The sequence below is a fragment of the Hirundo rustica genome, chromosome Z (genome assembly GCF_015227805.2).
Source record: "Hirundo rustica isolate bHirRus1 chromosome Z, bHirRus1.pri.v3, whole genome shotgun sequence".
Classification (NCBI taxonomy): Eukaryota; Metazoa; Chordata; class Aves; order Passeriformes; family Hirundinidae; genus Hirundo; species Hirundo rustica.
In genome coordinates this window covers 57,903,778-58,021,010 of record NC_053488.1, presented here as the reverse complement: position 1 = coordinate 58,021,010, position 117,233 = coordinate 57,903,778, and the positions used below count along the sequence as shown (strand labels likewise).

Genomic DNA, 117,233 nt, shown 5'->3' with positions numbered 1-117,233 from the left:
GCTGTGTGTTTATATAAGACGTCAAGGACAAACACACTGATTTCCTTGCCAAGGGTGTAATTTACTAAAAAAATTTGGTAAGCTTTTGCATACGCTCTGACTTTTGTCATTCCTTTTGACCAGAAGCCTCTATGAATCTTACAGAATCTTTCAGAAAATTTAGTTACCTATTTATGTGATGTATTTTATTGACACCCCCCTCCCCCATTTTATATATATATATGTGTATATATATAGTGGGTGGAAAAAGTAAAATATATGTAGCAAAGTTCTTTGCAGCATTCTTTTGTCATTGCATCTTCCTAAATTCAGAATGTGAAGGGTTTTTGCCTTAGATGCTTGTTTCATACTAGGTCAGCTTGTATCAGCTTCTTAGTAGCTGAGAGACCAGTCTTTTGAAGACTGGTATGTGAGTTCTTGTGCCTTCTTTTCTTCCCCAGAGCACGGCAGCCATAGGAATACTGACTCAATACTTGGGGTTATTTCAGTATCATGCATTGAAAAGTTGTAATTTTGTTTTTTTCCGCGTTACCAATGGTTATAAATATTCTTCTTGTTTTCCAAGATAAAACTTGGCAAGCACCTACTCTTGTGGCCTGGTTTTCTCTCAGCTTCTGAGGTATGGAGGAGCAACAGCTCTGGGAGTTTCCCCCTCTGTGTGCTCTGGAAGTGGGTCTTTCTCCTGCTTCTTAGTAGACAGATAGGCTGGAGACCATGTCAGAAGGCTGCACTGATACCATGTTTCATGGCAAATATCTTTTGTGTATATGTGTGTGTGTGTGTGTGTGTGTGTTGTGAAGCAGCTGTTGATGATATTTGAGTCTGTAGCCTGGAGCAGAGGCTGGAAAAGACATTCCCACACCTTTTTACTCTTAAGAGTCGAGCAGCCTGCATATGAAATTTGAACCTAAAATAACAGTTGTCCAGCTTGTCAATTGCTCATTAACATTTAATAAGGAATTAATTGTCTCTCTGTTCTCAGAGGTGTCCATTGATACTTCTTGGATGAGCACAACTGCAGATTTCTTCAGTAAACAATCCGTTTTCTCTGCAAGCAGACAAAACTGGTGGAATCAGCTGCAGGGACAGGCTTGCAAATATGTTTCTTGAATTGTTTCACTAGAAACAAGGCAGTGAGTCACTGCCAGTGACCAGCCAGACATGCCAGCACTCCTGCCAGCGCTGTGAGCAGCGTATGGGAGCACTCACATGCGCCCAGCGCAAGCTCCTGGCTCTCATTTCCTCTCAAGGGACACGTGTTTGCAGAAAATACTTTTGCAGCAGAGAATTTGCTCTTCCTGGGGAAGCTGCAAACACAGAGAAAATGTGTTGGGATCAGCACTGTTTGTTGATGCTGTGTGGACTTTGGTGACGCCTTCAAGCATTCCAGCATTTGCCTTGTCTCAACTTCTGAGTTATACTTTACGGCAAATATGACACTAAAAGGCATTATCAGAAAACACGGACTAAGGAATGTTTTTAGAAAGACCACACAAATCTTGGCAGATCGAGCAATGCTATTTCTGCAGAATTTATTTTCTGCATAGTTTGGTTTTATTCAGAATAAATGTGATGCACATGCTGCTTGGTTCGGCTCTTGTGTTCATACAGTTGATACCACAACCAGCACAGGCAGCCCTCCACACTGAAAAATGGCATCAGGAACTGGGAGGCAACAGGAGAATAGGGTCACAGTGTGCTCACTCTACACTTTATTCATACCTGAGCATCCATCTGAGACCACTTTTGTGTACTAACAGCCAGCTGGGAGGAGGTGAGGTCAGAGCTGGTGGCACATTTTGGGGTTCTTTAATTGCATTGTGAGGAATACTCAAATGCAGGGTGCACATTTGCAAGGGAACCACTCCTTTAGGGTAATGTTAAGTCCCCAGTGAGATTTAGCACACCAAGTGTAAGTTAATTTAAGTACTGTTTTATGGATTTACATAAACTTCATTGATGTCTGTTTGATCACCCTAGGATCACAGAATCATAGAATGTGCTGAGTTGGAGAGGTCCCGTCAAGTCCAACTTGTGGCCCTGCTCAGGACACCCCAAGAATCACACTGTGTAGAGCATTGTCCAAACTCTTCGGGAACTCTGTCAGGCTTACTGCTGTGACTACTTCCCTGGGGAGCCTGTTCCAGTGCCCAGCCACCCTCAGAGTGAAGAGCCTTTTGCTGATATCCAGCCTAAACCTCCCCTGACTCAGCTTCATGCTGTTTTCTTGAGTCCTCTCACTGGTCTCAAGAGTGCAGAGATCAGTCTGCCCATCTGCTTCCCGTCGTGAGGATGTTGAAGAGCACAATAAGACCTCCCCTCAGTCTCCTCCTCTCTAGATTATTTAGGTTATATAATAAGTACAATAAGGCCTAATAGCCGTAGTGATCCCTTAGGGGGAATAATAATAATATAATAAGAAAAAATATCTAATGAGAGGCTATAAACCCAATTACTTTGGAAAGTTTTGACAAGATTTTACTTTTACTGTGAAACAGAAGGCAGTGATGACATCTTGAAGAAAACAGTGTCAGGAACTGGCAGGGCCAGATCGATATATTTTTTTTCAATGACTCATTTATATCTCAGGTTTTACTTCAGTCTTGATAAATGTGTCTTACAGCTCAAGTGGGGTATGCTGAATTCCTTTGTGAGCAATTGCCTGAGGATAGTACTGGATATCCACTGGAATGACATTGCAGAAAGTGCTAAAATTCACCAATATTCTTGTGAGCTTTTCACTTCAAAAGTAATCTAGAAAAAAACTGAAATATTTGAGGCCCGTGTTGCAAATAAAGACTTAGCATCTATGATGACAAGTGTCCCAGGGCAGCTGGGGAGCATTTGAGGGGGTGTCTGAAGGAATTAATTTGTTGGCTGTTGCCTAGCGAGGGGAAAAAGCAGAGAGGCCAGTGTGACAGACGTGTGAACTGGACTGGGACAGATAGATGCCAGAGCCCTGTGCCTGGTGACATCCGATGGCCTGAGGTGAATTCAGATGTGTTAGGTGGTTCACTGAGTTGGACAAAGAAGGATTTGACTAGCTATTTTAATTAAATTAAAACCTAGGGAAGGTAAAATACATCAAAACTCAGTTGCTTGCAATCATCAGTTAGATATGCCATAGAAAGCCAAATCCTGCTTCCAAAATCTCCTAAATGACTAAATGTTCATACCACTGACTGGCATCTCTTTCTGTTCCTTATATTGGAGTATGCGCAAGGAGTTGTCTTTTGCTTTTGATACTAAGTGATCCTCACTAATTTTGGTTAGTTCAATTATCCAAGCTTCCTCTTGGAGCAGAAGCTCCACAACTGAATCTCCTTCCAGGTGTTCTAGGGACCGCAGCTACTCAGGGACAGGAGAGAGAATAGTAGGGCATCAGCCCCTCCCCACAGAGGCCAAGAGCATCCTGTAAAGTACTTTGTGAATTCTATGGCTATTAGGACCATCAGTAAATTCACCACTGTGTACGTGATATATTCTAGAGATTACAGTTATATATATTGGTACTGTTTTGATAAACCCTTCTCTAATTTTGTGGATTTTGGCTCAGTCTGTCTGTATGCCTCACACACACCCTCATCTGCTACCAGCCCCTACCAAGCAGGAATGATGTACAGGACTGCAGGCCTAGAAGCATCCCTAGTAAACAGAAGCCAATCTTTGAGATAGTTAATTGATGGGTGCAATTGTGCAGAACTTCAGGAAATGTTAGCCATGGGCCTGGTTGTTGTGATGTTCAACATCAATAGATGTGCACCTTGACTGAATGTTTTGTGATTGTGCACGTTGAATCTTCACCATCGCATGTGCCTGCTCCAGGATGAAGCTTGCTGGGGCAGAAGATGAGTCACTGCAGCTGCTTCTTTGCATAGAGTCAGTTACTCAAGAGTGGCCGTGGAGTGAGTAGAGCAGGAGCTAAGGGGCTGCTCAACAGCAGCCAGTGATAAATAAACTCATTACAAAACAGTGATCTCCAGCGGTTTTGGAAACTGAGTGTGGCTAGGCCAGTTCCCTCAGGTGACCTGTGTCCAGGTTACTGCCAGCACTCATCAGGGTCTGATTAGCTCACCTGTAAGCTCTTTCTATAGCCAGCTGTTTCAGCTCATATATCTAAATATGTGCCTCACCTGTCTGCAGTTCCGTTTGCATTTTATGATGTGAAATCTTTGATAACCCACTATGAGCCTGCCAGTTATCCCAATGGTTCTGGTACAAAAAAAGAACATGAAACCACTAAGCTTATGCAAAGCAGGAAACTGAACTCATGAGAGTTCAGCTTCTGATGCCAGTGAAACCAAATATATATTTCAAGTGGTTTGTTGTTGTTGTTGGGGGTTTTTTGTTTTGTGGGGGTTTTTTTTGTTTGTTTGGTTGGTTGGTTGGTTGGTTGGGTTTTTTTTCCTTCCATCTGTGTAGGACCTGGGGCCCATTTATCAGAATAAATGTAATTTCTACAACCCAAGCAGATCTGTAGTTTCCCTTGGAGACATAAGGCTTGTGGACAAAGGTTACATTATAGTTGATATGATGTAGCTGGGAGAGACAGTGTTCAGGCAGATGAGTTGTTTTCCCGGGTAATGCAGTAGGCCAAGTAATTTGGCAGATGCCGAGAGAGCAGATCCTGGCAGCCGAAAAGTTTAGTTTTTATAATCTCGCTTTTAGTGCATCCACATGGTTTGCAGGTGCACTCCCAAAGACCATCAGCTGAGGTTTTTTTAAATTTTCCCAAGGGAAAACCTGGTCTAGGACCTCCCATGCATGCTGTGACCCTACTCTGTCATGCACCAAAGTCATGATGGGCAGACTTCTGTTCCCTGCTCATGTCAACTCCAAAGCTTACTTGCCCTCTCCCTCCCAGGCCCCTGCTTCCTGTGACTAGAGTCTTCCTGCTTCCCTGACTAAGTCCAGGATTGCTTCAGAGCTTGGCTTAGATGGTGAGCACCATGGGCTTTTAGTTTAATCCCTTTGGAGTACACCAAGGACATTACTCAACCAAGAAATCTTTACCTTGATGTACAACAGCCTCCTCTTCCACATGATGGAAATCCAGACATGCAGAAACCAAAACAGGGTTGTTTGGGTTGGAGTATCTCTTCTCTTTCTTAAACTCTTACTCCCCATGGCTGTTCTTGTCACTCTGATCCAAGGAGGAGTGAGGCCCCATCAATGCCCCCTTTTAAAACACAGCAAGAAGTCCCTTGATTCATAGTCTGGCTCACCAAATTCCTTATGTTGGCTCCCTGTGGGCTGCCGGGCTACAATTTGATGCGGATTGCAAGTTCAACAGCTTTTTCTTCGACGATGTGCCACCAAAACTGTGTGGGCTACAGTGGCGAGGTTTGCCTTGGCCAGGCTGAGATGTGCTCGTATCACAGAGCACGTCATGAGCACACAATACAGAGGAGAGCTCCTAATATGTTTCCCGCATACTCCACCACATCACACCATGTGCACCTGTGTAAGCAAATAAAAGGAGTGATGAGCAAATAGACAACATAAGGCAAAGGAGTGATTTTTTTTTTTTAAATTTTAAATCTTTTTTGGCTGAAGGAGGGATGCAGTCCACCAGGGCAAGCAGCTGTGTTGGAAGAGATGTCACGGTGCATTCCCCTGTGTGCTTGATCCAGGTGGAAACATGATTTAGCAAAGAAATACAGCTAGTAATGAAAGGTATGAGAAATGTGAACAAATAAATGTCTGGTGATTTCTACTGTATCTGCTTTTTATCTTTAATATTCCCTGTGTACTGTGGGCAATGGAAGCTCATCTAGAATGCCAAAAAAGAAAGAAAAAACTTTTTTCAATTATTTCCCAGAAATTCACAGCAGATAATCTTGTGTCTCCAAATATTACCTACCTTCTGTTGACATATACCGGCTAACAGAAGTCATGGAGATGTCTTTTGGAAAGAGCTGTTTCAAGGAAAACCAGAGATACCCAACAAAAACTTGTTAGCCTTTGTGTCAGCAGATAAAAAGCTTTCAAAATTATGTAAAGAGTAGCATGAAAATGAGAACTGAGTCGTTTGAACAGCAGATTACTGAGACTGATGGGTCGGTTGGAACAACAGAAACAAAATTTGAAAGCGTATAAAAATTGTTGAGGTCATTGTGAAAGAAAAAACCGACATGCTTGTGGCTCAGAACAAACAGGAGATTTGGTGTATGATGTAAGGATCTTGGGACTTGAGGGAGAACAAGGAGAGGAAGCATCCACAGTGCAGTGGAGCAACTTTTTAAAATCAGAAGCAGAAAACAGCAGCTCAGACTGGATCCTTGCCAGACCTTCACAGGCAAGCTGATGGATGGACGCTGGAAGGCTTTTCCAGGGTGGTAGTAGCTGCAAGCAGTCACAGAGTGTTTCAGGGCTAATTGTATTAGTTTTGACAGGCTTGCTAACAGCTGTATTTCTGAACTTCCTGGGGCAACAAAGGCCAGGGCAGAAGGTGGAGTTTTGGGGAGGATGAAAGCTACAGTGGAGCTGGTAGTTAATTCATAAAGCCTTCCTTTGGGGAAGGAGCCTTGGAAGATTTATGCCTCAGGACTGGCAAAATGGAGTTCTCTGGCCTGGTCTAGTGAATGTGGCAAGAAAAAGATCAAATCATTAATCTCAGTCCCTGTGGGGAGACTCAGTTCGTAAAGTCCATTTGGCCAGAGGAAGATGGGTGACTACCTGGGTGAACTGCCTGTGTTTTCATCACACCAGGCTGTGCTTTTCTAAAAAATTATTTTGTTTTTAATAAATACTACTCAGCTTTGTGAGAGTTACTTGGAAACCCTGTTGACTCCCTGAAGAAGACGACTAGCACAGGGGCAGATCTGGTTGGGTATTCAGGTTCCCTCCCTGCCTGGAAGGGCAGCCAGCAGTGGCCAGGTGGTACTACAGGCTTTTTCTGAAAAAAGTGACAGCTTTAGGCTTGAAACTGCTGCTGCTACTGTGGACACAGAAGAGAAGAAAAAACTTTGACAATAGCAATGCACGTCAGTCACCACAGTCAATAAACACAGAACACCCACCTCCTGCTTCTCCATCCCTCAGCTATTTTCACAGAGCTACTTTTAAGAAACTACGGAGAAGACAAGGAGGTTTAAAGGACAGAACATTTTTTCAGTGTTGACAACACTGATTAGTCCCAGGGTATACCATGTAGGTCATCTGGTGTGAATCTAACAGCTTGCCAGAAATAAAATAATCAGTTGCTTGATGGGAATGAAAACACCAATTATACCCTGCAGCATCGAGTAGTTTTAGTCATGGCACCACCCTGAATGCTTTGGGACTGAGTCTCTACATTCATTAATGTGGGCCAGGCTTCTCCACTCAGCCCTGTGTGCGTTCTGAGTGCATCCATCTGTCCAGGGGAGAAACTGCTGCTACAAGTCTCCCAGGGGCCAAGGGGAAGAGATTAAACACCAGCTCTGGCAAAAATGGATCAGTGTTTGTCTTCTTTTAAGATAATTTAATAAGCGGACACTCTGAAATTAGTTACCTATCCTTATAGTTTTAATCAATCTCTTTCCACCAATGAGGAGAAACACATACGAAGTAGATATACGTGAATAAAATAGCAGTTTGCTAACAAAACAAAATAGCAACAGGCAGAAAATACACTAATAGTCACTAGGTATAAAGGTGCTGAAATCTCACTGACTCCTGGGGAGAAAGGGGAAATTCAAAATGGGGGAGAGAGCCCCTCAAGACGGTGCCCTCCTCAGGCAACTGCACTGTCTGGGAGACACAAGGAAGACACAAGGAAGGCGGAAGACAAACCCCGCCCTGTGCACATTCGCTCTGGATTAAAAACCCAGGAAGGCAGGAGCTTACAAAGCAATTTTCCGGTGGCAGTATTGCCAGTGTAGCCAGGACGCTCCAGCCCCACGATGACAGCCTCTGGTTCATTGGGTGTTGGTGCTGTGGTCTTGCTGTCTCCTGCTGAACTCCACCGGTGCTGTTCCCACGCCGTGGGTGTGTCGGGGGGGAAGGAATGATCTCCCCAAGCGCTGAAAATAGCAACTCCAGCCCCTATGGCTCCAGCCCCACGCTGCAAAATTCACTCTGGGACAGGTTTTGATTGTGAAATGCACCTTCTTGGGCTGCTGCTGTTGTGAGTCTACAAACACAAACCTGCCCGAAACAACCCCTTCTGAAGGCAAGAAAGAAACAAAAAACAAAACCAAAACAACAACAACAACAACAAAACCCCCAACCAACCAACCAACCAAACCCATGAAGAGGAACCTCTGGCTTGAGCCAGAACTTGGAAGCAAGAGGGCTCTGCTTGAGTGACCCCGGCTTTAAAAAGACCCAGCGCCCACTGGTCCCATGTTTCCCGCCACACTGCTGGGTCTTAGTAACAATTTTTGGCACAGATAGGTGTGGAATAAAATAACACTTTGGGTTATCCACCACATTGATGCTGTGTTTTCTTACCTGAAGGATCCAGCTGGGGAAGAGGACATGGGGTCTCCATGTGCAAACTTCAAATTTTGCAAAATTTTGTCACTCTGGCCCTATTGTTAATATTTCCAACTAACATTTTCTGGAGATGTAAGAAGACTTCATAGGTCTCAGAAAAGTACTGCTTTCCTAGGCGTTTTTGTTTGTTTGTTTGTGGGTTTTGTTTTTGTTTGTAGTTTGTTTGTTTGTTGTTTTGTTTTTTTGTTTGTTTGTTTGGTTGGTTGGTTTCTTTTTTTCAATAAATTATAAAAGAAATCCCAAAACTAAAGCCAAGACCCCAAACAGATTCTGAGACTCCACAGAAGGCATCAATAGAACAACTTTATTCCTAAGGAACCCTGGTAACATTCTTTCCTGTTTCTATATGGGAAATACAGAGAAAATCAAAACAGGACTTGCAAGTGAGTTCTTGCCACTGTATAAATGAGTACCTAATCAAATGTAAATTCTCAAACTTTTCCTCCTTCATATTTCCTTACTATTGTTTCTCTTGGAGCTTGCTGCTTATTCAGTTTTTCTTATAAAGCTGTACTGTGGCTGAACTGAGTGAACAGCTGTGTCAGACATAAACTCCACAAAGAGCCAGAACAAGTCTGTGGTTACCCTTCCAAATTTTTACAGAGGAAACATATAATTGAAAAGTTAACTGGTAACTTTATTTATCTCAGTGGTTGGTTGGGGGTTTTTTTCCCCATTTTTCTGAATGCAATTTGCTTTAGTTTATTAGCCAGCATCTGTCTTTTTTCTTGTTTGTGCTATTTACAGAGAAAGCAATCAGTGTAGTTTCTGTGCTCTTTTTTGGAAAAAGCACTATTTTTGATCTTAGCACCCCTTATTCCTTAGCCATTGATATAACCACTGCTGACTGATCTACTGATGCCCACCTTTATATATATATATGTTTTTGGAAAACTGGGTTGAATGACTCATGGAATTAATGCATCTCCAACTGTGACTGAGAGAAGCTCTGTACAGAACTGCTTATTAGAGCAGCAAGATGACAGACATTGATACCGGAGGATTTTAAAGATCTCATTTTGTCAGTTTTGCTGCAGCAGTGCATAGTTACATTGAGGAGGGATAGGCTTGAAACGCAGTCTCCTAATTCCCCCTGGGCTCAGTGTTTTGCTTGGACATGGAGGAATGTAAAATGAACCATGCTTGGTCCTGTAAATTTTGATTCATCTGTCAAGCAGAAGACAGTCAAGTTACATGGTAGGCAAAACATCATCCTAGAAATGTGAGTAAAAGGTGCATTACTCACTAGCCTGAGTAGTGAGAGAGTGTTGAGGGAAACATATCCGAGTTTCCTTTCTCCCATCTCTTGTCCTGGACGTAGCTGTTTGCCTTCACCAGACATCTGCTGGCTGTTAGCAGTCAAAGATAGTTAGCAATCCCTTGCTTTTGTCATGTCTGCAGAAGCTTGGCAAGGAGCTAGCAGGGCTCATTGATAGAGCTTTAAACTAGATGTGTCAGGGAAGAGGACAGTGTCAGACTTGCCCCTTACAAGTTGTAGGGTGACAAACCAAGACTAAAGGGACAACATGCAGGTGAGAGCCCTCAGCCAGTGGACCTGAGATGTGATGGCCACATTGGAGCACCTTTGATGTCTTATCAAGACAAGCCGGGGGCTTCTGAGGTAACAAAAGCCAAGAAATACTAGTGAAATATCTCAGTGAAATTAGAGGGTATTGCTCCAAGAAGGCAGCATGAGCTGACAGCTCAGCTGAAGTGCCTTTGTACCAGTACACGCTGTGTGGGCAACAAAGAGGATAAGAAGGAAGCCACTGTGCTGCTGTGAAGTTATAAGATCATTGCTGTTACTGAAACTTGGTGGGACAAATCCCATGACTGGATTGCACCTATGGATGGCTACAAGCAATTCAAGAAGAGTAAGGGTGGAGGGGTTGCCCTCTCTCTCAGGAGGTGGATTGAGTGTGAAGTTCTGTCTCTGAAGAATAGGCATGAGCAGGTTGAAAGCCTGTGGGTAAGAATCAGACACTGAGACAACAAAGAGAACCTCACGGCTGCCCAACCATGGGGAGCCTGCTGACAAAGCTGGCTGACAAAGGCATTGTGCTTGCAGGCTCTTGTCGGGCCAGGAGCCTTCAATGATGGGCAAGTGACATGGCGAGCCATGGGCAGTGCAGAAGACTCCGGTAGAGCATGGAGAATAACTTCTGCAGGCCCATTATAGACAGCCCTACCTGAGGGCATGCAATACTGCACCCATGGGCTGCCAATACAAGTTAATTTGAGCCGTCAAGATTGATGGCAGCCTGGGCTGCAATGATTGTGCATTGGTGGAGTCTGCAGAAATGAGGTCAGGCGAAGAGTAAAGTCAGAATCATGAATTTTAAGAAAGCAAAATTCCAGATCATCAAGGCTGTAGTCAATAGGACCTTCTGGGAAACTGCTCTGAGGGACAAGGGAGCAAAAGAAGCCTGGCAGATCTTAAAGAATGCTGTCTGTAGAGCACAAGAACTAGCAAAAGGAGGAAAAGTTCAGGCAAGGAAGGCCGAAGACTGGCATGGGTTAGTCAGGACCTGCTGGTCAAACTAAAGGGCGAGAAAGAAATCCACAGTCAGTGAAAGCAAGGACAGGCATCCAGGGAAGACTTATAGGGTCACAGCCTGGTTGTGTAGGAATGGGGTGAGGAAGGCAAAGGCAAAGCTGGAGCTGAACTCCACAAAGGTCACGAAGAACAAAACAGAGCTTCTACAGGGGAGTCAGCCAGAAAAGCAAGGTCAAAGAAAGCATTTACCCCCTTGATAAGCATGGCTGGCAAACTGGTAACTAGGATGAGGAGAAGGCTGAGGTGCTCAAAAATTTTTTGCCTCAACCCTCACTGGCAAGTTCTCTTCCCCACACCTCTCAAGTGAAGGACTTTAAAATGTGACTGAGGGAGCCAAGTCCCTCCGGCAGAATCAGGTTTTAACCACCTGAGGAACCTGAGCATACATAACTCTATGGGACCCAATGAGATGCATCTCAGAGTCCTGAGGGAATTGATTATATAGTTGCCAGGCCACTCTCTATGATACTCAAGAAGTCAAGTCAGTCAGAAAATGAAAGTTCAGCTTTCCCGTATTTGTACTTAGGGCTGCATCTACCACCTGAGCAAGTAATTGCTGGAAACTGCATGCTTGTTTTTCTGTGTCATCAGGCTTTTCCTACAGTTTTGTGACTACTCTTATCTGCCTTCCTGTAATTTTGAAGAGTAGCCCTCTCTTGATAACTCCTGAATGACTGCTATAAATTAACTCTCTTGGGCATTTGCAAGTGGATTGTCGCATCCTGCAAAATGAAGCTGCATGTTATATTTTTGAGAGGCTACACCACTGTGCATTCATCAAATTCTCCACAGACTGGAAAATAACCTTCTATTACTCCCACAAACAAGTGTGGAAAGTTGTCTGCTTCTTTACTCCAAGGAACCCCCCCTTTGCCTTGCTTTGCTCTCACAATTGCTCTCTGTCAGTCCTTGAGGTCTGCATTGTGAGATCTTCCTTTCTGCATCAATGGCATGCCATTGCTGTTGCTGAAATACAGTTTAGGGTAAAGGCCATTTGGTCAATGCCACCATTCATTTGGAAGAAATTTAACGTTGGTGTTTTCTGTGCTTGGTACTGCCAAGTGCCACACTCCCTGATCCTGATTAGCAAAGCATTTAAACTTACACATGAAGCTCTCTGTCAGTGCTTGCACTGATTTCAGTGGAGCCAACCACACATTTAAATTTTCAAAAGAAGCTAAAATTATTAGGTTGGGAGTGAGAGCACTCTGTTTCTGGAGAGTTAATTAATATGTAAAATTAATCTTTTTAGAAAAAGCAACCAACCCCCGCCCCCAGTTAAAAAGGGAGTTCATGGTCTTTGCTTTCACACCTGTGGTGAGTCAGACAAAGTGGGAGCAAGTGCACAACACGCAGACAGCAGAGTCGAATTTACAGTGACATAATCATCCCAACTGGAAATTATAAGAGGTTTTCTTTTAAACAACTATTTTTGTAGAAGAAACCTTAGTCTACATATAATTAACTTTTAAAACCTGGCAGCCATTTAAGTATCATAGCTGGTAATTTGAGGTCTTCATGTGAATGTATGTTCCTATGTCAATGCTAATTTATTCCTGGAAAAAAAAAAAAAAAAAAAAGAAAAAAAAAAAAAACAACAACAACAACAAAAAACGGTTGCTATTATAAAAAAGATCTGTTTTCTACAGGGTTTCTCTTGAAGTACAGACAAAAACAGGGCTGAAATATAAACTGAAATTCCCAGGCATGGATTCTGAATTGTAGGTTTCTTTGTAAGTAAAATGATCCTAATTCAGGCCAGCCTAAAAACATAGATTCTTGTCTGATTAAGATATTATCAATTACATCAATTAAAGCCAAATGTGCAAGAACTTCTGATTGAGTCTTGGTGATTTCTCTCTATCTTCCTGTGAAAAAACATGCATATCTTGGGCAGGCATATGCCAGCAAATAAATGTTGTCCATGCTAACATGTGTGTACTGACTAGATAAATGCATGAAAGTGGATGCGATGGACTCCCATGTTATGTAGTGGTAGATTAAGTATTTGGCACGCACATTAGGTGCCTGTTTTTAAATATTTGTTCCTGGTTTTATTTTTGTTTCAGATACTGCTACAATAATAAATTACCTGTACTTAACCAGTGACTTTGTAATCACTTTCCCCAGTAGACTAAAACCAGACAGTAGATAAAAAGAGAAATTATGATAAGAGGCAAAAAAATTCCATTCCCTAAAAAGGGAAAGAGAATGCAGCTTTTCTGTATTTGCACAGCCCCTTATGCTGCTTAGGACTGCAGCTATCTCCTAGAAATCATTTATCTTACATCAGTTAAACAAAACGTGCAGTACAAATGGATTGCTGGGCAGTGTGTCTGCAGGTGATAAAGGGAGCAGATGCAGGGGGATGCTATAACATCAGTTCCCAAAGAATCAGGTGTTGTCAGAGGGACTGTCTGCTTCTGGCATCATCCTGGGGATCTATGGGAGAGGACTTTGGGATCTTAAAGCAGATGTATACCTGCACTTTGCCTTGAGGAGGTGATGACCCTCCATGCAGATGACTTTTTTCTGTTGGAGAGAATACTTTTGAAAAGGCAACAGGAGACCTTCTGGGAAGCAATCCCAGAGTGTCTTGGTAGAATGGGAGGGTTCAGGCAGGATTTGGAAGGGGATTTTTGTGCCACAAGGACAAGCAATATATTTAACATCAGTGTGACTGCTGACATTTCTGAGTTATCCAAGTATTTACATATACATGGAAACTGACAAGCTCTGTGGTCAAGTGAGATGAGATTAAAGAGGTATATGCTCTGGAAAGTGTGACATGCTGCTGGGTAAAGGGCTAATTTGACACAGGCCCTGACAGCACTTTTAACTCATACTTGCAGCTCAGGTGATAAGAATTAGTATCAGAAATGGAATTTGTCTAATATTGACACTACGTTAGAAGTATCATTTTCCTAATAGTCTGCGGGATAACATTTCAGATATGGTGTCCTAGTTTGTCTTATTGTTTTGTTTTGTGGTGTTTTGGGTTTTTAAAATTTATTTTTATTTTTAAGTTCTTATTTTTTGTATCACTTGTTTCTGGCATTGTATTTAAGGTTTCTGTGACTCCTGTCATCCATTTTACTCTTCTGACCTCGGTTTTGATGTCTTAATAGAGCCTCTAGGACCATCGTTGTACTTCACTATAATTCATTTACTGTTGCCTCATTTTTCTACACTGTTTGCAACTTTTGCTGCCTCATGCACTTTCAGCTTATCATTGCCCCCTTTCATTTTCATATGGAAGGCTGTTTTAGACCTTGCCCCAGAGAGTAATTTTAAAATAATCTTGGACTGCTGGTATGTTTAAATGTTGCTTTACATTTCACAATTTTTTGAATCAGCAGACTTGAACATAATAATTTTACTACTTAGAAGTGTCCCTCTAATTTTATTCTTTGAAACCAGAAGTGCTTTGGGAGATTTTAGCTGCAATGTCTCATTTTATGTATTTTTTTAAACCTTCATGAAAATAAAAAGTTTTGATATATAAAACAACTAAATATTTCTGCAAAATATTTCTGTGTGGGCAAATTGTCAATTAAATTGTCTATCTATAGTTGTCAGTTCCAAAGAGTACTACCAAATAATCTGCTTTACACTGCTAAAGTATCTTGTCTCAAAATTTCCAATAATTTAAAATTTGTGTTTAAAAATGGTGGGAGACATATGAAGTCACATATGTGTGAGTACAGTAGGATATCAAGAAGTTAAGTGACTTACTAGATGAGCGTCAGGCTCAGCCTCCTGACCTAGTCCCAGAACTGCCATTCTTTCCTAAATAAGTACATTTTCCAGGGATGCAAAAGCAGACCCTCTGACATTTTTTATTCTGGTGTGTGTCTTTTCCCAGGACATTACATTTCTGTGGATACGTCTTATGAGGGTGAGAAAGCAGTGCTCTCCAGCCCTGATCTGTACTCTGAGGAATGGAGCTGTGTCAGACTGATCTATCAGATAGCAACAACTTCAGACACCTCACCTGATCCTGCCAGGCTCAACCTGTACCTGAGGCAGGAAGGAGAAAGTTTTGATCGTTTGCTGTGGTCAGCCAAGGAGCCATCAGACAGCTGGCTCATAGCTAGCTTAGATTTAAAGAACAGCACAAAGAAGTATAAGGTAAGCCCAGTTTTAAAAGGTGCCACAAGCTTTCTGGTGCATATGTTGGGCTGCGCAAGCTTCTTTTTTTAATATACACAAATTTATTTTGAGCCCTATTTTTGGCGTTCCCCTCTAAGGCTGGCAGTACAAGTCAGCTGAGCCCTCTGCCCCTAGCACCCATGAGCAGAGCTGGCACGAGGGCAGTGCTCCAACCAGCAACTGCGTGGAGCAGCTCATGGCAGGGACACAGCCAGCTGAGCCCTGCCATGAGGATGCTTCATTTCCAGGCATCCCTGCAGAGCTGCTGGTGCCACATGGCAGATACAGAAACTCCCAGATTCTGGGACTGCAGCTGCGCTGTCTTATTCCCACCCTCTGCTTTTCTGGAAGGAGTCAAATGCTGACAGAAGAGTATTTCTACCCAGAAAACCATCATGTTGCATCACTCACAATAACATATAGCATAACCACAGCTGAGGAATATGGAATTCCATACTCTTAAATGAAGTTTGGGATTTTTTTGCCTTGTCTCATTGTCCTTCAGTATGTCTTCTGTGGTTGAAGAAGAGTACTGGCTCAATCTTTAATGGATTCTGCCAAGCTCTTTCAGCAAAAGCACACCTGACTGTAAGGATGTTGGTTCCCCAAGAAACATTTAATTTGTTCTCCTGTTTACCCTGTTTAAATATTCAAGGTACTAATGAAATTCTAAAATTGACAGTTTGGTTTATATTGTGCAGCTGGTACTGGAAGGTGAAATGGGACAAGATAAATCCACCAGTATAGCAGTTTTTGAAATCAAAATAACTTCTGGATATTGTATTGGTAAGTACTCTTTGCTCAACCCTCAGGTTCTCTGCATAGAAAAGAATGCCTTGTTGGCAGTTTTGTAACTGGATGGAAGGTCTGGGTTTAAAAAAAAAAAAGACAATGGCTTTTTCCTAAATGAAAAGTACTCTGCCATATTCAATACTGATAATTTTTAAGCTGAGTGTGCACAAATTAGTAAGTGGAGTTTTTCCACTTCTGTGATAGATATCTATAGATATTATATACAGCAATATAATCCCAAATCTATTTATTGTTCAAGCAGGAACAACTGTTACATTTTTTAAAAACTTTGCACTGCTTCAAATACTAGACAAAACAGCTGTAAGATTATTTCTGCTCTCTGCCTGCTCATTGCTTCCTTACAGTGTCACCTTGAGGCTGCAGACTAAAAACTCTGCTGATATATATATTTACACTTAGTGCCATTTCCTCATGACATTTGCTAAGAACTGCTGATGAAGTTCAAAAATCCCAGTGTCTAGGAGGCTGGGAGGTCTTCACATTTCTGGAGAGCTCTGGAGGAGTCCAACCAAGTTGTCACAATTCTTTGTCTCTGTGAGGGAGACAAAGCAGTTGCATTACTGTTAAGAAATACTTATCCTGCTTTGCTTTTGGCCATCCCTGATTTGCAAGTGAAAGTTCTGCTTTACCTATTTACTACTAGGCATTGGTATATTTAAATCTGCTTTATTTGTTTCTAAATTACAGCAGTCCTGTCTTGGCAAATGAGGAAAAGACACATTGATCCAAAGAGGATGGAAATGAAAATTTTATCAAAAATTTATCAAAAATTTTGGATAGGTTTGCCTCTGTTTATTATGACTGATTTATAATTAGAGATCTGCTTTGCCATATGTGAAGTGGAGCAGTGCTTAGCAATTTGCTCTTCCTATTTCTGTAATGAAAATATGTGCACTTAGCTGGTGGTGTCTGCAATTGCAGAATGTGACTTCGAAGAAAATCATCTTTGTGGCTATGTGAACCGCTGGAATCCTAACGTCAACTGGTTTGTTGGTGGAGGGAACATTCGGAATTCTCAGTCTATCCTGCCCAAAGACCACACACTTAACAGCGCACTGGGTAAGCAACAAATGTAGAGCAGAAATATAGTGGAAAAATCTGAGTCTGTGATTCATGTATGACTCGCATACTGTGAGTTATTATTATGTGAGTTCTTTCCATTGTGGGGTTGGGGTGGGGATGGTAAGAGTGATTTATGGGGAAAAAAACACATTAAAAAGAGGTTGGGGGATTTTTCAAAATTTTCACACAAAATTACCTGTAAGCTTTATAACAAGGTTGTTACACTCTTTGCTAGGATTCAAAAGTACTCAGAGGTAAGGGTAAAATTTTTGATGTAAGACCTGCAAAATTCAGCTTTCTGTGTATTTTAAATGTATGGGCCACAGATTTAGATGCTTGTACTGCTGCTCTGTACATCTGGCAGTTTTCTTTCCAATGATTACTGAGAAAATTGGGTAGGAAAACTAAGGTATTAAAACATGCTTGGAGAATCTTGGGTTAAACTGTACAGTTTAGAAGTTTTGTTTCTTTCAGTCAAATGCGCTGCTGTTAGTACAGCCTCTCAGAGGCATAATGCTGGGAAGAATTATTGCAATTTCTGCACTTGCCTTGTATGAGATTCTTGTCCTGGACACCTTGCTCAGGGAAGAGTTTTTTACTCAGCTGTGAAGAAGGGGTTTGGGATAACTTCAGCTTTGCGCAAAATACCATGGCAGGTGATGGTCAGGACATCCAGCTGCTGATGCACACTGTGTGCCTTGGACGGCATGATGCTTGTGGCAGTGCAAGAAATCGCATCTCATGAAAAGCAGAGTTGATCCTTTTTCCTTAACTCATGCTGCTGTGCCTTTTTGTTTGTTTCACAATTGTGTGAGTTGAGTACAGAGTGTCACTCCATGCCTGTGTCACCCCCTGGCACTGAAATGCTGGTAACATTTTGACGGAAGTATGAACGCACCACAACTTCAACAGCAGACAGTGGATCATCCTATTAAATATGTACCATGACAGGAAATGTTCCCAGCTGGGAGGGATGTCTTTTCTTGCAGCCAAATTTCTATTTCACACCAAGCCCTCACTGCTGACCATTTACTGAGAAGACCTCGAGAAGCCTCAAGTTACAGAAGAGCCTTCTTTTTGCAAGAATTGGGCTGTGAAGTTGCATCATGCAGGGAGATTGTAGCTAAGCTATGAGATGTGTTAAAACTGCATAACTAAAGGGAAGCAGGCAAGTATTGCTGAAGTCACCAGCCCCGGCAGTGGGCAACCTGGAGGAGACTCATGGCCAAGCAAGTCCTTTCCCCTCCTTCCACTAGAGTGAAGCGAGAAGTGGTATCTAAAGGTCTGAGACTGCTGTGTGCTAGTTAATGCAGTGGTGCCCACACAAACTGAGTGGCACCGTTCACAGTGCTCATGCTGAAATACCCCACCTCTCAGATGCTTCAATCTTCTCCAGGCTTTCTACTTGTGAAGAGCCATTTTTTGTTCATCAAATACCATTTGATGCTGTGTTTCTGGGAGTGCAGAAGAAGAAAAACTACAATGCACAGCATGTTTGTGAACATGTTTAAATTGAGATAGTACTCCCAAAATCAAAGTATTAGAAGCTGTACCATTAGAAAAACCTGCAGGTCATATTGGTTCACATTCGCGATGCGAAGGTACTCTCCTCATATGTGATACATTTTTCTGTTCATTAACATCTCCCAAAAATCTTCTTTAAGGATTTTACATAAAAACTCCAGTCCGTGTAGTAAAATAAGACCTTTATAAACCAAGTCCTAGATACACCGAGCAGATATGTAAGGACTAAAAGCTATTTGACAATAATTTGATATATTAAATGAACTGTTATGTAAAAGATGAGAAAGCACGTGGCTTATAATCTTGTTCATTTACTTGGATTGCTTCAGTAAAAGCTGCAGTTGAGAGAGACTAAATACTATACAAAGCTGTTGGGAGGCAGGGAGTTTACACAGCTATTGCACATTTTTCCATTTATGAATGGCTCCCAAAGTTTAGAGTTTATTATGTTTCAAATATAGATAAATATATTATTTCTAATAATACGTATTTCAAATAATAAAGACTTAAGACAACTGAGACTGACTATTTTGCCAGTGGTATGGCAGCCAGACAATTTTGGGTTGCACATAGGAGGAAAAGAAAAAAAAACCAACAAAAAACAACCTTTTAGAATTACTAAAATTTTCTAGGAAGCTACCATTGTTGGCCAGGTCATAGATATATATATATGTCAGTCACTGTTCATCTGCTAGTACTTGTTGTACGTGGTGTTCTTTAAAGAGTGTCCTTATACCAAGTTTTTTTCTGTTTCTAGGTCACTACATGTATGTCGACTCTGTTTATGTCAAACATTTTCAGGAAGTGGCCCAGCTAATCTCACCAAAGACCATGGCCCCAATATCTGGCTGCTTATCTTTTTATTATCAACTTAAACAGGAAAGCAGCATTGTTTTTACTGTTTATCTAAGAGACCTGAGTGGCTTTTATGAAGAGATCTGGAAAACAGACAGTGCACTGAATGCAGACTGGACGCTGGCTGAAGTCAACTTCAATGCGCCATATCCCATGGAGGTAAAGCAATCCTTCCTGCACAGTCCTGCTGTGACTTCCAGGTTGCCTCAGACACGAGGGCCAACTCAGGCTAAGCTAGGAACGTGGCAGGGACCATCCAGTATTTGAAAGATGGCTGTAAAGGTGGTGGTGATCTGTGATTTCCTTCACCCTTTGCATAAAGGTCAAGGTGGGATCACTTTTCACATTCATGCTTGATTTTGAAGCCAGGTGGCATAGTGCCAGAGGTACCTTGGGAGGTTGTAGAGTCTGACTGATGGGAGGTTTTTTTAGTTGCTGAATAATATCAAGGTTCTCTCAGTTCCCTATTTCTGTGACTTTATTATCCATTTTTGAGGATGCTGAGTATCGTAAAATAATGCATAGAAAAATACCGCAGGAGAAAAATTAAAAACAGTATTTGAGATCTATTCTCCGCTTTACTTAGATCTTGCAGGTAAGGAGAGAAACTCTGAACTTGAGTCCTAGGAGTGCAGTGGTGCTTAATTGTGAAAGACAGCTCCTGATGGTTATTATAACGAATTTAGAGAGTATCAGAAAAAACTGAGTATTTTATTCCCTAGTGTTTTCTAAAAAAATACCCCAAACTTAGAAGACTGAAATAAACAGTGTATGCATATTATATACATAGGATATATACTTACATGTGTATTTTACACATATATATGTAATATACACACACACACACACACACACACACACACACACACACATAATCTCTCTATACATATATACTTCTAACACATTGATTACAAAAAAAAAAAATCTACTTACTTCAATTCTACCTAAGTTATTTACTAATTCACCATAAACCTGTAGATTTTCAGAAATTATTAGGGGTAAAGCTAATTTTCATGAGATGTTACATAGCCCTTTTACACTCTATAAAGTCAGTGATCATCCATTTAAATCATCAGACTTCAAGGGAAAGAAGGGCAAATCTCATAAGGCTTCATAATGCAGAATGGTAAGTGAATTACTGATTCTGTAAGTACAAACTAAAAGGGGAAAATCAGTCCTAGCGCTATCGATGGAAATTAATTAATGGCCACTTAGAGCTTCGCAATACTGTCATTGAGTTTGTGAAAATATCCTCTCATTTCCTGGTGACATTCAAAAAATCCATCCAGAATGTTAGAAACAATCCATACAGGAACAAATAGCAAAACACAGGATGTTGTACTGCTGAGTGAATGCACAGGGAGACCTTGTGTTCAGAAGGGTAGTAACTTCAGCTCTCTCAGTTAAAAAAAGATTTTAAAGGATTAAAAAATTATTTGAAATTTGGGCAAGGGGGAGATGAAGATAATTAAATGTGTGGAGAAGTGACATTAATGAAATAACAGTTTTCAGCCCTTATATAAAAGGATGGAAGCAGAAAATGGTAGAGTTTCTGAAAAGTCATGAAGGACACAGAAAAGATTAACTGTTCCCTGTTTCTCAGAATTTACATTGCTATTCCAAATTCTCAGTTACCATGTAATAGTTTTAAAATAAAAAGAACAGAGGGCCTTTTCATATATGACACAACAGAGTTCACTTCCACAATGTGCCGTAGATAATATTATTAAAATCAGTTAAAAAGCAGATTATAAAAAACACAGGGAATTTCTATTGTAATCTATTGAAATAATCAGTGATTATTCCAGAGATCATTTTGTAGAAAAAATATTAAACCTTAACACATAAATTCTTTGGTGCTTCAAGAGAGTCTTCCTTTTTCCTTCATCTGGCTAAAGGAGATTGCTCAGGATTCTTTCATGAGCTCTCCTAGTTTGGCTCCCATCCTCAGGCAAAATGTCACAAGCATTGCTTTCACTGAAAAGAATCGCACTCTGAAAGCATTTGTCCTTATTTCCTTGCTTTGTCCCTGGGGTTGGCTCTCAACATTTTCCTGTATCTCAGAGCTTTGATACTTAAGAGAAATTTTAAGACACTTCCTCAAGAGCTATAGATGGTTCTCCACTTACTTGAGGAAATTATGTCCCCTGGGAATGACTAAGTACAAGCATTGTTTGATCTTTGTGGTAAACAAAAACACAGCTTTTCTGGTTCTTAAATTCTGTACAGGAAGTCTTCCCTAACAGTTAATGCCAAGTCACGGGTTTCAGTGTCTGAGGATGTTTACAGAAATCTGTAAAATTTAATATTTTAATAGCAGAGTAATGAACAAAGGGGGGTTTAAGCTCTTGATCCAGGACAGAGTCTAGATAAAACTGGAGCTCTAGTCAGTACAGACTGATGATTGTAAATAGTGGTTTTGTATAATACAATGGTAGAAACCTTGCTGCATCTTTGAAAGCAATGCTTCACAAAGCAGAATAAGAGCTATGTTTCCCTTTGGTGTTGCCTTGACCTTGAGTGAGCAAAGATCTCAAAAAGATCTCAAAAAAACCCAAGGTCAGGCTCTGGTTTATATCCCTAATAAGTGTTATAATTTAATTTGTCCCAACACTTGCAGCACTGCATGAGATGTGCTGGAGTCTGTCTGGGACATCCAATCAGAATTCTGTATTTCAAAGATGTGTACCAAAATTATTGCTGAGCATATGGCAGATGAATAACAACTAATTATAATTTCTAGGTAATATTTGAAGTTGCTTTCAATAGTGCCAAGGGAGGTTATGTTGCCCTTGATGACATTTCCTTCTCTCCGGTTTACTGCAGCAATCAGACAGGTATGATGGGCTCTTACTGCTATTTACCTCCCTTATTTTCCCCTTATGCCTTGCCCCCCAGAACTGTCTGTCAGTATTTGCAAATTTGGTGCTACCTTCTCAACTGACCAGCGCCATTGGGCTCCTCTTCCTCCAGAAGACATAACAGCACATAACACTAATGCCGTTCATTTTTTTCAGAAACCAATCCTTAATGCTTCCTTTCCAAAGACCTTGCCTCTGGGTTCTGCAACTGCAGTGCTGCGCTGAATGCTGTATTTGCCTCTCTACGGGTTTTGAGAAATCACCACGTGCAGGCCTGTTGCACAAAGAGAGGGCAGGTTTTCCCAGGTGTGATGGTAGGAGGAAGGAAATACCCTGAGCTTTTCATTAATGCCAGTGTAGGCATTCTTCATGCCACATGCCCTGAGGTGTCCTTCAGAGCCAAAACATGAGCCTTGCCCCTGTCTTCACTCTTCCAGGAGGCATTACTCATCTCAGGCAGTGGTTTCTGAGTTATTTGTTAGGTTTTCACAACAATAGACACGACCTGAACCCCTGTGACTTCTGATGTAGAGGCACTTGAGACAAAGGACTTTGTCATTTGTGAATGCAGCCTCTTAACTAGCTGGTTACTGGGGTTTCACTGTGGCACTAAACACTAGTCAAAAGTAGATTAGTGGTTTCCCACTGATGCCATCTATTCCTTTATAAGTTTGAATTATTTGGCCAAATCTTTGAAGTGATCAGTGAAAAAGAGGCTGTTTCCCCCCGCTTTTTATATCAAGAGTATCTGCTAGTTCTGCCTCCACTGCTGAAGTATCACTGTTGAAGGAAGTAGATTCCAGATACATTAATCATTAATAATACACATTTCTTCACTGAGTAAATCCATTGTTTCATTATCTCCTCAATACTTTTTTGGTATTTGCTTTATTTTGCAACAAAAATCCTAAGTTACGTTTGCAATTTTCAAAGGATTGGAGCTATTTATCTGTTTTTTTCATTTTAATTTTCAGACAACTTATGTCTGTTGAGAAATGGGATAAATTTTATAGCATTTTCTGTCCCAATGGTTGAAGTTCACATATAATCTGAATGGTTCAGAATCTGTTCTGAATATGATACGTTCACCTAGGGCTATGCCTACTAACTTCGATTTTGAAGGTTGGTTTTGTGGTTGTTTTAGGCTTTTTTTGTTTGAGACATGAAAGTAAATTACTTGCTTTGTACTTTGTTGAAATACAACATATACTGTTTGATCCTTCAGACTTATCAGTTATTGTCATCTTCCGTTCTTCTGCGTAGAGATGTTAAAAAGCAAGAGCTCTCCATTCTCCTTGTATTCAGCCACAGTCGTATATATAACAGCACTAAGTTTTTTCTTTTTTTTTTTTTTCTGAAAGTTTAATTCAACAAAAGTCTTGATGTTAGCTAAATGCAGGAAAAAGTACCAAAGTAATAAACTTTCCCAGCAAAGGATGAATCAGAATATGGGTTTAATACCACATGGTAGTGCTCCAGGTGTCTTTTCTTTAACTAGGAAAGCAGAGGTGGGAGGCCATGGCTGCAGGAAGAGTAAGACACATAGGCTGGGCTTAATTTTGGCCTATCTGAAAAAGGCTGAAAAGACCTCAGGCATCACTCCAAAGCCAAAATTTTTCTCCTACTAAAGCTAACTGCCTGTGTACCTGCCCCTGCTAGAAAAGCTCTCTTAGTCTCCATGCAGAAGGGTCATATGTGCTGCTGTAGAGTGATGTACACCATGACCTGTGTCTGGGCTCCAGGCAAAGCCGAAATTTGCATGATAGCTTTGAGTTGTGCCCCTCCTTCCCCAAGCATCTTCTATGAGAGACTGGAGATGCCTTTGAAGAAGTAGAAACATTTTACTTACTAGAATGCCCCATACAGCAGGGTCACTTTTTTCCTGACTAAAGCAAGTCCTGACTCATGAATTCCATACTGTAGGTTGAGTGGGAGCCATGAGCAGGGCTGAGAGGGTCTTAGCTTTGCTTTTAATCTACTTTACTATAAATGATTCAGCTTTCTTCACTGCAGTGTTAGCCCTGTCTGAGGCCAGCTCCAGAGGAAAGTAGCCATGAGGTGGTACATGAACTAAAAAATATTTTGCTTACCTACTTGCAGCATGCATATGCACACGTTACGTGTAACTATAAAAAGGATTTTTAAGAAGTGCTCTTTAAAAAAAATACTAAATATTGATGTTCAATGCACACACAGGCACACAGACATGTGGTATTTCTTTATGAGACTAGACGACCGCCGATGGCAAGAGGAGGAGTCTGCTCTCTCTCACCGGGTGGGATATAACAGCTTTATTCTCGAGTCCTGCCCTGCCTGGCTGGAGCTCTTTCCCGGTGGCTCACCGGTGCCAGAGAGAGCGAGGCGCTGCCCGTGCTGGGGCTTTTTCCCCACGGGGCAGGGCCCAGCGGCAGGGACAAGCCACTGCCCAATCAGGGGTAAAGTGGGAGGGGAACAGAGTTGGGTTACAGCTGAGCAAGGACAAACCACGGGATTACAAATCCGATGAAACACAATATAAACCCAATTAATGCATTACAACACAGACACAATCATTTTGTTCTAATAGTTTTTTGAATGAATGAGCAGATGAAAACAAATGGTCTGAATGTCTTTGTAAATTTTGTCCTGAAGGAAGAATCTGGTCTTAATATCTGTAGCTTATTTGTGTTTTAGGGAGGCTATGAAGCAGGTTTTCTACTGGCTCCAGCAAAAGGTTTAAGAATATAAGACCAACTTGCAATAGAAGTTTGATAGTTTTATTTCAAAGGTGGCTGTGCACTATATACGTGTAACATCTTTGCATGCTTATCTTCTGTAAAGAAAAGCAAGACAAACCAAAAGTAAGCTTTGTCATCTTTCTGCATCAAATACCTATGCTAATCACACTGTACTCATCCTAACAGAACATATGCATCTTTCTTTTAGGAACTCCTTTCAATCCTGCCAATGCAGGCTGTAATTTTGAGGAAGATTTGTGTAATTTTTACCAAGATGACAAAGATGGCCCAGGATGGAGCAGAGTGAAAGTAAAGCGCAATGTGTATAGAGCAGGAGATCACACTACTGGATTCGGTGAATCAAAACTGCTTTTTTCTAGAAGAGTCAAACTATACATAAATGTCATATAAAAGGTTATATGAAGGTTAACCTATAGTGTCATTGTTCACTCTGTTAAGTAATATCACTGGCACAATGGTTAGCTTGCCTCACTGCAACTCTGTTTTCACAGCTTCGTCCTGTCTGGAGCTCTGGCTGTATTTCTCCATGTGTAGGGGAGGAAGGTCACCTATTGAGTGTCAGACAGGGCCATAAATCAGAGTATCTTCATTATACTGCTCTGTAGTTGCTGGATGGGTGAATCCAGAAAAATATGGAAGTAAATATATTAACAGTTTAATGCATTGCTTTTAGAGAGGAAAGGTGGCCTTTTAGCTCTTCTGGGCTTAGGACAGTTGGCGTTTTTAAGGGAAAACAGAAATATTGTGTAGTGAAACCAGATGGTGAAAGGACTGTTAATAAGTGCTAAAATTCAGACATCTCTTTGTGTAGAACATTCATGGTTATTAATCATATGCACTCAAGTCTCAGCTCTTTTTACTTGGTGCAGGGAATAATAGACTTGTGCCCCACACTCCATTTTTTTGTCTCTCAGTGGTAATCCGGAAAAGGCCAGTTTTTCAGTGAGGCCAGCAGACCAGGGGATTTTTCAGGATAAATTTGATAAGTGCTTATTTTGTGGTAACTTAACCATGTACCAGTTTAGCTAGAAACAGACATGATGCTTTTGGAAAAAAATTATTATTTCCTGTCAGAGTGTGATAATCTATTTCTTGCCAGTTGGAACTGTTTTTATAACCCAAGTCTGATGCAATAACAGAAGCTGCTTTAATAGCAAATCAGCTGTGCTAATATATGCTGTCTTACAGGTTATTATTTGTTGGCAAACACAAAGTTTACATCACAGCCTGGGTACATTGGACGTCTGTATGGCCCGACCCTGCCAGGAAACTTGCAGTTTTGTCTGCGTTTTTATTATGCCTTATATGGGTTTTTCAAGATGAGTGGCACTCTCGCAGTTTATATCTTTGAGGAGAATCATGTCGTTCAAGAGAAAATCTGGTCTGTCTTGGACTCGCCAAAGGGAGTTTGGACTCAAGCTGAAATCTCCTTCAAAAAGCCTATGCCTTGCAAGGTAAGAGCCAAGTCTTCAAATTTGCTGAATTCTGAGAAGGGATTTTCCTTGCCTTCTCAGAGTTCTTTGTTATACAGGGATTAATCCTAAGTGAGCTATATGTGTAAAGTGCGTTAGCTGGAGATTTCACCATGGAGCCCTAACAAAAGCCAGTTTTGTCTTGGTTTCTCAGCATGCTCCACATCCTCTCTTTTCTGTTTGCTTGTTTACTATGTGAGTTGTATGATCATCATACTCAATTACAGATTTTAATTAATGTAAAAATTATTGGTAAATTCTGGTCAAAATGGGGAGCTGATCATAGTTCCCTAAACTCTGCTGCTGGGTTAAAATATGAAACCAGAAGTCAGTGTAATGAGAGCAATGGACTTGAAAAATTTGCAGTGTCTCATTGGAGAGGTCATTACTTTATCTCAGCAAGTTACTTGACATCACCTCCTGAGGAAGTCCTTAAGCCATTGTAATTCCTCATCTCCACTCTTTTTACAAAGACTGAGTTTTATACAGATTTTTATAAGTGCTACTTCTGTAGTTATCCTGATTTCTGTAACAGATTTTCACTATCAGTGAGTTGTCTAAGGAGAACCAGAAGGATCACTACATGTTGACCAGAGTGTGATAATATGATGAACATATGAATGGAAGCTTGTCTTGCAAGTCTAAGAATTTCTGAATTAAAGACAAACATCTTGGATATTTTGTCCACTACAAATTAGCTTTTGAAATAACAGTATTACTGATCATAAAAGGTCACCAGAAACCAGCTGCCTAACTGTGTTGAGAGGCAAATTTACATTTAAAATTTCGGTCCTAGTTGTTGGGTAGTGTTTTCTGTCAGATACCTCATACCTTAAAATTTCAATGGGTTTTTAATGTACTTTATCCATAAAACATAACAGAATTTATAATTCCCTTTCAACTGTTAGACAATAAAAAGGATTTTTATTAGTGCCCAGCAACTGCATACTAGAAAGGTTACTCATAGTATCATCCCAAGATACTTGCAGAGAAGTTAAAATGGCAAGCTTATAATTTACCTTTGTCATCTCCTGTGTTTAGGTATTTCTTTATTACTTCTGGAAAGGTTTAGTAGCTTATGTAGCATAATCAACTGCATGAGCAGTGATGACATCTGAGCATGACTTTTAGAACTGGTTGACAGCCTTGGAAGTGGCAGGTTTTTTAGCATCAGACATTTACATGGAAAACCTTTTCCAGCATGAATTTGTGAAGAATGTTTTCTTAGAAGTCAGGATATGTAAAACAGTTGTGAAGAAGCTTGCCTTGCTGCTTCTGAGCCTGAATTTGCATAGGAGGGGAGAAACACCACGCTCTGCAGCATGGTTTATTGGGTGCTTCTCTGGGTGCTTCAGGTCTTGTGAAAGTCTTCTTTCCCATGAAAACAAGTTTCCAAATGTTTCTGTTGAGGAGGCATTCCTCAAATATCACAAAATATGAGATTTATTGGGCTTTACAGAAGCCAGTATGTGTTCAGCAAAGCATAATTCAGGCACCTTAGCTAAATAACTATGTATCTGGACAGGGGTTCACTTTATGAGGTTTTCCTTAGACAAACAGACAAAAATGGGTGAAGTTCTGAAACATATTAATATGGAAAAGTACATCAAGGTATGTTTACAGATGGGAAGGTAGCGTAAAAAAAGACAAATTCTGCCAAAGTTTAAACATGTCTGCTTCAGGCAGAAGTTGAAAACCTGGTGTAGTTACAGGCTGTCTACTCGTAATATTCAGAAGTAGGCTTGAATGAAATTGCACAAATAACTTGATTCTGGCTTTTCCTTGCAATGTCATGCCCAGCTGTTCAACCTTAATACTTTTAGAAGTCTTTTCTTGCTTTATTTTGATTGTTTCTTCTTTTCCAAAACAACAGAAGGAAATTAAGTATTACTGTGTGGCACTGTGTAAATACTCAGGTTAGTTATCCGTGATGTGTCTGCCTAGCACATTGTGAAACAGCTGGGAAAACCCACTCATTTTAATGTAGGGCAGCTGTGGAGGTGCACCAGAGCATGTTTTGGCTGGTAGAAAGGAGTGGTGGGAACCAGCAAGTAAGGGATTACACTTCAGGCTCTGGAGGGAGACAGTGCTGAGAAACATGACAGAAGCTTGGCCTTTCTTGACCTGTCTCCTGCAACCTGTCCTTGTGTCTCATGCATCCTCACTGAGGAATGTTTATTTTATCTTACCTGTTCCATAGGCAACAAACCACCCCTCTGACCCTCACTCCAGTCCTCACCCTACTCTCAGCTCTAGACAATCCAATTTTTTTTCCCTGTAATATTATTTGTGTTCCATCCTGTTTGCCCTGCCTGTCACATTTCTTACAAATTTTAATTTCTCAAAAACTAATGATTTGACAGAAAAGATTCCACTGGCATAAAGATCAGACTCTTGACACTTTTCTGCTCCTACTCCAAAGCCTACGAGTGCTTAAGCTTTTCACAGAATCTTTTTCTTTATTACGGGCAAAATAAACCTTTTTTCCTAGCCTTGTTCTCAGAAATGATAGAACTATTTTGGATTAAATCTTCCAAAACAAGGCTGTAGCAAGGACTGAGCATGGAAAATCTGAGCTGAAATCATTGTGTCTTGGCAATGTTATAGGCAAGTGAAAAACAGCCTTTTAGTGGAGACAGGTGGTCTCAAAATAAGATAGGGCTACCACCTTCCCTCTAATACAGGTAAAGTGACTGATGTGCCTATGTTATTGTTTTCTGAGATGTATCATACACAGATTTGGATGGTAAGAAGTTGTATGCATGCACAGTAGTTAGGCTGAGCACCTTCTTAGTTACCAGGATCAACTTTTGGATTGGGTCAGCCCCTGTGGAAACCGAAAGCAGTCTCCTGGCAGTTCCTCAACAGCCTGTCAACCAAGTGACAGTCATGTGTCCTGAAGGTCAAAATGATTTTTCAGCTAGAAAATAATTGCTCTAAAATAACTGATTACCCACATGCTTCATCTTTTTTCTACTGTGAATACTACTCTCAAAGCTTTGAAAATTAGATAAAATCCTTCTAACACATTTTAGTTTTGATAGCATATTTTTTTGCATCCAGACAAAAGAAAGATGCAGATTTTCATTGCTTGGTTTCTGTAATGGTTTTTGCAAGTTCTTTTTGAATTAGCTAACTGCAGTCTGGAACAAGTCTGATGGCTTGAGTTCTCTGAGCAGGAAATGCAAAGCTAGCCAGCTGGCTTTAATATGACACTTTAAAAATAAAATGTTTTAAAGGCTAGGCAGGTATGATCCAGCTAAGCAAGTCATAAATGTCTATACCTACACATATACATACATATGTGTGTGGGTTATGTAAGCATATATATTTATATGTGTGTGTGCGTGTGTGTGTGTGTGCGCGCGTGTGTGTGCATGCACATACTGCAAATACATATGCTGATAATGCTAGTGAGAAGGCAGGGAATTTTAAATCCTGATTTCTTAATTTGTACTTGCAACACTGTCTCTCCTAGCTGGTGTGAGTACCTATGATCCTATATATATACAGTGTATATTGATTAATACTGTATCCAGTGAATAAGTGTGAGAAGAAAGAAATGAAAAAAAAATTTCTAATGTTTTTTGAAATCACTTAAATCCTTCATTGTTTATTGTATAAGCCTCTGGAAGAGCAGCATGAAAACCTAAATCTGAAATATGTAGAATACTTTCAGTTGATTGACTGTACTAAAATTCATATTTCATGCTAATACATGTCAGGAAAATGTAAGAACTAACTGAAAGAAAATTTCACATATCATTTGCATCCTTGAGAAGCTCACATGAACTGTGAAGCTAGAGTCTGTGTTTTAATACTCTGTGTGTGTGTGTGTGTGTGTGTGTCCGTGCATGTGTATGTGGGTAAACACCAGCATGGAAAAATATTTCTTTTATGCTACCCTCCAACGAAGTCCAAGTACCTAGATTAAAATGAAGGTTAGCGTTCAGTTGGGTCTGCTTTTATCAGTTCTGCTAATTCCTGCTAGATTTGGGTTACCATTCTGAAGCTCAGGTTTTGAAAGCAAACATCTTGTGTTCTTTATCCATAATGCAAGCTTTTGCAATGTTACCTGATAGTGTAGTGCTTGAACCTCCCAAAGAGTTCAAAATCAAATCCTCAGAAAGGTAATTTGCATAACAGTCTATCCTACTTTCATCAGAGTAGCTGTGGCTGCATTTTTGAGTTTTCATTCCTTAAGTACTCTTTTATTCCTCTTCTATGTTTTTTTCCTCTCTCTTTACTTGAGTTCATCTGTTTGCTTTCACTCATCCTCCATAACTAATTTTAGTTGTAATTGTGAGAAAGGAAAATCAAGTGACTCAGTGTTGCACTTGATTATTTACATGTTTTAAAACAAAGAAAAGAGAGGACCTTCTGAGAACAATAATGAGAAACTTTGCTGCAAGATGCTGTGGAGGCCAATACTATACATACATTTTAAAATGATTTAAAAAATCATGGAAAATAGACCACACAGTGACTGTAAATATAGTGGTTCAGTTGTGATCTCCAGTTCAGCAAGTTCTTCAGCTTTTTTTTGGGTTGGTCATAATATAAAAGCTTTAGTGCTGGTTTGTTTCTTGTACTGTTTTCCCTAAGTATCCATGACCACTCTGCTGCCTTCCTAGTTCTTCATCTGAGTGTCTTTGGACCTTTCTTCTCATATAAACACTGTGGTGATGCTCAATGTTAAATTATTCTAGCATTTATTTCTCTTTGCTGGTGAGAAATCTGTTTCCTGCTTGTCCTCCAAACTCATAGGTAAATGACTAAATTAATCTTGGATAAAGAATTAAACCCTATGGTCCCTATGATCAAGTCAATAGTATGAAAAACACAGTTCTCCAGTCAGGTGCCAACTGGAGGAGGGAAGACATCCTCATCCTCACCTCCTTCTCCTCCTTTGAAAAACTCACACTTGTGTCAAATAAAAGAACCTTTTTGTACTGTTCCAACCTAAGTGTTTCCACAATAAGGTATGCACCCTAAAGGGGCTGGAATGAGATGCAGTTTTATAGGACAGTCTTTCTGTCATTTCTTCCGTTACCTTTTAAAATAAGAAACTTCTTGAAGAACAGTCACTAGAATGCTTGTCTAAAATGGGAATGGTAGAGTTTGGATGCAGTAGGATAGTGCTGCAAAGTGTGAACCTCAGTTCCTGTGCTGCTTGATGCATGGTTATGGAAACAGCATACTGGAAACTTGTAGTGGTTTCACATTCGCCTGTTTGCCAAAGTAGTAGCCTTAGTGCTTACTCTCTTTCTGTGGGAGGGGAGCAGGAGAAGTAAAGCTAAAAAATAAACAAATAGTTTTATTAACACACACTAAAAGAATGGGGGAAAAAAAAGTTGAGGGAAAAAAACAACAACAACACCAACAAAAAAGCCCAAAATGAAACTTTAAAACACTCTTCCCTCCCCTTACAAACTGCTAACTTTCTCAGATACAACACAGAGGGACACAACCTGTGATTTTCAGTCAGTTTCACCATTTCAACATAATCTTTCATCACTTTGGGAGGAGTCTCTCTAGAGTCTTACGGAGACATTCGTCACAAAGACAAAAACAGTCTTGTGGCTCCCAATATCACAAATCTGCAACTGCCTGAAGTTTTTGCAGATTGTGCTGTTCCACTTATTAGCAAGCTTTCCCTTGGCTACTCATGGGCCTCTCAGCGTATTTGGGGTACTGTTTAAGAATGCTTCTTCTAGTACAAAACAAGCATTCTCTTCTTCTATCTCTAAAATCATCTCTATCTCAAAAGAAAGAGAGACCTCCTTTTACCTCAGGAGCCAAGGGCATCAAATCACTTTCTCCCTAAAATCATCTTCATCTCAAAGGCTGAGCTCCTTTTACCCCAGGAGTGAGGGGCTTTAAGATTTCCACTTAAATACCAATCATATCCATCCCCAGCTTTGACTAGGACTAGCATTCCCCCCAAACAACATTAACGTTACAAGAAACAGTCCATTTCTCCACAAGTTTGCACCAGAGAAGTCCAGTCAAAAATGACCACTTCCTCAGTCCCTTTTCTAATAATCTTTATCAGTTCTTTCACTCTTGCTCCACTGACTTCATGCTGTGCCTTTTCTACACACACTCTGTCTCTTTCTTTTCTCTCTCAGGGAAGGGTTAGCCCTTGGAAGCTTCATGTTGCCAGGAAAGGGTTAAATCTGCCCAGGCCCGCAGTGGCCATGTGCTCTCTGCAATCTCTCCTGCTGTACCTCAGCTCGATGTGCCTCAGCTCATCCGGGTTTCCTCTCTCCACTCTTTTCCTCTCTGCCTGGAAACCCCTGAAGGAGGGGGGTGGTGGAGCTCTGCCCACCCCTCGGTGACAATCGGGGCGGCCTCAGCCCAAACGGGCCCATGGCTGCTATCAGGACCCAGCAGAGATCCCTCCCTGCTCCAGGGCTCCAGGGTAGTTTCTCAAAGTAGTTGATGTTAAGCTGCAACCTCTTCTTCCCCGATGGGAGCTGATGGAGCCTGGCCAGGTCTCAGGGCCAGCTTCCCCCCCAAAATGGTGGGGGGTTCAGCAGACTCAACTCAATGTTACGTGTTCAGCTGACGAGGAGCGAAAAGCTGACCTGACCAAAATCAGGGTTTATATGGGTACTTTCCCAAAGTCACATTCAGCATTCTTAGTGGTCAAAGCAGATGCCAATATTCCAAACTGGCTTTCGATAGGTCCTTGTCCTTTCTAAAACAATTTCCAAGGTCCTGACAGAGTATCACTTCACATTCCTCCCTAACTGAAAACCAAACTGTGCCAACCCATGACAAAACTGAAAAAGTTACTCAGGTTAGGAAGCGCTGCCTAAGTGGCTTGCATCTTCACATGCATGAAATATTATGTATCTCCTTTTGGTATCTCTGATCCTTAATGGACAGGAAACTGTTTGACTGGAATGAGGATAGAGCCCTTACAGTAGATTTGTGGAAATCTGGGAGAGTGGCGGGGAACAGATGAGAATATCAGTGTCCTGTATATATTCGTGTGCAGGCTGTGTTCTCTACTAGGCTGTTCAATCCAGCAAGAAGAGATGTAGCATAGATGTAGCCTGTAGCATTATGTTATTCTGTTAGCTTTATGTTTCTCTTTCATTGTTTCTGCCCTTGGATAGGAAAGGTATTCAAAAATACTTGTTCAACTGTCACAAGCTCATTACCCATGTTATCCAATTATTTATGTAGAAGTTTTTAATGTTACATTCTTTTTCCCACAGAAGCTCATTGTATTTGCATGGGAAGAAATTAAACTTGCTGGGCGAGTTTAATTTATTATAAATAAATTGATTTATTTAAATAAATCAATTTATTTTAAATGACAGAAGCTTGCAGACATTCTAATTTTGGCTTAATAGCTTCCTTGAGATCTTGATAAATGAGTTTCTGACTGTTTAATCGAAAGAAATAGAAGCCACTTAAAATCTAGTTTTATTTAGTTACCTATAAGTAATTTGGTCTACACTTAAAACATCTTGAACAGCCCTGAGACAGTCAGAATGGTTTTCCCATCCTGTGTGGTCAGTCCTTGTCTTACATGCTTACATGGCCATTTGTTTGCACAACTGACAGAAAAGTCAGGCTCCCTGTCATGTAAAAACGTCTTGACTGCTTCTTTGTGTCAGGTCACACTTTTGTTTCTAGTGTTCAAATTATTTTTTGATTTCATAATACTCTTTTTCTCACTGTGAGGAAGTTACAACAGTAGCTTCTCAGAAAAAAACACCTCGGACTCCACTATAACTGTCCTTCATCTTTAGGAAATTAAACTTTAAATGTGTCTAAGTGACAGACAGAGTTTTGTGTCTACACAGATATACAGTGTGTCATTGTCCTCGTTTAGGGCAGATTGTGAAGAAAACCTCTTAATGAGGTCCCTCTAGAGAGCAGATTCAAGTGGCCCCTCGCCCTACTGGTTTGGGGAAAGATTTACATGGAGAAAAGTGGAAAAACCTGTTTATTTAACAAAGTATTCACAATCATAAAAGATGAGTAATATTAAACAATAAAACCTCTCACTGTTCTGAAGAGATGGCAAATTCAGAAAGTCCTTGTCAGGGGGTGTAGCTCAGCCCCTCAGTCTCTCATTAGTCCCTCCTACACTGGAAAATGCTGTCCTGGGCCCCAGTGGGACACAGGTGTGAGCTCCTGGTGCTCTTCTGGGTTTTCAGTCCAGAGCAGGCTGATCAGTTCCCAGGAACAGAAAAAACACAGTCCAGGGAACTTCTCTGCCTCAGCTACCTAAAAACTAACTAAAAGCAAAGAGGAGCTCTCACCCACTGTCCATGCTGCAGACAAGACAGTCTGTGAGAGGGAATGCAGAGGAGTGCAGCTTCTGGAAACAAACTGCATGCTTCTCTCCCCTCCTTTGCTCTCGGAACCAGTCTTAAGTGGAGAACTTAATATCCAGCAAAACAGAACAGACAATAGGGGATACAAGCATCATAAACTCACCCTAGGACAGTAATGCAAACCTAGGAATATTCATTAGAATGGAATAAGATAAATTACTTTGCTGCAGAGTCACAGTTTGCTTTTAAGTCACCAGATTGGGCCATTTTCATGTTTTTCTTCTGTTTGGCTGATGTAGCTCTCTAATTAAGCAAGATGTATACATTCTGGGATAAACAAGGAGGAGAGAAAATACACAAAACATATAGGGATCCAAGGGAATCTTCTCTCCTTTTCTCTTGTTCTCAGTCCAGCTCCCTCGAAATCTCCAATAGCAAGCTTCCCCATTAGTCCCTCCCTACACTGGAGGTACTTTACTATATGTCCTCCTATTTCTTCTCCTCTAAAAGATTAACTTCATATGCATGTGAGTTTTAACTCACATTCTGCTTGTAGAGTCACTGAGTGGTAAGGATGAAAAGTCTCTTCTACCTCACCAAGTATCTGCAGCACAATCCAACATGGTGTCTTGGCAGAAGCTTGCTTGATCAGCCATTCTCATCTGTCATTGCCCATACCTCATAGCATCCAGGATAAGTGCTAAGAAAGGATTATTGATACTTTGAGACTGAAGGCCAGGACCATTGATTAAGCACTGCAACACAAACCAGCTTCCATAAGCTGGGGCAATGGTTTGGAAGGAAACTGATATGAGAACAGTAGAGATATGTTTTATTTTTCAGTAACACAGGCAACAATGGCCTGCACTGGATATTGTTTTTAGTTTAGCCTCCAAAACAGCATGTGTGTCCAGGATGATCTATTACTTAGCTTGAAACAATCAGTATGTTGTTCATCTGCCATGCTTTATGCTGAAAAAAGCTAAGCACAAAGAATCCCCTATTCTCTTCTCCAAGGCATTAGATAAAGTAATAAAATTTTATTTTGGAAAAACTGACCTAGTAAATATTTTAATTCAAAACAAGAATAAATGCAAAGCATCTTGAGATTAGTTCTATTGAGGCTGTATGAAGGATTCAGAGATCTGACTCAGTGTGAAAGTGAGTAGTTGAGTAAATCCAAGTTGATACAATTTTGGTAGCTAAAGTTCAAATACTTAAATTTTTGCTTTATTACAGAAAAGGATATTTATACCAGAAGAAGAATGAATAAATTTGACATGTGAATAAAAATGTTCTAGTCCATTGCCTAAAACTAAATCAAGAATGCATCAACAAAATAAATTGAGAGGACTGTAACTATTTCAGTACATTTGCTATAGCAAATACTGAAAACTCAGCTCTCCCAAGCAGAAGCTCCCAAGTAGAAGACTTTGTAATTTAATCCCTGTAAAATTACAAAGTCTTCTCATGGCAGTGTATCCTTCAACACCACAAAAATCAAGTGGAAAAATAGTGACGCTTAAGCTACAGATGGCAAAGCTGAACAAGTTTACAATTGTCACTGAATCAGATCAATCCTTTGGTTGTACTAAGATTACTGGTTCAGTGGCCTTTGAGAGACCAGAGTTATTGTTGTGATACTTTTGAAATGGAGGGCTTTCTACAGGATCCAGTGGGTAGTTACATACCTCGTATGGAACAAATTAATGCAATCTAAGAATAATTAACTTAATCCTGCTCCCAAAGATATAAATACTAAAGCATCACTTAAAACATGACTCCACAGTGTGGAAATGCTGTTTCACAAATGAGGACTGACTTTACCTTTACATGTGTGGTTTTCTGATTATTCATGGATTTAGGGCTACAATATGTCTTTAGTTCATTACAAATATTCACCAGAATGCATTTATTAAAATTCTGGCAAGTGATGTTCACCTAGTGTCAGTATCTTATTTTACACTTACTTTATGTTTCTTTCCAAGAGATGCTACCTTTTCTAAATGACTACCCCTGTGTCCTGACAATGAACTTACAAAGTATGAAACAATTTTTGTCCTGTTAAAACTTGAGGCTAAGATACAGTTCTACAGTGTGAAGAAAAAACCACAAAAACGTGTGGGGTTTATGCCACCATACTCTAAGCAGTTTTGCATTCTGTGCAGGGGCACTCCTTAACTCTACACCAGGGCAGTTTACAAGACAGATAATCAATAATAACCAGGATTGGTAGGACTGAATGGAAGTATTTCAAAAATTGCTCGACCCTGGGCAACATAATCACAGAATCATAGAATTTTTAGGTTGGAAGAGACCTTCAAGATCATCGAGTCCAACCCATCTCTACTACCTTGTCATGGGTTAGTACATGGGTTAGTTTGGTTTTTTTAGTTATAGAAAAATGTAAGATAATTCTCCAGGTCAGGACCTGGGAATTGCTTTAGAAGAGACAGGGATCTATCAGAGAGTTAGTTGGAATATTGACATCTATTCTGACCACTGAAATTGTTGGCTGCAACTTTGGGAAGTAAAATATAAAACCCAAAGAATTTCCTGTAGGTGAGTCTTTTTTCTTCTTCCTTTGGCCAGAGAGAGACAAGTAACATCGAGCTGGGCCTGCTGCTCCCCCCTTTTGGGGGGGATCTGGCCTGAGGCCTGGCCGGATTCCATCGGCTCCCAGGTGAAGCGGGGTGGAGAAGGAGAGGTTGCTGTTTTGCAACAGCTACTTTCTCTAAACTTCCATGGAGCAGGGAGAGATCTCTGCTAGGTCCCTGATAAGAGCTATGGGCACCATTTGGGCCGAAGCCACCCTGATTTACACCAAGGGGTGGGCTGAGAAGGCATTTATGATCCTGCCTGGGTTTTTTTTGTGATTCCGGACTGCCTGAGTGCTCCGATCTCTGATGTTTCTGTGAGTTCTTCCTCCCTCACCAGTGCGGCCTTGAACGTCTAACACCACGAGCAACAGACAGAGAGACAAAAACTCCAAGCAGATTTAACTCTTCCTTAGCAAGATGAAGCTTCCAGAGCTTAGCCCTTCTCTGAGAGTGTAAGAAAGGATAAAGTGACATAAAGAACAACAGCTTGAAGTCAGTAAAGCAACAGTGAAAAGACAATTGGGACAGAGGGTTGAAGAGTTAGTTGTTCTATTCTTACTTGAGCCATGGAAATGAACTCTATATTTAGATCATTCCTTTAAATCATGGGAAAGATATGCATTTGGGGAGATGATTGTTTTAATTTGTGTGTGGATCTGAGCAAAGGTGTTTGTGATGAACTAAGTAATATCCTATAAGATGCTTGAACAGAGATAAAGATGAGAAGCCCCCTGCGCCAGTGAAGAAGTGAGAAGATACCTCTGTACCTTGAAGTGAGGAATCCTTTGCTTTGGAGTTATTCATCTTTAAAAGGTGACACCCCAGTATGCAAAAGTCTAAGACCCGTGACCCATAAGCAGCTTGGGAAACTGCTCCTGGGAGGGGTCACAAAAGCAGATTTTTCCGGGTGGTTGTTTTTGTGACAGTTTAAAACCCACAAGAGAACCGTTGTAAGTTGTCAGTGGGATCCATGACTCTAAAAGATACTTTTCCCCTAATGAATTGGTGAAAAACTATTGTCAGATAGTGAAACTGACTGAAAATTACAAGTTTTGTCTCTTTATGTTGTTTTGTAAGAAACTGAACAGTTTGTAAGGGGAGGGAAAAGTGTTTTTGAAGTTTCATTCCATTTTAGTTTTTTTTTCCCAACTTTCTTCTTTTCTATTCTTTTAGTGTGTGTTAATAAACTATTTGTTAATTTTAAGGTTGAGCCTGCTTTGTTTTTCTCCTAGTCTCTCTCTCACAAGAAGAGTAAGTACCAAGACCAAAATTTAGTGAACGTGAAACCACTACATACCTCAACTAGACCATGAGACCAAGTGCCACATCCCGTCTTTTTTTAAACACTTCTAGGGATGGTGACTCCACCACCTCCCCAGGCAAGCCATTCCAGTACTTTATCACTCTTTCAGTGAAAAGCTTTTTCCTAATATCCAGCCTATATCTCCTTTGTCGCAGCTTGAGATTGTGTCCTCTTCTTCTGTCTGTTGTTGCCTGTAGAAAGAGACCAACCCCCAGCTGACTACAGCCACCCTTCAGGAAGTTGTAGAGTGTGATAAGGTCACCTGTGAGTCTCCTTTTCTCCAGGCTAAACAACCCCAGTTCCCTCAGTTGTTCTTCATAATGCATGCATACTTCAAAGTTTTTGGTGTAGTTATGTTCCAGGCTATTTTACAAGCAGATGAGTTAATAAATACTACATAGCAAAGCAAACTGACAAAATACCATGTAGGAATCATATTGATGGTGTTACCAAGCCTACTAGAAGAGAACATATTAAATAATGCTCTAACAACTTTTAAAAGACTTTTTGTATCCACATGAATCATCAGTCAGCATTTAACCTCAAATATGTAACTGAGGTGTTGTCCAGAAGATTAAACGTTTAGAAACTACATTAATCCATCTGCAATCACTACCATAGACCTCAACACAAAGGAATTGTTTTGAAAAGCTCCTCCCAAATTATAGTCATAACCCCAGTGGTCAGACAGATGGTTTGGAGTAGTTAGGCCAAGAAAACCATCAGCAGTGTTTTCACAAAATAAATCCTAATGTGTCTTCTGTAATTCAAAGAGATCTGTGTCCACCTTGGCAGAAGGGCAACTGTATTCCAGTTTCTTTACATTTCATTTTATTATCTCATGTGTTGCTTGTATTTTCCATGGCAGAATTAATGTTTACTCAAATCAATGATCTTGGATATTTTCAATAATCTTCACAAACTCAGATAAGCACTGTGAATTATGCATAACATTTCAGGTCTCCTGCTCGATGACATCATGGCACTGAGTCATTTATGAATAATCCCATTTTGTGCAATAGTTTCAGTTCATGTCTATTATTCTTTGCTTTTTGCCATAGCCATTCTTGCCTGTCACTCCACATTACCCTTTCAAGTTTATTTTTATATGGATAAAACCTCCTGGTTTTCAGGATAGGATAGCTGAGGGTATTTGAGCTGTTAATGTTGGGTGTTGAGCAAGAAAAAAACACAACCTCAGTGAGTCATGTTTTCTCACAGACAAAAAAATACTCTAGTAAAATGGGAATTACATACAGATATATATAATTTGTCTACAAAAATGAGAAAATATTTTCTGTTGATAGAAAACATACATTTAGTCCCTGCTGGAATAGACACTTCAGTCATTGGCAGAATGTGCCAAGACAAAGTGGATCCATTATTCCTGTTCTGTAGATCTCAAAATTATTTGTGCATTTGGAAAAACCACTAGTATTTCAGACTCTTAACAGTGCCAGATTTTGCACCTGAAACTTTCCTTCCTGAATTGCAGGTTGTCTTTGTCAGCTGGTGTAAAAGCTTCTGGGACTGTGGACTTGTGGCACTGGATGATGTATCATTAAGCCTGGGAAGCTGCCAGGCTGCTGGTAAGACCATGTGTATCTGTCATTCAATAGCTGCTATCCTTTTGAGTAAGAGCTTATCATACACCTTCATTTTCCAAGCCTATCCTTGTGGCTAGTCTCTCTCTCTCACAGAGCCCTCTGGCTCCGTTCTTGCCTCGGCTAGCTTGAGAGACAAACCACAGTTGGAAGGATTTTTCCTCAGGGCCCCAAAAATCCCAGAGTGGATGTGAACCTTTTCCTTTAGAGAGAGCAGGTACCTGCTGATGGCAAAGGAAGGGTCTGCACTTGATCTGGGGGGAAATCAGGGCTTTATTCAGTCTTTCTTCTGGGGTCCTGCTCCCACCTGGGTCAGGAGCCCCTTCCCTGTCCCTGAGCCAAGAGAAAGAGTAGGCCACATGTTCTGGCTTATATCCAGGGAAGGGGCTAAAAGCAGGGACAAGCCACTACCTAATCAGGAATAAGATGGGAGTGGAACAGAGTTGGATTACATTCCAGTGTGGGAGAATGGGTGGGAGAAAGGGTCAGGGACAAACCTCAGGATGTTACATTTTCCAGGGCAACAGGGGAGTACAGAAGAAACCGTTACAAAACCCAATATAAAAATGAAATACAATATAAACCCAAATAATACACAGCAACGTATCCTGTAGCTGCCATCATCCTGTTGTGATTTCTTGTCTTTTCTTTATTTCTGATAAGTATTGCATAAATCGTATTTCTGTGAGGTAGCAAACAGCCAGCAAGGACAGTTCTTGCTCACAGGAATACCAGCTAAATCCTAAAATATTTCAGTGACTCCAGAGCAGTTGTATATGGGTGAATGGTCCTTTGAGGGCATAAAATGAACCCATAGTTCAACTGAGTGAAAAGCAGTTTTCAAATGGTCTTTAAGAAGCCAAGAATGGACCCCAAAAGCAGTATTTTTCAAAACATAGCATTATTTTTTTTTTAGGTGAGAAGTACAGTTGTGCAAGACACAGCCTCACCTGAGCTGCAGTTCTTTGATGAAGATAGAGAACAGCAGTCCCTCTTGTATCAGGAGGAACTGAATGGTTTTCAGCAAAACTTTACCCTCTGACATGCACAGGCTAACCCCTCTGAACTCCCCAAATTCCCTCTTCTGTGGCTTTGTGAGGTTTGACAGTACAGCAATTGTATCCTAATTTAAAAAAAAAATCCTCATGAAGCAGGCACAGTCTACAATCCGTCCTTCTTTGGAATAAAGCCATGCCTTTGCAGTGGTCCTAATAACTCTTTAATGACCTCTTTTGATTGGATTTCAAGCATTCAGGCTTATAAAAGACAGTGAAGTCATATGTACAAAACAAAACACCATTTTTCTAAACAATTTCAAGCAGTTGTCTGTCTTGCTTTGCTGTAATTTGTAAGTAATTGGAAAAGGAACCAAAGGTGCAGAACTGGTATCTGGGTGTAGAGTCATGTCATGGCCTGTTTCTGATGGCAGAAAAACAAATGCCTGAAAAATGCCCCAGAGGTATCAAGGCTTCCTCCTCTTCAAAAGGTTGAGGCAGCTCAAAATGTCTACTTCTGAATGACAAATTCAGATTACCTGACAAAAACTTCCTGGCATGCACCTGAATTACATCACCTTTTGTATGATCTAAGAGAATTGAAATAATGAAAATACTCTAGTAATTGCAGCTCTGTGGTGTGTTGTAGGCTACAGTAGAATCTGGTGCCAAAGGAACAGAGGAGAGCTAAATGTGGCATTGCTTTCAGTTCACTGAATCTCCAGTCTTGGAAACAGTTAATTTATTATGCACATTATACATGCTGGCATTTATTAACCTGCTTGGGGTGCCAAAACAGTGAAAAAAATTACGCTGGTAATTCTATAACACAGCCTGTTATAGAATCATAGAATTGCTAAGGTTAGAGAAGACCTCTAATGTCATTGAATCCAACCATTAAAACCAAAGGACCTCATAAGATCATCTAGTCCAAACCACTGTTGTGAAGACTAATAAACTGTTTTAAAGAATCCTAGGACTAGTGAATCCTAGTCATTGAGCTAGTCTAGGGCACAGATTTTCCCAAAGATGTAAAGAAAATTAAATTAAATTTTATCTGATAGTTTGAAGGTAGCTGATATAATTGTGACTATTGCAAGCATTGCCAGGTAGCTGTAATTGATGTCAGCAGGTGAGGAAATGCAATACATTACTTGTGTAATCTCTCCATATATGAGTCTAATGCATTTTAAGTTTTAAACTATGTCCTCTCCTTACAGATTTGGTTCTGCCCAGTCCTGGAGAATGCACTTTTGAGAAAGATGAGTGTGTGTTTACCCAGAAGAAGAGAGGTCGTGGGAGCTGGCACAGGAAGAGGGGTCCAACTCCCACTTCTTACACTGGACCGAAAGGAGACCACACTACTGGGGTAGGTAAGTTAAGTTCCACATTGACCTTTCAGAACAGAGATTGACAGTTAATTAAAAATATTGATTAAATATTTTAAATTATAATCCAGAAGATAGAGAAAGTTTTTACTCTTCTACTCAAAAAAAGTTACTAATCAAATGAAGTAAAGCACATTAGGCAGAGACTCATGAGTGGTTTTGAGAATACGAATTTAATCTGAATTATCTGATGGCCATGTGGATAATTTTGTTGTCATGTCCCAAAGCAGCCTTTTTCTTGGGAGATTAAAGAAGAGGATGACTTCACCCCATAGACCCCACAAAAAAGCTCCTTCCAAACTCGCAGTTTATGTGAATATTCCCTGAAATTGACTTTAGACCTATTTTCAGTTTATGTGGATCATTAAATAGTCTGAGAAGTGAGGCTGATAGCTTGACTTTAGAACTGAGAGCCTTTTAAGCCTGGTCGATGACAATGATTATTCCTTAGCTCAACTCTTAGCAGCAAGCTGTGCAAATGATTGGGGTTCTTCTGCGTGAACACCTTTGGGTTCAAAAAGAAAACATGAAGAATAAAAGAGATCCCACAAGCCCTTTATCTTGAAAATGTGCTCCACAAGCTCACTAGTGCAAGCTCAGGTATTTAGGCAGGTGGGACCTTCATTTAGTATGAGTGCACAGAAAACTGCATCACCACCAACCACAGCCTAAAATGTACCCTCAGATGTACAGGCAGGTGTCTCTGAGTTCCAATGAATCAATCTCTATCAGTGTGCAATTTCTGGTGTAAGAGCAGCTATAGTATATTCTTCCTTTGTATTCTTTTCTGCGGCTATGTATTTCAAGATATATAACCAAGTTTTAACTGTTCAGGCCATTAATTAGTGGAAAGCAAATTCATGGCCCTCATTCCATCACTTAGTTACCACCAGAGCTGGAGCAAACTGAGGTGCGTCAGAAGACCAAGGAGCATCCCCACATCCCATCTGCTGCATAAAGCAACTGTTCTGTTTTGAGATAAATGCTCTGTCAGCAGACAGTGAACTGAGATAATGCAGGTACTCTTCATGCAGTCCCAATGCTCCTTTTCTGTGGTGTTTCCTGCCTGTCACAAGTCCTGGAGGTGATACTGCCTTCAGAGGGAGAGGGAATTCCCAAGAATCAGTGAGACAGGCGGAATGCTGAGAGCAGCAACAGCAGCCAGTGGATGCTTGAGAGTCTCTTGTGATACTCAAGAGTCCTATTTTCTGCACAAACCCCTAGTGAAGACATTTCTCTAAGCCAGGTTGTAGTTTGGTGGCAAGCAGTAGTCAAGAGAGAGGGTGAAAAGTTGTAGGTCCATATTTCATACAGTGTGTTGGAGAATTCCTAAGTTGCTTTGTACCAAACCTAGTGCAATCCATTTCAATGACTTTGTTGTTCACTATGTGTAAAAGTTCCTTCCGTTAAAAATCAAAACCTAGAGCTCATATTACAGCATAATAAAGTAACTTGCCTTTTTCTCTAAAGACTGAATCATACTATAAACTTGTTAGAAAGACTAGACCATCTCTTGGCTTTATGATTTCAAGCCCATCGTTATTATAGGACACAATTATTACAGTATCTCAAATATTACAGTTTACAAATGCAGAAGTCTATGAATCTTTATCAAAATAGTTTCAGTCTGGGGTTTTTAAATAGAATGAGCATGTTGAGCATAATGAACATTCCACTATAATGTATCCTGCTTTGCTAATATTTACTTGCATATCTTTTTAAGGATACTACATGTATATAGAGGCATCCAATATGGTCTATGGACAGAGAGCATACCTAGTTTCAAGATCACTGAGAGGAACATCTGGAAAACAGTGCCTGACATTTTTCTATCATATGTATGGAGCTGGGACTGGATTATTAAGTGTTTATCTAAGAAAAGAAGGGGATGATGAGGAGATACCTTTGTGGAGGAGGACAGGGGAACAGAGCATCTCATGGCTAAGGGGACTGATAGAATATGAAAGTGATACAAACTACCAGGTAAGAAAAACAAGCAAGAAGCAGCCAAATTGGAATGCTGAAGTGAATTATGTACTAGTTTTGTATTGTTAAAAAAAAACAAAAAAACAACAAACTAAAATGTTAAAACATAGATGACAATGAATGGACACCTGAAGAATGTGAAATAATGTAATTTTTTACAAATTAAGTTAGGGAGGGATCTATTAAAGATGTGAATAATTTGCAAGTAAGAAAATAGTTATGAATTAAAGAATTTTGAAGTATTTAAATGCCATTTTAATGTATTTAAATATAAATGCCGTAATTTTTTTGTCAGTAGTGGTAGGGCTTTTTGAGATCACTTGTGCAATTTCATTTCCTTCAGTTGTCTGTAGCCCTGTCCAGATTTGACACAGCCACTGAGCTGTGATGAAATGGCAGCTTCTTGTACGGTTGTCTTTCTAAGGGGCCACCAAGAGAAGGGATGATGCAAAGCCAGTGGTCTGTCTAAGGAGGGGGGAAAGTGAGGGGAAAGTGAGAGGAAAGGAGAGGAGAAGGGAGGGCAGGGGAGTAGGTAAAGGGTATCCCTTGAATAAGTTGCATGGCAACTATTTTGTTCAGTCCTTCCACCATTTGGATTCATGAAAAATTGTGTCTTACTTTACAGATTATTTTTGAGGCAATCCGCGGTGTGTCAATAAGAAGTGACACTGCTATTGATGATATTCTGTTCCAGGCAGGACCTTGTTTGGGTAAGTTTCAACATTTTAGGAGACACCTTAAATTTACAGTGTTTGTTTGTGGTTGGGTGATACTTTTCTTGAGGCCCATTTGAATTTCATATCAGCTGGGTTAGTGCAGAAATTTTACTCTCTAACAGGATGGGAAATCATCCTCAGAATCTCAACTACTTAAGTGGCTGTACACTTTTTAAAAACCACATCACGTTGCATTTAAATTCAGCATGCTAATTAAATTCTGCTGTAGGTATTCTTATGCATGACAAAAATAAAAATAATTACAGTATTTCTTCATTCTTTGTATTCCAGAAGTGGAAGAAATTCAGTTCTCCTCAGGCTATCCTGGCAGCTTAAATGAAATTGAGTATTAAATACAGTTTTTTGAAAGGAATTAAGCACACTGAAGAATTGTATGTGAGAAACTGCACCAACTGCCTGTTTTAAAATACGTTTTAATAAATACTGGACTGATTTGAATACACACCAATACACAGGAAGAACTTGGAGCACTCATGTTCCTTGCCTTTTAAATGAAATTATTGACTCAGGGCTTCTCAGACCGTAATTTTTTTGATATTATTTCCTCTTTTGCATGAGGTATCAATTATTACATAAAGGCTTCCCATTTTGCACAGATCATTAATTTTTAATTTTTTAAATGTTTCTGGTATATAAGTAAAAAGAGGAAATCAAGTTGCACAATTGAAGTCCAATATTGTGTTATCTTAAATCTGCATTCAGTGAATGTTTTGTGTTGGGGATAGAATGGATTTTTGTTAAGAAAATTATAATGTTTTGAAATAACAAAGAAAATAGTGTCAGCTACTAATAATATCCAACATGTTAAGTGCAATTATTCACAGTGACAAATCTCTCTGGGAAACTTAAGAGCTGGCAATTTTTTGTGATAGTGTATTATTTTACTATAACAAATATATTTGTCAATAACAAACTAATTTCTAGTGTTCAGTATAATTCAGCATAAGATGCTGGCCTGTGCAATTATATGAAATTAAATACTTTAAATGCATATGTTTTCTGGGACGAGAGTCCTGTTGCTTGTTTTTTTATTAAGTAAGTTTGTACACTCACAGAGAATGCGCTTACACTTTGTCCAACCACAGATGTCTTGCATTTATATTAATAGGAAACTGAATTCACACATCTTGTTACTTTTTAAGACTTAATGTATTTGTGGGTAAGGTGGGTTTTTTTGTTGTTTGTTTGATTGTTTTTTATTACTATAACTTCCTAATAAAATGTAACTTTGTGTATCATCTTATTGCTCTGCTCTAGATTTCTCTCTTGGTTTGAAAGACAGGTGTCTGCTAAGGAAGGCAGGAGCCTCCCTTGGAACAGAAAATGTAAACTCCCTCCCTCCAAATTATTATAATTCTGTAATTAAGGGGCTCTTAGGCAAAGAGATGAGAATAGGAATAACAGTTCTTTACTGGTGTGTATAATAAAGCAAACAACCACCAACAACCATTATAACAAACAGAACCAGTGAGCCCTTCTCTGCGGCAGGCACTTTCCCCTTCGGTGCAGTTCCGCTCACGGCCACCAGGGGCGCTGGTGGCTCCCGGTGGGCAGGGCGGGTGCGATGATTCCCCCGCGGCTGCAGGGGGCGCTGTGGCGCGGGCTGAGGGAGCGCGCGGTGATGACGGCTGGGCCGAGATGGGGAGGGATGGAGGAGGGGATTTGCTTCACAAACCCCCTGAGGCAGCTGATCTCGGGGTCCCAGCAGGGCTGTCAGAAACAGAAAGCTGGGCAGGCAGGACGTCTTGGCAGGCAGGGGCTGTGGGGCTACAGTGCAGCCAAAACTTGGAGTAGTGCCGAAGAAGTGGTGGGGGTAGGGCAGCAGCGACCTGGCTCCCAGCAGGGCAGGGAGAGGTGAGCCCAGGATCCTGGGCACCAGAGCAGATGGGGATAGGTCCCTTTTTGTTTGTGTTTTAATGAGGTAGGTGTTAATAAGGTTCCAGTTCAGTGGCTGCTCTCAGAAGCAGAGGCTCACCCCACGGCAGAAGAAACAGCTCTGGGCTGGGCTCTGGCGGCAGCAGCGCATTCCCTTCCACAAGCAGCAGCTCTGACACCTCCGAAGCTGAGAGAGAGAGCTACAGCTGCCCCAGCCCTGACTTCTGCCTGCCCAATTCTCAGTATCTCTGCTCCTCGGAGAGGAACTCCCAAATAAGAGAGTGCAACCGGATGCTCTCCTCCCCTAAGCTTGGCCACTTTCGCTTTTCTTAAGTACCCAGTAGTTAGTGTTTCCTAGGAACTAGAAAAAAAAATCTAATAGAAAAAGGGGGGAAAAAAAAAAAAGAAAAAAAAAGAAAAAAAAAAAAAAAGAAACCTAACTGCCAACAATTTCATACTAATCTGTGTAAGAAAGAACTGAACCTAATAAAGTAGCCTGAATTCATTATTTTGTAGATAAAGAGAATGAAATATGTGATTCACATCACCTAAGAAAGCTAATAAAAAGTAATCTGAACTGCTGCAAGAAGCTGTGTACTGAGTGGTAGAAATTTTTCTACCATATCCTGTTCTGTTCAGAACTAAAAATGTGCTTTTCCTAACAGGCTATAAGGATCAGCAGCACATGGGATGATCTAGCCCCTTGCATCTTTCATAAGTTTTCTTTTTGGTGACAGAAACAATTGAAGAGCTTGTTCAATGCAATACATTCAATACTCATGTTTTTATTTAACCACATAGATTGAAGCCGGTTTTGGTTTCCTAGAGATTGAGGAAGAGCCAAAAGGAATTGATATCTTATCTGCCTATCCTAGATACCTACAGCCTCCCTAGTCAGCTGCTTATGAACACATCACTCTTGTTATTATTTGAAAATGAAAGCAAACAGAAATAATGGTCTGTTTCCTATCAATCAATAAAAAATTACAGTTGTTCTGTAAAGTGCATGCTTGGTATCAATATTCAGATCAAATTATCTAAGCAGAAAACAAGTAAAGATTAAGAGGTTAAAATAATGAAGCTTGGTGGTTCTCCATATGTCAATGAAATTAAACATGAAGTACATGTTAGGCTCCAGATTTATGCAATTCTGCCTCACTCCATCAAATTAATCAGATTTAGGCTGATGTGTTGGGGAGGATGAAGCCAGAAAGCCCTATAAATATGATTGCTTAGATTCTGAGAATGTGAAACCTGTAAGTGAGATAGAATTGAAAGTAAGTTTTGATGTTTGAGATGTCCTAGCTACTGGATGTCTGGGAAAACAGTTATGTGACCAGCTTAAGGTTACCTGCAGCCAGACCCAAAGGTCAAATGGAATGTTCTGTCTCACCCCTCAATGTGTGATTCATCCCACACCTGTACCCCTCCCCTGAAGTATCAGGTATCTGTAACCCCATTGGCACAAGTCCTGTTCCAGCCCACCTTGAAGACCCCTTATCAGGGGGCTTCAAGGGTGGGCCGGGCTCTTGGCCCTCTTCCTCTTTGCCCTCTCCCCTTGCCTCTTGCTTCTCTGCTCTTGGAATTTCATCTCCCTATCTCTCCCTTCCCCCACCTTCCTAGGCCTTGCCACGAGTTGCAGTCTGGCAGCTCAGAGCAAGGCCTCATATCCCTTACAATAAACCTCATCTTCTAAAACCCAACTTTAGAGATCTCTCGTCTGCATTCATCCACACCGTCCTGGAGTCCACAGCAGCAGCAGTGAAGCAATTTCTACATTGATGGAATAAAAACCTAAATGAAGAACTACAACCTGCTCTCCACTGAGTGATTTCTAGGGACCTCACTGCTACACTGATTTTATCAGCACCTCTGAAGGAAGTATTTTTCCACAAGGTGTGAGGCATTGCCCTGACTGGGGGGAGGAAAAAAAAAAAAAAAGGCAAAAAAAGGGGGGGGTGGAAAAAAGACCCCACCAAAAAAACCAAACCAAACCAAACCACCACCACCACCGCCACCACCACCACCAAAAAACCACAAAAAAACCCAACCCAACAAAAAAACCCCAAAAAACCACACAACCACACCAAAAAACAACCACCCTCCTAAGTTCTTCCTTAAGGAGGTAACATCACCTTTCCAATCATTTTTGTTGAAGGAATTAAAGTACAGAGGGAAAATTTGAAAGGTGGCTTTCATTTACCTCAGTGTCTGACGAATATCAGTTTATAGAATAGGAAATTCAGAGACTAGTGAAAGTGGCTGCAAAACATTTGAAAACTGGGTATGGTGCATTAAGATTTCTCCGCTGGCAAACTTCAGTTTAATGGTGAGATAAAAAAATATTCTATCAGCTCTGTCCAAATGGGAAAATCTTCATGCAATTATTTTCTGTCCTGGATCCATATTTATTTACTACATTTTCTTTTCTTCACTGTTGCAGTAGCTCTACCAGGACCAGTGGAGCAAAGAACAGTTCTGAGACTTGCCATACCAGGCCTGTTTAATGCCTGAAAAATTCTTCAAAAGCTAGTGAAGAACTTACGAGTAATTGCTTTGATTCCATTTGTGTCACAACCTGTGAAATTGAAATAAGAAACCTCAAAAAAATATATTTTTTGTACATATTATAAGCTATAATGCCCCAAGTGGTAATGTGCTTATATTTGATTATTGTAAATGAAGCTTTGTGCTGGCCTGGAACTCACCTTGTTCCTGAGATCAGTGGAAAGCTCTTTTATTGTCCTCCTTGTATGAAATAAATTCCTAAGATATGAGCTCTTAGTTACTGTTAAAAGTTACTGTTCTAAGTTTAATAGTTCATAAGCAAAACTTGTTTGTTTGTGCCCCTACTCCCTACTCTCTACTCTATGCCTGTACTCCCTTTCCGTCAAGCATCACCGCCTCTGCTCCCAGGAGACTGTGTGCCCAAGGACATATCCATATGCAAATTAAGATACACTTGGCACAGAAGACCCCCAGGGACGATGAGCCACCAGATAACTGAGGACTGGAAATAACAGCTCTAGCCAAGCAAAACGGTACGGAACCTCAGATCATCAATTAGAGCCAGCCCTGTGTCATCACCATGACCCGGTAGTTTTTGACCAGAAGGACACCCCCGGACTTCGAGCCATCATTGTCTTCCCAGGAACTCTCGTGAGGATGGAAGCCCCAGTTCTGCTGGGTGGCAAAACTGAATCACCTTCTCCTCCACATCTTCCATTGGAAGCAGCAGCAGCAGTGGTGCGTGCGACCCCTCGAGCGCCCCACCCAGAGCTGTCCTTAATAAAGACTTTTAAAAAAGAGCTGGTCTCATGGCCCATTTGTAACTCTCCCATTTCATACTGTCCTCATATTTAATATTTTTCTTAATTCTGTAAACATTGTTCCATTAGTTTTAATTTTATCATTATCCTTATTAATTTCCAAAAAGAGGGACAAATTCAGATCTCATTTACACCAATAGAAATCCAGAATGACAACTGTTATAAAATGTCACTGTTAGTCTGTCTTTATAAAGTAAATGAGTCACACCAAAATAAAACTAACATAAACTTAACTTTGTGAATCATGAAGATTCACAAAGACAGCTCAAGCCAAGCACTAAAAGACGTAGAATTTTATCCACCTGGATGTGAGCAGAGCTTGCCAGTGTGACCGCCAGCACTCAGGAGACCCAGTGCTCTGAAGGAAGGGCGGTGTAAGGACAAAGGCTGGAAAGAGTACGCTTCTCCTGTAACCTGACAGACGTACTGAGTCCCGTTCTACCTTTCACGTTTTGAAAAAGAGAAAATCTGACTCTCATTCCAACCTCAAAAAAAAAAGATGAGCTGTCTGTTGTGGTACATTCTCCTGCCACACTCCTCCATCTGGGCCACTCATGAATTCTCCTTAGGCCTCAGCCTTGATTCGTAGCTCCTGGGCTCACCCTTGGGCTTACCAGAAACACCCGGGAACTTGTTGCCAGACCAGCTCCTGTTGCCTGCCAGGCAGTTTTGGAATGTTATTTACCTGAACAATTAGCCTGAATCGTGGGATCACAGAATTGTAAGGGTTGGAAGGGAGCTCTGGAGATGATCTATTCCAAGCTGCTCTGCCAGGACAAGATCACTGACAGCAAGTGACAAAGGAATGTGTCTGGGTGGGATTTGAATGCCTCCAGATAAAGAGACTCCACAACCTCCAGGGGAAAGCTGTTACAGTGCTCTGCCACCTTCAATGTAAAGTTCTCCTCATGTTGAGGAATAATCTCCTGAGTTTTAGTATACGGCCACTGCTCCTCGTCCTGTCGCAGGGTACCACTGTAAACAGTCTAGCACCATCCTCTTGGCAACTGCTCTTGAGATAATTGTATGCATTGAGATTCCCTCTCAGTCTTCTCCAAGCCAAATACGCCCCCAACTGCTCATAACGTCGTACACGCGCGCGGGAAATGCACCGGTGAACGGAACACACGAGCAGCGGAACGCGGGGCTCGATACCAACCCAACACGGACCCACGCAAGGCGCAGCCAACGCGGCCGCCTCAGCAACAACGGCCGCAACGCCCCGCCCCGCTTCGCCCCGCCAGGCAATGGGCGCCGGCGCCGCGCCCTCTACGCCAATGAGAAGCTTCAGGGCGGCTCAGTCCCGCCCCGTCGGGCGAGGAGCGCGCGGCGTGGGGCCGGTGGCAAGTGGGAGGGAGCGGTCGGCCGGGGGGGGGGGGAAGTATGGCGGCGGCGCGGGAAAAGGGGAAGGCTGTTGGGAAGGTTGTGAAGCATGGTGAGTCTAAGTCCCCATTCGTTGTGGGCTCCATCGTCAGGATCTTCATGGAGAACTTTCTGTGAGTAAGCGGGGGGCGTTTCTCGTCCGTTGGACGGCCGCGGCCTGCCCCTTCGGCCCCGCCATAGAGGGGCCGAAGCAGGGGAGCGGGGTCGCACGAGTCCCGGGGGCTGGAGGAGAGAGTGAGGGAAGCGATGTTCCGTGTAAGGTGGTATTCTTGCTTGGAGTGCGGAGCTGGGAGACACTGCTGTGTGGGTTGCGAGTCCCAGGGATAGTCAGCGCGGTGTCGCTTCCCTGGGGGCGCGTTCCCAGATGCCGGCCAGCCTTCCCCGGAGGTGATGGCTCCTGTCGGCCGTGCAGCCTCTGCGTGCTCTTTGTCTCTCAGGCAGTTGACTGCCAAGCAGCGGAGCAGGAGAAAGTGCAGAAGATGTTTGTAGGGCGCTGGGGATAGGCCTTGAGACCCATTAGGATAAAGTGTTTGTGATCTTCGCACGTGTTTTTTCCATCTGCTATGTACTGCGAATTCCATTATTTTTGGCCGTATTGTGGTTATCAGCAGAAGTTGTCAGGCCATTTATACGGCTTACAGCTCCGTGCCGGCCTTGAAAACCTTCAGTATTGTAGTGCATGGGTCACGTGTTAGATGTTAATTGAATCTTCAGAGACAGCAGTTTAAATCCTCATTAAGGGTTCAGATACCTTCTCTTCCACAAGTACATGGTTTATAGTATTGTGTTGCCATTAACGGCTTTGTACTCTTCCTTTAGTGGTAGTGTTTCAGCTCTCTGTGTTTGGCTCAGTGCAGGAATAAAACATCAAATGATTCTTTATGAATTTAGGGTGTCAACTTGATACGAGTTTTTATGGGTGGGTTTGGTCTCCTCCCATAGTTACTATTGCAGTAGGCATGCTGGACTTGACGAAAGATGTCTAATACAGTTAGAAAAAAGCAAACACTAGATGTGGGCTGATATGCTAACTCAGGAAAGCTACTGTATGAACCGTTTTCTGTCTTCTTTTTGATGCATAAAATGATACCCTAGCAAGCTCAGTTAAAAAGTTATTATCATATTGCTGGATTTCATTCCTCATAGTCACTGACTTTAAAGATAGTTCTAGTGATTACTCTGGCTGGTAGGAATGTATTTCCTGGTGCTTTACTGAAGTGTTAGTTTTCACTCTTGAGATTTTCTCACAAAACAGTATTTCACGTTTGAGTCTAGATGACGTAATTTTATCTGTTTAATAAAATAATGAAATGTTTCTAAGTAAACTCCTTTTTTTTTTAAAGGTAATAAAGTGTTTTAAAATTCAAAAACTTGCTGTGTTTTCCAGAACATACACTGTCTGTGAAGTACATCCAGGGCCCAACCTGAACGTGGTTCTAGGTGCTAATGGCACAGGCAAGTCAAGCATTGTTTGCGCCATCTGCCTGGGACTGGCTGGAAAACCTTCTTTCCTAGGGCGAGCTGATAAGGTAATTATGAGCTTTCACGATTTCCATAATTAATCTGAATTTCATTCAGAGTGCTGTCCAGCAGAGGATGGGGGGAAAGCCTGTCTTCCATGAATTGCTTTACTTTTATAAAAAGTAAGGCATCTGAACTGCAGAGTAACCTGGTCCAGAGACAAAGGGGGGATTGTCTTAATGAACTACTTGCTGTCTTGTATAAATTATGAAATGGAAACACCTAAGTTGTAGTGCAACCTGAGTGGACTAGAGGTTTTATTTGAAGATGGCTGAGCATACACAGTGGGGTAGAAAAAGGCCAGTTAATGGCCTAAACATTTGATAAGAAGTACCAACTAAAGGAGAAATAGACAAAGTCTAAAATAAATTCCAAATTACATAGTACCTGTAGAAATAATGTACTCCTAATGAGTCATGAAAATTCAGCTAAAGACATGGAGGCACTGATCTGTCATTTAAATGGAATTTGGATTGCTGTACTCTGTTTTCACTTTTTGACTTCACTACCGTCAAAATACAATGCATTGACCCTGTAGTACAAAATTTATTTTGAAATTTTCAAATTTTTGCACTTCCTTTCTTGGATATTCTCATTGGATGCAATTTCTCTGAATAGGTTTGGCGCAATGAACCTGTGTGCCTAAATGAGTGCACGTATTCTCTTGTAGCTGCTCAGTCATAAGCAAATGTGAATATGGGAATTGACTATATGTCACTATTGTGTGTTGGTATTTCTCTTTACTTTTTGTGAATTACTTTCGTACTATTAGAATTGGCAGTTCTAGTATAGCTATATGGCAGTGTCTTTTTACTTGTGTTTGTTCCCCGAATTCATGAGAAGTTCTTCATGTCTGTGGACCTGCTGATTATAATTTGTTCAGTTTTGGAGGCTGAAGTTGATCAGAAATTGTTAACTTGTGGAGGAGGTTCTAATGCTGCTGGTGGAGGACAGTAGCGTCTTCCTCTATTTTTAATTAGTACTTAATTTTGCATTTAATTGTAAGTTTTAAATAAAATACGCAGGTACAACAGTTCCACTGTATAAATGCATATTCTCATAAGATAATACATTTTATTTTGCAGTAACAACTTGTAAATTAATTTTGTAGATCAGTCTCTTTGTGAAGCAGGGGTGCATGAAAGGCATAGTGGAAATCGAACTGTAAGTAGTAAAACTGTTTCCTCATGCACTTTTAATTGAATCATTTTCCCACATATTCACAAAGTTGTGAGAGAAAAATTTTAGTGTTCAGAGGTCTGTCTTTAAGCTGGTGCTTTAATTTGTCCTTTTTTAATTCCCCCAGACTTCAGAACATAAAGTTTCAATAATTATCACATAAGAAATAAGCAGTGATGGCTACTCTTGAGCTCTCCTTCTGAAGCATTTCGCCTTGTCTTGATGTACAAAGAGTACATAGATAAAGGTAGTTCTATATGGTGTATTTAGCTCTTGATTACATTTAAGGTTCAGATGATTTAAATTTAGTTAGGACTGCCATCACTATGTGGTAGTTGGAATTCTTTCTATTGAAAAACAAAAAGACAAAAGTCTAAGTTTTGAAACAGGCTGATCTGCCTTCACTTCCTTATACTGATACTGACGATAGGAGGGGCTTGCCTACATTCTCACTGAATCACGTACTGATGGAAGAGATGTAAAATAACCCAATCTGACTAATTCCATGTAATTCAGTCTTGTAGGTAAGCTGTTGCAAAACAGAGCAATGAGAAATCATTTGGACTGTAAAATTCCATTACTAGCTTCTGCATAGGGCAATATTATGTGCTGCTTTTTCTGTGGATGCTGTGACGCAGGTGATTTTAATAAGCCTTAGCCTGGTCTGTTTGCCTGAGTGAAACAGAAAATAGAGATCGTCAGCTGATTCATAGCCTGTGTTAATTTGTGTAACAAATGGCCACCCTGATCAGACTCTCTAAAAAAGAAAACTTTATTGAGGAAAAAAATACCACAGTATGCCTTGGAAAAAGTCCTATCAATTTTTGTTATTGCGAGAGGGATCAAGTAAGACCTTCTTTAGAGATTGGCCAGGCAGTTGTTCAGGAGATAGGATGTATGATGACGTTGTTTTAACATAAATATATTCTGATGTTACTTGAAAGTTTGGAAAGAATCTTGCAGTGTGTGCAGAGTTAGTATTTCATGGCTCGTTAGACCTAGCATGTCATGGCTGCAATGTAGTTGAGTTCTTTTACTGATTGGTAAAAAATATTTAAATACAACGTCTAGGATGGGAGACCAATGATACAGAAGATTGCCTTTTTTTTTTTTTTGACAAGAACTAAAAATTGAAGTTCTGTAGGCATGTATTGCCTTTGAATTTAGCCCTTGAAATGTAGCTAAACCTAAGTTATGATAGTAAAAGGATGCTAATTTAATGAAAGAAAGGAGCATGGCTTTCTAGATCTTTTGAAGGAAATCTTATAAATTAAAATGAGGTGATGCAGGAAGTAATAATTCAGTAATCAAGAAATAGAATCATACCCCTATGGTGCTTAGTCCAAACACTGGCAGCAGATGTGTACTCACTTCTGCATTGGCCTCTTTTCTTAAATGTCCTGAGGTACATGGCCTCTCTACAAGCCCATATTCTCAGTCCTTAACAGTGTGCTTAACAGACACTAGACAATTTCTAAATCAAAATGGTAAACCAAAATCCCAGGAGTCTGACTTAGTTGTTATTGCTGCATCTTAACCAGACTGCATTTTTGAAAATAGATATTGAGCTAAAAAACTAAATGAAAACTATTACATCTTTAGTGTTTTTTAAAAGCAGAAAATGAAAATAAATTAATATTTTTTGTGTTGTATGCTATTTTTTTCTCAAATGGAATATATATACACAGCTTGCTGATATATTTTTGTCCACTAATTCTTAAATATGTACTGCACCTCCTTCACACCAATTTTAAAGCTTAATAAATCTCACAAATTATGCTTTTATAGAAACTGTTCACATTTATAACAGCTTATGTTTCATACATTCAGCATGAGCATCTCATTTATATAAGTAACTTCTGAGGTAAGATTTACAGATATTCTTGATGTTTGCCATATGAGTTAAATTCATCACTGAAGTACTATATGTTTTCTGAATCATGAAAATGAGAATCTAATGCTGCTGTCTAGTTAATTTAGATTAAATGTTTGGCTACCTATAAATTGTAACAATACTTTGATACTTAGTAACCTTTGAAAGGCTAATACTTTTCAGGTGTTCTGTAAGCACTGCTTTCTACTCATCAGGTTTAATTCACCAGACAATATTATCATCACACGTGAGATTTATGTGGTGAGCAATGCATCAGTGTGGTTTATCAACAGAAAACCAGCAACCCTGAAAACAGTAGAAGAACAGATTGCAGCCTTGAACATCCAGGTGGACAATTTGTGCCAGTTTCTTCCTCAGGTATGAATTAATTTTGAAATACAGTGGGTGCAAATGGAGTACTGTGCTTTGAGAGGATTTTGTTGCTGGTTAGCTTTAGCAGCACTTCAGCTATTTCAGTGAGACAGCACAAAGAACAAGAGGGATGAGACAGCCGTGCTGGTGTAATGATGAAAGAAAAGAGGAGTTGTGTGACCTTTAAAGCTCACTAATTAGACAATTTTATACCTGTTGACTTTGAAAGGAAAAATGCTTGTGTTCCTGTCTTGGTGTTGAAGTAGAGTAGTAGCACTTGCTAATAGAGCATTTATGGTAATGTCAGCAGTTTGTTGAGCATAAGGCTTAAAGATGTATAGGACTGAATTATGTAAGAATACCATCATCCTAACGGAAAAGAAGTCTTAAAAGAGAGAGAAGATAAAAGAATACTACTGGCAGTTTCTGTATTTGAATGCGTGTTCAAGCAGGTCAGGATTCCTGTGCAGGTAACTAAGTTGCCTCACATTGCAGTTTAAAGTTGTGACAGGTTTTTTCCCATTTAATTTGGATCATCAGGAATAGTAGTAAAAGGAAGCCTTATCAGAGCCTAGCCATGGGCTCAAGAATTCACGAAGACATGCAGAAGAGCATTAAAGTTTAGAAAGCTAATACCACAGAAACAAAAATATGCCACCTGTTTTAGAGTTCATTTTCACTTGCATACAGTATTTGTTTGGAACTTCCAGCATACTCTGGCAACATAACTTTGCCTTTAAAGGAACTTTCTGGTATATAAATATCAGTTCAGTCAGTGTTACAGTGTTGATACTACTGGTTTATTTTTTCTCTCCCAGTGTATCAGCAGCAAGCACACTTCTTGTGTCAGTCTCAAGTTTTGTCCTCTTTTGCCTTCAACAGCAATACTTCCTAATAGCATTGGCTACCAGCTTTATTAATAACTTCTATGTGGCTTAACTTTTGAGTTAGTCATAGTATTTATACTGCAAAAGGTTTGTACTGGTTGCTTCAGCAGCCTGAGAGCAAACGCTCTGGAAGTTTGGTTGTTACTCCATGTGATGATCATTAACTGTGACAGAACTATTTAGCATAGAACTGTAAGTCAGGTAATGTTTATGAGAAGTATGTTTCAGTGTATAAATCCAGTATTATTGTATTGCGCTGTTCCAGCTATTCCTGTATTTTTTATAACTTTAAAAAATTTTGTAGGACAAAGTTGGAGAATTTACAAAACTGAGTAAGACTGAGTTGCTCGAAGCCACTGAAAAATCCATTGGTTCTCCAGAAATGTACCAGTTTCATTGCGAACTGAAAAACTTCAGAGAAAAGGAAAGAGAACTGGAGGTAAGTACACTTTTTAGAGAGCAGTGAATGTAGGAAAAAATGTAATAAATTTTACCCTGACGTGTTACAGAATGAGAAAGTGGTATTTATTTATAAAGCGTGTAGTAAGTTGATTTTACCAAATAGTGCTCATCCTCTCTGAGAACTCATTAACTCTGACACTCATATGCTTGTCAGTACAAAGATGTGTGCAAATGGCCCAGACCCAAAAGTGAAAGGATGCCTGTTGTAAAGTACTCCTTGCTCCTCTGGGATTTTTGTCCGGCAACAACTTTCCTAGACAGGTATTTTATAAATTATTGGCTATGACCAACCATGGTCCTTTGCTTTAGTGTTGCTCACTTCCTTGGAAACTAGGAGACGGACAAAAAGGAGAAGGACCGGTGTTCTCGGAACAATGTCTGTCCTTAGCTATACAGGTCATTCTTTTAGTCCTTTTTTCTGTTCCTATCTTTTTGGATGGTTCCCCTCTAGTTACTGCTCTACCAAAATGCTTCCTCTAGTGTTAAATTTCTGCTTTAATGTACAGGTGAGATGTAGACTTACTTTCTGAGAACTGTTTAGATACTGTAAAACATGAAAATATATATTACAGAATTTGTGCAGAGAAAAAACCACCTCATTGGAGAAAATGAAACAGAGGGTTGAACGGTACAAGCAAGATGTTGAAAGATACCATGAATGCAAGCGCCATGTAGACTTAATAGAGATGCTTGAGAGGAAAAGGCCATGGGTGGTAAGTTTCATTTCCAGTGTTTTTCTCACCTAACCCATTTTCAGTAAGACTGAAATTAGAACTAGGCCAAAAGTTGCTGTAGAAGATGTGTGACTGGAGTAATTTGAATATCATTACAGTTGCTCAGTGAAAACAGGCCAGGTCTTGAAATTCTGTTCTTGGTCTAACTGTGATGTTTGCTTATGTATCTAGCTGAATGAGTTGCTTCAGTTACTGCACACTTAGAAAAGCCAGCAGTACAGGCCAAGATCAGTACTCCTTTTATTCTGTGCAGGGGCAACTGGTTTAAGCTGTTGCTTAAACCAGCTCTGCTTGCTTCTTCAGCTATAACTTTTTTAATGTATTTTTTTGTTCATTTTTTTTGAGATTTTGTTCCTCTTAATTTAGTAGTTGAGATTTAGTGTACCGGATAAACGTGTCAGTGAATTTTAGCTGACAATCTCAAAAATATTAGCATTTGGACAGAAACATTTTAAAACACATTTGAAAAAAGTAAAGAGCAGGTCATTTATACAAATCAAAATAAGTCTTTCTGAGGAGCACTTTAATACTAACTTAATTTAGTGTTGAATGATCAGTCAGATTAAATTATTCTGAACAGTTCAAACTGATGGAGATTTCAGTTTACTGAAACAATATGTTGTTTGCTTTGTTTGCAAGCTTGGAGTTAATTATAATTATAGAGTTAATGAAATACAGATATAGAACTTGCAGAAAACTTGATTTACTACTTGTGAAGAATGCAAAAAACTTTTGCAATTTTGCATGTAACAAAGCCTCACATGTCATAAAGAGCATGGCCTTTGGATCTTGAGCAACTGGAAATCCCATCACTGCCTTCAAATCTTGCTATCAGCAGAGGGATTTAGGAGTTGCAACTGAAATAGACGGATGATAGTAGGTGTTAAGGATGTAGGATATACCTTCTGTGATGTCAGTACTTGCTGAATGGTGGGATTTTTTCTTACTACAAGTCTTACCCTTGTGTTGCATAATTAATGTAGACTGATACTGATTGTTCTCTGCTGTAAGATGCTTGCCTATACAGAACTCTAAAGGCTCTGCCACTGGCAGAGGCAAACTAAGCAAATGATTTTGTCTGCTGTCAATTAAGTTGTCTTCCATAAATTAGGGAACATGGCTGTTATGTGTTACTTACGCAAGTTTAGTCAAACTTTGTCACACATTAATTCCACTGCTGCCTTCTAGACAGTTTATATTGGTCAGGATGTTAAAGGCTTTTAGTGGATGGGCTCAGTTGAATGGAACTTTTTGGTCACTGAATCCATAGAAACAGCAGTGTGCTTTGACACCTTGGTGGAGTTCTGATTGTCAGTCCAGAATTAGTAGTGTTTTTTAGGTTCAGGGAAAGGAGAAGAGAACTGGAGGCAAATATGCAGTTGTCTTGGTTTTGAAAAGACAGGTGTCTGCTATGGAGAGGCAGACCTCTCTAGGAAATGAGGAATTTGAATCCTTCCCTCTGTGTTATTATAATTTGGAAGATTAAAAAAAAACAACAAAAAAAACCTTTTCAGTCAGAGCTATGGGGAAAAGGAATAACAGTCCTCTGCTAGTAAATATAACAGGACAGACAAAAACCAACAGCAATTATAACAATAGTAGAACAGAACCAAGAACCCCGAGGGCACACGGTGGAAGCTCCGGCGCTGATGGCTGGAAGCTGGGCGCGGTGGACTGTCCTCCGCAGGCAGGGGGTGTCCTCGGCAGGCAGAGGTGGCAGTGCCGGAGAAGCCACATCGGCTGGACCCGGGCTCACCCAAAATCCAGCAGGACAGCGAAGAAACTCCGAATTCCTGGATATTCCAACAGATGGTAGAATTCCCAGGACCAGACTCCTTCGTTAACCGTGGACTCCAGCAGCCAGCAGCCCCTGATCTCTGCTCCCCGGAAGACCAGAGACACCCAACCCCCACTCTCAGCTCTCTCTCCCGGAGCTTTTTTTTTTTTTTTTCCTCCCCCAAACTAAGTGATCAGCTTCTTTTTGTCCAGGTTAAGTACTCAGCATTTAGTCTCCTAGCAACTTGGTGGGGGGGAAAAATTCTACAGGAGACTTAACCCTCAACAGCAGTTTAGAAATGCTGAAAGCAGTGACTGTAGGGAAATTTTAATAAATTTTAACACGAGTTCTTCCATGTGCTTCATTTACATTTGAAATCAAAGGGCATCAACCTTATTATTTTACTAGCTAGAGAATATCTGAACTACGGGCTGTAGTAGAATTTCACATTCTGTTGCTGTTTTGTAGTTTGTCAAACTATGACAGAACTTCTGTTACTCTCTTGCATTGCAAAATACCAAGCTCTTTCTAAAAGAATTGCAAAAGAAGAATATATTCTACAATAGCATGGGACTTTGTGTTGTTGTTTTGACCTGGCACTGTTTAGTCCTAAGAATAAATGGGTGTTCTTGTGTTTTAAAATGAGGTTTACCAAAGTTGAGAATAGTATGGGAGTTTATTCTTCTGTCTGTGGATGTTTCATCTGCTCCATCTTCCCCAAAATGCAGATTTCAACTTGAAGACTAAACACACCTACCTGTTCAATTTTGCTTTGTAACAAAGCAGAGTAGCTACAGCTGAGCTTGCAGCTGGGAGGTGGATGTATAAACACTGCAAGATGTTGTGAAATAGAGAAACCTGGAAATATGATAACTCAAATGTGACATTAGACTGTTTCTTAATCATAGAGGAAAAGGGGAAGTCTAGTGGGGAGCTTGTTCATGTTCTGATCATCGTTGAAGTGCATTTTAATTCCGAGGACTCTACTGCTTTTCATCTGAGGAACATCTTTTTGTCAAGCAGTTTTTTTCTAGACAGTGACAACTGCTTCTATATGTAGAGAATTATACACCATTTTCACAAATGTCTATGTCTAATAAGTTCTTGAACATATACTTTGAGTTCCATAGAATTCCATAGTTCCCAGAATCATGTAGTTTTTAAAATGTGTTTTGGTCAAGCCATGTCCATTCTTTTCCTCCTCTGACAGTTAAAATTAAGAAAAACATGGTTTTAAGATGCATATATCTCTTGGGAAAGCTGAAATGCTTTGGAAGTTCTGCAGGTCTTCAGTGGAGTGCCTAATTACAAGCATCAAAGTTACTTGTGTGCAGATAAACAAGATCTCTGTATTTTGGTTAAGTCAGATTTTCTTAAAGTATTGAAAGGATCTGCTGTGTAAAAATCATGTCATCATGGTTCTGTAGAACTTGCCTGTATTTTGTTTGCTTTAATCTTGAAACAAAATGCCTTATTTAGAACAGAGCTAAATTTTAAGCTTAATCTTTCCGCTAAGTGAAAATATAATCCCTTTACCTCTATGACTTCATAGCAGTGGCTACTGAATACTTCGCAGAAATAGAGCGGCTTTCTTCGAATACTTTTTGACTGTGAAAAAGATACTGTGAAGAAAGACCTTAGATTTTGTAGACTAGGTTGATTTATCTGTGATTCATCAGGTCAGTTAAGTAACTGTGAAGAAATGGTAGCAGATAAAGCCAAGTCATCTTTAACAAATAACTTCCAGGTGGTCATTATGTAACATTAATATTGCTATTACTATTGTTATCACTATTGTAATAATAAGCTCCAAGCCTTGGAAAAAGTTAGGCATATGTTCTGAATTTGGGGGTTTATTTAGGGCATACAAAGTCAAACAGCCTTCCCTTCCTCTGTCCCCCTGCATGCATGAATCCCCTCCTCTCTCTGGTCCTCTGAACATCTTTTTTTTTCTCATGAGTTGTCTCTGTGAGGGTGGCTGCGACACATCTTTCAGGGCAAATGTGGTGTTGGAAAAGGAGCGGGTGTGATGGTATATCCAAAAGAGAAAACTCACCTTAATAGGAAAATAAAATAGGGATAGTGCCCAGAAACCGCATGCTGTAAGGGTGAAACACCAAAGACCAGAAATGAGGAAGGAGTGGCAGTATATAGGCTTGGGGCTAGAGGGTTCTAGAAGTGTGACCAAATGTGGACTGGGGTAATAAATAGGGGAGCAGAAGTCACCTGGCAGCAGATCTCTGTCTCACCTTAAGTTAAACAAATGCCTCCTAAGGCTTGAAGCCAAAGGTCAGGCTTGCCAGGGGTGAGATCTGGCTGACCCTGTGCCGCTGCCAGGTTGATGCCCACAATAAATCCTTCACAGTCATGGAACATATTGTTAGATTATGTGTCTTTATTTGGGGGCACTGTGGAGAGGTTCCCCTTATTTTTGTTCCTTCCTTTTTTAATGTTTTTTTCTTTCCAGAGAGTATAACACACACACACAAAAAAATCCCTAATAATTACTCCTTCTGCTTAAACTACTTTCTCTACAAAATTCCCACCTTCTTGAAGTGGAGCTTATTGGTCACCATACTGTTTATCCTCGCTTTTCTCTCATGAACGTATCTTCAGTTAAACTTCCTATGTAGCAATGGCCTTTGGTGTTTGTGGTGTGTGGTGGAGTTGTTGTTTCCCAAAAGTGTGTTCCACTCTGTCCCCTTGGTTTACTTCAGTAGTGGTTGTATCTATTGCTTGCTCTGACAATCTGTCCAGCTACTTCCCTTTTCTTTCTCACAAAATTATCTATGATTATTTGCTTCTTAGCTTTTAGACTCCTGCCTAAATAGTGTCAAACTATGAACAGGGAGGGGTTACAGAGGTTTTTCCAGGATTCCAGATGGACATGAAGACAAAGTAATTGCAGACAAATGAATGGATTGTTTCTTCTGCTACTTGAATTGCATATTATTTAAGAAGTATTAATAATGTGTCTTGTTCACTTGGGGCTGAATGATGACCACAACTCCTCATCATTGGACCCAGTAACAGTATTACTTACATAGTTGCTCTAATACTAATTTCTGAAAGAGGTACTTTTCCTAAAACTCATAAGAAGTTAAATAAAATGTTTAGACAGTATAAAACACTGGAATAGAATACAGCAGTTTTTTACTGTTTTACTTTTAACTCCAAGGAATATGAAAATGTTCGTGAACAGCATGAAGAAGTGAAACAAAACCGAAATCAAGTTAAGAAAGAACTGAAGTGTCTGAAAGAAATGCAGTCCCCATGGACAAAAAATATCCAAGAAGCTGAAGAAAATTTAAACAATCTGGATATGAAAACCAGAGATAATGTAGGTATTGAAGTTCTTTTTAACATAGGTAATATTTCAGGTGTCCTATGTTTAGGTTTTAAAATGTAAAGTAATAACTTCTTTTTTTCCAGTGTGTCATAATGTTTCAGCAGAATTTTTCCTAAAGCACCTGTGCCCTTTATTTTAGAGCCTTTCTCCAGTCTGTTCAATTCCTTAGTAAACCTTTAGTAGCAATTTTTCAATCAGCTCTTGGTTTCATAAAAGCAAATCTTAAAATTTCTCTTCATTGTACATTAAAAATCTTCTGGGATGTAATGTTAATAGTTTCCACAAGTTAGGTACTTCCATTGACTTAGATGTCTGTTTTCATCTGTTCTGTACTTAGGGTTTGTGGATGCTCGCTCCTCTTATCTTCTTAAAGTATGGTTTATTCTATGGTTAATTGCAACTTTACTGGCCTAAAAGCATTCCTCTAATAGTGAACATACTTCCATAAGTAGGACTTGATTTTTAAATTAGACAGTAATCTTCCATTTGTTGTGAATATTTTTATGCATAAGGGAATTTAATGGTAAACCTGTCTATATGTTACAGTTTACAAAATTTTTTTGAACAGCTGCTCTTCCTGGGTTTATGGAAAAATATTATTTGCGTATGAAAAATGAGAGTACTGTAATTCCCTGCAGGATTTTAACCATTATTTACTATTCAGACTGCAGAAGTCATTGTTTGTGTAAGCTGCACAAATTTTCAGTGGTTAACCAAAGTTAAATGATGACATGAGAGTGTTTGTTTGCTGCAATGAGTTGTGTTTGATGGTAAGTGACCAGCTCAGAGGAGTTGATGTGGATACATGTGACTGCTGCCTTGAAGCATCTTGTAGAATGAGGCTCTGAAACTTCAGTGGCATATTAGCACTGTGAGCTAATAAACTAATCATGTGCTTCCTCAAAAAAGAAAAAAAAAACAAAACCAAAAAACAAAAAGCACCACCCCACCAAAATAGACACCTTTGCCCCAAGCAAAAAACAAACCCAAAACCAAACCAGAAAGACCAGACAAAAAAACTACAGATTGTTGTTCACAATGTTATTGTTTTTGTTGTGATAAACACTACACCAACAGTATGAAGTTCTTCAGTACCTCATAATTATAAGAAAGTTATTTGGTAAAAGTATTTAGGTTTTGTGTCCCACAGTATTGCAAGAGTTTATTATGCTGTGAGACAGAACACCTAAATGTTCCAAAATGTTGCAGTCTTACTGAAGTGACCTTTTTTTGATGTGGTTGGGCTTTTTGTTTTGAAGGTTTTTGTTGTTTAAGGGTAAATGTACTTTCGTAGAGGAAAGTTAACGTCCGTAAGCTTGAAATTAATATTTATAATGCAACAATGCGTTCATGCTTGTGAAATGCTGAACTTTGTTTTCAATGCATGGTCTTATCCTGTTAGGTTTTACTCTCATATATATATATATATATCTCAAGCTACTGTGTTTTTTTCAAACAGGGAAGAGTTCTACTTTACCATTGGTACCACTGTTCTTGAAAGTATTGGACTGTATTCATATAAAAGTAATTTTTTTTAACGAAAAGTAATTCACTTCTGTGAGAAACCTAGGACAGTGATCATTTTGAGTTTTAACTTTCAGGGAGCTTGCTCAGTATAGGCACTTCCTACAAAACAGTGGAAGAAAACCTGAGAAAATGTACAAGATGGTTCATTTATACCCTTGAATCAGCATATTTTTCTTTTCGATCTAAACTTGTTGTGTAAAGCTTTTGTATGCCATGTATTCAAAAGGTTAGTCATATGCTGAAGTGTTGCTTAATTTATGTCTGGAAATTGGATTAGGTAATTTGTTCTACAGTATTCTAGTAGCTAAAAATACAGGAAGAAGTAAAGAGGATAAATTTGAAATAAGTAATTTATAGAAGTCTTACTGAGGTACTCTAATATGGCTTTGCAGTGATGAGTTAGGATTTTGTATCTTATTTATAAGTGGTACTATCCAGTATATATAAGACACTTCCAAATCTGTTTTTTCTGATGTTAAATGATATGTCCAAGTCTAATTTGAATGATTATTATTTTGTCTTGAACTTAGAGTCCATAATTGCGGGAAAAGACATAAGGGAATATTTTATATATGTGATTATGGCATGAACTTAGGGCATAAGGTACCCAGGCAAGTTAAGAAGATCTGAGAGGTGTATTGCTGCTCTTTGAACTTCCGTGACAATAACTTTTTTTCAGGTGCTGAAATTTATTTCCCTCACACGTACTTTCCGAGATGGGCTGTTCAAATGTCCTTGGAAAGGAGAATCAGTGCTGGTTGCAGTGTCAGGAGGTAGTTTTGACATAATGGGAAAGTGCAAGGTTTAAGTAGCTTAAAATGGCTTAAGCTGCTTTGTCTTCATTAGTTCCTCACTTTTTCATAGACTGCTTGAATTTTTTGTAACTTACAATTCTGTCTATGTACAAATGCAGGCATTTGGCGAGAATTTCAAAAGTAAGTTCTGTAAGCCAGAATGCATTGATTAGTTTCAATTTAGCATTAAGGGAAAGCAGTTTAGTCTTTTAAGTCTGCTCTATTCTGGACACACAGACCTGTAGGGAATATCATTCTCTTCAGAAGCTTTGCACTTGGCTTATAACCATTATCAAAAGACTTTAATTCTGACTACTTCTTGTCATCTTTCTATTGACATGAGGGTATGTATGTGAGGGCAGAAGTAATCACCTCTTCATTTTGTCTTTCTTGAATTTTGTTGGCAAAAAAAGCCCAGTATGGAGTTGTAGTTTTGTCTGGAAGGAGCTGAACAGCAAGGAAGGGTGGACTAAATCTGGGAATTATATTAATTAATATATCCAGATGTTGCATGACTTTTTCTCCTGTCTCTTTCTGTTAAAACAATTTCAATTTCTTGATTAGATTAAAAAGTTTTAGTAACGCTTGATGGTTTGAGTGGTATCAATGTAGAATGTAGAAAAAAAGAAATTGACCCATTTTGTAGGAAAAGTATGAAGTGGTGTATTTCCTGGACAGTTTCTTCTGGGTCTTTAAAGGCATTTGAACAGAGTTAACTATTCAATACAACTTTTTAGCAATACTTGATAGCGTAAAGCAGTTTTTTGTGGTTGTACAATAAAAATCATAAAGGTAATTCTAGTTGTTCATCTGTTCTGCAGGTAGGTCTATATATAAACATATTACTGAAAATACAATGATAAATGAAAAACAGAATTCCAGTTCCTTACTAGCGTCCTAATTTTGAGAGCCTTCAGAATTGTTTTGTGAGCATTGTGCATCAGTTTCCTGGGAGAGAGCTTTCTATTCAGACTGCTTCCCTGAGTTCTTTGGAAAGAGCATCACAGAATTAGTACCTCATAGCAGTCAGCTGCAAGACCCAGATGTATTCCTTCTGTGTTGGCTTTATGCAAACCTCCTGCACAAGTCTTGAATTTTTTGTGCTTTTTTAAGGTTGTGGTAGGGGAAAAAAAATCTGCATAGTTTTATTTTCTCCATTTTTGATGCATCTTAGTGTTTTCAGTATGATCCTTTGTAGGAAGACCTTTCTTCTGGTGAGAGTGCTGTGTTTGTTTCTGTATCTCTGCTGTAATTTGCTTGAAGTCCTTCCATCTTTCTGCAGTGTTCCAGTATTCTATTTGCACTGCTTCAGCCTTGAGGGTTCAGGGAAGGAAGAACTCAGTTTTCAGAGAAAGAATTGTGTACTGTGTTCAGAACTCAGCTGTGTGAGTGCCTGGGCAACTTGACCTAATAAAACATGCTCTGAGAAGGGATAGGACTGAAGAAATGCCTTCCTATATTGTTCTTCCACTTTATAGAACTGAGGACAGAGAAGGAGCAGAGACATGGGTGCCTACACATGAGCCAACAAGTTGTCAAGCTCAGTTGTGTAGGATCTAGCTCAAGCACAATGCATTTCAGAGGTAGGATGGCTTGAACAAAACCCGGTTTGGCCATCCTGTGCCTGGGAGCTTAAGCCTTGCTCACTCTTCAGTATCACCTTTCTTTGCAAATTTGGTTTGGAGAAGGAGGCAAGTACCCTTTATAATTGTAGGCACCTGAATCTAACATTTGAATTGAAATCAAGGATAGAGTTATAATTTCAGATTAGGAACTTCCTCTAATGTGTCACGCCTGAATTTGCAGACATACAGCACACATATAGGTTGTGAGCAGTACAGTATGTATGCTGTTACACAAGTCTTCACAAATTGCTGAAACTATACATGCTATTGATACAGTTAAGAATAAGAAATGGGTGAGTATGACTTTGTCGGTCAGTAAAATGCGGAGTAAATACTTACTTATATACAAGATGCTGTTGAAAATCTGACTGCTTTTTACAAATACAAAAATTTATGACTATAAATTTAAATATCTTGCTATATGCAGACTGCTGAAATCAGAAATATTTCCCAAAAATGTAAAGAGAAACAAGATGCTTTGGAGATGAAAGAAAAACAGGTAAGAATCTTGCTTTCTGACTTTTCTAGGTGTTTGCTTTTGGGTTTTTTGTCTGCTCTTCTGTTAGCACAGTGGCAAATTTCTATGAAGATGCTGCAAGTGTTTGCACTCTTTACATAATGTATCTTCAGAACTCTTATCAAACAGGAGTTACTAAGAGGGAGGTGTATACTGCATAATATCAGTTGCCTAATAAAATAGTGTGTGTATGTATCAATAGACAGAGCATGCCCTTTACATGAGAGGCTGGGGTTATTGCTTCTAAGGATATACATCCTGTGTCTTGTAGAAGTAACTTCCTTGCAAGGGCATGAAACAGTCTCATCTAGGCACTTGGTTAAGAAGTGTATAAATGAAATGTTATAAGGATGCAGAGTCCAAACTTCAAAGTTGTGTTTGGGCTATAAATTTTACTTAATTATAGACTAAACTTCAGGTGTATTAAGCAATTGTTAAGCAGTTTCTTAGCCCTAAAGGTTCTGCTTTTGTGAAAATGAAGGAACTTTAAAAATTGATTTATAGGCTTGGTTGTACTTTTGCTTATGTTCTTCAACTGCCATTGGAGCTGTGTTCTAGTGTTGTTGGAACTGTAACAGACTCTTGGTGTTTGGTGCATGGTTATATCAGCATTTAATAGCAATTGCACAGGTATCCTAGGTATTTGTTGTAGGTTCTGTATATCAAACTTATTTCTTGTTGGAAATACTCAAAATTTTTAGATTGAAGAAATTAATCAAGCATTCAGAATGAAAAAAGATGAAGAAACAAACAGGCAGAAGAAGATATACCAAACTCAAAGAATAATAGAGGAGTGGCAGAATGAGCTGGATACAATGGCAGTCTGTGAGAATCTTCAGCCACAAATTGATGCTGTTAATACTGAGCTGAAAAAACTACAAGAAGAAAAGGCAAATATTGATAATGATGTCAGTGATCTAATAGCAGAAAAAAACAACCAAGAGCAGGAAGAGAAAAGTAAGTACTTATTAAGGGTTTTTTTTTGTCAAATGATTTTTACTATTTTAATGAATCTACTTGTTCAGAATCTATTTGTCCTGCTCCAGTGAAATAATTCAAGGTATTTACTTCAGGCCTTATGGTTGGCTTACATGTATAGCAGTGCTCTTTCTTTTTAAAAGAGTTTTATTAAAAGTAGCAATCTCTTTCAAAATTGAACAAGACGATTCAAAAGTAAAAATTGACCTTAAGACCAGCCTTTAAAGAATCAGTATTTCTGATCTCTGGGTAAGGAGACTCCTTTGGAAGTTTGGGGGATTTTTTTGTTATGAAGGAAGGTGTGCAGTTGGCAGGTTGAGAAAAACGATCCCTAACCTGACGGAGAAAGCAGTTTGCTTTGAATAGACGGTATTTTAGCTACTTCATATATTATATTATCTGCTGGTGCTGCATTTGTCCTTCTCAGATGAACTTTAGCTAACCTTAATTCCAGAGTTTCTTTACATTAGTCTGGGATTTGCAATTAGTCCTTTCTAAGAAATTAAATGAAATTAAAAAATTGAAGCTTGGCAGGTGGTGAGGGTGTTGTATATGTATTCCTCAGTAAACGTTGCTCATTTGCACATACCTGTCTGGCACTTAAATTGCCATTGAATCCCAGAAGAAACTGAGGTAAGAATCCAAGTTACCTGGGGAAGTAGATGCTGTATATTTTATCTCGAACAGCACAAAATTCTCATGTTTTGATCTCTGTCTCTTTTGAATAGCAGATGCTTTCATGCACAGTCTTGGTGTCACACATTTTGGGTTTTGCCAGCATGAAATAACACAGATACTTCACATGACCTACAGTCTCTTTCATCTGGGGGATGTTTTTGTTTTTAAATACAGAGGTAGAACAACTCTTGAAAAGTATACTTTAGGGCAAAATTCCTGTATTTTTATCATGCCTGTCAGATTTTGTTATTTTTGGGGGGTAAGTTTTTAATCCTGTTTTAGATTTTAAGCTTTAATAGTTCTTAGGGTTTCTTCAGAAGTAGCAGCATCTCAATTCTGGAAAGAGGAAACTTAGTTCTTGTAATTTACTAACAGCCTTAGTTTTGGAGGAGTAATCCTAGTTACCGGAAAATGCTGGTTATAATGTGTATTTGTTGTGGACTCTAAGAAACTACCTTAAATTACAGGAATAATTGGTCGCCTTGGACAACTTAATAATATAATGCATATGAAGGAAGAGAACCTTAAAATGAGATTCCGAGACACACACTCTGCTCTTATGTGGCTAAGAAACAACAAAGACAAGTTTAAAAAAAACACTTGTGAACCCATGATGCTTGAAGTAAGATTTATTTGCATACCACTCTTTTAATGGTTGGATTATTTATGTCTTGCTAGGCTTTGAGAATGAAGATTTTTAAGATACATCTTGGAATGTCCTGTCAAGTACATGCAGTATATTCATAACTAGAATTCTATAGACAAGGTAGTCATTGAGTAAGGTGGGATGGCTCCTTTCCTCCGCACGAAGACGCCTGTTGCAGGTTTCGTCTAAGATGCAACCTGTTATTATTCAGTCTTACTACTTAAGACTTAAGTAGTTCTTAGCTGCTGCTTAAAAAGGCAGTGGTCATTGGTAATTGAGTATCTCCCTTTGCAGTACAACCTGCTCAGCTATGATTACTTCTCTTTCTGATCTCCGAGTGGTTTTTTTGGTTTGCTCTACCCAACCAGTTAGAGACACAGAAATCTATTGCTAATCTATTGCATTGTGTTTTGGTTTGGTTTGATAGCTGCTGTACTATCTAGGAATAGCAGGACTGATTTTTCAAAGAGATTATTACTTTTTTAGTGCATTCTTCCTCTTGCAATATATGCTCCATGTAATGGGAAGAGGATGAAAATCTCCAGTTGCACTTCTTTTCAGAATTGCAAACTTACTTAATAAAGCATTGCTACAATTTAAATTAGTATATTAGAATATTTATGTACAAATTCTTACACTTTGTATGTGTACTAGAACTGCTCAAAATTACTTTTGTTTAGAATAGAATCCCATATATTTCTTGTTATTTTCAGAACTTCGAATTCCTCTTGAGATGCCACATCAAGATAATTTTATAAATGCTTCAATAAGGATATCTTTACTTAAGGCCTCATTAACCTCTGTAACATCAATTGATGTGTAGATTTGTTTTCTCTATGTTGAGGTATAACCTCAGCCATCAGTCAAGCCCCAGGCAGCCACTCACCTGCTGCCCCATTGCAGAATTGGGTAGAGAATCAGAAGAGTAAAACTCATGGGGTGAGATAAAGACAATTTAATAGGGAAAAGCAAAAGCCGTGCATGTGGCGAAACAGGGAAGCAAAACAAGGAATTAAATCATTGTTTCCCAAGCGTGGATAGGTATTCAGCCAACTCCAGGAGAGCAGGGTCCCATCATATGTGACAGTGACTCAGTGTCCTGGTTTTGGCCAAGGACAGGGTTGAACTTTAATAGTGCTTGAGAGGATGTGTGGCTGAGGGAGTGTGGCCAGACCCTAATTTGTTCCATATCACCTCAAGTCGTTGCTAGGGTGGGGGAAAGGGGCTCTTGCTTTTGAGAATGGCATCCCTTTCAGGTTGGGAGAATTCATGGTGGGGAAGAGGCAGTCAGTATTTGTTAGGGGCTTTCAGTGTAAATTGTAAGTCTTACACCTCTTATTATTAAAATTGTTGCAGTTACTGGTTGCTTTCTCTTCTTATTGCTGTTTCCAGTAAATTGTTCTTATGTCAACCCATGGTTTTCACCTTTTTTCCGTCTAGTTTTTATCTCCATCCTGATGGAACACGAAGCAGGGAGGGGACATGGGGAGTGAGAAGTGGCGTGGTTTTAGTGGGCCTTCTAAGCTGAAGAATACCATTCCTAAACTTTGACATTTTGGAAGCCATCACTCCAAATGTACCCCCTTTCTTCTCCTTCCCCTCACATTATATACCGAGCATGATGATCTGGAATATCCCTTTGGTCAGTTTGGGTCACCTGTTCTGGCTCTGTTTCCTTCCAGTCTCCCGTGCCTTACCTTACCACTGTGGCAGCACCAAGAGTAGAAAAGCCTTGGCTCTGTGTAACCTCTGCTCAGAAATAGCAATCTTCTTGGTATTATGAACCCTCTATTCAGCACAAACCCAAAATACAGCCTTATACTAGCCACTGTGGAGAAAATTAACTACCTCATCCAAAACCAGTACACTTTGGTATCATGTAAATTAGTCTTGTGTACTTACAAATTGCAGCTTTCAAATTGCTGTTAACTGTACCAAGCTTTTGGCCAATTTGAGGTTATTAAATTCTGTAGTTCTGTGTAATTTTGCCTTTATGTGTCATGTATAGTGACATAATGTCTAATTATTAGTGAAAGTTAACTGAAAAACATAAACATCAACATTTCATTCAGATTTGGAATGCTTCATTTTAAGTATGTGAGGTTTTTTTTCTTTAGGAATTCAAAGACACCTCAGCTTGAGGAGTGTGGTGGTTTCTGTTGTTAGTTGAAAAACCCTTACTAGTGCTGGAGCAGAGCCATTAGCCATGAGATGGGGATTATTGCAATTGTAAGGTCAGGATGGAGCAGAAGAGAGAGGTGATATGGTGAGAGATGGTGATGACTTCAGGAGTGCTGAAAAAGGATATGGATGACTGAAAATCAAGCACAGTGATCTGTGACTTACCATAGGTTTCCTCCCAAGGGAACTGGTTGCAAAAAATGACAGGAAATATATTTTTAAAGACATTGTTCTTGTTTTCATTAAATGTAGTTGTGGATATCATCTTGACTATTTAAAATGTTTTTTGGGTGTGGTATATCAAATTATATTGAATCACTTGCTCATTGCCTTTCTTTATTAGATCAATGTGAAGGACAGTAGACATGCAAAATACATTGAAAATCACATTTCGGCCAATGACATGAGGGCTTTCGTTTTTGAGTGTCAAGAAGATATGGAAACATTTCTGGTGGAGGCAAGTTGGCACCAATTTTAAAACTTCATTAAGTATTGAAGTAAGAGCCCTGAACTTGGGAGTCTGTTAGGTAAACCTGTATGACAACCATAGATATCTGTATCATAACAAGTAGATAATGCAAAGTATTCAGAGATTTTCTTTAGAATTAAGGCTTTCTTAAAGCTTAGACTAACTGGAGGGATGCAGGAATATTAAGAAAATGTGGGTTTTTAGATTGTCTTCCTTGGAAAGGCAGTAATCACTTAAGTAAAAAATACTGTGTACAAGAAAATGGTTAGAGTGGAAATCTGTTGGAATCCTAGAAACTTAGAATTTGGGGGTTTAGTGTATAGTGGTACGTGTGAGTCAAGATGCAGGATTTTGGGTGTTGTCTACGTCCTTTACCTTTTTCCTTCTTCATGGGTGTGGGTGGTTTTCTGTAACTGGCTGAAAAAGGTCCACATTGCAGGCTTTGGATGGTCATTATTGGGTCAAAAGTATAAATAATATAGGTGTCATCTCACTATTGGGGAATTATATCTTAAATAACCTTGGAAAGAGTTTGAAGCACTCCATTTTACCTTTGTTTTCTAAGAGCTCACTGTGCGTGAGCCTGTAAATACTGTAAACAGATAAGATATAATAATCATTCCAAGTCAAACTCGAGCTTGGTGTTTCCCGAGTATTATTCATCTTGACCTTGGCAGAGAAGAAAAGAAGCCAAAACCTTTACAGGAAGTCTACAAATTTAATACCAAAATTGTCTATTGCCGTTGGACTAAAGAAGCAGGAAGCATCTTTTGTGACATGCAGTGGTCCAAGCAGCAAATAAACCCTGTATTTTCATAATATTGCTGTCTCCTGAATCACAGAGAAGATTGTTCCCTTTGAAAGTCCAGGCAGATAATGCAGGAGATAAAAACCAGAAGATACGGTATAAAGCTGTTGCCACATTTCCCAACTACAGTCAACACAACAGTGTATTTAGTGACAAATTGTCCTGCAGTTTTTGAAGGCTCATCCACTCTTCATGGAAGCTAATCACTTTTTTATACCTGAACAGTAGTGGTGATATCTCAGGTTCTGGGGGCTTATCTTGCTTGTGTTACTGTGGAACTCAGTTCAAGGCTGCTTTAACCAGCTCAGCTGATCTTTTTTTATATGATTAGCACTTTATACTGAGCACTTTGCTCTGGATTTCTTTGATTGCTTTTATTTTCCCTAGCACATGGTGTTTTCAGAGGCGTTAATAGTGTTTGCTTTTAGATAACTTGGTTATTTCTGAGCCAGAGTGAATTTGTGAGTTCTTCCAGAGGTCATCAGTTGAAAATAATTCTGACTCTGTGAATCAACAATTAATATTTTATTTGCATGTGGTGAATTCTTCTAGTCTTTACCTAATAATCTAATACGATCTAAATAAAAGGTGCGTGATCATCAGAAACTAAGAGTGAATGCTGTCTGTGCACCTGCTGAATCATGTGCTGAAAGTTTGCCTTCAAGACCTATTGGAGAATTACGGTATGTATCTGATTGTATTGGGGAAATGGTTTTAAATGCAGTGGGTTTGTTTTGTTGCTATATATTAGAATTTTTTATGCAAGTCAGATTATCACCCGTTCAGTTCTGGGTTCATGGGACTTCTTTCTGACCCTTCAGTAAATTCAGCTTGCTTACCTGCTGAATTTAATTTGTGATGCTTGCTTTTTTTCTCTCTTCTTTAGCCGATATGGATTTTTTTCATATTTACGAGAGTTATTTGATGCTCCTGCTCCTGTGATGAGTTACCTTTGTTACCAGTACCGAGTTCATGATGTTCCTGTGGGAACAGAGAAGACCAGAGACATGATTGAAAGGGTAAGGTATCTGAAGAAGCACAAACACACCTGTGGTGTGGACTTTTATTTTGGAAATTATTTGGCAAGTAAATGTGGAAAACATACAAAATTGCTTCAGCAATTTAATTTGTCATTTTTATTTGCCCTGTAGAAGTGGGAACAGTTAATTATGAGCTAACATATTACAAGACATTTTAGCATCAGTCAACCTAATTATTCACTGAACCTAATTGACATAATATAGCTGATGCTGTGTATATAAACTGAACAACATTTTTTGTCAAATGTACCTTACCCTATGATGCCTTGGGAGGGCTGATATGAAACAGAGGCTGGACAGAGCTAGAGAATAAAGTAGGTATTTATGGAGGCTTTTTGCTGTTTCTGGTTTACTGGATGTTTTTTCTCTATCTTGAGTTATGGTAAATCTTTGGTTATTTATAGTATCCTCTTTGACATGAGTCATTTAAAACTAGTAGCTTCTTTTTTCCTACAGATGCATTTGCTTGACTAATACATTACAGCTCACTTTGTGATTTCATCTGTTAATTCTTGAGTACTTTGTGTCTTTGTTACACAGGATACTTGTGTAATATGTTACATATCTGAAGCACGTACATGCACGTTCACTATGCAGTGCAATTACTAACAGTATTTTATTGGTGTCTGTAATATCTTGACAATCAGACGTGTTTAATTAGTTGTGGTAATACACTCCGACAGTAACTCAACAGTTCTTTCCTGACCAGTCTGAATTACAAATATAATGCTGCATTAAACTTAGCATCTTTTAGCAGAGGTTGTTAATAGTAGGTCTTGCATAAGCTGAAGTTTTTTTACTGTGTTTATCAATCACATTTATTCCTTGTTCGGAAAAGTATTGCCTTGAGTAACGCTTTTGTCAGATTAATTTTTTTCTGTATTTCTTAGGTCATACAGGAAACCAATCTGAGGCAAATGTATACAGCAGAAGAAAGATACATTATTAAAGTATCTTCTTACACAAAACAAAACCTCTCTAGTAACACGTGCTTGAGAGAGGCACAGTATCTCACTAGTTCAGTGGATATGGATGAAAGAGGACAGTTGGAAAACCAAGGACAGGTAGAAATGTATTTCTGTATCTGTGTATATGTTGTGAACTACTACCCATTTTATCAAGCATTAAGCATAGCCTACTTGCATGTTAGTATGGTGTGCAGTGTGAATGCTAGTGGTGCGTATTCTTTTATTTCAGGACATCAGTAATACATTAAAGTCATTGGATGCACGTTTGACTGCACTGTTTGAGAGACAGAAACTTCTGGAACACAAGGACAATAAGCTCAGGCAAGAGAAGAAGGAGCTTTTAGAGCGAGGAAACCGGAGGAGGCAGTTGGAATCAAAAATTGGTGTGAAGTATGATAGGTAGGAAACAAGCTATGTTATCTATGAAAAAATGTATGATATCTATGTTATCATTTTAAAAGCAAAGATATTTTTGTTTTCTCTTTCTGCACTGTGCTTTTACCCTTAAAAAGTGGCCAGTAGTTGAGCATCAGATACAGGTGAAAATCAAGACAATGAAGGTGTCTAGAAATTACGACAGTATCTGAAACAATATATAGCAATACTCTAGATGATTTTCTGTAATAAAATCATAGGATTCCAGTTAAATATCACTGCATGTATTTACTCAAATATTAGGTTATTGTTCTGACTTTGTAGCACATATATAGATAATACTATAATCTGCATTAATGGTACTAAGTTAAGTGTGTCAGGGATTGACACGCTTAATTGTCCATAGTATTATTCATTACATATCTTTTATTTCTATGGGCCTCTGCGATTATTTTTCCTGTTACCCTTTGTTATAAGGCAGAATCTGGGCATGATTCAACAGTTTTCATTTAAGTACAAACTCGCAGAAGCTGGTGTAAACAACATTAACATCCAGTCTGGACCTTTCTTGTTTCAGCTTTGGAACACTGCCTATCAATTCTACTATGCACCTCATAAGAGAAGTTTGTTCCATCCTGTCAGTGATTATTTCCATTGTGGAATGATATGGAGCTGTTACTAGTTTCTCGTCTATGATGAGCAAACAGCGCACTCATCCTGTGCTGTAGTGTGTGTGCTATAGCTCTTGACCATTTTGATTGCTCTCTAAGTTTGTACCAAGTTGTTGAGGTTTGGCACGGTGGTCCAAATTGTGTGCAGTGCTGAACAGAGTGGAAAAATCACTTATCCTACCTGTGCTTCTGCTCATACAGCCAAGGACCATGTTTGCTGCCAGGGTGCACTGCTTGCTTATGCACAGCTCACTGTCCACTAATGCCTCCCGTCCTTCCCTGCAGAGCTTTGCTGCAGCCAGTCTGTCCTGAGCTTGTATCATCAGGAAAGGACTCTGCATGTGTCCTTGCTGAATCTCATAAACCTTCTATCAGCCACTTCCCCAGCTTCAGCAGACCCCTCTGAACTGCAGGCCTATCGTTCCCTCACAGTTCATTGTCTAAAAACCTGGCAACTGTGCCCTCTCTGCTCTTCTGTGTTACTGGTAGGAGTTACTGGAGAGGACCCAGAACATAATATGTGGTACTGACTTCTAGGCAAGGACAACAAACAGAGAGCAACCATAGAACCACATTTTTTTACCTATTTAGTCTTCAATTAATCCAGACTGTGGTCTTCAAATTTGAATGCATGAATAGTGTGGGACACAGCACTGAAAAAATGAGAGAAATGAGTCTGGAACTAGCAGAGGAAGGTGAAACTGATGCAGGTTAATGCTCCCACATGTATCCAGTAGTAAAGTTAAGCCTGACTTCCCACTAGACACACTGAGAATACATCTAAACACCCTATGCATATGTAGTTACATGTTGCACAGTGGACACACAGAGCAATTGGACAAATGCAGCTCCAATGGTTGCCTCATGTTTGTACTGTATCTGAGCAGGATGAGATTATGCTCTTGCATTGTCTATGCATACCTGTGGGCTGTGTGGATCCCATTGGCAGCTGGTCCCAGACACTCTGAATCTGCACAATAACTATCCTTGAACTTGAGTCTCCTGCATTGCTGGAACCTGGAAATGCAAACACCTGAGGCTGTGGCCCTGCTTCTGTTGTACAGACTGCCTCCCTCACCCATATGTGCCTGCATGTTGAACTGGCTGTGACTCCTTCGTTTCCCAGTAGCTCGTTCTGTGGTCCTTGTCTCGGAGATACTTAGGTAATATATACGAACAGAGATGGCCATGACTCCCCCAGTCTGCACCCCATAGCCAGTACTCCTATCATCTTACCTTTAAATATACACGTGGCAGCAGTCTGTGTCATCCAGGCTGATCTCCCCAATAGCCATTTCTTCTTGTGTCATCCTTAGTGACTCGCTTACTGTCTTGGCTCCCAAGCCACTTGCTGTCTAGTGTGCCTTGGTCTTTATTGAGAATCAGACACTCTTTTGCATGCTTCTACCATGGTGCTGGCACCATGGATGTTTGCATCATCCCACTCCAGTGGCTGTCACTTAGGTACACTCACTCTGGTCTCTTCAGCCAGGTGCTGCCATCACATACAAGCAGGTCCCCCTCTGACTTGTGATTTGACTACAATTGCTTGCACTTAGACTTCCACATGAGCGCTGAGTGGAGTCCCTTGTCCAAGAAAAGAAGGAGGAATGGAGTTGAATAAAAAGAGAATGTGCGAATTGGGCTTGGCTGGACAAGGGTAGCAGCCAGCCCACTATTTACATCTAAGTGTCCCTCTTATCCTTGTATTCCTCATAACAGAGGTGTTTTCCTATACGTGTTGTTCTCCAAGTTAGTTAGTTCCTTTCCTCAGATTTGTTTGCACCCTTCAATATGTCATAGTAAGAGTCCTGTGCTTTTCTGCTGCATCCCCTAATGTCTATTCTGTAATACAATGTCCAGCACTTTGCTGTTCCACAGGAGGTGCAAAGGACTGCATTGGGGGCTGAGCAGCTTGGCAGGAGTCTCAGTAGTGGCAGCTAATAGTAGCTTTTTGACTGCAGAGGTTAAAGAACTTCGTTCATTTAGGGACACCAGTGTTACGCACTACAGACTGAAGTTTCTTTTGAAACTGAATTGATGACTAGTAAAGCTGGATGTCTTGGCCTCTGTGAGCAGAGATTCAGGGCAGTCTCCACTGAGATAATAGCAAAATTCTCAGAAAAAAGACTACTCGTTATGATATATTCATAGATAGATAGATACCTTTTTATTTGGGTATCTTGTGTATCATAAGTAGGAACACTGTTTTGTCTCCTCAATGTAATTTTTACACTCTTCTCCTTCAAAAAGATTATCCTTATGTTCGTGAGCTACAGTGAGCAATTGGTAACCCTGGTGAACTGTTGGAGTCCAGGGCATTCCTTTGGCTGCCCTGGAGGGTCTGGGACCTGGACAGGGGCATCTGGGACCCTGGCACAGAGCCCAGAGGGACATTGGCTTTGATCCCAGTCCATGGGAAAGGCTTCCTGCACTGTGGGATGGATTGCAAGCCACAAGATTGTGAAAGGTAGTAGTTTAGCTTATCACAGGGTGAAAAAACAGTGGATTTGGGTTTTTAGTATGGGAGCAAGATGGAGGATTTTGGGCATTGTCTCCTGCTTCTTCTTTCTTCTTCCCTCACTCCATTTTCTGCAATGACGATGGCACAAAGTAGTTTAAGGAGATTGGGTCAGAGTAGGGATGACCTGTTCGGTATAAGTGATAGGTATTGGTAAATAATGATAAATAAAGAACACGTAACAATTAGTGTAAAAGGTAGAGACATCCAAGTGCAGGGGGAGTCGTCAGATGCCGGAGCAGCTGCACAGATCTTAGTTGGGCACTGAGAAAATTGTAAGATAAGAAACAATAAACAAAGTGCCCAACATTGAAAAATCAGAACCTGAAGACTCCATCTCTTTGTTTCGTCTGGCTCAAGGCTTTGCAGAAGGCAAAAAGACTCTAACACCACCTGAATCTCAGGATAAAAACCGAGAGTGAACCTTCACCAGACTTGCCCAGCAGTGAGGCTGCTCAGCCACACCGAGAGATTCAGGTCACGCAAAGCATCCCACAGATATACTCAGGTGTGTTTGGTTGCATTCACACTACTTCTAATGCAGACAGAAATGCCCACTAAGATTTGAAAGAACCACAGAACCACAGAGTGTCCACGTAAACTTCAGTCCATGGAGAATAACTGATTTGTTTCAGAGGAAGGAAGGTGGAAAGGTGGTGTGATTCTCCCTTTGCCAGGAGAGCTGTCGCCAAAGGTTGTGCCACCCCTTAAATTAGGGTAGGGGACTGCTGCTCAGTCTTCTAGATGGAGTCACAGACAGGCATGTGTTCACTCATGTCCTTGAAGACCGATGTGGTACCTGCGTAGACTTACTTGACAATAGTATTTTCAGATATTACTTAGGCATTTCAGAGCCTGAAATTACATGAGAGCTGTATCATTGTGTGGAAGAGAGGCTTTTTGTTTTATCTCAGTTACATTTTTGGTTTGTAATGTGACACGTAGATGTGACTCTTAGGGACGTAGTTTAGTGAGGGACCTGGCAGTGTTTGGTTAGCGGTTGAACTCCATGATCTTAAGGTCTCTTCTGACCTAACCAGTTCTGTGATTCAGTTGCAGTGCCAGAACGCAACGTCCCTCAGTGCAAAGGGTGCCTTGGTATTGTTGGGTTTCACACCTGGGCAGTGATGCTGAGGCTTTCTGGGACAGTGTCCCTCTCTCTGAATTTGCATTCCCATCTGCTCCTGTGGCCCTGTGCTCCTCTGGGCTTGTGGAGATGGGCATTTCATGGGTTGATGGCTCTTGTGGTGGGCCTGGATGTAGCCAAGATTCAGGGTATTATTTAGGCTTCCACCAGCTGCTGTTGCGTCTCTTTAATATGTGTGCAGGTGAGCTTTTATCAGGTACCCTAACAGAAGGCTAAAATTGACATAAGTGGCAACCACTTGATCTCCTGTCACCTCATTGTTTTACAGTTGGGTTCATGAGGTATGGCATGCCCTTCGTAAATGCTTGATGAGTCTCCATGATCACCTTCTCATTGTGCCCCCTAGAATTGCTTCCTGAAGGGATTTGCTTTACAATTTTCCCAGGGATCAAACTGAGAATGACCAGTTTGTAGTTTCTTGTATCATCCTCTTGGCCTGTTTAGCAGTTTTGGAAGATCTCCAAATGCTTTGCAGCTGACTAAATGTTATGGTTCCTCTTCCATGTTCTGAAGGTCTAAAACAAGAGAAGATTCTGTTTTTCTGTGTGAAGATGAGGATAACAATTTTTTTTTTTTGCTAGAATGTGTAACAAGAATTAAGTAAACTTCCTGAACTTGCCTGTGTTGTGTTGTTGCAAAGAACTGTCAGAAGAAGAAAAGTACAATTCCTTACACTATGGGGTTTTGGTTTTTTTTTTTTCTTTAATTTGAAATTTACAGAAGTGAAAGGACACTATGCTTGCTGAATGGCGCTGTTAATGGCCGAAAGCAGCATTTCTTTAGATGTTACTTTTTTGTCTGTTGTATTTCTTTGCTTTAAAGTGCATAGACTGGGAATGCCTCCAGTGTGTTTGGAATGTTTAGGATTACAAATTCATTTTCTTGCTAACTGTTGGTTTGTGATCAAGTTTAAGAATTTTTTTATTTTTAGTACTATTTATTTTTAATCACGATTAATCAAATATTGATTCCTTCCATAGTTTAAGACAGCTGGAACAAGATGCTATTGACCTAGAGAAGGAATTTCAGCTGGCAAATGCAAAGATCAAAGAAATAAATAAACAGAAAGCAGAACTTGTTACTGAATTAATGCATCTCATGAAGGTACGTATTTTTAACTTGGTATGTATTCCACTTTTATGAAAAGTCCAATTCTTGTAATTTAAGTAGAAGGCATGCAACATTTGCTATTGTCAATGTTTTCAGGCTAGCTTTTGTAATTGTTGAATAATCTTAACTGTTTCCAGTTTTCATCTCCTTTCTATTTTTTTTTTTTAGTTTGTATTTCTGATAATTATTTTAAAATTGCTTAAGAGAATTGGAAACAAATAAACTTTTTCCTGTGCCCAACTTCATACTGTAGAAACTTTGCATTGAAATGACAAATAATGAAGATCTCAGACCTTGGCTCAGCATTGTGGTCAGATTCTATCACACTCAAAATTTGTCTTGTAGGTCCCCTAGGTCTACAGTTGAAACCTTATCTTCCCTTTCATTAAGGTAGAGGATTCATTTGCATTTATATGCTGATCATAAAAAACCATGGTAAACAGTTGCTTTCAATGGCCTATAATTGTAGCTGCTCTTTAGACAGTAAACAATCTGTTGATGGTTTTGAAGCCGCTGGACTGTTCCGGAGGCTGACTAGTTTGAAAAAAACCCCAAACATTTTTATGTCAATGTTGTCAAACCAGGTTCTAGGGATCACTAAAATCTGTTATGTAACTTGCCAAACACAGCCTTGTTTAGTTGTCATGTGCTGTTCAGTTATGACATCAGATATAAGAGTTGCTGTACATCTTGTCAGTCAGCTGCATAGTTATTACAAGATGCATGTGTCTTTTGTGTTTTATTTTTTGACCTTTTGCCATCTCCGTGTGTGACATATGATGTCCACCAAAATCCGCCTGTTGGATTCTTCTGTCTGCATAATAATTGAGATGGCCTTAGCTTTTCTTTCTTATATTTCACATGTTGGTATATAGTGAAGGGAAAGAGAAGGGCTGAGGGAGGGTTGATGTAAAATTTTGGGTTGGAAGAGTGTGTCTATCTACATATGTGTATTTATATAGATTTGGTTGAAGTTACAGAAATGATACATAGATACACTTAAAAATACATGAGGACTATACATTTTGAAGAACTTGGGTCACCACTTTTCATTGAATTTGACAGCAGTATTGATGAGCTGAACACAGTGTGAGGTTGTATGTTACGACTGAAGGGATGGATAGTTTCTAAAGTAGTGATTATATCAGTTTTGAGTCTGGTGAAAAAAGCTCTGCTCTGTTTTCCTGTATGTAGAGGATCATACCACTGAACATGGTCAAAGTAGCTTTGGCTCTTCAGATGACCAAAATGACTGCTGAGAAGAACAGACTACAATCAGAGTACAAAGCAGGAACTGTACAACTAAGAGCTGCACAGGTAACAATATTTATGAATACTGGGGTATCTACTATGAAAACATCTCACTGGGAAGCCTTTATGGCGTGGAAAAGGATGCTTCTGTCTTCGTTTAGAAGTGGGTGTTAGTACTGCTAAATATTCAGTCTTGATTTCTGTAGTTTGACTTCAGCCTCTTCATTTAAAGCAGAATAGTAGCTTTGCCACATAGTTAAGATGGCTAAGCTGTGCCACTCAATCTTCTTATCCTGGATCTTTTTATTGTAATAAAAAGCATGTGAAAGGGCCAGATGTTACTTGAAGGACTACTTTCTTCTGAGTCTGTCCATAAACAAAGGAGCCCCAAGCCACATGGGGAATACAAGCTCAAGGTGAACCAGAAAGTGCAGCAGCATAATAAATTTACCTTTCTTTCATAACTCATTTTTTCATACTGCAATTAAATTCCTTTCTTGGAGGACGGAAAAGAGACTAAATGGTCCTTTTCTTGGTGGATTGTATTAGGAAGCTATGCTTTCTTCAGGTAAAAAGTCTGAGGAGTTAGTTGCACAGCAAGTACATATTTCTAAGAGCAGAGCATGCTGTCATTGCTTGTGGATTGCCGCAAAGCAATACAAATGTTTGTATTTGTGTAGTAGTACAGTCTTTCAGGGCACTGGAGAATAAACAGTCAAAGTAAAGGGTGGTAAGTTGGGGATATTTCTTTGTCTTGCAAGAGTTTAGCCAATTATAACCTAGTAATTCAATTTGATCATAAAAATAAAAGTAAAAATTAAAAAGTAGCTTGAAAGATAGGAAATACTTAGTTTGCATGGATGGGTGCTTCCAAAAAGAATGATCTTAGCATTTAGTTAGAAAACCATTCGAGTTCTAGTTACAATCACTGGCTGGAAAATTAGATAGAGGAGAGCTTCTTAAGAGGTGCAGAAAATAACATGAACAGAGAGACAAGTCCAGCATGTTACTTAGAAAACCACTGTTGCATAAGTTCTTACACATGATGCATCTTTTACTTGGTTTATCAAAGTTCAGTGAAAATCATTGCATTGCTGGAGCTCAGTAAGGAGTAAGAATGATAACAAAGCCGTGAACCTCATATTGGTAATCTATATTGTCACTGAGAAATTCATTTAATGTTTTTAGTTGTCTGCACACATCTTCATCATTTAGGGAGTAGCTTGGGCTGGTACATAGATGTCTGATCAGATCAGTAGACAGGATTTTCGATTTCTAACATTCTGATAATTCTTAAAAATTGTCTCCTTCCTATTAAAGGGTGTGTATGAGTCAAGTGGAGTCCCACTGAGGCCCCCTCAGGAAGCCAACAAGAACAGTAACATTGCCACGTGCTTTTTAATGTATTGAAGAGATATGGAATCAGAACCTGAGTGGTTTTGTTTATATTTGTCTAAATTTTATTTTGTGTGTTGGCATTGACAGTAAACTTGCAAAGTTGAGTGAATATTGAAACTTAGCTTGTTGAACTGTCAGTGCATTTATTCTAGTGCATGTTTCATAGTAACATCAAATATCTTCTGCTTTCTAGCTTTTCTGTCACATACAGAAGTTTCTCCTGCCAAATATATGTTTTTTTCTTCACTGAAGAATTTTACTTAACTCAGCTTGGATCAGGCATATTCAGTATTGAATCTGTTTCAGATTTGAAGTGCCTACAGATCAACTTGAAATCTTGTTTCATGCAGCTCTGCAGAGTTCCCTTCATGTGGAAGCTTTATATACAATTGAGAAACGAGATTCCCCACTTCAGATGATTCAGAATTGATTTGGGCTCTGGAAATGATCAAACACATAAAATTTATGCTTCTCGTATGAAAAAAGTATGGGTGTCTCTCACGGGATCTTTTGCCTTCATTATCAGACCAAAATGTTTCAGATGAAGCCAGTTGACTTTTAAATTTGTGGGATCCCAAATACTATTGCAGGGCATCTGCAGATATCCAGCGGAGCGTAACCATTGTGCTGAACAGTTGTGTTTATGCTAATCCAGTATAGATTGAGGTCTTGACTGTAAAGGAAAGGAAGGGCATCCTCCCTTTACTGTTTTATCTGTATGATTCTAATGCCAGTCCTTGCAACCCACATGACATTCCCCTTCTCTGCAGCAGTCTTCATGAAGTAGAAGGGGTGGTCTAAAAAGGCCTCTTCTAAAAATTTTCCAACCTATCTGAAAACACCAACACAGTATAGAAAAATATTTTTACACAATTATATATCTTCCACAATTGTGGAGATTGTGAAATGCTTATCTGTAAGGTAAAGATCTATTTTGTAGTACTTGGTGGAGAGGGAGGGAAGAACAGGGTGTTTTTGAGTTGATACCTGCTAAGAACAGCAGCCCTAACTCTTTTGTGTGAGATGATCACTAATGATCATAACCATTACTACTGCTTCTGTTGCATTTAGTAAATCAAGATCCGTTACTGTTCCAGAGAGTAGTGAGAGTGACTGTCAGTGTCTGTGTCCTGTATTTTAAAACTGTGGAACAAGCTTCTCTCTAATAGTTTGATTTCCAAATGAAAACGGAATTTTTTTCACCACTAGAGGGCTCCTGTATTTAGCTGAAGTGCACAACAATAAAACTTGGGAAGATAACTCCTGAATCTATATGCACACTTGTTAAGCTGAGAGAAAATAAATTTAGCTGTTTCTGAAGGACTTGCTTTTGATCAGTTTACCTTGGCATCTGTTGACTTGATGAGCAGAGAGGCCTAATGAGTTCTGTTAGCTGAAGCAAAATTTTTTTGTATTTTATAGTCTGGTTTCACCTCCTTTTTCTGCTTCAGATGTGGTTTGTTGCTAGTGTGCTAGTGTTGCCTCTGAAAATTCAGAATAATATTTTAGAAAAAGATGGTGGTGATTTTTAAAAAATACCTTTTAATATTTCTAACAGCAACGTTTTCATGAACTGGATAATAGGAAGCAACTTCTTTATGAGAAGTGTATTGAATTGATGAAACAAGCTCGATACGTCTGCAGATTGGGTCCGGATCAAGATTTTCCAGAAGAATTTCAAGTTGTATGTACAAAAAGAAATTTTCATATATCTCTTGAATTTCTAACTTCTCCTGCAAAGAATATTGTATATTTTTTATTAGAAGGCTCCCAGTAAAGGATCACATGTACTTTTATTACTGTTAGCCTTTTAAACCACCTTTAAAATAGTTCTGAGATAACCCTTTGACTACAATTTTGTTTTGTGCGCAGGGAAGAGAAAATTAGATCTGTAATTTCAATTGAAATCCACAGTCTCGTGTTCACAAAAATAAATAGAGGCCATATTTTTCAACCTTCCTGCTCTAATGGAGCAACACAAAAGAACTGAGGTCTGGACCCAGCCTTTTTTTCACTTGCATGACTTATCTAGTATAGTCCATGTCTTACACCAAATCTCTGAGTATCACTGCCTGCACAAGATAGGCATCTAAGAAGCAACAAATTATGTATGGTAATTATGTAATAGCACTTCCATCCTTCTTTCTCTATCCAGAATAGTTAGTGAGGGAATCTTATTATGTTAAATTTTGAGTATGTGACACCCTGATTCAAAGTAACAAAATAGTTTATGGTTTGTTTTTTTTTTTTCTTTTTTTAAGAGAACTGGAGTCCTTCATTAGTATTGCTTTGTAACATGTGCAGTCTTTTGTCTTATAGGCTTTTCAGACTCTTCCAGACACATTGGAGGAAATTGATGCTTTTCTGAATGAAGAGAAAACCAGGGCTTCCTGTTTCACAGGCCTCAGTGCTTCGGTATGTTCACTGCTTTCCCTCCTCCTCTGTCCACATTGTACTTTGTTTCCCACTCTGTGCTGGATCTCTTGGTATAGTAAGCTAGACAGTAGGAACAATGTGCTGTAAATGCTAGATTCTGCATCTACTCAGATTTCAAACAGGTTCTTTTAAAAAGATGCCTTGAAAAAGTTGGAATAATCTGAGAGAAACAAAGCTTTGCAGTTTCCTTGCTTTAATGCTAAAAATCTGTCCTGTTTAGTGTGCAGTGCAGTGGTCTGTGTAATTGTGTTTGAACATTATCAGTGCAGTGTGGTATTTCTACAGTCAGGGTTAGAATTAGCAAATATTTTGCTGACTGCTTGTTTTTTATTCTGGCAGGTTGTTGAAGAATACAATAAGCAAACACAGGAAATACAGCAGTTGACAGAATATCTAGAGGAAAAGAAAATTGAGTTGAATAACTATAAGCAAAACATTTCACAGGTAATAGCTCAAGTTACTACTTCTGTATCATTATTATAATTCTACATCATTGTAGGAATGGATGTACAGAAATAAATGGTAAAATTTCAGATTGTTTTGAATGTAAAGTGAAATGTTAACTTCCCTAATTATGATGTTTTTTCAATGTAAATGCTATCTCCAAGGGAAAATTTGGTTCTTAAATTGATTTTACACGGATATGTCTACTTTTAGGTGAAAGAAAAGTGGCTAAACCTCTTGAAAGTAATGATTGAACAAATTAATGGAAAGTTCAGTAGGTTCTTTAGTTCTATGCAGTGTGTCGGTGAAGTTGATCTTCATATGGAAAATGAGGTATGACAGATTTTTTTTGTATAACATTCATATTTTCTTGAATAATATTTTGGTCATGTATTGCTAGAGAAAAATAACACAATGTCATGTGGAGACTTTTTAAAAACACACTGAACTTTTACTTAACACTTCTGATGTACAAGAACTGACTTACCAGTCTGATTGAAAGCAATTGACTAGGACTTCACCTCCTGACTTTTGGAATAGGCCTGCAACTTACGCTGCTTGTATTTACTTAGTTGTTTCTCAGATTTAAGAAGCTTATGATTTACTTCTGCATTTTCAGCTAATTTTTGTCCTCTATTATCTAAATCTGTCTGCCTCTATTATCTAAATTTGTCTGTTCTGAAGGCAGCTGTCATTTGGCCTATCCTGTTACCTTCTCAGTAACCTTTATAGGTAGGGTTTACCTCTGGTGAAGAGTTTAAAGCATCAATAGAAGTTGGGGAGAAGTATTCACTGCAACAGTGAGCAGAAGAAGGAAATTTGGTATTTTGTTTTAAATTTATCACTGAAATGATGATGTCAGGACTTTTGTATGTTAGCACATAGACTACACAATAGTGAAAGTTACCACAATAATTCTTTTCTTGCTTTTTTGCTGTTGTAAATTACTCAAGCAGCTTTTCTTAAAATAGCAGTTGCAGTTATTACTCAGGGTAGAAGAGTGACTGGTAAGGCTCTTTATATGAACTGCATAAAAATGTTTGCCTAGAGACTAGTAATATGAAACAGTAGAACATTAAAACGTAGACTTTTCAGGTCTTTTGATCTCAACAGATCTGTATTACACAAAAACTATCTTCTGGATAAAGCTATATTGGGAATGACAACACAGAAGGAACAGTAAAGCAGTTTAAAAGCAAAAAGCGTGCGGAGTGCCTTTCTGAATCTCTTCTTTGGAAGGTCTTGCTTTTCTCTAGCAAAGGTGTCACAAACAGTTTTAAGAGATTAGCTATCAGTACTGTGCCAGTGACTAAAACTTCTTTCCTCAAGGGATCAATGGCTACAATCTAGAAGGGTGGATAATCTGTTCTTGAGTTTGTATTCCTTACCATTTTCTTCAGGAGAATCTTTTGCCTCACCTGTAGATACGAAGAGAGAGACTCTTGACATAGAAGTACTTTTTATTAGAAATATTTCTGTGACACTGAAGTTCAAGCCTCTGTTAGTTTTCCCTATGGAGATCTTGAGATCTGTGCATATCCTTGGTGACACTAGCTGCTGTCACCATTGGATAATGGGAGGAATTGGATATTAGGAGGAACTTCTTTACAGAAAGGGTGATTAAACATGAAGTGGTCTGAGGAGGGAGGTGATGGAGTCACCATCCCTGGAGGTGCTTAAAGGATGACTGGGCAGAGCACTTAGTGCCATGGTCTATTTTCCGGGTTGGTGTTTGGTCATAGGCTGGGCTCTGATCTCAGAGGCCTTTTCCAACCTGAGTGATTTAGTGATACAGTGTGAAATGCTTCAATGTAAAGGTTCTTCCTTTACATCCTAGCAGAAGCATCTGTGACAGTCTGACTTACCATGGTAGCACTTAGTAGCCAGAATTCAAACTGCTAGCCATGATAACCCTCACATTCCTTGATTCACCACAAGATATTTTGAGCATCATTTTTGTCAAGTTTTGGAACATCTGTCAGTAACACAAACTGGCATTCAAAATAGTGTGGCAGTAGTCAAGATCTGACTCATCATGGCTGTGTTTCACAAAAATCTTTTTCATTTGGTTTTGCTAGTCTCTATGTTGTTCACTTTTTCCAAGCTAGTTTCAGTCTTTGCCAATGCATCTGCAATTACAGTGGGCCTAGAGACCTTAGATTCTGGGTTCTATTTATATATGAAGTTGTAATCAGAACAACTGACAAAATCACAAATACATTGGAAGCACTCACAAGGATCTTCAAGTGCAGCTCTTTCAGTAAATGGCCCATGCAGGAATTGAACCCACAACTTTGTTTTTGTTAGCATTGTACTCTGACCAACCAAGTGAACTCAGTGGCCACTGAACACAGCTTCAGGAGTAACAGAGAGGACTCTGAACATTTTTTTTTCATCTTAAGCATGAATGCACGTCATTGCATGGTGTGTCTTTTGAACCACATCTGTTATCCTGATATCTTGCATCATTGGCTGAGGCTGCTGCTGAGTTTCACTTCCCTGTTAAAGAAAAGCCAGGGTTGAAATCCTTGCATGTGGTCTTCCCTTTGAAGCATGAAAAGGAAATGGCTGTCCTGAAGGATTTTGTGCTGCTTGCACTTGAAGAGGTTCAGATTGGTACTACACACAAGACCATTACTCCACTCTTCAAATTGATGGTATCCTAAGGCATTTTCTTCTGATGAATGGGATTTATAGGGGCATTGCTTTCTCTTTTTTCTAGCTAAGATTTTTGTTTTCCTGTTGATGTTCTTACTACGTATGAAGCCTTTCTTAACAGGAATTAACAAATTGTAGTTGTGGAAGGGGAATGGTATTGGAAACTCTCTAGCAAAAGGAGACAGGAGTTATGGAAAACAGATGAAACAATTAATATATATATATATAGATGAACCAGAATTAATATATTGATTTTAAGTTGAACTTGAGTGGTTGGTAGACCCATGTACATTTTATAAATGTCCTTTAGTTTGCATGTCATCATAAAATAAGCTACAATACAAAGAAAATTAGTTTAAATGTACTGGCTTTCACAGGAGGAGTATGAGAAGTATGGAATTCGCATTAGAGTCAAATTCCACAGCAGCACTGAGCTTCATGAGTTGTCTCCATATCATCACAGTGGAGGTGAGAAAACTGTTTCCACTATGTTATACCTGATGGCTCTGCAAGAACTCAACAGATGTCCTTTCAGGGTTGTTGACGAAATAAATCAGGTGAGAATCAATAGTGTGGTATCGCTCTTTCAGTATTCAGATGCTTATGACATAGTGGAGTGAACAGATTTTATTTTTTTTTCTTCTTTTCAGGGAATGGATCCAATGAATGAGAGAAGAGTTTTTGAAATGGTTGTGGAAACTGCTTGTCAAAAAAGGACATCTCAGTACTTCTTCATTACACCAAAGGTGCGTAGCAGAAAATGAAGTAAGAAGTTTAAAGTGTAGGAGAATTGGATTTTATGTGATAATACGCTGATAAACACTGTAACTTACCTCTGTTTTACCTAAGAACTTTGGATTAAAGAGAGGATTTGTCCATTTTAAGGACAGTCAGGCAAGAATACAGACAACTTAGACCAAGGCACATCTCAGAAACCCACTCTGGAGTTGCAGCCTCACTGCAAGTATCATGTGTTAACAACCAGTGGACAGGGTTACCATGGAAAAGTCTGTAAAAGGTAATGCCTCTAGCTAAACACAGAATTCAGACTGTAGCAGAGACCAACATCCAGACAAGTCAGATGATACTGGAGGAGGAGCCAGGCTAGTGCTGCTGACATCAGAACTAGAAAGTCCCACATGATTACTTGGATAGTTTTCCTGTATTAATCTGAGACTTAGAGGGTCAGAAAAGGTGAGATCCATGCTCCGAGAGGGACAAGTTTAATTGTACTTTTCGGTCAAAATTTAAAAAAAGGTAGTTGACTTACTAGTCACATAGCGATGCAGTGCCAAGGCTTGAAAGGCATAAATAGGGTGGCTGTTCACCGGCACCATTAACAGAGATTAGTGTTATGTTCAGCTTGATCCAAGACAAATTGAAACAGTAAAGATTACTTGTACAGGGAGACAAGAGTCAGTAATATGCTGCTTTTTATTAAGATATCACTTCTGTATCCCATTATACACTGTGTCTTAGAAAATCTGGCTGGTTTGCCCTGTTTTTCAGTAAAGACCAGTTGAAGGGTCTGAGTAAAGCCACCTCATACCATTTATCTCACTGGAAAGAGATAGAAGATAATGCTTATTCCTTCTGATCTTGCAGTATGCTTACCTCCATGCAGTTTGGTCGTTTCCTGACCACATTACTTCTGTGTTGTTCTGTGTTGCAGCAGCTCCCTCCTTAGAGGATAGAAATGAACGGAAACACAGGTTCCTTGTTTATCACAGCATGAAAAGGGTCCTGGTTTATTCCTCTTTACAGCTTAGCCATTCTGATTCCAGCCATTCACTGACTGGCTGCAGCAAGCTCCAACTGTAGGTTTCTCTTGCAGTCTCTGAATGCAGGCTTTTACCTAGCTGGACTGTGTGACTGCAGGTTCCAGCAACAGGCTCTAACTGCAGACCCTGACTGATCTCACAGCAGTGATTCTCTCTCCCCAGGATACTTCTTCATCATCTTCGTGTTCACAATCCTCTGTGGTCCCTTCACCAGCTAACCCACTCCCTTTTATCACACTCATCTTTATTGGATATAGCTGTAACTCATCAGGGGTGAGGCTGTATTGGGTAATTAACTCAGCTGTTACATATCAGGAGCAAGGTCACCTGTGTTAACTTCTCCTACAGTTCTGTGTTATCTCTTCCCTTTTGTCGTGGGATTCCTCTCCTTACTGAATCAGCTTTTCCATGCACTCTTCTACTTAGAACAGAACAATTGGATGTTGAAAGATAGCTCAACTAATTCTAATGCTTCCCAAATTTAAGGAGTTGTAGAAAATTGCTGTCAGGGGTCCAGAGTCTGTTGTAAAAGTTGAGTCTGTTGTCAAAGTACTAAGAGTAGAGACAGGGAAAAATTGCGTATGCAGAGCTAACCAGAAAGATCAAAATAAAAAATAAAAATGCAGAATTAAAAAAAAAAAATCTCAGAACTTTAAAAAAGAAAAAAGTCAGAATCATGATAAGAGGAAACTCAAGGACTATGTTGCAGCATTATTCAGCAGCAAGAGACAGTATTACAAAGAGGTGGCTAAAGATAATTCTTTATGCCTCCTTCCCTCTTCCCCCTACAAGCAGGTGACATGGCAAGTTACAATGGCCTGTCACGAGAAAACTTAGTGAGAGAGCACATTGTGTAAAGGCTTAGTTGATTTAGTTGATTGGTTTAGTTTGTGTGGGCTGCATTAGAGGATGATTAAAAGGCTGCAAAGGGCAGGCTGAGAAGGCCGGACTCTGCTGTTCGTGTACTTTTAGAGGAACCTGCAGGTCCTAAGCCTATGTTATACGTCACCACTTACTAGAGAGCAAGTAGGTAATCACCTACAAGAAAACGTGACAGTTTGTTATATTAAGCCAAGTTCCATGTGTATACCCAGTGGATACAGGAAGAACAGCGACTCTTTTTTTCAGTATGTTGACACCCCCCCGGTTGTATTTTTAAGCAAGCTGCAAAGGGTGGGGATATAAATTAATATGCGATAAAGTTGATTAGGGATATTGTATTTTGAATAGTAGCGATTCACTGTTATAATAAATAGATGAACTGACTGTTCTTAGAAGTGGGTTTGAAAATTAGGATTTTTAATACAAATCTGTGATGAAACAGATTACGTTTATTAAGCATACAGATAATCACCATGTTGAAAGCTAATCCTTTTTTCATGGGAAAGCAAGATTAGAATTCTAAATAATCTTAAGTTAGGTAACTTATATTGAAAACAGGATTAATTTCAGTACAGACAAACATAAAATGATATAAGGCATAAATGCCTAAATGACTGGGGAGAGGGAAGTGACAAGTTGAGCATCAGTTGCGGGTAAATTGTTCAATGTCACCCTGAGCACTGCTTGTAGTACGCAGTTTGCATGACATCTTTGATGGGCTTTGCTGGGCTTGCGTTTGGCAAGGTTTGGATTACAATAAGTATCCAGCTTTGTTTGTTACACTTCAGAAAAGTACAGTACAGGGGCTGGAATTACTCTAGAAGGTAGCAGTGCAACTTCTAAGTAATTTTGATTGTTTTGAGTTTCCACTAATAGAAATTGCTTAGCTCAAAGGAGCACAAGGCTAAAAGAAGGACACAGATTTACTTGAATACAATTACTATCTCCTGTCCTGCCCTGGGGAAAAAAGGGAAAAACGTTATTCTGTGCCCACAGAGGAGTGGAGTTATTCTCTGGATACAGCAAAAAAAGCAATGAGATCAATGGCAGCAAGAAGGTACAGATTAGATATGAAGATTTTCTTCTAATAAGAATAGCAGTGCATGGAAATTGGCTGAAGAAGGGGTACCTTCGAGGGGGTTTCTGGGAACAAATACACTTCATTTGTCAGTTTGTAATCCTAGTATAGTGATATTTTTGAGATCTAAGGCTTTTCATAGATCTTATTCAGCTTTCTTAGATAATAGGGAACATCTAGCTATTTTGACTTTGGTTTCTGTGTTTTTCACCAGCTCCTCCAGAATCTCAGTTACCATGAGAAGGTGACTGTGCTGCTTGTCTACAATGGAACTTTTATGCTGGAGACACACAAATGGAACTTGAAACGCATCAAGAGACGGCATCGGCGGCTTACAAGGATGAATGAATAGTGCTATATAGCTATAGATGCATAGTTCTACAGAAGTATTTTATACATCTTTCTTGAAACATCTGGCTTTCAAGAATATAGCAACTGTCAAAAGAGGAAAACCCTCAAAGAATTGATAATTGAGAACTTTGGTTCTTAAAACTTACACAAATGTTTGACAGATTTGAAATGCATGATTTTCTTTTTTTTCAAGTCTTTCATAGTGGTCACTTTCTCCAAATAACCTACTTTTCTCAATAGTAGGTTTAAACTATTTTTTTCTTCTTTTTTTCTATTCTGTTAGTTAATGCAGCATCAGAAGTGCAAGTAATTTTTCTATATTATCCTGGACTTATTCTGTGACTGTAGTTTTTTAGAGGTTGAATTTTTTTTCCAAAAATTGGAATTTGCTTTTGATAAATAATTTTACTTTATCACAGATACGGATGTTATCCCATTTCCCTATTGAACTGCTATTTTTTGAAAATAATTCAGGTGATCTGTAGAAAAAAAATGGTTTGTAATGGTTTGTTTTGTAAAAATAAACCTGAAATTAATATAAATAATATTATTCTATTAATATATTATTGTTGAGTAAATATTTTCTCTCAAAATTAATAAATAAATATAATAACATTTCATTTTGTAGTTTTTCTAGCAAGTCTGTTAGCAAGGAGACTAACAGAATTCCTGGTCTTCCTGAAACAGTGAGCTAATGAGCTTGCAGAAGTAAAACTAAGCAATATGTAACTTCTTGTGTGTTTATTTTTCTAAGTAAAGCTTGATACAGTTGATACATGGTGATACAGAAAATAGTGCTGCAGATTTGACAGGAGGATTTTACAAGGGGTCAGCTGCATTGGAGTGATTGTACAGTCAATTGCTTTTCAACAGAAAGCCATAAAAATTTTTAATGTAGTGTTGGCCATAACTGTTAAGCAGTTATGGAAATGCAGGTTACAACAGAGTGTTGAACACCTAAAATAAAGTCCTGATTATTAAGTTAACTATTAAATAAGTAAAATTCAACAATTCAATGTCTGCTTTGAGTGGGTGTTTTTCTTAACAGCATCCTGGCAATGAACTTTTCTTGTGAAACTGGTAAGTCAGGCTTTGATATTCATGTATTTGAAATAAAATAACACACGCAAAATACGAGCTGGAATCTGGAAGGTTTTAGGTTTTAAAGGGTAAGCATTGTAGTTGTTCTTTTAAGTAGACAGATGAGCCTTCAGTGCTGTGGAGAACCACACATCCTGTTACTGCAGGCCAGTCTTGGTCAGTGGAATTTTCTGATTGTGAAATGGGTTCCTGGAGTAATTTCTATGATTATTAGAATCCCAACACAAGTACTGAACAGAAGATATAAAAGTGTGGAAACTCAGGCTGTGATCCAGAGTTAATTTGGTCATCAGAGTATCTTTAACATAAGTGAGGTTACAGGCATATCTGTCTGTCCACTGTATTGAAAGAATTTGTTTTTATAAGTATTCTTGAAAATTTTCTATTATTGGCAGGTTTCTTCATGTGAATGGTTTCTTTACCCTCTGTCGTTAGTATTGTTGCTAATACTGTTCACTTTCATATCTCATTGCTGTGTGCAGTAAATAGTTCTTAACTCTCTCAGCCCATGAGCTTTGTCTTTTGTGCCTCCAGTTCCCTCCAGAACACTGCAGGGGGAGGGAAAATGGAGCAAGAGAGTGGTTTCTGGTTTGGAGAGTCTTGTAGGGGCAAGAATTGGGGAGTACCATTCCTAAACCAGGACAGGCACAGTGTCTGATGGGAGGTGTCTGACAGAAGAGCTACATCATGGGAAGCAGGGGAGGGGGGAACCTTGGCACTTTAACTTCTCTGTAAATAACTGAGCCAGAATTGCTTTCTTTACTTCTGACTCACTGAAACACAGTGTCCAAAATTACTTTTCTTTTTCTGGAAGCATTTTTTCCCCCATACCTTACTAATTAGGAATAAAACCACAATTCAGTACACTATAATTTGTGAGAGGATATGTGGAAGGGAGTTCAATCCCCCTCTGCTCCAAGAAAAAATTCTTTCTGCCTAATGTTTCTGCCTAAACATCTGAAAATCCCATGACTGTTTCTCTGTACTATTGCATCCAGACTAGTCTTGCCAAAAACCATGCTCATTGATGAGCTCATTGATCCAGTGTCCTTTGCATATGCCAATAGTTTGGGTGAAGGGCAATTTTTGTAGGAGGGGCTGATCTAGTAGTTGCTATAGCCTCATTTTACTTTGGTCTGACTTCAGCCATTGACAAGGCTGAATTAATAGGGAGGGGGAGGTAAGTGCAGAAAGCAGATAATCTTTTTTAGCCAGTGAAAGCTTTTCAGGCTTGACTCTACCAGTGTGGAAAGCCATCAAGGAAAGCATGGAAGAGTAAAGGTCAGTAGTAGCAGTAGAGGCAGAAGTAACAGAAGTGATAAACAGCACTACAGCAGCCTACCTACGAACCTCTCATGTAGCTCAGCTCTTTCTGAGTGGTGTAATCCTCTGACACCAATTCCCATCTTTATGCTTTCTGCCAAATTCCTCCATCTTTTCTCCATTAATTTGCTCCCCAGTTACTCTTGGAAGTAATTCCTCAATTGTCCAGCCTTTCCTCTGTTGATATGTTACCCCCACTCAGCCAATGTGGGGGTTTGACAGTTGTACTGGTTTTGGCTGGCACAATTTTCTTCATAGAAGTTTGTACGGGGTTATGTTTTGGGTTTTGTGACCAGAACACTGTTGGTTACATAAGGATGTTTTTGTTACTGCTGGGCAGTGCTTTGCACTGCACTGATGCCTCTTCTGTTTCTTACACTGCCCTAGGAGCACAAGAAGTCTCTAAGAAGCTGGGACGGGACAGCTCTATAAGTCTATAAGAAGCTGGTGGGACAACTGACCAAAAGGCAGTGTCTTGCTGTATGACATTGTCCTCAGCAGTAAAAGACAGGGGAAGAAGGGGTGTTCAGAGTTTTGTCTTCTGAAGTAACACCTGTGTGCGGTAGAGCCCTGCTTTGCTGGAGGAATAGCTGAACACCTGCCTGTTGATGGAAAATAATGGATGACTTCCTTGTTTTGCCTTGCTTGTGCACACAGCTTTTGCTTTCCAAATTAAACATTTTATCTCAACCCAGAACTTTTCTCACTTTAACCATTCTGATTCTGTGACCTATCCCATGGGGGGAGGGTGGCTGTGTGGCCCTGAGCTGCTGCCCAGGATTAACCCACCACACGAGTGTATGTTGGTCTCAAAACAAGACATTACATCTGCCATTTCTGCACCCAGAGCTAAATGAGATCTGAAGGTGATTTTTCAAAAGAAAGAAAAACAAAACAAAAACACGAGGAACAGCCAGAGTCAAACACCTGCTTCACAGAAGTGGTGAATGCTCCATTTATTGAGGGTACACAGGGTTCTCTTATACATATATCATTCTTGTGCACAAGCTGTTCACACGGCATTTTACTCCTAGCTATTGGCTGGTGTTATCTGCATAAGCATTCCTTTGCCGTTACCTGTTTACACTTTGATGAGGGAAAAAAGTGGTTCTCAGGCTCAGTGTCCTGGTTCTTAGGCTCAATGTCCTTGACAGTGCTAAAACAACAGAACTTTCCCAGCATTGTCAGGCCTCTCTGTGTCTGTCTCCAAAAATCCTGCTACAGAGATCTTTGCAAATATCTTTGCTTGTTGTGTATTCATAGAAGAGCAAGTCACCTGCTCACAGACTGACCTCTGGAAAGCATGGTGATGAGAACACGGCAAGTTAGCTGGAAAGGAATGACAGACTTCACTTCTTTGGGGATAAGAAACCATGCATAGTACTGGACAAAGCCGATTTTGCAGCAAGACAGAGAAGGAATGATAACTCAGAAGATGGTGGCAGAAGATATCAAGGAGCCATGGAAAAGAACAGCGAGCAGCAGAGTGCACAGGTAACATGTAACATAGATGGTTCAAAGTGAATATGGATCATGTAATTTAAAGGGGAAGAGTGTCCAATTCACTCTTCCCAATTTATAACCACAGCTGTGGGCTGTGAACATAACACAGCTTGAACTTAACAGCAATCCATTAACAGTGGTTTTCCTCAGTTTGGATCATGTAATAGGTTTTTCATGGGCAATAAAGTTTTTTTTGGATGGTTGGGTTTTGTGGGTTTTTTGGTTGGTTGGTTGGTTTGGTGGTTTGGGTTTTTTTGCAGGTTTTTTACTTGTTTTGTTGGTTTTCTTGTTCATTTTCCTGAGGAATTACACAGCATAAATACAAAACAGATGATCAGTACAAGGAGTGCAAAGGGTTTCTCAGATACTACCGAGAGTTCCAGCCTCACACTGTCCTCCTGCAGTGATGCTTAAAGGATTGTTCAGATGAAAAGCCACTGATTTTACAGTTTTCTGTGGGCCCCAGCAGCTGAGGCATCTGATTCTGCTTTAGGTTTGTTTCTGAACTGAACTGTACCGTCCACAAAGAACTTCCCTGGTCAGAATTTCGGTAGTATTTAAAATACACTTAGCTGTATAAAATACTGGCTTTGTGCTAACATATTTAAAGTCATACAGTTCCAGTGTGCATTCAATTCCCTAAGCATTAATATGTCAGAAATCAGTATGTTAATGAAAAATCATTGCATTAGGTTATATTGGGGAGAGTCCTTTATTTCAGTTTGAATAAATTTACAGTAAGGCTGTCCCCCTTGAAGTGTTTGTTTAAAAATGATACCCCTAAGAAACATAGCTTATTTAAAGTAAGAGAATTGTAGTTTAGGTTCTAGATAAGGCCTGGCTCATTTCACGCAATGTAGGAAAGCAGAGGCAGTGATTTGCCAACAGCATTGCACAGGCTATAATAAAACAGCGGTTTTTCCTTGTATTTTTTGATGGAGCAGTTATGCATGGCTTTTCATAGACCCTCAAAATGTTCTTTCTGCTTGGAAACACTGTTCAAGGCCACCAAACTAGTCATTATCAGCAGAAGAGCCTGCACTGCTGTATGTGGAAAGCTCTAATATACCTTACTTCTGTGTCTTCTGAAACTTCTGCTGCTGTCTTTGTGGTCCCTGCCCATTAGCCAGAAGAGAAAGAAAAAGCCATTGAGAAAGTCCAAGACTTTTCTGTGGACCTTTTTAGCACAGTGTTGGAATGACTATGATATTGTCTGTGTTCTTTGGTTTCTCTCTCCATGCGTTCTGAATTCCTAGAGGGTGCTTTTGGATCTTGTAATGATGGACTGCCCTTATGTACTCAGTGGTTCTCCTTGTGCTGTGATTTTACACCTTCCATTTCCTTTGCATCTTGTGTTTCACAGGGCAGACACACAGGCATTATGTGGCCCAAGAGGCAGTAGCCAGTATGAAACAGAGACTGATGGGGTTTGATATGTAAAGTGATAGGATGTTCATCAATTATCAGTTGAGGGTCACAAGCCAGTAAAAATACAGCAACAGTTGTAGCAATTTCAAAAATACAAGCTGAAAGCAATAGGGACTTTAGCTCACCCCTAAAGCCATGGATGAGCCAGAAAAATACTGTGCATTAAATAAATGTCTGTTAAGGATTAGAACTGGTGGCAGTCTTTTTGAAATGGGAAGATTTCCACAATACCTGTGGAAATTTTTGAGAATGTCTTTTAGGGGTCAGAGAGTTTCTTACCATGGCAGTGAAAGCATGGTAGCTGAAAAATTCTTGCGATTGGGAAAGCTTCTTCTGCTTTAAGGGAGTCCCCTAAGAGTACTCGAGTCTGACAACTGGGCATTTGCATTAAGTTACTGCTGAAGAAATTTTTCCAATGTGGCTGAGCAGTGTGAGTTCAAATTTTCCAAACCAAAGTCATTGAAAAAGTAGTGCTTGTTACAGAGCTCTGATGCATAAATGAAACCTCACAGACTAGCTCTGGAGGAGAACTGGGCAACATTGTTACAGACTCTCAAGGAGATCAAAATTATCCAGGTCACCCAGCTGGCAAATTCAGAAAGCCAGCCTTTCTTGTATGTGGCTTTCTGAACCATTCTGCAGGCATTTAACTAGACTTTTAGGACATTTTGTGGCATGTTTCCTTTCTTTTTTCCTTGGCAGAGAGGAAAAATTCCAGTACAGGAAACCCTTACAACCTTGTTGAAATTGTGCTCTCAGAATCAGCAGATCTGTGTTCAGGGTCACACTTCGCCGTGCCACTACTGCTAGCACCTCTGTGGTGCACCCAAGTCTTTGCATGACATACCCATTCTTAGTCAGAATTTATATCACTCCTGGCAAATACGCTCTGTACAATATACTACATCTCAGTGGTAGGAAACATCCTTCTAGGGCCTTCTCTATAGTTGGCAGAATTTGGTAGCTGTTCAAATTACAGCACTAAAACCTTAAAAGGTTTAAGATGAATGGTAAATTTGTGGAAAGTCTTTTATAATGGGATTGCAAGGGAGTGAGGCCAGTGCCACAGTCCTGTGTCCCTTATTCATAAAATCAATGACAAGCTGAAAAAAAGAAAACATGATGCTTTTAGGGTGTTTGTTTGTTTGTTGTTTTCTTTGTTTTGTTTTGTTTTTAATCTGTTCTTTAGCCATCCAACATGAGAAAACTCTTAACTCAGCATCAAGTCAAATCTGGAAGCTACTTAAAAGTTTTGTTCCAGCTGCAGATGGCAATCTTCAAGCCATTTGTCCTTGCCTGCACTGCTAGAAGGTTACACGTTCCCTTGAGTCCAGGGCTCATCTTGCAGTCATACCCTAGCACCAAGCCCATGTACCAGGTTAAGTTAGCTCCTGTAAGTAGTTGCTTTCAGTAACTGTGATGCCAATGACCATGCATGTCAGGGAGCTTGTTGGCACAGGGTGCTTTGCTTTTCCATCTTTCAGAGGCCAAGCAGATGCTTTTTATCTCCATACACCAGTGAACCCTCCAAAGCTATGGAAAGCTCAAGGCAGCAGTGTGGCTGCACAGGCTGAAGCATCATTTGCTCACTGAGCAGCTGCACAGGTGTGAGGGAGAGCCCCACTCTCAGCTCAAAAGCCATGGAGCATTGGGAGACAGACTTCTTGGGAGCTTGAGCATGGAGGTGGTGGGACACTTTTTCCTGAGTACTAGTTGTGTCTCTGTCTCCCTGCTGTATTGGTAGAAGGAATGACTGGGAAAACATCCCGGAAAAGATGAGAAAAACAACCGAAGCCAAATGATGACTAGCACCACTAAGACCTTTGAAGCTGGTTCACACACTGCTCAAACCATAGATTTCATAATGAGCAGTATTTTTTTTGTAGTCATTCAGGCTGGCTTACATGACCACTTACATAACTCCAGTCACTCAAAACATCTTTTGGGTTTTTTATTCCATTTTTCTTTATTTGGACAATATATATACACATATGTACAAAAACATCTATACCTACTTTTTTTTTTTTTTTTTCTTTTCTTTTTTTTACAATTTCATGTGATTTACAAAACAGGACAGCAAAATAACTTATAAAGAATACGAATACTGTACAAAAATAAAACTGATTAAATTGTTGGGAGTTGGTATTTTACAGTGTTACAGATCACTGGTTTGTAGAACAGCATTTTAAGTACGTGTCCAGTCTGGTGTATGCTGGCATAAGTCCATCGACAAGCTGAAAACAGATCTGTAATATCAGTCATGAAAAATGTTCACAAAGAAGTACGTTATATAGCTATATCTTTACATCCATGACTTCTCTATACTAATGGACTTTCTTAATCAAGGAGAAGAGCTGTCCTAACTTCGGCGCTATTAAGTACTTCCAAAATAGTACAAGTACATACAGTATTAGAGAACCTGATTTTCCTTTTCTTTTCCAACACTTGCAACACTATTCGAAACTTAACTTCAAGATGCAAGGATCTAACCTGCAGTTTGTTTTAGGTGTTAAAGCCATTGTTTGCTTTTACTGAAAGAAAAAAAAACCAAACCAAAAGAATAAAACAGTACAATGATATCCCCAAACCTGGTAATTCCCAATGCATTCTGTTAGTGATTAATTAAACACATTAATCCTGTCTGTCCAATGCTGAAATATGGCATGCATTACCATTTAGGAAGTTTTTTTTTTAGAAACAGCATCTTGTCACTGGCAGTGGTGACACATGCCTTGCATGTCCCATTGTCCCACAGACTAAAATACCTCCCGCCTATTTCAGACTTTGCAGGAACGTTTCTTTAAGTGTGCATTCTACCTCAAATACACAACATGGAAACCATAAAGCTGGCCATTTACTTCCATATATCAGTTAATCCTGGTAGCTAAGTCACCAAAACGTTTACATACTGATTTAGGAGCTGCTTATAAGCTGTGGCTTCTAGTTGTGGTTGCCTGGATGTGAGGATCTCTTGTATTTCACAGGATCGAGGCTTTAATTTTCAAAGTGCTGCATTTGTCCCACAAAACGGCAACAATCCAGACTGCAGGACAGAGACTTGAAATCTAGCTTGATCTTCAGAGAGAAGAACAAAGATGAACATAGATGCACCTTTGAATCTCATCAGGCTGCTCATGGGTCTGACCCTACTCCACAAGGCAGCATTAACAGTATTGGTAAGCAGAACACTTTCTGTATTTCTAGATCAGTAGAAACACCAACGCTACCAGTTTTTATTACAAAGAATCTATGACTCAATCTGAATACAAGAAATCAAAGTTTGGTTTTTAACATAAATGTTTCAAAAAGCTGAAACGGAGGTAGAAAGTGTGCTTGGTTTCCTGATGTTTTCACTGAAGAAAACACATCCCTTTTTATTCCACAGACTGTTCAATATCCCCAATGCTTTAAAAGAAGTTCTCTTTACATAGACAAAATCTATCATGAACTACACAGGTAAAAACACAGTATGCAAACTGATTTCTAATGCTGAAAGCCATATACAACTGTAGAGGAAAACACTCTACTCTCCGAGTTAATTTTTTATGTTTGTTTCTAGGAAGCAAGCTTTTTATCAGATAAAACAATAAGATACTGTAATTGCAGGTGTGCTAACAAGATCTTTTATGTACAGAATTTTACAAGATGACCTAAATTCATCTGCAGTGGAAACACTTTGGGTTTCAGTGTAAATACTCACAAAATTAATTTGGCCCTATGCCTCTGTAGTAGGGCTGCACCTCCCCTCTTCTGGTAGAAGGGGTAAAAACCAAACAAGAAAATTTCTGGGAAAAAAATAATATGTAAACAGAATTCTCCCCCTTTATGCAGCTGGGGAGGGAAAAAAATATGACTGATAACCTCTTAAATCTCATGTTTTTAACATTAAAAAAATTGAAATATTCACTAATAAGTACATCTGAAAGTTTTCATTCAGTGGTCTTTCTGCTCCTTTTAAAAATCAAAAAATAGCTTTAAAGTAAAAGTTAACATTGCTTTTATCAGCATTTGATGTGCCATGCATGACACAGGTTCAAAGTACTAAGAGAAGCTTATGTCATAAAGGAGTATTGCAAGATACCTTCTGTATTTCAAATTAGCTTGTGGTATTCCCCCATACTCCAGAGAAAGAGCAGTCAAGAGATACAGGAGCCCTTCCAAAGTGCTCCTTACAGTAATTTTAGGTGTTTCCATTAGCAGAGTGCTCTTAAGAAAAGGTCTACTCTCTCCATAAACACACACAACTCCCTGGGACTCCAAGGGAGTGAGGCCATGGTATGAAGAGAATAAATCTTTAAGGCAAGTGTAGGAAGAGAAGAAGCCTTTTAAAAAGCAGCAGTTTGTAAAGATGGTAGCTGCTTTGTGCACCCACTGAAACAAACCACAGCAGAATAAAGCACTGTTAGTGGCATTTCTTTAGTACAGTACTGTATTACTGACAAGTAAAGTTTAGGATCATATAAGAGACATATGCTTCAGCTCCCACACGCCCGCCACATTATCTAGGCTGAGTTGTATTTTTCCAGGTAAGTGAATAACAGAGCTAAATACACACACAGTCAGAAAATTACTGAGCTCTTTATGGGGACTTTTTTGCTTTAAGTATCTTCTTGAATCATACATGTTTTTACTGGAAAAGTCCAGCTGCTATTCAAAAGTATAGTTAATACAAAGAAAAATTAAAAATACCTATTTACTTTAATGGGCCTTAATGAGTATAAATTCACCTTATCTCAGTATATCAATCAGATACTATTGCTAACATATGTAATGTTTCTCTTAATAGTCTCTTTAAGTGCAGGATCGCATAAGATACACAGACGTAAACCCACTTCTACAATGTGCTATGGAGTTTTTATCTGAGTTACTTATGTGACTCGGAAAGTGTTTTTACTCAACAGACTCTAAATACAAGCAGCATTACACTGTTCAACAAAACATGTTCATGACACAGCAATCACAAAGACTTTGGGGTCATGCTACTGTGGTGGCACAGGCCAGACCGCCCAGTCATACGTATGTACACCAGTATCAACGCATTACATTGGAAGAGGTGGTCGCCTCCTTGCTGGCTGCCCCTTCCCTCCTCTCACCCCACACTCCACTTGTTCCAGACTGTGTTCAGGGCAGAGCCACGAGGTGGAAGATGGGGAGGGGGATACTGAGTACTTTTGTTTTTTTAATGCCAGCTACATGTGCTTTTGGACAGCGAGGGTGACTGGCACCACAGCGGATGCTCGTGCTCTGGCACCATAGCCTACATCCTTGCCACAGCCTGCCTCTTCCCCGCTTCTCCCCCAGGGCCAGCCCTGCCTTCACAAGGAGCTGCTGGAGCTGGACTTTTTAGATCGCTTGATCATGCTGGGGTGGAATTCCGTGTGGCGGCGGGCGTGCTTGGTCAGGTGGTCGCTCCGCATGAACCGCTTCTCGCAGAGTGGGCACCGGAACTGTTTCTCACCAGTGTGGGTTCGGTAGTGCCGCGTGAGCTCGTCAGAGCGGGAGAACTTTTTAAGGCAGTCAGGCCACGTGCAGGGGAATGGTCGCTCACCTGTAGGGAAGAAAGGATAACAAGAGATTTAGGGGGGCAGGGGTAATGCAGATTGGCATATGCCAGCTTTGCTGAGGAGCCAGAGAACATGCTGCTGCGTGAAAAAAGCTGCTTTTGTTTCCTGCCATGGTGCCAGTGTCTGTGGAGTTGTTGACAACTCACTTCATCAGGTTTCAGTCTCACCTCCAGTAGAAGCCAAAACCCCTCCAAACACATGAAACTCACATTCTAGTGGAGAACCCTACATGACCTGAAGACTGTCAAAACAACAGATGAACTCTGCCTGTGCCTGTATATTTTTCATGTTGGTGTCACTACAGTAGCTTGGGAAATGTATGCCAGAATTATTCCTCTGACACTTCCGTTCTACTGAATTATTTGTAATGATTAAAAAGGATGCAAAATTATGCAAAAAAGAAAAAAAAAAAAATCCTTCACCTAGGATAAGTGATTCCAGCCCAGGAAGAAGTGAGTGGGAAGGCATCGGGGAGAACAGTAAAGCCTCCAGGCTGCAAACACGTAGGGCAAAACTGCTGCACCTGCAGAGGGAAATCCCATGCTTCCCTTTCAGCCCTTCCTCTGGAAATCCAAGCTGTTCCAGCACGTATCACTCTCTTAGACAGCTGATTGGAAGACAGGAAAAACACCTCATTATTGAAACTCTATCAGAATAAATGTTTGCTATAATGATGAAAAACAAACCTAAACACCTTTACCTAAATGACACTACAACTTTGCTTTTACAAAACAAGGGTGCAAGGATTGAAGAGCGCTCCATATCCCTACACTTCACCTCTGTGGGTTGCACGGGCTTTGCCTTCAGACACAAACAGTGCCTCGGGAGCAGCAAGGCTCACCCTAGTACACAGCACAGATGGAAACTGAAGGTGTTAAAGTTCACACAAAAGCTTTCCACCATGCACTGCTAGAGGTTTGATGCCTTAATTTACTTTCTTCAGAGCTTCTTGAAGGGAATATAAATGGCAGCTCTGAGAGAGTTATTTATCATCAACCATGAAATATAAAAACTATAGGAGTTTTCCAGCTTGGAAGAGTTGAAAAGAAACTCAGCAACTCCAGTATTTCTTGGTAATGTGAGGTTTGGCACAACAGGTGAGCTCATTTTACATTCACAGATCAACAAAAAATGAGTGATTTACAAAGTGGGTCCTGGAATTCTCCCCAGACACAACAGCAGAAAGAAAAAGCTACAGACTTGAATGAACAGCCCTGCAGCCAGGAGGACAAAAACCTGTAGAAAGTATGATAGAGTTGCAGGGAGGGACTCACTGATGGCATCCAAAAGGCCAAAGAAGGATAAGGACAGGCCAGGTAAGCTGAGCCCTGAAAGTCCTAGTAAGCCTCCCTGACTAGCACTTCACTGTTTGGGCTCCTAATTATTTGTGCTCCTTAAGAGGCTGCTGCCCTGTTCCAGACCAAGCAGTGTGCCATGGAGATGAGCTGGATGAGTGGGACTGCATAGGTCACAGCACAGCCCTGTGGCTGTTGCCCCTGTGCTTGCCTCCTTTGCCTCATGGCCGTGCTGCTTCTTAGGGGAGACGGATGGAGCAGAGGAAGTCAAGCCAGCTGCCTGCCTGAGCCTGGTGGAGGCAGAGCTGCCAACCATTGTGAGCCAGGGCTATTCTGTTTGTTATAAATGCATTTCCTGGCTCCCTGATGTATGCTTTTAGACGTGGTTGGAAGACCTTCTGAACAACCACCTCCTGTACAAAACAAATTAATCAAAAAAGTATATAGGATCATGTGTGCATGAAGGCCACTGCTGCAGCTACACAGTGGAGTAGCACTGGGAGCTGTACAGAGGCCTCACAACATTCACCTTGCCCAGTGCCAGCCCCTGGCATGTGAGGCAAGTGTTTCTCTTGTGCTGCCCTTTTGCAATCTATCTCATGGTTTCTGTCACAGCTCCTGGAGGCAGGTGGCAGTGGGAGGTGCAGAACAGCTTTCTTGCTCCCCCTGGAAGTGTGGGAGGAGTGCTATATATCTTGCACTTGTGGAGCCACCTAGTATATGCCTCTGTGTTAGGCACTTACACCTCAGAGCAGTGGGAGCAACTGAGGCATCCCGCCTAATCCCTGGAAACCACATTTCCAGCCATCAACCTCAGGACAGCTCTTCAGTCTGCAGAAGTGTCCAGCTGTAATCAGGAAGATTAGGCGCCTAGGCTGGATAACAAGCACCAGTCTTTGGGGAGCAGCACCTACATTTTAGGCATGGTAGTATCCAGAGTATCTAAAAGTAGTGTTTAAAATCTGGCCTCAACCAGCCCTTAAGAAACCAAGCCCCTCCTCCACACCCTCCTGGAGTTTCATGTGGGAAAATAAAATGAAGCCATGCTTCTGGAATTCCCTCTGATACATGACAGGAACAGCATGACCTCCACACCACTGCTACCCCAAACATCCATTGCACATGCCAGGGGAAAGCACTCTAAGGTTATACAGCGTAACCACAATACTTTAGGGAAAGGCAGGGCTTGCTCAAGATCGCTGGAGGATCGCACCTGCTATGCCTTTGGTACTGTACTCTGCAGGGAATCAACCCTGTGCTCAGCTGGGGGAGGACACAAGGGCTGTGGGAGCTTGGCACGGTGCAGAGAGGCCTTGCTACCAACAGCAAAGCTGCTGTGTGCAAGGATGGGGACACAGGAGGGATCACAGGTAGCCCTTGGACGCACGTGGATACCACCAGCACTGCCCCCCATCCACCGCAGAGCTCCCAAGTACAGTAGTGAAGAATGGCTTCACCACCTCAGCAACACAAACCTGCAGAAGCTGTCACAGCCACTTTGGAAGTGCCTATAGGGAAGTAGGTACAATCCTTGACACCTGGATGCATTAAACTCCATGCTTCTCAGAGCAGAGACAAAGGGGAGGGAGGCTTTTTCAGGCCGTCAGGGGTCACCTCCAAGCCTGAGAATTCACTGCTTGCCTTGGTCACAAATCTTTAAGGGATGACACCAGCCCAAAGAGATGGTACCTCAGTGACAGTCCCAATAGAAGCAAGGCAGGCATGGACTGTGTCTCCAGGAAGCACTTAAAGCGAGGCAGAGATGGCTGAGGGCATGTGATAACCATCCACTCAACAAAGCTGGTGGCTGTATCTGCTGTACTGGACATGCTTTCCTTTTGCAGCAGCAGACATGTCTGTGGAAGAATCCTCCGAGAAAACAAGTCTTGCAGCTCATGTGCTTGCTGGCAGGCAGTGGCCTGGAGAGCTGCAGTGCTGCCTCCAGCTGGAGCTACGGATCTGTGTGTCAGCTCAGGCAAGGCATGTCTTTTCCTTATGATCTTTCTCCCTTAGTTTTGGGGCTAGCAATGCTAAAGTTTGAAACAGCAGAATAAAACATCAACACACAATGCTGTTATACTGTTATACACTGTTTCCCTTAGTGGTTGTATGCTGCTGACTTTTTAAGTTATGCCTCCAATGGGATTTTCCATTGGGAGATGAAGGAAAGGTCAATGGTACATCATGATAATTTGAAACAATGTATGACCGGATCCTAACCCAACAGACACAAGATGAAAACAATTTTCTATTAAAAAAAAAAAAAAAAAAAAAAAAAAAAAGTTTATCCATAAAGATCCAAGGCAGCTTACAGAAGTTAAAAGTGAATGAAAAACTGATTTATAGATAATAAGAACAGATGCATCTGCAGACTCCCATTGTTTGTGCTGTGTGGCACCAGAAACATAGTGAGAGACAGTTTCTTTTCAGCATAAGGTAACAGTGGTGCTTCACAGGTCTTCTCTACAGTCTAAAGAACTCCTGCAACCCTGGCTTACTTTCGAACACATACGGATGTAAAGGTCCTTGCAGCCCCTTTTAATCTTAGCCCTCTTGCTACACCTGCCATTTTTGACTTGTTCCTTCTCCCCTCCCTCTATGACAAATACTTAGTTTGTACTTTCTGTGCAAGTTTAAACTCTGTATCCAAGCTACTTTGTATGAGTTGAGGCAGGTCTACTTTATGTTATTCTGAATAGACAAAAAAACTTTTTCTTCCTACTCTGGGACATTTCAGATTTTACCACACTGCAGTCTTATGCAGAAAGGTATTCTGGAAAAAAAAAAATACAAAGTGAGCATCAGCAGACTCATTAACATACATACACGTAGTAGTGGTATCCTGATTAGTCATCTGCCTTCTCACCACAAAATGCTGCTTTATGTGTGGATGACTGAGGTTAGGAGCTGCAGTTCATGGTGGCTTTAATAAACAGAATATCTGCTGTATCAGGTATCTCTCATTTCTCTCCATTTTGCCCCACAGACCCTGAATGAACAATTTCCTGTGGGACATTGGACTTTGACTGTGTGCCCACATGCAAGATACTCTGGTGAAGATAAATCTTCAGGGCAGACAGAGGAGGCCTTTCAAGCAAGCTTCTTCCTCTTCTGAGATACTCCAAAATCAGATAATTAAAACACATGGCAACCAGGTACAGACACTGGTGCAGAGAGAGATCAGCAGTGAGGATGTCAGGGACCATATGCCTTCACAACCAACGCTTTCTGGAACACCTAAACAGTGGTCATCCAACCACACAACAGATCAAACAAATGGGATAGGTGACGGATGGGTTCCAGCAAGGGGTTTATTCTGCCAGGATTTAGGATTAAACACAACAGGTTGGTTCAAGTATTAAAATGCTGCCTTTGGCAAGTATTTAGGATGTTCTGACATTCCTAAAACCACTCAGCAGCTGCTTGGACACATAGGTGTTTTGAATCTCTTTCAAAAGTCCAGATGTAAAACCACCTGCTACAACCTGCTGCTGCTGAGTGTAAATTCCAGGAAAATTGTCTTGCTGTTATCCCACTGTGACACAGTATCAGATGCAAGGGATGCCCTTTCAGCTTCCCTGTGAGAGCACAAACCTCCTTGACTGTAACAAAAGGCTTTCTCTGAGGGACTGTGCCTCCATACACAAAAATAGAGAGATGAGCCAGGTAAGCTGCTTGGGAGAGGATGGATCTTTCCAAACCTCACCAGAGAGTTAAATCTACACTTTTGTAGATGAGACGAGAGCCCTCAGCAGTATGTTCTTGAATATGTGACACAAGTTCCTAGCTCTTCTCCTTTCCTGACTTATCTTCATGTGAGTTTCCTCCATTTTGCAGTAATACTTGAATATTAATTGAACAATGGAGAGAGACCAACTCCTAGTCTGGTGCTTAGGGCACTTACCTGGGATCAAAGGACATTGGGTTTAAGTTCCTGTACTGTATGAATAATCAAATTTCCCTAATAAAAGGAAATAACTTTGACAGGGAAAGGAGTAATCCAATTTTATGTGCATCCAGAAACATAATGAAACTTTTGATATTTCACTCTGAATTTATTAGACAGTGTTTCAACAGATTTTTCCCTCAAGTTTAAGGTATTTATAGAGTGCTCTCAGGCTATGCACATTCATCATAACCTGAATACACATGGTGAACTGCACTACCACAAGTGAACAGTGTCTGAAGTATTCTTTGCCATCACTCCTTCAGACCCTTTAATCTTAAACTGGCCCCTCCCTGCTCTTCCAGCTGCAGGCTTGGAAATTGTTCAAGGCCAGAAGCACAGGAGCAGCAGCTTGGTGCACAACAACACAGCAGCCAACAAAGAGGAACAAAGGAGTTCCTCCAGCAATCCTAACAGCTGGCACTGTAAGAAACACAGGCTAAGAGGAGCAGTGACGCCTATCACAGGCCACAGTGCCACAGCAGAAACAGTGTGCACAACTCTGTAAAGCTGCAGTTTCAATACATCCACCTGGAAGCAGGAATTGTGCTCTTATAGTGTCTTGGTTTGAAAGACAGGTATCTGCTAGGGAGAGGCAGGCCTCTCTAGGAATGGGGAATTCCAATCCCTTCCTTCCACGTTATTATAATTTGGAAGATTAAAAAAAAACCTTTTCAGTCAGAGCTATGGGGAAAGGAATAACAGTCCTTTACTAGTAACTACAACAGGACAGACAAACGACAACAGCAATTATAATAATGATAAAACAGAACCAAGAACCCCGTGGGGCTTTGTCTCACAAGTCCCGGGCAGTCTGATCTCTCGGGAATCCAAGAGCACCAAACCAAAACGGTGGAAACTCTGGCACTGATGGCTGGAAACGGTGCGGTGTCCCCGCAGGCAAAGTGAGTAGTGCTGGAGAAGCCACGGCAGCTGGACCCGGGCTGACCCAAAATCCAGCAGGGCAGGCGAAAAACTCCGAATTCCTGGGCACTCAAACAGATGACAGAATTCTCAGGACCGAACCCCTCCATTAACAGTGGAATCCACGCAGCTACCTGTCACCTGACCGTCCTCCCCGGAAAACCGAGAGCTGAAAAGAACCACCACCCTCAGCTCCCGGGAGCCTTTCCCTCCTGCTAAACTAAGTGATCCACTCCTTTTGTACGGGTTAAGCACCCTTTAACTATCAGTGTTTAGTCTCCTAGCAACTTATGGGGGTGAAAAATTCCACAGGAAAACTTAACCCCCAACATCTGTAGATAATGCCTACCCACTGCTTCTGTCCTACATGTAACCTTTGTCACGCTGATGCAATTGATGGATTTTTCTGGAGCACTTTCCCACAAGTGATATGTACACCTGCTTAAAATCTTTTTTTTTTTTTTTTTTTTTTTTTTTTTTTTTTTTTTTTAAATCAGAAAACAAGACAACTGGGAACCAGACAACTTTGAATCTAATCTTGAGGATTTCTGCCTACCCTACTCAACTGGCAAGGCTCCCAGTCAGGATTATCATGTTCCTCCAAACCTGGAAACATGCCCATTAGAACTCCAGCAGTTTGTGCATTTTCATTCACCATGGTATTTCACATGGCAATCTGAATTTAACAAAAAAAGTGTTGTTGGCTCCACTTTTTACTCTTGGGTCCTATTCTAAAGGAACTGGCTAAGTGACATGGCATGAGCTGGATAGGAGGGTGTTAAAACACTAAATTTCAGATTATGCGCAAACAAAAATACCGAGAAAGATCTCAGTGAGCAGAGGACTGTCAACATACCAGCAACTGTACAGTCAGTTCAGTGAGATAATCTAGAACACAAATAACAAAGCAGTACAGTCGAACCAAACCGACACAGGGGCTGGTTCAACACCATGATATTTGGATACCAGCAAATAGGTTGTTGCAGTGCCCATTCTTTCTCCCTACTAGAAATACTCCTCCACTTCCCTGTGCAGACCGTCAACCTTTGGGTTCACACCTCTCCTAAGCCTGTTTCCAAGCCCTGGTGAGAGCCAAATGCTGAGAGCACTTAGGAGTGCATCAGTTGCCTGGTATAACAAAACTCTTGGCATTGTCTGGATCCACTCTACATGATGATACAGTTGGCCAAAAAGCCTATCTGAAGAGGGAGAACTTTTCCCACACCTGGGTTTTGAGCATCTAAACTCTTGATTAAGGGCATCTGATGTGTATCTGAAATTCCCATCAACCCTCAGGCTCCCCAGGCAAGTAAACACTTACAAGTCCAGTAGGAGGAAGCATCTCACAAGCTACTTCTATGGTACCTTCCTGGTCAGGAAGGAGGGACAGAGAAGATCTGGTCTCAGCGGTCATGTGCCCTTTGACTGGATTATATTCACACCATCATAGCAAACATGAATTTTGTACAGCTTGTTTCTCCTGCCAGTTTCTCTCCCTGCCCTTTGCCCTGCATGCCCTGGCCAAGCCTCCTGACTGAGACTGCTTGTTTGTTCTTTGTATACCTTCATTTTCCCTGGAAATCCTCTGGCCTGCACATCCCTCTTTATTAAGCTGCTCCCCCTGCTCCATCTTTGAGGCTAACAATAACCCTACACAACACCCGTCACAACCAAACCTCTAAACCCACCTATTTAGAAAATTCCATGCATTTTGAAGGTAACTCTGTATATCTGCTGTTTCTTGTCTTTTTCTTGGTCAGATGGGTCCTTCACCTTTTCCTGTCCTCTGTACCACTTCCAGGGCTCGGGTCTCACCTAGGAGGCCTAGAGTGCAAGCAAGGGGACTGTTTGCACAAGCAGTTGTGCAGTGCCATCTGCTGATCTTCTTCTGTAAAGATCAATTCAAAAGAATTTCTGATGGATGACTAATTTGGGCCTTCTGGAAACTGAACTAGCATTATCATCAAAGGCCCAAACTTCAAGCAAACAGTTATATAGACATTTTTAGTATCTGAAATATGGAATCTTTGAATGAACAAGTTCAAAGAATGGTTAATAAGATACAGACCTCTAACCTCTGAGCATCAAGTTTCTGCTGTCTATCCTAGTACCTTGATTTCGTATTTTGTTTCTTGCTTTGCATTAGGCTACCGAAGATGAAGTCGTGATTTTTTAGATTCCCAACAACTACACAGAAAGAGAAGGATCCAGAGCTTCCCAACTTGCTTTGTTAGGATTCATGAATAAAGAGAACTGTGAGTACACACAAGTTTGTGTGTGTGAACAGAAATCCTTATGCCATTTTCCAAGACAGAAATACTGGGATTAAATATTAAAAATTTAAGACCGGGAAGCTTTTACTGGTGGCTATGCACCTACTTCCACTAAAGGCTACACTGCAGCAAGAAACCTAGTTACTGGCCTGGTGAAAAATGGCAGACAGATGAGAGAGACATTATTTGAAAAAAAGGAAATAAAACAGTACTAAGGAGCACCCATTAATGTTCTGCAATACACAGTTATCAATAACTCCAGAGGTCTCACTGAATCCCACTGTTGCTAAGGAATTGCTGTCATCTATAAAAATAATTAATGTTATTAGTATAATTTAGCATTTCAGTTAGCTACAATTAACTTCACATTAGGAAGCTCTCAGAGTTCATTACTCCTGGATGTCTGCAGTGATTTTAGTCACACAGAACTACCACGACAGTACATCAGTGTGTTTGAGTCAAACACCTTATGCTTGGAGCTAAGGCTACCCACTTGTGAGCAGCACATGCTAAACCTCTTACCGCTTCAGCAATACTTACTATAACACTACTGTGTGGGCTGTACTGTACATGAATTTACATGTCATCACACAGAATGCTATCTCAGCCAACATCTGTTCTGGTTCCCTTATTGTGGTGGATATTTGAGCATGGGGTAGTAAATGGAAATGATACTAAACATTTTCTTTGTCACTTGTGAGACAACATTTTGGAGAGCACCAGTTACATTCAGCCTCCAAAAGGTCATCTGAGCTGCAGTCTCTGAGCTGGTAACACAACAACCCTCGGCACTGGTCATGAGGCCAGCATAGAGTCACCACTGGCCATCCTCTTTCCCAGCTCAAAGAGAAAGTCTAACCTTAGAGCTCATTGCTGAGCCATATCCTTTAATCCAGACCCCTTCTCTCCAGCCTCTTGAGCTAAGCACCCAGCAGATCTGCCAGCAGGACACCAGGAGGTAACCAGCACCGAGCCATTTCCTCTGCAGTGCACGCACACCTAGGCACACAGCAAACTGGAGCAACAGAAGCTGAGCCGGAACTCAGATGTGGTCTTATACTACCCAACCCATATCAAATCCCACAGCAATGCCTGACAGTACATTCCTTGGGTGATCAACTTATTCTGCATCATACTGCCAACCACCACCACCACCAGACAAAACCCAAAAGACACCATCATTGACAGAATGGACGTGAAGCACGTGAAATGTCTTGGCTATATGTCTCTTTTGACTCATTCCTTTCTGTTCCTGCATACAACCCTTTAATTCAGAACACTTTTAAAGCAGCCTTCTGTACTCCACTATGATCCCAAGAGCAATTCAGACCTATAAAGGTTTTATTCAATCACTTGCACTGAAGGTCTAAAAACAAACAAGTAATCAAACAAACAACAAAAACAACAACAAAAAACCCCACCAAAACGAAAACTAGGAAACGAACAGAGACGTCTGCAGCCGCTGTCCCCTTGGGGCCAGGCTACCGCAGATATGCTTTATCTCCAGGTTTCCATGTTGCCACACCCTCCGAGGCGCCCGGGCGAGGGCCGGGAGTGGGAGCACACGGCTTGATGAATGAAGCCCTTGTGGAACGCGTCAAAGCTGGATCGCGATAAGCGATAGTGCGAGGTGCTGCCGCCGGGAAGAGCGGGGTCGGCCCTCGCTGCACGGCGCCTCAATCCCCGCGGCCGAGGGCGCAGCGCGGGGCAGCGCCGGGGCGGTGCAGGGAGCGGCCGCCGATGCTCTGCTCCGCCGCTAGCCCGAGCGCCTGACACCGGCTTTTGGCGACGCGCCTCCCGCGTCCGCCCATCTAGCCCGCCGGAGGGGGGTGTGTCCGCAAGCCCCAGAGGTGCAGCTGGCTCACCGACGTTCAGGGAGACGCCGCCGCCGCCCCCTCCCGAGCCGAGCCGGCGGCCCCGCCAGCCCCTGCTCCGGGGCCATGGCCCCGCGGCCGAGCAGAGCTCATCGCCAGCTCTGTGGCTCAGGCCGCGGGTTCCGACGGCGGAGCAACGAGAGGGGCGCGGGCGAGGACTGCGCTGCCCTCTCCTCTCTTATGGAATAAGTGCCGAGTTCTGACCCGGTGCAGGCGCTCGTTCGCCTACAGCGGTAGGAAACCCGACTCCTGCCGACCCTGTGCTTCCCTCGCCGACGCCCCGAGCGAACTCGGCGGCCCCCGCCGCCATCCTCCCAGCCGCGCCCGACACGCCAAGTTCGCTCCGCTCCCCGGCATCCGCCGCCTGGCCCGCGCTGCCCGCCGGCTCCCTGCCGGCACAGGTGGGCAGCGGGCAAGGGCGCGGCGGGAGGCGATGCCGCGGCCCAGCCCGAGGCGACCGCCAGCTCCCGCCGGACGAGGGGTGCCGATGAGAGCTGGGGCGGAGGAGAGCGGGGGAAAGAAAGGGGGGGGGGTGCGGACGTGAAGGAGAGAGAGACATGAACCAGCCCCGAAGCTAGAGCGGCGCGGCGGGGGCGCGCGGGGATGCCGGGCGCGCCGCTGGCCGGGTTCATCCGAGGACAAGCGCTCGCTCCCGCCCCCTTCCCTCCGCTACCGCTGACCTGTGTGCACCCGGTAGTGCGCCTTGAGGTGGGAAGACTTGCCGTAGACCTTGCCGCAGCCGCTGTAGGGGCACTTGTGCCGCTTCTCGGCCGCCAGCTTCCCCTTAGGGGCGGCCCCGGCGGCGCGCAGGCGGGGGGGCGGCCCCGGCGGGGGGCTGCGGGGCGGGCTGGAGCCCTGCTCGGTGGCCGCGTCGCTGTCGGAGCCCGCGTCCTCGTCGGGGCTCTCCACGCTGTCACTGCAGACGGAGCGGGCGGGCAGCGGCCGGTACTTGTTCAGCTCCAGCAGGCTCTTGGCGATGGCCAGCAGGGCGCAGTAGTCCTTCCAGGCGTCGCGGGGGTCGCGCAGCTCCCGGGCCGCCTCCCCCTCGCCCGGCACCTTCAGCCGCGCCGCCTCGGGCACGGCGGAGCGGTTGGAGATGGAGACCAGGCACTGCGCCGCTACGAAGTCCACGTACGCGACGGCCGACATGGTGCGGCCGCGCCCCGACGACGAGGGGGGGGGCTCCGTCCGCCCTCAGTGCTCGAACACCGGGCCGGCCGCCCCGCCGCCAGCCATGGCCCGCCCGCGGCGCGGGAAAGAGCGGGGCGGAGGAGGAAGGGGGCGTGGGGGCGAATAAATAGCGGGGCGCCGGGCAGGTCCTTCACCGCCGCCCCCCGGGGGCGGCGCGCAGACGGCGAGGGGGGAGCGCCGCCCGCGCGGCCGGCCCGTGTCCGGCGCAGGGGCCGGGGGAGAGGATACCGCCCGCCCCGCGCCCCGCGTGGTCCTGCCCGGGGGCGGCCGCGCCGGGGCCCATCACGTCAGGCGCGGAGCTCCTCCCG

At 40.6% G+C, this 117,233-nt stretch overlaps 3 protein-coding genes and 1 long non-coding RNA gene across 4 annotated transcripts; 3 read left to right on the top strand and 1 right to left on the bottom strand.

Annotated features, from left to right (window-relative positions):
• Positions 1–10,600: 10,600 nt before the first annotated feature.
• On the top strand, positions 10,601–46,591 carry MAMDC2 (MAM domain containing 2). The gene is made up of 13 exons (XM_040090998.1): positions 10,601–10,622; positions 14,904–15,169; positions 15,892–15,976; positions 16,925–17,062; positions 19,347–19,603; positions 22,188–22,281; positions 25,231–25,377; positions 26,232–26,497; positions 40,214–40,307; positions 42,538–42,690; positions 44,429–44,688; positions 45,317–45,401; positions 45,699–46,591. The coding sequence occupies exons 1-13, from the start codon at positions 10,601–10,603 to the stop codon at positions 45,758–45,760; spliced, it is 1,929 nt and encodes a 642-aa protein (XP_039946932.1). The 3' UTR covers positions 45,761–46,591.
• Positions 46,592–51,987: 5,396 nt separating this feature from the next.
• On the top strand, positions 51,988–95,994 carry SMC5 (structural maintenance of chromosomes 5). The gene is made up of 24 exons (XM_040090456.2): positions 51,988–52,128; positions 53,403–53,544; positions 54,648–54,700; positions 56,804–56,966; positions 58,152–58,286; positions 58,882–59,022; positions 63,999–64,160; positions 68,543–68,614; positions 69,334–69,589; positions 70,756–70,910; positions 73,459–73,572; positions 74,981–75,075; positions 75,279–75,411; positions 76,323–76,496; positions 76,630–76,799; positions 82,095–82,218; positions 83,419–83,541; positions 86,432–86,557; positions 87,193–87,288; positions 87,649–87,753; positions 87,967–88,086; positions 90,789–90,968; positions 91,062–91,157; positions 94,367–95,994. Exons 1-24 carry the CDS (start codon positions 52,016–52,018, stop codon positions 94,502–94,504), a joined length of 3,186 nt encoding a protein of 1,061 aa, XP_039946390.1. The 5' UTR covers positions 51,988–52,015; the 3' UTR covers positions 94,505–95,994.
• Positions 95,995–98,120: 2,126 nt separating this feature from the next.
• On the top strand, positions 98,121–108,859 carry LOC120765365 (uncharacterized). Its single transcript, XR_005704413.2, has 3 exons — positions 98,121–98,421; positions 102,843–103,034; positions 108,562–108,859. It is a non-coding gene; the product is annotated as an uncharacterized LOC120765365 (long non-coding RNA).
• Positions 102,991–117,033, bottom strand: KLF9 (KLF transcription factor 9). Its single transcript, XM_040090127.2, has 2 exons — positions 116,415–117,033; positions 102,991–105,406 (listed from the first exon to the last, which is right to left on the bottom strand). Exons 1-2 carry the CDS (start codon positions 116,881–116,883, stop codon positions 105,174–105,176), a joined length of 702 nt encoding a protein of 233 aa, XP_039946061.1. The 5' UTR covers positions 116,884–117,033; the 3' UTR covers positions 102,991–105,173.
• Between the last annotated feature and the right edge of the window lie 200 nt (positions 117,034–117,233).

Coding starts and splice junctions, on each gene's coding strand:
- MAMDC2 (XM_040090998.1), top strand. CDS start 10,601: ATGGGCAGTGCAGAAGACTCCG. Junction 26,498..40,213: donor AAAAGCCTATGCCTTGCAAG/GTAAGAGCCAAG, acceptor CCTGAATTGCAG/GTTGTCTTTGTCAGCTGGTG. Junction 44,689..45,316: donor AAAGTGATACAAACTACCAG/GTAAGAAAAACA, acceptor CTTACTTTACAG/ATTATTTTTGAGGCAATCCG.
- SMC5 (XM_040090456.2), top strand. CDS start 52,016: ATGGCGGCGGCGCGGGAAAAGGGGAAGGCTGTTGGGAAGGTTGTGAAG. Junction 75,076..75,278: donor AGACCTATTGGAGAATTACG/GTATGTATCTGA, acceptor TCTCTTCTTTAG/CCGATATGGATTTTTTTCAT. Junction 76,497..76,629: donor AGTTGGAAAACCAAGGACAG/GTAGAAATGTAT, acceptor CTTTTATTTCAG/GACATCAGTAATACATTAAA.
- KLF9 (XM_040090127.2), bottom strand. CDS start 116,883: ATGTCGGCCGTCGCGTACGTGGACTTCGTAGCGGCGCAGTGCCTGGTC. Junction 105,407..116,414: donor GCACTACCGGGTGCACACAG/GTCAGCGGTAGC, acceptor TCTTCCCTACAG/GTGAGCGACCATTCCCCTGC.